The sequence below is a fragment of the Eumetopias jubatus genome, unplaced genomic scaffold, assembly GCF_037043125.1.
Source record: "Eumetopias jubatus isolate StellerSeaLion01/CBP00866 unplaced genomic scaffold, mEumJub1_p1.0 scaffold_16, whole genome shotgun sequence".
Lineage (NCBI taxonomy): Eukaryota > Metazoa > Chordata > Mammalia > Carnivora > Otariidae > Eumetopias > Eumetopias jubatus.
Window position 1 is genome coordinate 8823193 of NW_028274822.1, and position 144179 is coordinate 8967371.

Genomic DNA, 144179 nt, shown 5'->3' on the forward strand with positions numbered 1-144179 from the left:
TTAGCATCAGGTGTGCAATATACTGATTCAACAATTCTATACATTAGTCAGTGCTCGTTGTAAGTGTACTCTTCATCCCCATCACCTATTTCACCCATCCCCCACACCCGCCTCCCCTCTGGTAACCATCAGTGTGTTCTCTACAGTTAAGGGTGTGTTTCTTGGTTTGTCTCTTATTTTCTTTGTTTGTTTTGCTTCTTAAATTCCACATATGAATGAAATCATACGGTATTTGCCTTTCTCTGATGGCTTATCTCACCTAGCATTATATTCTCTCAATCCATCCATGTTGTTGCAAATGGGAAGATTTCATTCTTTTTTGGCTGAATAATATTCTATTGTATATATGTATATACACCACATCTTCTTTATCCATTCATCTATTGATGGACACTAGGGCTGTTTCCATAATTTGGCTATCATAAATAAAGCCGCAATAAACACAGGGGTGTATACATCTTTTCAAATTAGTGTTTTCATTTTCTCTGGGTAAATACCCGGTAGTGGAATTGCTGGATAATTCTATTATTAATTTTTTGAGGAACCTCCATACTGTTTTCCACAGTGGCTGCACCAGTTTGCATTCCCACCAACAGGCACGAGGGTTCCTTCTTCTCCACATCCTCGCCAACACTTGTTGTTTCTTGTGATTTTGATTTTAGCCATTCTGACAGGTGTGAGGTGACATCTCATTGTGGTTTTGATTTGCATTTCCCTGATGATCAGTGATGTTGAGCATCTCTTGGAATATTTCTTAATAAACTCTCCAAGTAATCTTATTTATTTTTAATTTATTTTTCTTCAAGCAATTTTAATATGAAGCTAGAGTCAAGAACCAAAGTGGTGACATATAGTTCTCTCAGAGGCTGTAGGAACAACCAGAATGGGGAAACTTAATAGAATGCTTGCCCACAGCAGGATCGGAGAATTGCCATTATGGGGAGCATCAGTCGTTCCTGATTTTTCCATGCTTCTCTTCTGAGTACCTTAGCATATAGTAGTGGTTTCTAACATGTGATCACCAGACCAGCAGCATCAGGGTCACCTGGGAACTTGTTCGAAATGCAATTATTAGGCCTCATCACAGAAATACCCATTCAGTAAATCTGGGGGTGGGGACTGGTAATCTATGCTTTAACAAGCCTTCTGGGTGCTTCTGGCAACTCACTAAAACTAGAGAAACATTGGCATAAGTAAGATGGTAATATAACCCAGCTAAGTTAAGTGTAATCAAGACAATAATTTATTTCTTCAGTACTTGACTAGAGCCTTAAACTGAGGACTAGCATGGGCTCGTATGTGGATGGCAGTGGGACTTAAGGCAGGAGAACAATAGTGGGGGGAGCAGGTAGGTAAGAGTCAGCTGATCTACCTGCTTTCTCTCACATGGAAATTTTCTTTCCTATTTGAGAAGCTGTACATCCAGTACGTTTTGATGTTGCACTTTAGTTGGTATCTCCAACCAGATCTGGATGTATGAGGAAACACTGAGGAACAAGTCAATAGAAATAGATGATTTGAATTCCTCATATGAGGAATTCTTGATCTCAGGAAACAGAGTGTTGCTGGAGTGGTGGGGGGTGGGAGGGATGGGGTGGCTGGATGATTGACATCGGCGAGTGTTTGTGCTATGGTGAGCGCTGTGAATTGTGTAAGACTGATGAATCACAGATCTCTACCTCTGAAATAAATAATAAATTATATGTTAAAAAAAAGAAGAAGGGGCGCCTGGGTGGCTCAGTTGTTAAGCGTCTGCCTTCGGCTCAGGTCATGATCCCAGGTTCCTGGGATCGAGTCCCACATCAGGCTCCCTGCTCTGCGGGAAGCCTGCTTCTCCCTCTCCCACTCCCCCTGCTTGTGTTCCTGCTCTCGCTATCTCTCTCTGTCAAATAAATAAAATCTTTAAAAAAATAAAAGAAGAAGATAGCAGGAAGGGAGAAATGAAGGGGGAGAAATCGGAGAGGGAGACGAACCATGAGAGACTATGGACTCTGAAAACAAACTGAGGGTTCTAGAGGGGAGGGGGTTGGGAGGATGGGTTAGCCTGGTGATGGGTATTAAAGAGGGAACGTATCGAATGGAGCCCTGGGTGTTATAAGCAAACAGTGAATCATGGAACACTACATCAAAAACTAATGATGTAATGTATGGTGATTAACATAACATAATAAAATTTTTAAAAAAGATGATTTGATAAGTGTTAAAGGGCAGGAGGAAGAGAGGCGGCACAGAAGCAGACACTGGACCAGAAGTTAGAAGACTAATTTTAGTAAAATAGGCAGCTCAATTATGTCAATCCTAGGAGAGTTTCTCAGTTGGTAATGATGCTACTTATAGCAGTAAACATGGAACAAAACAAGCACTTTGTGAAGGTAGCTCTGGGACAAACAGCAAGTTTTGCTGATGATAGCCAGAGATCCCTTGTCATAGTTAGTAAATTAAAAGTGTTCCCCTGGGTTCCATATATTCATTATCGTGAATCCATCCCCTGCAAATGCAGACAAATCCAGTCCCACGATGCACTGTACTCTGTCAGTGGCTACTCATGTGTGATATTATTTTCCAGGTGATAGAAAGACAGCAAGCTTAATGCAATTTTGTTACCAAGGGTGCTTCTAACTTTTTAATTTCTGGTTCATGGGAAGGCAACATGATTCCAATAACTTTTTTCTTCACTGCTTTTCTTTCACTTCAAACCTGGGTTTGAATACAGCCTCCTCTGTGTTACTTAATGTCACGGGATTTTAAATTTCTCAGCTGTATGGTGGGAATGATAACGTACCATCAGCTGGGGGGGGTGCCTGGGTGGCTCAGTCTGTTAAGTGCCTGACTCTTGGTTTCTGCTCTGGTCATGATCTCAGGGTCGTGAAATCAAGCCCTGCATTGGGCTCCACGCTCAGTGCAGGGTCTGCTTGAGATTCTCTCCCTCTCTCTCTCTGCCCCTCCCCTGCTCACACTCTCTCCCTCTCTCTCCAAAATAAATAAATTTAAAAAAAATACTCTCAGCGGATTTTATATGATACCATATTTGTGCTATACCCAAGACAAGGCATGGTACATCTTCAATTAGTGCTCAATTAGTAGAAGCTGTTTCCTGTATATTACCTCTGTATATTATTTTAAAATTCATCACTGCAGCCTGGTGAAACAATCACCTGGTCTACCTATGTCAAGCAGGAGCTGCAGCTAGCCATCTGACTCACCGTAGAGTTTGTCTTCCCCATTGAGGCCCTCCAGGGAACAGAAAAGCCCATGTGAGTATAGCCAGGTGGACTGGGCTTTACGCCTCCAACGACTGCTCATAAATGCAGACCACCCTCATGCATTCACACATACACAGAGTGGGACAACTTTTTTCATTGGACTGATGCAAATCCAAATGCTTCTCTTAGCTTCCAAGTGATTCTGAGTTTTGTTATTCATGGTTATCGAAGCTGCAAATATTTTGTGACAGTGTTCTCGTGGCTTAACCAAACCAATGTAATACTAATCCAAAGCAAGTTCAACAGCAGATTCCAAATTGGAGTAGCCCATGTCCACAGTGAGATAGCACGAACCCTAGATCAGTAACCCTTGTATCGGTTATAATGAAAAACTGATAAGCTACATCCTAGCTGGACAAGAAGGAGATGTAGGGTTGCCAACACTTCTCACTGTGCCTGGATTAATCCTACTATTGGGGTGTAACATGCCATGAGAAAAGAAGGTTAAACAGTCATCTGAAATAAGGCCCACCGCTCCCCTCTGGGGCTTATTCAGTAGGCTGAGATCTGAGGTGCATGCTGAGGTCAGCGGTGCTGGTTGGCCTCATCCTGCTGATTGGAATTCCGTTGATAACAGCACTAATCAAGTGTTGTGCGAAAACTGAATGCAATTTGTCTCAGCCTTTATAAGAGTATCAAATCCAAGTGGCAGAGCAGTAGCATTTTGGTGGTTCCCCATTGTGCAAGAAATTACAAATTCACTGGTTATACAACATACATATTATCTTAGAATTCTGGAGGTCAGAAATCTGACATGGGTCTCACTTGGCTAAAGCCAAGGTGTTGATAGAGCTGCATTGTTTTTTGTAGGTTCTAGGGGAAAAATTGTTTCTTTAATCAGAGAGTGTTGGAAGAAGTTAGTTCCTTGAGGTTGTGGGATGGAGCTCCCTATTCCCTTGTTGGTTGTCACCGAAGAGACTTTCTCAGGTTCTAGACACTGACTGCAATCCTCGGTCTGCTGTCCTGTATATCTTAGGCTTATGGCCCCCTTCCTCCATCTTCAAAGATGGCAATAGTGGGTCAAGTCCCTCATGTTCTACATCTCTGATGAACACTCTTGCCTTACTTTTTCACATTTAAGGACCCCTGTGATTACATGGGCCCCATGGAGATATTCCAAGATAATCTCCCTATTTAATATCAGCTAATTAGCAGTCTTAATTCCACCTGCAAATTTTCTTTTGCCATATAAAACAATACATTCCGAAATTCCAGGGGTAGAGTGTGGACATCTTTGGGGCCATTATTCTATCATTAGCATACAGTTATAAAAATGTAAACTTGGCCAAGAATATATAGGACTGATGGGTCAATTGTTGAAAGAGGCGGTTGACTATGACCCTGAACATCCCTGCACATCACTGCAGAATGCACTCTGAAGTAGCTAGTCACGTAGGTAGCTAAGTTGGTCAAGGTGACCACCACAAGGTGACTCCTTTACTGCTATTCAATCTCTAGGAAAGGGCATCTGGCTCAGCCCTCATGCTGCTGAGAGCATGTGGAGCCACCTCTGGTCCATACATCACCCAGTGGGACTTGGAGACAAGGGAACTAGCCCAACCATGCTGGTACTTCTGCCTTTTGCTGTGTTGTAACACTCTTGCTCTGATCCACTGAATTTTGTTGTCTACTTGCAGTACATGTGGAGTACTGGCAAATGGATCTGTTTATTAATCATTTCAGTGTATTGAATTGTGTCCCTAAAAAGATACATCTAAGTCCTAACTCCAGGAACTATAAATGTGACCTTACTTGGAAATAGTCTTTAAGGATGTAATTAAGGATTTCAAGATGAGATCATCCTGGATTTAAGATGTGCTCTGAATGCAATGACTGATGCCCTTATAAGAAAAAGTCAGGAATATTTGAGAAACAGAAACATGGGGAAGAATGTCAGGCAAAGATGGAGGCAGAGATTGGGGGCCACAAGTCAAAGAATAATAGGAGTCACTGCAAGCTAGATGAGGCAGGCAAGGATTCTCCCCAAGAGTCCTTTGGAGGGAGAGAGGTGCTGTTGGTAACTTCATTTTGATTTTCTAGCCTGCATAACTGTGAGAGAATAAACTTCTGATGTTTAAGGAACAGGTTTGTGATGATTTGTTATGAGACCTCTAGTTGTTTCCTTGGGAATCTTATTATTGCTTACTCCATGAACTTGACGTTCTTCCTTATAAAGAATACATACTTATATATTGCATATTGTTATCTCTATTACTCACTAAAATGTAATATCCACAAGGACAGGTTTCATTTGTTTGATTTACTCTCCATAGTACCTACAGGAGGAACTGGTGGCTTTTTTATGTTTAATAATGTTAAAGAGGATATAGCATCCTTCACATTCTTGCCAAAATTCAACTAAACTTTTGGGACGCCTGGGTGGCTCAGTCGGTTGAGCATCTGTCTTTAGCTCAGGTCATGATCTTGGGGTCCTGGGATCGAGCCCCACGTTGGGCTCCCTGCTCAGTGGGGAGCCTGCTTCTCCCCCTCCCTCTGCTGCTCCCCCTCAGCTCATGCTATCTCTCTCTCTCGAATAAAATCTTTTTAAAAAAATTCCACTAAACTTTTGAAATACCCATAGCATCTTGGTAATTAAGACCTGTTATAAAACAAGAATGCAAGAGTATATACAAAGTTCACCACGGCAAACACTGAAGTTACTCTCTCACACATCTTGGAACCATAGATCTGAATAAACTACACTTACCTCAACACCATTTTTATTGGATAAACTGTATAATGATCTCACTTCACATCCACAAATACTAAGAGAATCATGACAAGGGCTTAAATAGGAAGTTTCCATTGGCACTAAGTGTGCAGCAGAGTTTTACTTCATAATGTGTGTCCCTAGAAGAATATAATAATTTTGAGGGGAACACAGTTCTGTATGTTGACTCTCCATAAATCCCAGATACTCACTACTATAATAAGGTGAATACTTTTTCTAGACACCACAATGCTGCTTCTGAATTTCCAAATTTTTAATAATTACTGAAATACACCTGGTAGCAATGTTTTTCAGCTTAGTATGGGTAAAAACAGATGACAAAGCTATATTTATTTCTCTTAGGTATTGCTATAAGAGGAACTAGCACTTCCGCTAACAAGACTGTGGCCAATATAATAAACTTTTCAATCCATCTTCAACTAGTGTGTATCCCTTCTAAATATTCATATATATATATATATATATATATATATATATATATATATATATATATACTGAATAACCTAGTTTCATTAGCACTTTATATTAAGTGTTAATAACTAGTTGGGGAAATTATTTAAAATTATGACATTATAAGTAATAAACATATATCAGGGAATATAACTCTTCAAATAGGAGATAACTCTACAAAATACATTAGGGAATAGTTTTCTCCAACACGGATGTGAAAAAAAAATCTATCCATATTCCACATGTGCTGTTCACCACACCTGTGTATGTAGACACGTTCATGCCATTCCCCTTTTATGTTTATATATAATAGATGTTTGCTAGCTAAAAGCTAAATACCACATGCCTATCCTAATAATGATTAACAAACTCAGAGATCAAGTCCCTGTTTTTTCTTGAAACAAAGAAATTTTTTATTTAAACTACATTTTCCTTTGAAAATTGCCTTTTAAAAAGAATATATTTGCTATTATTATTGCAAAAAATAATTTTGATTTATTGGAAAACACATTTTTACTTATTGGAATTTATTGGAAACAATTCAAATTTTCTTTAATAGAGGAGAAAATTCATTGACACAAATAACTAAAAATCCCAGGGGTATCTTTTTTTTATTATAAAGTTTTTATTTTAATGCCAGTATAGTTAACATACAGTGTTATATTTGTTTCAGTTGTACAATATAGTGATTCAACAACTTCCATACAACACTTGGTGCTCAATACAAGTGCCCTCCTTAATCCCCATCACCTATTTCACCCCCCCCACCACCCCTCTGGTGACCATCAGTTCATTCTCTATAGTTAAGAGTCTGTTTCTTGGCTTATGTGTGTGTATATATATATGCAATCAATTGATGGACCTTTGGGATCCTTCCATAATTTGGCTATTGTAAATAATCAAAACCACAATGAGACATCACCTCATACCTGTAAGAATGGCTAAAATCAAAACCACAAGAAACAACAAGTGTTGGCAAGGATGTGGAGAAAAAGGAACACTCATGCACTGTTGGTGGGAATGCAAACTGGTGCAGCCACTGTGGAAAACAGTATGGAGGTTCCTCAAAAGGTTAAAAATAGAACTACCATACAATCCAGTAATCTCACTACTGGGTATTTACCCAAAGAATATAAACCCACTAATTCAAAGGGATACATGCACCCCTATATTTATAGCACATTATTTACAGTTCTGAGGGGTATCTTAATCCAGGCTATGGCTTAAGCCCGAGAGGTTCATTATGTCTCCTGGTCAGGCCGCTCCCATGCCTCAACTCTCTTTCTCATGCAGCTCCCAGTGAAAGTATGATGCTTTTTACAGCTCTAAATCTTTATTTTCTTAGGTTTAATTTTAAAAGCAAGAAAGTGTGTCTCTTCAAGAAGTCTAAGCATCATTACATTTAATTGTCTCTGATGTGGTTACCTGTCCATACTAGCGTATGTGTCTGGAAAACTTAAATGTTTTGATCAGATAAACATGAATCATGTTTATTCATGTTATCATAAACATGAATCTACCCAACCTGAAGGCAGAGGTGGTATTAACCTTATCCAAAGATGTGGCCTGAAATTTGGGGGTGGAGTTGATCGTAGAGGAAAAACAATGCCTGTTAAGTAGAAGCCAGGTGAATAGATGTTAGGGTTCCCCAAACAACAGCCACACACTGATAAGACAAAATGGATGCTGAATCTCCAAACACATCTATTTTTATGTTTTGCCTTCATAAAATAAATATTTAAGTGTAGATTTTATATCTTCTGATCTCAGATGACCAGATCATTATCCTAATAAAGAACCTTAGGAACTTCCTAATTAATTGTCTTTATCATCTTGGATTTATCAATATTTGGCCTACCACATTGTTATACTTTTCTTGTGTATATGTAGCTCTGCATATCTGTGTGTAATGGGGGGGATGTTTTATATATATATATTACATATATATAAAATAGGTATAGATGTAATATATATATATGAATTCTATAGTGTGCATATGGCAAATAAAATGGTGGGATATATTCTGACATAATAAGTGTCATGCTGTCCATATTCCACATGACGATGAGATTTATTTTCAGATTGTATCCCAATAAAAATAACTCTATGTCTATGGTGAGGTGAACATTGATTAGAGTGTACAATGTTTGGAATAAAAAGAGATAAGGGTACAGAGCAAAATGTAGCCATTCTTAGATAAATAAGTAATCAACAAGTATTTTGCTGCAGATGTTAACAGAAGACTTCCAAAATAACAATTTGGTACAGGCTTAATCATTAAAGAAACTAAGCTGTATCATTAGCGTATACCAAGAATAATCTGAATTGATGGATAAAGTCCCTAAAACAACATAGAAAGGTACTTTAATTTCAGTGCAAAAAATTTGGACAGAAATGAACAACAGGATCTAAGGATAAAGCAACTAGTAAAGGTCATAACACGATAATTCCTTTAGCTACACAAACTAAGTATAGCCACCAGGTCCTTTGAGGGGAGTACTTAAAAGTCAATTTAGGAGCTCCCATGACTTCTTTTTTTGTGTGCTTTCCCCACCCTTTCCACAGCACCTGGACTTTTGCTAGCACACCTCCTCCCTTTGCTCACCAGCAGGCTTCAGATCAGTCCTTGGAGCTGCATCACCAAGCCAGGGACCTGTGAGGTAGTAGACACAGATTTTAGAGCCTCTGAACCTCAGCTTTCTTCCAAGTTATCTCTCCCCAACAGCCATTTTTCTCCTCTGCCCCACACACATAGAAGGATCTCAGAAAATTAGTAGATTTCACTTGTTTTCCCCAAACTTCACCTGAAGCAAATAAACCCCTGCACTCACTTGGTATGGAATGCTCTTATACCAGGCCTCTCCAGGTAATGACTTCCTTTCTCCTTTCTGATCTCATTCTGAATTGTCATTTCCCAGGAAGAAGCAATAACATAAATACCAATTTTCAGCATTTAACACAGTGGCCATTGTAGACTTTTGCTGATGATTTGATTTGACTGTAGGTTTTCTGAGGACGGCTGTTGTGTGTCTTGCCACCCTTATATCCCCTATCTATACTGAGTGTGTCTGAAATATAGACTGGCTATCTCAACATCTATTCCAGAGTTCTTCTAGTTTTCCCTCTTGAATTGCTCAACACCTACATTTTCTTGAATCTCTTACAGCTAGAGCTCCAGATATGCTTTAGATGCTGGAAAAGAAATGTGCTCAAGCAAGGTCTGAATTTGGAGCTGATCTCAGTTGGGGGAGAGTGGCAACAAGAAATTACAGAGCTGGCAAGTCCAGTCATAGGGTACCTTCTATCCCCATTTGTAGCTCAGGCAGAGTGACCATGGGGACAGGGATGAAACAGTGTCATGGAACTCTGTCTCTTCCTGATACCTTCTCTGAGGAACCCATTCTCTAGTGAGGCCTATTCTGTGGTGGTCCACCAGCGGTCATTCCTATACATCCAACATGGAGTTTGCCCCCCAAATCCTAAGTCATCAGATTCCTTGTATTATATGCCTTTCTGTTATTTATCTGTTTTGGGATACCTACAACCAAACTCTGAGTTCAGCAAATGTTTGTTGAATTAATCAATAAACAAATGAAAGAGTAGATGTCTCCTGGTTTAAAATGCATTTTTTTACATATAATAGATGAGATACCTTACCTTTTATAAAATTATGTCTTAATATTCTTCTGTTTTTGAAAATGATATATTACAAACACATGAGATAAGTAATGGGATGAATAGCACCATCTGAAAATTCATATTGCCTCATCACAGGAAAAAAATGAAAACCTTTTTATCTAGTTTTGATAAAAAAATACTGATATTTCCTTTACAATCATTAAAAATAAAAACAAATGAATTTTATCATGCTAATAAGCAAAAAGTGGATAAGACAAACTTAATAAAAAGAATGAAAAAGGCATTCCTCATATGGTACAAGTTAAGCTAATAAGCAGTGACTCATTCAAATATAAAGGCCAGAAAACATTAAAACTCAGATAATTATCTGGAGAAAAGGACACATTTGGGCTTTAAAATTCTGTAAATCCAAATTTTCTTTCCTTTTTTCCTATTTGTATACAGACAAAGGACATAGTTCTAATTATGAAACACCCATTAATATGGCTAAAAAACATTCCAGCAACATCCACCCAAATCGAGCCACATAAACTTTCTTTGGGAGAAACTGAATTAATTCTATCTGGCTTAAGGTAGGCTAATTAATTTTAACTGGCTTAAGGTAAAATTATTCTTGTAATACAGACTCAGGCAGCTCATTATTTCTCCATATGCTACTGTTCCCCCACACCTGCTTCACCTTGGCACAGCAGAGCTCTCACTTTTCCCTGCTCTTTCCCCATGTTGTCAAGGACATGCCACCAAAACAGCCACCAATTTGCCTCCAGCACAGAGAACCAGATTTTCAAGCATTAGTGCAGTAGATTGGAAAATAAATTTCATTTGTAATGTTTATTTAAATTAACTATCAAGTATATAAGACATCCTTGAAAGTAATTTGAAATTGTCATTAACAAAAGATATTTATTGTATTCACTAAAGTTACACATACACACACACACACACACACACACACACACACACACATTCTTCAATAATGCCAAATCGAAATAACCTAAAGTCATTTACAGTTATTACAAAGGGCAGTATAAGACATTTTGAAAACACCGTGTGTTGACTTGTGGTTTCCCAAGTTTTAGTGGACATAAAAATCATCTAGATACTTTTCTGGGGGGAGATTTTGGCTAAATCTACCAATATTTTATTTTTACTTATTTTTTGGCTGTGAATATAATTTTTTAAAATTTTTATTCAAGTTACAGTTAGATGACATACAGTGTAATATCAGTTTCAGGTGTACAATATGGTGATTCAACACTTTCCTACAACACCTGGTGCTCATCACCACAAGTGCCCTCCTTAATCCACATCACCTGTTTCATCTACACCCCCCACCTCCTCTCTGGTAACTATCAGTTTGTTCTCTGTAATTAAGAGTCTGTTTCTTGGTTTTCCTCTCTCTATCTTTTCTTTCCCCTTATGCTCATTTGTTCTGTTTCTTAAATTCCATATATGAGTGAAATCATATGGTATTTGTCTTTCCATGACTGATTTATTTCACTTAGCATCATACTTTCTAGCTCCTTCCATATCATTGCAAATGGCAAGATTTCATTCTTTTTATGGTTGAGTAATATTCCACTGTGTATATATACCATATTTTCCTTATCCATACAAGAGTGAATGGACACCTATCTACTTTTTAAAAAATACATACCTTCTTACTTCCCAAGTTACATGTCTATTAATTTAGAATTTTCATTTTCAGAAAGCACCCCATTTGGTACAGTAGGACCATGATCCACTTCAGGAAACACTGCTCCAGGAGATAAGAACATCTAATCTGTTTTTAAATTCCTTCTCTCTACCATGTGAATTCTGCTGAACATACAGGGAATAACATGATTTCAGAATACTAGAAAAGGAGCTGAATGTGAAATATGAATGTGATTTGTAATTATTCTTTCTTGATTCATATTACACTAAAATAGAACCACCTTCACACATGCACACATACACACATACAAGGAACTATGTAATGGAAAATTAAAGTTAGTTAAAAAGCAAAGAGATGATTGTTGCTGGTTACTGAAATATTGATGCTTCCTGTTCTGTTTTCCCAGAATTTAGAGAGAATTAGAAAGCCTGCCAAATGCTGTGGGGATTTAAATACCATTAAATTAAGCAAAATAAAATGATAGGGAAACAAAGTGATGGGATGGGCAGTAGGCAGAGAAATATGAAATGAAAAATCTCTCAATGATACCAACAACCATATTAAATTTAACTGCATGAATTAAAAAGAAATAAATCCGGCAAGTGGAAAGAGTACACTAAGCTGTATCAGGAGCCAACAGCTATTTTAGTGAAAATAAACTGAAATTCTAAAGAAATATTACATTGTCCTCATGAACCTAAATTAGTGCTTTTATTTAAACCTAGTAGATAACTTTTGGAAAACATAAAAGGATAATGGAATTTTGGTGCTGGAAGAATCTCAGCTATTTATTCCAGACTCTTTTCTTAAAAATAAGAAAACTAAAGCACAGAGTATTATTCAGCCAAAATATTGAGCACGAACTAGGATAAGAATTTTATTCTTTCATTCTCTAACCTCTGGTCCCATTTTCCTGTTATAGATTTGTTAAATCACACATTTGGCAGTTACCACTTTCACTGAATAATAATGTGGATGCTCTTTGGAGTCTCTTTTGTAAATCCACTAATTCCATTCATGAGGACTCTGCTGTCAGACCTAATCAGCTCCCCAAAGCACCAGCTCCAAATACCATCACATTTGCAATAAGGTATCAACATATGAACTTTGGAGGGACAACAAATTCAGCAGTTCTCAATATTCCCAAAAGTCATCTACAGATTCAATGGAGTTCCTATCCAAAGCCCTATTGCATTTTTTTTTTTTTTACAGAAAAAGAAAAGCTGATCTTCAAATTCAGAGGGAATTTCAATTGGCTCCAAATATCCAAAATGATAATGAAGAAGAAGAAATTTGGAGGAGTCCTATTTCTTGATTTCAAAATTTATCACAAAGGTACAGTAATCAAAACAATGTGGTACTGGCATAATGGTAACCATGTGGACCAATGGAATGAAACTGAGCCCCCAGAAATAAGCCCATACATCTGTAAACTAATGATTTGCAACAAAGGTACCAGGACAACTGATTTGGAAAAATATAGTCTCTTCAACAAATGGTGCTGAAGCAACTGGGTAGCCATATGTAAAATAATGAAGTTCGATTCCTATCTTATATTATAGGTGTATAAATTAACTCAAAATAGGTCAATGACTTAAATATAACAGGTTAAACTATAACAGCCTTAGAAGAAAACATAGGGGTTAAATCTTCACAACCTTGGCTTTAGCAATCAACTTAAGAAAGGAAACTTTAAAAAGAACAGACAACAAAAGAAAAAGAGATATACTGGATTTTATCAAAATTAAAACTGCATACATCAGAAGACATTCCCAAGGAAGTGAAAAGACAACCCAAAGAATGGTAGAAAATTCTGGGAAATCAAATATCTGATAAGGATTTAATATCCAGAATACAAAAATAACTCTTACAACTCAGCAACAGAAAGGCAAACAACCTTATGTTTAAAAAAAAGGGGTAAAGAGCTTGAATAGACATTTCTCCAATAAAGATATATAAGGCACATGGAAGGATTTTTAAATCACCAGTCATGAGGGAAATGCAAATCAAAAGCACCATAAGATACCACACTACACACCCACTAGGATGATATAATTTTAAAAAGGCAAAACAAAAACCAAAAAAGAACAAGTGTTTCTGAGGATATGGAGAGCCAGGATCGCTCATACACTGTGATAGGAGTGTTAACGGTTCCGCCACTGTGGGGGAAAAACTCACTGGTTCCTTCAAACATTAAATATAGTACCACCATATGACCCTGAAATTCTACTCCTAGTTATGTACCTAAAATAATTGAAAGCAAATGATGAAAACAACTCAAGCGTCCTCATTGGCACATAAGTGGATGAACAAATTGTTGTATACCCATAGAATTACGGTGCAACCAAAAGGAAAACGAAGTATGGATATACACACGAACCTTGAACACCCCATATTTAAGTTAAAAAAGCCAGACACAGAAAATTACAGGTTGTATGATCCCGCTCATATGAAATATCCAGAACAGGTAAGTCCATAGAGAGAGAGCAGACTTGCAGTTGCTGGAGCTTCAGGGGAGTGAGGGATGGGGAACTGCTGTATAATGCTTACTGGGTTTCCATCGGGAATGATGAAAATGTTCTGGAATCAGTTAGAGGTGGTAGTTGTACAACATCGTGAATGTACTAAATACTACTAGGTTATTCATTTTGAAATATTTAATTTATGTAATATAATTTCACTTTAAGAAAAAGGAAAAGGAAAAGAAAAACAAAATAGTGGATGTTTCAGACCTATGGGTTTTTCCCTCATCTTACAGTTTTATTTTTAATTTGAATTTTAGCTTTAGTTTTAAAGAAGTATTATAACCATAGTGTTTCATCATTTTAAATAAGAAACTAAACATTATTTTTTATCATTGCTTTAAATCAAGCTAATATAAATCCACCGATAACAGCTATGTGAACTGCCAATCATTTTGTAATAATATAGTGGATTATTAGTAGTACACTAGACATATCAAACACAAAATGATATAATTTCATATCTGAATGTCACAATTTGTATTATAAAATTTCACGAAGTTCTAAATCTGCAAAATATAAGTGACCTAAAGTGTCAAAATTTGCATCTTGGTTTTAATTGGCTATCAGATAAAATATCATTGATCTGGTATACAGGAAAGAGATTTGTAAAGATATTATAAGCCTCCAACAACCTTATAGACCTCACTGCCCTCTAACATAGAATAAAAGAAAAGTAAAAGAATTAAAGATAAATCAAAATATACAATGATATTTAAATAATGAAAATGGAACATAAAGTTATTTACTCATTTGATACACATTTAAGAAGGTGTGCCAAACACCATAGTAGGGGTTGGGATTTACTGTTCATAATTTTAATTTAATAAATTATGACAGGGGCACCTGGGTGGCTCAGTCAGTTAAGCGTCTGCTTTCGGCTCAGGTCATGATCCCAGGGGTCCTGGGATCGAGCCCCGCATTGGGCTCCCTGCTCAGTGGGGAGCCTGCTTCTTCCTCTCCCTCTGCTGCTCCCCCTGCTTGTGCTCTGAGTCAAATAAATAAAATCTTTAAAAAATAATAATAAGCTATGACAACATTTGTGTTTTATAAAAAAAAGTGAAATCCCACCCAGTGATAATATATTCCTAGAAACGAGGCTTCATATATATAAAATCTTACTTGTGTACCTATTCTCCAGTGGAGAATCACAAAACAGAAAGAAAAAATAAAACCCCTATTTTAGAGTTTATTTATAAAAATCAATTTGTTGTATGCATGCGTATGTGTGTTTGTGTGCAGCATGCGTGTATTTAAGGATGAGTGAGGGCAGTCATATTAGAGAAAATGTCACCCTATTGTGTAGTAAACTGATTTATTTCAATCCAGTAGGAACTTTCAGTAGATACCTCCTTATGACATTCATAAACAGTACTTAAGAGTCTATCTCTGGTAACTTCAGAAATTCTTGGGGAAAAGAACACTGTTCTGCTCAACCCACACAATCCCATGGACTTTTGTTAAAATGTGTACAAAATCATGGATGCATTTCTAAGTTTTATGAAATAACTAAATTATCAATTCATAAAAGACACCCACGTGTAGCTTAGTGTTTTGCTACAAGGAGGGCATTCTTCAAAATGAATTATTTTAATTTTTTTGAATTATTTTAATTTTTATACACAAAATATATTCCACATATGAAAGGGTTAAAAACTGCCATATATCCAAAATTCTCTACCGTAATACACAGTTTTACTGATCACCATATTGAAAATTAAAATTTCTATTATAGCTCAGGAAGCAAAGCTATGTAAGAACAGTTAAAGAAAAACATGAAAGCACCCTATCTAATAACATCAAATTATGTTATTCCATATTTAAATTATTACTATTTTATAACAGTTTAAGAATAGATATTATTTTTCTTAAATTAGTCAATAATTTTATGAACAAATATTTTGAAAGAGAAATGTGAATGAGGAAAAGTTAACAAATCCATAGGTTTGCTTGCGAAACCTCTGAATGAAAATATCTCTGAGGGTAAAGTTACTAAACAAAATAAATATAATGTCATTCCCACTCAAGGAATGGACACTGTCAGAAAAGTCAATTCATTAGGAATTGACTTTGATGGCCTTTCCACTCTTAGATTAATTCATCATTTTCCTGAGACACATCAATTACCACTCTGTCACATTAACTTTCTGAAAATGACCCATAGTGTGACCTGAAGGAAGGGATTCAGTCGCCAGAATGATTTAAGAAAATAAGCCTCCAAAAAACTTCATGAGAGGCATGCTGACTAGCTCGTGGGGCTTTACCCAGTAGAATACTGACCCCTTTTTCCAATAACCTTTCTCTTTAAGAAGTATTATTTGGAATGGAGAATACATATACTGCATATCAGCAGAACTGACGCTTTCCAAGTACAAAAATCTGTCTCACTTTGATAAAGTAAATAAAGTAAATGAGCATTTATAGGATAGGAATCATACTTAGGAAAATGGTTGGGAATTACAATCCTACTTTTCTCCATTACAGCAAAATCAGGACATATTTTGATAAGTATCAGCTTATATGTGTTTGTTCCCATTGTGGTTATTTTGTTATGTCTTCTCACTTTATAGTGGGCACACACCATTTTTCCCTTCTTTGTCCCTCATTTGTCTTCTCTTTTCCTCTTCTCCTCATCTCTTTTCTTTGTCCTCCTAAAAGTTCCTAGAAGGAACAAAAGCTCAGAAAGAGATTAGAATTCGTGAAGTCCTTAAAGTTTCCTTTTCTTTTTCTTTTCACCAAGCCCTGGTAAAGATGTTCTTTTCTTAATCACATGATTTACCAGTTGTCTTGATACTTCCTTCTCTCTGTGTCTCTTGTAGGCATGGCCCCACCTCTCAAATGTTCATACTGATGAGTAATTTTCCAGTCTATTCATTAAGAGTTCAGGTGTACTGCTCGGTTTTTTTTAATTGTAAAAGATTTGATGCACATGTAGCTTCAACATAGGACATAAAAACAACCACAAGATGGAGATTCATGTGATGAGATCATTCGTGTTAAGGAGAATCTTTGTCTTTAAATTAACAGTACAATTTATTTTATTATTCTAAAAGATTTTATTTATTTGAGAGAGAGAGAGTGTGTGCACGGGGATGGGGAGGTGCGGGTAGAGAAGCAGACTCCACAGGCAGCCCGATGCGGGGTTCCATCCCAGGACCCCGAGATTATGACCTAAGCCAAAGCTAGGTGCTTAACCAACTGAGCCACCCACGTGCCCCAATAGTGCCATTTAAAATGAAAAGATACTTTCTTTAAAAATTTATTCCCTATAATACTAAAGCCAAAAAAATGCAAAAATATATGCAAAATATAGCACTATATATTTCAAATATACAGGTGAAATTCTTCCCCTCTTGTATAAGCAAGAATTTATAAAAAAATTCATTGAACAGAGAATGCTAAAATTCAACAAATTAACACAATTTATTGATTTGTAGATTTCTGTGAATAGCAATTTTGTGTCTGTCACAGACACTTATTAAATGTGATTAGATATAAAGATAACATAAGAGACTTTACACCTCTTAGAGAGTGATAATTAAGTGGTTATTGTTTTGTCACATGTCAGCACCTATTTCCAGGGTCACTCATATATAGAAATTATATTCACATAGATATATGCTGCTTCTATATGGTAATTACATACCTATGTACACATGATACTCCTACAGGATACTTACATGCATAATTTATATACATATAAATTAGTTTTTATTAAAATAATGTTAAAATTACAATTTGACTTCATGTTATAATAAAATCCACAGTATTCTCTGGACTTAGGCATGTTTTATATGCAGCTTGGTTCATTTGGCATTTGGGGACATCTGCATCTTGATCCTAATGGGGATCTCTGTGGCACCAAGGATTCTGACCTGCAGCTGCTCTATAAGTAATTATTTTGGTTCAGGTAGTGAGTCTGAATTCTTAATGAAGAGCATAAGAATCATCAACACCTCTTCCTGGTCATCAAGAAAATATATACTTAAGGAATAGTTTTCTGGCTGATAAACACATCCACTTTTTTGGTCAGACCTTCCAGAATCTTCAGTTTCCAAATTCTGTTTATTTCTTAGCTGAAGAACTGCACTTGTCCCAAAGAGCCCAGGTCTGGACTCTGTGCCCTGTTGACAGGACATGCCAACTGACATATATGCCAGTTCCAAACAGTTCCCAATCGACCCTTATATTTCCTAACTGACACACTTTATATTATAACATTTTGATGTAACTAGATAGGAATCAAAATGAAATAGAATGACTTGTTTCCTCTGTATTCCCATTCTATTTTATTGGCAATCATTATGATATACTACTGATAATAATTTATGTGTTTATCTCCCTATATAGACTTTAAGCCCAGGCTGGGCAGGGATATGATTCATTAATCTTCACATCACTCAGCTTCTACAACAGTGATGGACACAGAGTGTTATATAAAGGCTTGTTCTGTTCAAGTGAGTCAAATGCAAGCAGGTATTTTGATGATCAAAACTTGTTTCATGATTGAAATAATTCTATACTTTCACAAGTAGAAGTCTGCACAAAAACAGATTTATCAGTTGTATATGTCAGAACCAAATACACTATTATGGTTGGTTTCTGAATACAAACAATAAAAATTATGATTACTGACTATAATATTTCACTTTAGATATCTACGCTGCCAAGTTATGGAATTCTAATGCAATTTAATCTGGCATTTGCAATTAATCCCTAGAATTCCAAAGAATAAGAAAAAGTGATATGGAATTCAATTTTTCTGGACATTTAGGTTTTAAGCTCATATGAGTATGAACTACTTATATAACTAAAAATTGTGTAAGACTGTTGAATCACAGATCTGTACCTCTGAAACAAGTAATACATTATATGTTTTAAAAAAAAAGAAGAAGATAGCAGGAGGGGAAGAATGAAGGGGGAGATATCAGAGGGGGAGACGAACCATGAGAGACGATGGAGTCTGAGAAACAAACTGATGGTTCTAGAGGGGAGGGGGTGGGGGGATGGGTTAGCCTGGTGATGGGTATTAAAGAGGGCACGTTCTGCATGGAGCACTGGGTGTTATATGCAAACAATGAATCATGGAACACTACATCAAAAATTAATGATGTATGGTGATTAACATAACAATAATAAAAATAAAATATTTTAGCTAAAGGTTTAAAAAAATAAAATAAAAATATGAACTTATCAAACTCACTTTTAATTCACTGTTAAAGAGACTGCGTGAAATAACAGAATTGTACATTAAGATACTGTAGGTACTTTAATGGAAGAAATAGAAACAAGATGTAAATGTTTTGCAGCATGTTGACACCAAAACACGCAAATTGCAACTGCCATTAAGAGATTATTTTTTAAATCTAAAAGCTATTTATTTTTAAAAATTCCATCTATAGCAGGAATGTCTATTGGCCTTAGAATAAAACAATTCCAAAAATCTGAAGTTCTCAAAGTCAGATGTTGAATTTAATTCTAGCTTTAATAGTAAGTCAGAGGGGGAGACGAACCAGGAGAGATGATGGACTCTGAAAAACAAACTGAGGTTTCTGGAGGGGAGGAGGGTGGGGGGATGGGGTGGCCTGGTGGTGGGTATTGAGGAGGGCACATTCTGCGTGGAGCACTGGGTGTTATGAACAGGCAATGAATCATGGAACAGTACACCAAAACAAATTATGTAATATATGGTGATTAACATAACAATAAAAAATTAAAAAAATATTTATGTTATAGCCTGTAAAAGCTATTTGCAACATGATGCAATGATTTGACTGAAAAATAATTTTTCTGAAACTAAAAAAAGGACCAGAGGAGAGTAAACTTCAGCTAAACTGAAATGTTTATGCAGATATTATCACTACTGACAAATGCTTATTCCACAGCTGTTCAAACTAATGGAGAAATTTACTTATTGAGAAATAAGATCAATTGCTTGAAAAATACTGAGACAAAAGTATAAAAGGAAACAAAAAACACAAAGGTCCATCCCTTCACTTTTTTCTTCATTTTGGAAAAGCTTGAAACTGTCAGATTTGTCCTATTCTAACATTTTCATACAAAATTTGTTAAACTCTTGTGTTCATATTCATGAACAATGTTATTCTACCTTATGATGAGAAAGAGAGCAAGCAGTCAGAGGTTAAATAGCACAAAAGAAAATGCTCAGATTTGGAGGTGGGTAAAAGGGAAGGCAGCACTGACCAAGCATCAGGGGGGCATGTATAGTGAGAACATCCCTTCCAAGGAGCACTCATACCTTTTTTTCTTCCTGCCGTTCAATTTGTGATGTCTTGAAATCAGGACTTTGAGAGTTTGCACTGAATCTGTTTTTCCCGTCCAGCAGCTCTTCCATTTCTTTCATCTGAGCCTTTAGCCTTCTATTTTCTTTCTCCAGTCCTTGTTTCTCTGTTTCAAGTATTTCCCTCTTGTCCCACTCTGAGATATTTTCAGCCTGCAATCTCTCTAGCTAAACACAGAAAACACAAAGAGGCAACAGTAGCACTTATAATTGCCAAAAGGCAAGGCACCCAGCAAAAAAGCCCCCACTAAGAAAGGTTCACAGATATGTAAGTTTATATAATTTTTAAAAAGAAAACCGTATTTGTCTGAAAAGTTGTAAACAATACAAAGGTCCTAAGACCACACCATGCAAAGGTAAATATAGCTTTCCTCTTGGTTTGTAAGACTATGCCTATAACCACACAGACCATATTTGTCAAGTAAATATGTCAAGTGAAAAACAATGGTATTCTGCCAACAATCTCCACTTAAATGATGAACATTTATCGATTGAGAAGGCACAAAATAATTTATTGTGCAATTCTGGTTGAATGGATATAGCTCATGTATTCACTCATTCATTTATTTATTTATTTGCTATACCTTTCAAGTTCTACATATTATGCTGGTCACTGAGAATAAAGACAAGTGAATGTAACAGAATAGTATAAAATACATAATTAGAGTATATATAGTCAAACACACAGAGTGAGTGGTTAATTGGATTTCTAGGGAATAGAAGTTGGCAACCATGGCCAGGGGGCCAAATATGACCCAGCCATTTTAGTATATTCTATAATAACAGTTTTCTTTTTTTAGTAGTTGAAAAAAATTTTTTAAGAAGTACTATTTTAGACAAATTAACATATAAAATTTCAATTTCAGTGTCACAAATACAGTTGTATTGAAATGCAGCCACATTCATTGTTTTACATTTGCTTATGGTTGTTGTCACATTAACAATGGCAGATTTGAGCTGTTGGGATAGAGACTGTATGACCAGCAAAGCCTGTTATTTACTATCTGGCCCCTTAGAGAAAAAGTTTGCTCATCTCTGCTTTCTTTGACTCTTAAGGAATTTATTTATTAAAATGTTCTCTGCCAAGATTTCACATTAGCTTAAAATTCAAATCAGTCTTTACATTTCTCTGCTGAGGTCTCCACCTCAGTGTATCTAAAAACACCTTCTCCAGCAATCAGTGTTACCAGCGTCCACACGGTGAGCCCCCCATGGTCAGACTCTTTGTCCCCTAGGTGACCCAACTAGATGTTAATCCTGCTCTGCTACAGGGTAAAAGCTCCTAACTCAAACTCATTGGGAAAGGGGTGAAACTTCTGCAAAGTGCACTTAAATGGTACTGTTTGCTCATGAAAAGAAAACCAGTGAGTCCTCTAAGAATAATAAAAGGGGATATTTTACAGTTAAGCACATGATTTAGAGTGAAGAATTCAGATGTTGCTCTGCTGGTCCAGGCTGTTAATACTCTTCTTGTTCCTCCTATGGGCCCCCTTCATCAGGTATCACAAAGCCTTCATCTGTGGCATACAGAATGTCCACAGTCCTCTGCAATACCGGGTTGTTTTCCCTCTCGTTCTCCTGATAAATCAATTCAATGTTCCTTAGCTTTCCAAAGTAGAAATCTCTTTCTCCAGGTCCTCGACGGTAAATTTCAGTACGTTGACCTGCTGCATCAATTCAGCTGCTTCGTCATCCCCATTGCCCACACCAGGATTTTTTCGCACCACACCCGGGCCAGCCTTAGGGGTTGCAGTGGTTCTGTGTGTTGCAATGGGCCTCTGTGGAGCTGCGCTGCTAGAGCTGAGAGGTTTCTTCGCTTTGTTCAGAGCCAGAGCAACAAGACAGGGAGCCACCGCAGTCTCTTGACCTTGTCTGGCAGCTACAGGGTCATAGTCTTTTCCATCATAGTTTGCATCAAAAAACTTCTTGAACCACTAAACAAATTCAAAATTGTCCTGAAACTTTCCTTTTACTCATTTGTCCACAGGAATTATTTTGTCAACACCCATTTTCTTAAAACCTGCTTGTAGTATCTTCACTTCACTTCACTTCAAAAAGTGCTGGATGTATTCATGTTCTATCTTAGCCTGGAATTTCACTTTCTTCAAGGCAATGGAGCCAGGGAACAGCATGTCCATGAACTGACAGTAGGCAGCCCCTGAATACAACTGTTTTGATCTTCGTCAGATTCAGCTGCAGAGACTCATTGATCCGGGCCAGCATGTCATATCGACTGAGGTTATCATTGGTGACTGATGTTGAATATATGTTCACTGCCATCTTCGGCTCTCAGTGGGACCGCGTCCAGTGGCTGTGCCCAGCTTCGGTTCCGTCTGCCTCACCTCTGCTTTCACCCCATGGTTCCCAACCAAGGCTGCACATGAGACTCTCTTGGAGAGATGTTTATAGTTACCAGTGACCAGGACCCACCTCGAGAAGTTTTGATTTAATAGATTTAGGGTAATTTTAATGTCTCCCTTGGTCAGTTTTTCTTATTTTAACATTTTTATATTTAGATTTTAAAGAGGCAATATCAAATGTGTTAATTTTATGCAGTTTTATTATGTTTACATAGTTGCTCATTATTAGAGTGAAGTTGAATTACATTTGCCAGTTATGATTTTTTTTTTCTTGTTCTGGATGTAAGTAGAAATGATTAGTAGCTCTTTCAGCTCTGAGTTCTAATACTGAGCTATGAATTCTAATCTTGACTTCACCACTGATTCTATGTGGTAAGCTCAGTCTGTTAACTTCATCTCCCCAATATGGGCAATCTATTCCCCAATGTGACAGGGTTTGAAAAATAAAATTAATTAAATAGAGAGGAAAATACTTTTCATAGCAATATTCTACTTAGAGAAGAAACATTGTGGTAACATAATTTGGGAAAAATAATTATATAGGTATTTCTCCCACAAATTTGGGCATATGTATATCCAAATGTCAAAGTAATTTTATGGCATAGATCTGGATGGTGAAGCCATTCTTCACAGTAGAAAAACAACTGGAAACTAGTCCTGATTCTGTCACTTTCTCATTGGCTGAATCTGAAATGTTTCTTCTTTCTGTTCCTGTTTTTAAATAAAATTAAGATGAGGACACCAGACCCACAAAATTTGTGGAAGTATAAGGACTGAAAGAAATCAGTTATTCAAAATGCCTTGCAAACTATGTAACATGATTAAAATAGGAGACATTTTTAAACTGTTAAGGATAAAAATTGGAAATTATTTATTTTTACATTGTTAGTTCCAAATGGCTTGACTGCAGAGTATTGATTAGTATTAGACTATTATAAAGTATTTTTCATGATATTTTAAATTCTAAAAGAGAAATCAACTTAATCAAAATCAACTTAAAAATGTTAGACTTCAAAAAGAAGAAAATGTTAGACTTCAAAATATCTTTCTATTTAATCTTTCTATTTAAATATCTTTCTAATAAAAAATTTCTAAAATCTGCTTTTTCATATATATAAAACTGTACCATTATTGTAGATATATTCTGTTCCCAAATCTAAGAGAGGCTCTGGCTTCTGAAAAGCAGGATACAAAAATTACATTCTTGGGAGTAGACCTTGTTTATCAATTAAATATAATAAACTATGGGATCAAATTTTATTTTATTTTTAAAGATTTGAGACAGAGAGAGAGAGAGAGCCTGTGCATGCAAGTGGAGGAGGAGGGGCAGATGGAGAGAGAGAATCTCTGCTAAGCGAGGAGTCTGACGCCAGCTGGATCCCAGGACCCCGGGAGATCACGACCTGAGCCAAAATCAAGTCGGACACTTAACTGACTGAGCTACCCAGGCACGGCAGGGATCAAATTTTAGATGATATGATTTAACATGTGGGGTATCTATTTGGGGATATGAGGTGAAAATAGTATTTCAAAATCCAATTACTAACATGTCATTTTTTTAATTATTAAGATTAATGCTTAAACTTTTTGACTATCATCACATCACTTATCAGAATGAAAATAATAAAGCTATCATAAAAAGTCATTAACTTGGTGATGAAAAATTAATTTTAGGAAAATGTATGTATTTCTGGCCAAGGACAAAGATGTTATGTCAAGGCTTTGTGGAACTGTAGGCATTTAAAAGAAATTGCTGAAGTCAATTTTATACCTGATAACAGATTACAGGTAGAACTCAGGTTTTATACAAGTAACAGATGGTTTGAATGAATAAACTCCAAATCTTTAAAAAAAAGAAAGGAATGATTTTATCAGTTGTAACAACAAATCTTAAATAATGATGTCTGATTATTTGCTATTTGCAGGTTATTGACACAGCAATTATTTCATATATTTATGTATACAACACACACCAAAAAATAAAGGTTATGTAGAAATTGGAACATCATAAATATTATAAACCATTTTATTTCTGTTTTCATTTTACAAAATTTTTTCTTATCAGATTATTCTTTTCTAAGAATCATAGGAAAATCTATTACATTAAAGCCATTCAACTGAGGGGCACCTGGGTGGCTCCGTCAGTTAAGCCTCAGACTCTTGATTTCGGCTCAGGTTATGAACTCAGGGCTGTGAGATCTAGCCCACGATGGGCTTTGTGCTCAGTGGGGAGTCTGCTCCATATGCTCTCTCCCTCTGCCCTTCTCCTGGCTTGTTCTCTCTCTCTCTCCAAAATAAATAAATCTTAAAAGGCATTCAACTGAATGCAAGTTAAAAAGAAAGTAAAAATCAGGTAATATTTTAAGTTTTCAGAATTTATTGTAAGCAATTCTAATAATCATATCATATTGAAATGGAATTCCATTGATTTGCTTTTAGTGATCAAGAGAAAATCCTAAAATATTTTCATTCTAACTCTAATATACTATGAATTTTAACTAATAGTGGGTAGGTACTATTAAATAAATTTCAGGTAATATGGGAATTACTGGAAAAAATGTTTTCTATAATTTTTAGTGTAAAAATATATTCTCTTAAGAGTAATGGGTAAAATACTTGTTGATTTAATCATTTCCAATGTTATGCATATTAAACATTAAGAGTAGGGGCACCTGGGTGGCTCAGTTGGTTAAGTGTCTGCCTTTGGCTCAGGTCATGATCCCAGGGTCCTGGGATCGAACCCTGCATTGGGCTCTTTGCTCCATGGGGAACCTGCTTCTCCCTCTCCCTCTGCCTGTGCTCTCTCTGTCTCTCTCTCTGTGTCAAATAAACAAGTAAAATATTTTTTTAAAAATAAACATTGAGAAAAATATGTAAACACCCAAACTATTCAGGTGTTTAACAAATATTATTTAGTATCTCTTACATAAGAGGCACCAAATATTCTATTGACAAAATACAAATAAATATATAGGTACAAATCGGTCAGAGACTCATGAGGGATAAAACCCCCTGAGTGCTATAAGAAAGGCCTGCAATAAATTAGGCAATCAGAGGTTATTTGAAGGAATAATATGTAAGCTGAAATCTGAAGTTTAAGAAGTCAAAGAGGTGGAATCAAGGCAAGAATATTCCAATAAAGCAAGCAGGAAATAGGTCTGAACATTACAAGAGCCAAGAGTTCTAACATGAAATATTAGGTGTGGGGTAGAGTATGAGATGAAATCTAGACAAGCAGGAAGTGGTTCTTGAAAGTAAGTGTGAACATTAAGAATCATTTGAGTTACTTGTGGAAAACGTAATATTTTGATTATTCCTAAAGATATAATTATGGGGTCATTTCTAAACATTTTCATCTACTCAATGTTATTGTTGCTTAATACTATTGAAAGAACATCAAAGATTCTAATCAATACAATAACTAGAATGTAAGTTTATGAATCCAGAGCCATGCCATTTTGTTCATCAGCCTAGACCTGACACATGCTATGTAAGTGACCTATAAGCACCGTTGGAGGAAGGAGAAAGTACACAATGGCAGTCTCTAGGAAAGAGCCTGCCTAGATTTCAGTTACAACAGTGAGACACAAAGCAAAATTAAGAAAGCATCCTAGAAGAGCCAGTTATTTAGCTTACCATACCCAACACTGGTAGGATTTCTCAGATTGACTCTTACCTCGTTGCTCTTGGCATAGCTCCACTGCATTTTGTGGCAGGTGAATGCAGTGATGTAGAGAGAAGACTTCCAGTAAAATAAACTAGTTGAGTCCCAATTCTCTTTATCTTGAAAGCCTCCATTTTTCATTTATAAAATATAAAAAGAATATTTCCTACAGCCTAGTCTTATAAGGCAGAAATTATATTATTTAGGGGAAATATTTATTCCAAACTCAAATATTTCATGTGATCATTTTTTTTTTTCTAAAGAAAGAAACAGGGTGCCTCGGTGGCTCAGTCGGTTGAGCATCTGTCTTCCGCTCAGGTCATTATCTAGGGGTCCTGGGATCAGGCCCTGCATCAGGCTTCCTATTCAGCAGGGACTCTCCCTCTGCCCCTCCTCATTGCTCATTCTCTCTCTCTCATTCAAATAAATAAATAAAATCTTAAAAAAATAAAAAGTAAAAAACATATCAACAGCCAAATCAAATAATGACAAAGTAAAATAGTATATTAATTTTTTATGTTTTATCAAGATGACAATAATTTTGTAAATGGACATTGTCAAATGAGAAAACCCCCAACAGAATGTACTATGGGGCATTCTGCAGGCTAGTGAGAAGTAACCTAAAACCATCTGGATATTCCAATAATATATTCACAAATATTCAGAATTTTCATTTGAGACAAGTCAGCCATAAAATCACATTACAAACTGTGATTTTGGAAGTAAGAGGTAAAAGGCAGGAAGCTTGCTATTTCTTAGCAGTATGAGATTATTACTCTTTTACTGAGGGTAATATATTTTTCTGATAAGGAGCTATATAGGTTATTTCTTATCCTTACAATAATCTTGTAAGGGTGTACTTCCTGCCGTGAGGAAACTGGGGTCCTTAAGAGTAGAGGTAATTCTCAAGGTAGGCAAAAATTCCAAGCTATGGTTCACCTAAAGTTCCTCTCTGATTCCAATCCTGAGCTCATGATACTCATACCATGCTAACAGACAGCTGCTAATATACGTATATCCCTTTGCAGTAGCACCTACCACATTTTGAATCCATTGTACTACCTTACCGCAAAAGTATATTTTCTTTTGATATATTTTGGGGTTTTGAGGCTTGTTTCATCTTTCTCTAGCATTAGATTAATTCAAAAGAAAAGAATTCTGTAGACTCACATTAAAAAGTCTGGCAACTCAAACCTAATGCAGTGTGCATATTACTGATGTCATCACACCCCAGGGTCTTTTAACATTCTTTGTCTAGGTCTTAAAATCACAAATAAGAATTGGATTAAACTTTCTCCTAAATTAAAATCTACTTCTACCTGTCCACAGCTAAATACAGCTCAGTGATAGCTCACACCATCTTTTACCAAGAGTCAAGAGAACAATAAATGATTTTTAGTAATGGGCAATGTCACATGTATTTTCATTACTTTAATTTCATTTTAAATCTTTGGAGGATTTCTAAAAGTAAAGAACCCTAGAACTAATTTGAAATAAAATGTGTACCAAAGTTAAATAAAAGAAGAGGGAACCATATGAAAAAGAAATAATCTAGATACAGACACTACACCCTTAAAAAAATTAACTCAAAATGGATTACAAACCAGATGTAAAACACAAAACTGTAAAACTTCACAGAAAACATATAGCACAGGAGAAAATTTAGATGGCCATGGATTTGGTGATGGCTTTTTAGATACATAGCCAAAGACAGGATTCATGAAAGAAATAATTGATAAACTAGACCATTAAAATTAAAAATTTCTGTTCTGTGAAAAACAATGTCAAGAAAATGGAAAGACAAGCCTAAGACTGAAAGAAAATATTTGCAAAAAACATCTGATAAAGGACTGTTATCCAAAATACACAAAGAATTCTTTAAATTCAACAGTAGAAAACAACCTATTTGAAAATGGGCCCAAGATCTATAGACAACAGACATCTTACCAAGAAGATATACAGATGTGAAATAATATATGAAAAGATGCTTCACATCATACACCATCAGGAAAATGCAAATTAAAAAAATGGAATAACACTACACACCTATTAGAATGGTGAAAATCCAGAACACTGACGACATCAAATTCTGGTAAGAGTGTGGAGCCACTGGAACTCTCCTGAATTGCTGGTGGAAATGCAAGAGAATATGGCTACTTTGAAAGAGAGTCCGGCATATTTTATCATACTATCTAGTGATCATACTCCTTGGTATTTGCCCAAAGGAGCTAAAAACTACATCCACACAGAAATCTGCACAAAAAAATAAAATAAAAAGCAAAATAAAAATAAACCCCAAAACCTGCACTAGGATGTTTCTTGCAGCTTTATTTATAACTGCTGAAACTTGAAGCAACCAAGGTGACCTTCAGTAGGTGAAGGGATAAATTGAAGGATGTCCAGACAATGGAATATAATGAAGCCTAAAAAAGAAATGAGCTATCAAACCATAAAAAGACATGAAGGAATCTTAAATGTATATTACTAAAAGCCAATTTGAAAAGGCTTCATACTGTAGGATTCCAACTATATGGCATTCTGGAAAAAGAAAAATTATAGAGACACTGAAAAATATTAGTGTTTTTTAGAAGTTGCAGGGGGTAAAAGGAGAGGCTGAAGACAGAGAAGAGTAAGCAGATGGAGCACAGAGGATTTTTAGGGCAGTGAAAATATTGTATATGATACCATAATGATGGATACATTATATATATGTCCAAACCTATATAACATCAATACTGAACCTTAATGTAAACTATGGACTTTGGGTGATAATGCAGTGTCAGTTCAGTTCATCAGTTGTTACAATGTGCCACTCTGTCAGAGATTTGATAATGGGGGAGGCTGTGCATATGTGGAGTAGGAGGTATAAATCTCTATATTTCAACTCAACTTTGCAGTGACTCTAAAACTTCTTCAAAAAATAAAGCTGAATAAAAATATTTTTTAAAAAGAGACAGTTTCCCATTTTGGATATTCACCCTTTATCAGATATACGTTTTGCAAATATTTCTTACTAATCTTTGGCTTGTGTTTTAATTAACTTGATAGTGTCTTTAGAGCAAAAGTTGTGTTTTAATAAAGTACAAATTAACATTTTTTTTAAAAAAGAGGAAAGTCAGAGAAAAAGGAACCCTCATGTACTATTGGTGGGAATGCAAACTGGTGAAAACACTGTGGAAAAGAGTAAGGAGGCTCCTCAAGAAATTAAAAATAGAATTACCATATCACCCAGTAATTCCACTACTGGGTATTTACCCAAAGGAAATGAAAATAGTAATTTCAAAAGATATATGCATTCCTATGTTTATTGGAGCATTATTTATAATAGCCAAGATATAAAAGCTACCCACGTGTCCATCAATAGATGAATGGATAAAGAAGATGTGGTACACACACACACACACACACACACACACACACACATACACACACACGGAATATTACTCAGCCATAAAAATGAATGACATCTTGACATTTGCAACAACATGGATGGAGCTAGAAGGTATCATGCTAAGTAAAATAAGTTAGCCAAAGAAAGACAAATATCATATGATTTCACTCATATGTGGAATTTAAGAAACAGAACAAATGAAATAACAAAGGAAAAAGAGACAAAAAAAAATACGCTCTTAAATATAGAGAACTAACTGGTGGCTGCCAGAGGGGAGGTTGGCGGGGGACGGGTGAAGCAGCTGAAGGGGTTTAAGAGTACACTTACTGTGATGAGCACTGAGTAGTGTAGAGAATTGTTGAATCATTATCTTGTACACCTGACACTAATAAAACAATACAGGTTAATTATACTTCAAAAAAAGGGGGCAAAAATACATATATCTGATTGAACATGAATCAAAAGCAATGCAAGGAAATCACAAAAGAACAATGCACCTATGTATAAATAAGTCAATATATGTTAGAATGACAACGAAAATACATTTATAAAGACTTTACTTATACTCTGGCAGAGAAAACACAGATTTCACAAATAAAAACTCTAAATGGGTATTTTGGATCCTTGATTTCCCAAAGCTGGGGAGTCTAAAAAATTCCTACTGGTGTTACAGAACTTCACACACAAATATTTTCTCCATTCCAATGTAGAATCATTGAAAAATGATGTAGAAATGTAATAATCATCTATGAATATCCTAGTAACTGTTAAGATTTAAAAATGTGAATAGACACACTGTTATGTTAAACAAAGAAAATTGTTTTATGAGAATGTCCTAGAAGAGCCAGAGAAAAGCCATAACCTAAAACAAAACTGTGAAAAGATGCCTTTCTGCCCCTCTCCTGCCAAGCTTTGCTCTGCTGCAGTGGATTTCTTATAAACTTGATCAGGTATGAACTTTACAGAAGTAGTACTTCCAGAACTTGAGAAGTGAAACACAATAGAGGCTTTAAAATGTGGATCTTGTTCCAATAAGAATAGGAATCAGAGGTTTATATAAGGTGTCTAATGGGACTTAATTTTGCCATGGGTTAACTACATCCTCAGGTGTGCTCTATTACTAAGAAAAGCTAGGTAAACACACAATCCTTAGCAAGATCTGCATTAGGAAAATGAATACATTATAAGAAAGATGAAATTAAGCAAGCTATGAAAGGTAGACCTTCTTTATTTTCAAAATCTCTCCTAAAAGTAAAGTTAGACAAACAGGGGCACCTGGGTGGCTCAGTCAGTTAAGCATCCAACTCTTGGTTTCAGCTCAGGTCATGACCTCAGGGTCATGAGATTGAACCCTCCATTGGGCTCCATGCTGAGCGTGGAGCCTGTTTGAGATTTTCTCTCTCCCTCCCCTCTGCCCCTCCATCCCTGCTCATGCTCTCTCTCAAAAAAAAAAAAAAAAAGTTGCCAACAGGTCTTCTCAGAGAGTTTGATAGTCCTCAGTATCATTTTACCTAGAACGTATATTGACTAATTGCATGTACTCTGATAGTTCAGGTAAAATAGAAAGTTAATTATTAACACTGAGCTGTGAAGGAGAAAAAAGTGTATATATAATTTAGAGGAGAAAACAGTAGAAAAGGACAATGATGTAAAAATGAAATAGTGTCAGGTATTTAATGAGCATCCCCTAAATCACCACTTATATCAAGAATGACTTGGTATAACACGTTCATGTTTTAAATACGCTTGGTGCTTTGTAATATCTGATTTGGGGGCAAATTTGACAAAAGAAATACATTGATGAATTCTTTAAAAAAACATAGTGAAGAATAAAAATTAGTTTGTCTTATTGATTAAGCCAGAATTACACCATCTTTTTTTCACATTAAAATTAGAGTGTTCATTTAAAAGATTAATATTATAATGAGGCAAGTTAATTCCTTCCATTCATCTTTAGTCTGAAGCCAGAACTTTTTACCGACTCCTCCATTCATTATTAGCATGCAGTGACAAATCTGTTGACAGATCAACTGTCCATATGTGTGTAGCTCTGATTCTGGTCTCTTATTCTACTTCTTTGGTCTACCAATCATTGCACAAATACTGCTCTATTTATTATATATCATATACAAATATGCATATAAATATAAATTTTTGCTGGTGTATACATATTTAATTGATTTTATACCCAGCAGTATCTTTAAACTCTCATGAATTATGTTTTGTAGGCTACTTTGTATTTTCTAAATAGATAATTATATTATCTGTGATAATTAATTACAATTTTGTATCTTTCCAATTCTTATAATTTTATTTATTTTTTCTTCTTTTGTTGAACTGTCTGGCATCTGGAGTAGAATCTTTAAGAAAGTGATAGCAGGGATATGCCTGGGTGGCTCAGTGGGTTAAGCATCTGACTCTTTATTTTGGCTCAGGTCACAATCTCAGGGTCGTGAGACTGAGCTGTGCATTTGGCTCCATGGTAGGCATGGAGCCTGCCTAAAATCCTTTCTCTCTCCCAATCCCTCTGCCCCTCCCCACTCCAGGCCCCCAGAGTGTTTGCACTCCCTCTCTTTCTCCCGTAAAAAAAAAAAAAAAGTGATACTCCATCATTAAATAAAATATTTACTCTAAAATTTTGCTACTCCACTAAGTTGTAAAAGTCCACTTTGATTCCTAGTGTGCTAAAATGTTTTTCCATAAAATCATGAAATAAGTTGTAGCAACTGTTTTTATGCGAACTTTGAAATAACCACACAATTTTTTCTTTTAGTATGTTTAATGTGCTGATTTATATAACAGATGATCTAATGTTATAACATCCTTCCATTCCTGTGACAGATCAATTGTTTTTATTCACTATGAGATTAAGACTACTTCTATTTGGTTAATATTTTTGTCACTATATTTATGTGTGAGAATGACTGTGATTTTCCTTTCTTATATTATCCTTGTCTAGATGCAACATTAGCATTACACTAACACAGTGGAAAATGTTGGAAAGTTTTTCCTCTTTTTCTCCCCTGGAATATGTTCTATAAAATTGGAATTATTTACTTTGAATGGTAGAACTTAACCATAAAGCATTCTGATACTGGAGTTTTATTGTAGGAAGAGTTTTAATTTATTAATTTTTAATTTACTTTATATAATGTTATAAATCCATTCAGGCTTTCTATTTCTACAAGAGTCATACTGGGTAAAGCTGTTTTTTTCTGGTCAATAATTTATTTCTTGTAAGATTTTATTTTTATTAGCATGATGCCTTCATAGTGCTTCCTTATCTTTGTGAATCTCTGCTTTCTTTCTAAAGCTGTGTCCCTTTTTTATTACCAGATTTTTCTAATTATAGCTCTTGATTAATTTTACTTAAATTTCATTTTAGTTTTTCTTTTTTTTTGAAAAACGAACTTCTGGCTTTGTTGACTATTTCTATTATACTTTCTAAATATATTATTAATTCCTAATACCATCTTCCCTTCTTTCTATACCCATTTTTATTTTTTCTGCTAGAAATTAGTTGTTAATTTTTTGGTCATTGTTATTTTGTTACTCTAGGTACTCCAGGAAGCAGCTGTACAATGGGATTAGAAAAGCGATGACTTTATTAAGAGGAATGAGTCTGAGAGAAAATGAGAGGGAGTCAGGAGAGGCGAGGCAGCTGGACTGCAATCAGGACTGACTTAGATTTGGGTGGGAAGAGAGGGAAGAAGAGAAGGTTTGGATGAAACCATCTTAGATGTCAGCGTGGTCCAAGGAGAGTTAGGTGAGGCCATGGAGGAGCTCTTAAGTCAAAGTCAATAGTAAGGAGGTCATCTGTCCCAGAAATAAGGAGGCTGCCCTCTGCTGGGAGTAGCCTGTGGGAAGCGTGATCTTACTGCCTGGATTTCAGAGCACAGCAGCTGGAGTTCTGGGTTAATTACACTCCCTGTAATTGAGATCTGAGAGTCACCATCCCATGGTAGACATAACTGTTTCCTAATATAGTGCTTGATGTTATAAATATCCCTGAATTTTGCCGCATCCCTCAAGACTTCAGGGCTTTTATCTTTCAGTCTTATATTCTGTTAAATATCTTTCTTTGGCCTATGAGTTACTTAGATGTCTATTTTCCAATATCCAAATAAACAAGTTTCTTAAAGTTATTTTCTGTAATCAGTGCTATAATAAATGACCACCCATGGTCAAAAATAGTGTCTTCGGGGAATCACACAGTTTAGAACATGACCACAGACTAAATCCCTATCTCCCCATGCAGCCTCCAAAAATCAACAATGAGAAAAAATAAAATCAGTCATTCTGCAAATATAATTTAGAGACTTAGTTTAATAGAAACCTTGATTCACATGTAAGAGTTAAAATATATATCCAAGAGCAGCAGAGTCCTCTCTGGGGGCAATGCAGGAGCAGAGTCAGAGGGGAATTATGCATAAGATGGAACACCAGCTAGGGTGACTCCCTGCAGGGGAAGTCACATCACCCTCCACAGGGAGATACCAAGAGCAAATCTCAGACCTGGAGGACCAGAATACTAGCTACTGTAAGAAATGTAAGAAAGGAGCTTGGAAAGTACAAGAGATAATAGCTTTCACTCCTGAGGTGGGACCACTTATGTGGGAACTATATCCTTCAAAGTGGGGGTGTCATTTGGATATTTCTAGGCAAGAAGTTGCTATTAAGGCTCCTAACAAAGAATCAGAATACAGATTAATCTGCATTCTTCTATCTAAAAGCTCTAATTAAAAACAACCAAAAATCCCAGTCCTCTCAGTATATCAACCAAAGGGAGCACTCTAGAACTAAGAAATTAAGTACACAACCCATACTCTTCATTATTGCACCTATTCCCATAAAAACACCTATCATTATTTATTCTTGCTTGTCTAGGAAAATCCTACCCACTTTATCACAAACAGAAAAAGGAATGCAGTATCCATACAAAACTACTGAAAGTAGAAAATAAAATAAAAATAAAAACTTTCAACTGCGAAAAAACAAATAATCCAATTATAAAATGGGCAGAAGATGTAAACAGACATTTCTCCAAAGAAGACATCCAGATGCCCACCAGACACATGAAAAGATGCTCAACATCACTCATCATCAGGTAAATGCAAGTCAAAACCAAAATGAGATATCATCTTACACCTGTCAAATGGCTAAAAACAAAAACAAAAACAAAAGAAACCTCACAAGAAACAAGTGTTAGTGAGGATGTGGGAAAAGAAGGAAACCTCATGCCCTGTTGGTGGGAATACAACCTGGTGCAACCACTCTGGAAAACAGTATGGAGGTTCCTCAAAAAATTAAAAATAGAACTACCCTGTGATCCAGTAATTGCACTACTAGGTATTTCCCAAGGATATATCCACCCCTAGTTTACTACAGCATTATTTATGATAGCCAAACTACGAAAGCAGTCCAAGTATTCATCAATAGAAAAATAAAGAATTGGTGGTATATACACACAATGGAATATTATTCAGCCATAAAAAATAACAAAATCTTGCCATTTGCAACAATATGGATAGAAAAAAACTTTCAACTGCTGAAAAATACTCCTCATAAAACCATCACCATGACAAAGAAAAATTGTTATAATACCACACTCCAAAATGAATTATATTAAAGCAAAAAGAGAAAAAAATGTAAACCATAATATCAGATACATGTGAACTAACAAACTGTGTATCATATTGATTATATAACCCAGAATACAGTCTTTCAAGTGATTTTGAACACAAAACTCTCATTAAATATCCAGTGGGATATATTCTCAGAACAGTAATGATTGCATGGAAATCTTAAACACCATTCAAGAGGATTATTATGGGTCATAGTATTGATGTTGTGAGTTTGTAACAATTTTATGTATGTTGTAAGACAAAGCAAATAACTTTATATATTAACATTATTAGAACAGAAACAAAATTTTAAGAAGAAAAGAGATAACAAGAAATTAAGAAAATGAGACACTCACATTGGAAACTAGTTTGGCAGTTTTCTAAAAAATTAGGTTTATACCTACACTATGAACCAGCAATTACACTCCTAGTGAAATAAATTCCACTTCCAAGATTAATAAAAACATGACCACAAAACATAAATAAATAAAAATATATTAAAAGTTGTTCCTTTATAGTCAAAATCTGGGGAAAAAAAGTGTTCAGCGACAGAAGAATGTATAAATAACTTTCAGTCTATTCATACAATGGAGTCTTATTACTAAATAAAAAGGAACAAACTATTGATATATGAAACACCACGTATGAAACAGAATATGATATGATGAGCAAAAGGTGGCTGGTGCAATCAAGTATTTATGGAGTGTTTCCATTTATATGAAGTTCTAGATGGGCAAAATTTATGGTACCTCTAAGGTGGAAAATTGACTGGGAAGGGGCATTAGTAAACTTGAAAACTTCTCAGGGTGACAGAAATATTCCATATCTTGCAAAGAGTGTGCTTTATACAGATGCTTGCATATTTCATGATGCATTGATCCGGTATCACTCAATATCTGTTCTTTAAATTGTATGTAAATTTTACCTTGGCAGGAAAGGTCAGCAATAAATACTTAATGCTAAATTTGAATGAAAAATTTGAAATATGAATGTGAACACAGTTTTCTATCTCTGTCTACTGAAAGGACGTGGGGGCAGTTATACTGCAAGGGAAATGAACATGTTTAGCACCCATCTTTCCAGTAAGATAAACCATGACTCTTTGAGAAATCCCTGACTCCAGTCCTAGAGCTAGGAAAGTACAAGACGAACCCAGAACATAATTGTGTCTGAAAACAGTTAATCACTCAGTGATTAATGGAAAAATGTCATAAGGACACCAGCTTAAAAGGGCTCCCAGTGGCTAAATCTGGGACAATTTGAACATCAAAAATGAAAACAATATTAATGTATAACAAGTTGAATAAAAATAAATTCATAAGTCATTAATATAAACCAAAGAGAGAAAAAGAGGAAATTTTTTTAAAACTTTTTTTCTTTTCTGCGGAAGAATGCCAGCTAGTAACTGTAGAGAGATAGCAGGATTAGAACTTTTGCAACTATGAATTAAAATAATTATAACCAGTTCAGATAAAGATCATCAATGGGTGCCAAAATCATTAGATAAAGATATTTAGAGAACAGGGTATTTTTAGGATATCAGAGACTTTTCTGAAAGATCATTTACTATTTTCAAAATGAGTATTATATTGGAGAAAGCTGGAAGTCCACTCCCTAATCAAGCAATTGTGTTCAGCATCACTAATAGTAGAACAACATGGCACCATGTTTCTCTTTATGTGAGAATCATAAGAAATATATGTATAAAGTATGTGTTATTCTTGCTAAAGAATGTTTAACCTGACTGTAAACTAGCCTGTAAATCAGTGGTTCTCAACCAGGGTGGTTTTTTTTTTTTTAAAGATTTTATTTATTTATTTGAGAGAGAGAATGGTAGAGAGAGAGAACATGAGAGGGAAGAAGGTCAGAGGGAGAAGCAGACTCCCTGCTGAGCAGGGAGCCCGATGCGGGACTCGATCCGGGGACTCCAGGACCATGACCTGAGCCGAAGGCAGCCGCTTAACCGACTGAGCCACCCAGGCGCCCATCAACCAGGGTGGTTTTATCCAAAGGTGACATTTAGCAAAGTCTGAAGACATTTTTGGTTGCTACGTGTGAAGAGGTGCTGCTTGCCAGGCATTTGGTGGGTAGAGGCCAGGAATCCTGCTAGATGTCCTCCAACGCAAACGACGACACCCCACAGCATATCAGTAGTGCTGAGGTTGACAAAATCCTGCTCTTTACCGACCTTCCTCTTCACAAGTAATACAAGACATAGAAGAATAACAAATACCATTAGCAAACACAAACTCCAGAATGTGGTATATTCTGCCACAGGAATACTCTGATTTTTAAAACTAGTAATGTATGAGGAAATAATGGGAGAAGCAGTTTTAGAATAAAAAAAATGACTAAATAAGATAATCCCTTCCGCATTAATTAAACTCAACTGTTTAATTAATAGAAAAGCAGATAGAAAAGACATCCTTGGAAAAATAGAGGGAATTTAAATATGAACCAGATACTTTTACATTATATTTAATAACTTCTTAGGATTGATAATTGTAGTCATGTAGAAAAACACCCTTATTCTAGGGTGATACGTGCTAAAGAATTTGAGAGAAGTATTATGACGAATAAAACTTCTATTCAAATAGTACACAAATGACAGAGATTAATCTTAAAAGATAAAAGATAATATTCAATTTAAAAATTAACCAACAGAATCAAGTATATGATAATATCATTTATAAAAGTTTAAAGTATACATTTTTCAAGAACATATAAAGATAATAGGTACATATTGCAATAATTGCCTATGGAGGGAATGGGTGTGGGGGGATATACAGATAATAAAAAAATGAATGAATGAATGAATGAATACAAAGAAGAGAGGGACTTTGCAGAGACCCAGGGTAACAATGTGCCATGAACCGAGGCATATTGCATAAAAAATTCTCTGCCTCTAAGTACAAAAATAAATCCAAACATCAAAATATAAATAAATATTAGTGTATGCATGGGTCCCAAAACATAATTTAAAGAGATAACTATATTTTTAAGAAAGGAAACTAGCAAATATGGTTGATTCTGGTGAAGAAATTGAAAGGTAGAGAGGATGAAAATATATCTATTTTCTTGAAAGACTCAAGACAGTTGTACTAATGGTGGCCCTGAAACACAGACCTTCTGGAGGTGATTCTGGTACTTGAAGGCTTACTAGCAGGATGGCTGCAAGGACTCCATCTGGTGGTAGCAGGATACAAACTGTGAATCTCACCTGTGGATGTGCTTAAAGTTGAGGGGAAGCATAGAGTTGAAGGGGAATCACTGTATGTAGTTGCTTAAGCGTTAAATAAGATAGAGGCAACGGAAACTATATGGATTTTGAACTCAGCTAGATTTTATTAAATGACTTGGAAGCCATAAAGAAAATAACTGGCAGGCTCAGGTCAGCCAATTTTCAAATCAGGGAATGTTATTAAAGCCAGAATTTGTCCCTGACAGTGTTTAAAGAAGCTCTTATCTCCTGAATCCAGCGGGCAGACTGAGCGTCTCCAGGCTCAGGAATTAATCTTACATGGAAGAGCTGCACAGGAGACAAAACACTTAGTCTTGACAGTTCTCCTGTGCTAAATCAGGGCCCTAAGAGGGAAGCAGTGGGACCTTGGAACCTGAAAAGAGCTTATTTGAGTGGATGCACTTGAACACCTTGAAGCAATATCCTATCCCAGTGGGATTGCTGAAACGAGTGCCTCAAAGACTACATAGATACAATCAACCTGCAGGGCCCTCAGAAGCAGCAAATGAATGATGGGTGATGACAGACAACTGAATGTAATCAAGTGGTAACTCAATCTCACATTCTCTTTCTGGATGCCGTATCTTTGCTGGGCCTCAAATGACCTTGGTGTTCTTAAGAACATGTCATCGGTCCATTATATTGAAGATATGCTAATTACATCTGATAGACAAGAAGTGGGAAAGTATTCTGGGTGCCCTAGTAACTCATAGGCATGTCAGAGAGTAGGAAGTTCATCCATATAGATTAAGGAGCCTACCACTCCAATAAAATGTTTAGGGACCTAGTTTTCTGGCACATGCATAATCATCACATCTAAAGTAAGGGGCAAGTTATAGCATTAAGAAAGAGGCAGAATGGTTGGCCTTGGAGCCTGGAGATATTGCATGTGGAAATAAGGTTATGACCCATTTATGGGGTGACTTAAAGCATGGCATTTTTGAATGGGACCTAGCGCAAGAGAGGGAACAGCAGTTCCAAGATGTTGTGCAGGCTTCCCTGCCATTCATTCCACTTGGCCCAGCAAATCAGATAGTATTAAAGTATGTCATAGATAAGAATGTATTATGGAGACTTTGGCAGACCCCCATAGGGTTCTCAAATAAGGCAATCCCATCTCCATAAGTGGACTACTTTTTATTTGAAAACTAGTTCCTCATATGCTAAAACAAGTTCCTAGTAGAGAATTAGTCTTGACAATGAGACAATAAGTGATTATGCATCTCGAGCTGCCCATCATGGTCTGGATATTATCACATCCATTAAGCTATAAAATCAGGCAGCCTTAAGAGCAATTCTTCCTATAATGAAAATAATATATTGAGGATTAGGCCCAACAGGTGTAGAGGACAACAGTAATTTACACAGACAGATGGACCCAACCCTCAAGTTACCTACCTATATTATTACATGGATATCTCTCTCTTAGCTCACACATACGACTTCATGGGCAGTATCTTTCAGTAAACTAATGTAGAAGGACAAGAAATCAGGTCTGATCCATGAGTAGGTCTTCTTGATAGGTTAGCATGAGATAAAAATGGCAGGTACTTTACTACCTACCTACTTGGCAGTGGCCCTGTAGGAGAAATACACTTGTCATCAATGTTGAAAGAGGGGACAAGTGACCAAAGGTAAGGATAAACACAGCCGACTGGAAAGTGGTGAATCATGTGGCTTCTTGAATAGGGACCTCGACACAAAGAAAAACTGAAAGACTAAAGACAAAGAGGTCTGTGCAAGAGGCACAGGGATGAACATATGGATGTGGACATAAAAAGTGTGATTTTTTTTTTTTTGATTCCCATATCCTATCATCCAGATTTTTTTTTTTTTAACCACAGAATAGGCATTTTAGCAACCAAATGGGAAGGATGTTGGCATCCAGTCAATATCAGTCATTCTCAGTCCTCCACCAGCCTGGTGCTTGAATAATGGGTGATAAATGGAGTTGTAATATCAGGGTTCAAGGTTATTCCTGGGTCCAATGGAATGGACTTCCTCTTAGCAGGGTGATCTAGCTGTTCCCTGACTGACTGTGTGATCTGTGAGCCTCAAAGAACAGCCACTTGGTGACAATATACAGTACCCTTTCTGTAAGGGACAATGTATAGTTCTCACCTGAAATGAAAAGTACTTTGTCTTTTCTCTTGTCTCTGCCAGCACCGTGATCTAAAGACTTACATAGAAAGTGGTTTACCAACATAGATTCCTGTTGTTCCTGAAACATCACCTAAAAGGTTGGGTACATTTAACAGCAAAGGAGATAAAAAAATGGGTATATTACCAAGCAATGTACCAGCCCTCCAAATACCAATCACAAGTCTACAGCAAGCCTGAAAAGGTGAGAATGGTTTGTTAAATGGCATCTATGATTTCCAGCTTGAGGGAGATACTCTACAAAGCAGGGCATGGTCACCTATTTGTGGCATATACAGTAGACTAATGGCCAACGTATGAGGAAACCAATGCATGAAAGCAGGAATGGTTTTTCTCACCTTTATTCCTAGTGTCTCCCCATTATTCTCAATATTTGCAGAATTCTTTTCATACTCTGGCAGGGATAGATTAAAACATCTATGTAAAAACATGCTTTTCCGCTGTATAAATATATTATGATTTTGAGATTTTTTCAATGTTTTTAGTCACTTGGTAAGGTTAAAAGTTTAAGGGTCCTGACAAAATATTGTTTTGAGTTTCGATAGCAACATTAGAGGTGTACATAAGTGTAGCTTTATATCTGTAGTTATATTTTCCGTTTTAGAAGAGGAAAAAATATTTCTCAAGTGTGAGTCAGTTAAAAAAATCAATTACTCAAATATGTCTGTGAGCTAAAGTCCAACACGAACATTTGTCCAAATTCAAAGACAAATGTCAATGCCTATGGATCGATTATGTGAGAATCTTCAACTCACCTGACCTTTTTACTGAAAAATTCTTAGACATTTATGGTAGAGGAAAGATTTTCCCAACAGATTTGATAAAGGTCAAAGTATAGACTTGACTATTATTTGAAATTTAAGTTTCCAATAATTATTTATGACCAGAATTCAAAATCACTTGTAAGGAAAATTTTAAATGGCTCTCATCTAGAATCAGGCAAATTTCTTTTGAGTTTCTTAATGTACTTGTTTTTTATCTCAGCTCCCTCCAAACCTTTCCACATCTCCTCACCTCCACAAAATAAAATACACACGGAAGGACCTCCTTCTCACCCCCTTCAGGGGTAGTCAAAATATCAAATTTAAGGAGTTTGAATGACACTGGTTTTTACTTAACTTGGATTAACGGATAAACTTCAGTGGAGGCCAGGCTATGACACAGAGGAAGAGAAAATGTACAACAAGAACAGAAACTTTTGAAGACCCAGAAGCTAAAAAAAAAAAAAAAAAGAAAGAAAAAAAGAAACAAAACGGTGGTCAGGATTGTGGGATCTCCTTATAAAAGTCGGTGATGGTCTAACGAATATTTCCCATTTTATTTCTCTGTGCTACAGGGCATGAATTTCCAGTGTTTGACTAATAATAATTGTCTTGTTTGTTTACATTCTTACCCAAATGGCTCAGATTCAAATTTTATAAAGTGCAGCAATGCAAAGCCTGCTTTTCTATTGCACATAATCACTCTCTTTTTAAGGATGCTTGATAATTTTTTAAGATTGGTGGAATGATAATAATGGTTAAAATATATTTTTAATATATTAAAAAATCAAGTGTTCCTATAATCACACATTGTATCATTATTTAGCTACATCATATAGCCGATTTTGCTTGCTTTGTATATTTGTATTTTGTATTCTAACATAGGAGGCTTATGTTCCAAAAATATTTTAAAAAATAGGTTCAAAATAATAAGATGAAAAATACTTAAATATTTAGTTGATTTATGAGGGTGTGAGGTTTAATTCTAATTTTGCCCAGTACTAGCTGTGAAGCCTGGGGCACATTCCTTAAACTTTCTGAGTCTGCTTTCTCACCTGTAAAAAGAAAAACTATAATAGTGCTTCTCTTATAGGGTTGATATGTTGATGAAATAAAATCACATATGTTAAGGGCTTATAAAGCACATGGAACCTACAAAGCATTCATAAACATTAGCTGTAAATACCTACTGATACTCAGTCCGAAAGAAAACAGAAACATGTATTTTAATAGATATATGTGTTCCTTCTATTACTTTTTAATATTTAAGGCAAAGATGTAGAGATTAAGTGACTTTCTTTTTCTTTTCTTTTTTGGCATTTTTTAATTCTATCCATGCTCACTCCAGATAACACCCTCCACTTTTTGTTAAGACATACTCTCACTGGTTGATAAAATACTTTGTAAAGGGATACATGGGTGGCTCAGTTGGTTAAGCCTCTGCCTTTGGCTCAAGTCATAATCCCAGGGTCCTGGGATCCTGGGATGGAGTCCCACATTGGGTTCCCTGCTCAGCGGGGAGGCTCCTTCTCTCTCTGGCCCCCCCACCCCCACCCCTGGCTCGTGCTGGTGTGCTCTCACATTCTCTCTCTCTCTGACTCTCCCCTCTCTCTCTCTGAAATAAAAAAATTAATTCTTTAAAAAATACTTTGTTAAGAATAATTATCTTATCACTTTTTTATTTCTTTAGTACAATAATTATTATTGTGGTGATTACTAGAAAGTTTAAAGTCATAGACTCAAATATGGACTTGGGAGAATTTTTCATTTTCCAGGGTACTTCAACCCCTGCTAAAACACATCCAAAAAGGCCTCAGGCTGTAAGACTCATATAATTCCAGAACAACTGTTTTGAACTTAAGGATATCAGTACTGAAAAGAAAAGCTAATATGATCCATCACTGTTAAAAATAATTATTCTAATACAGGTCTACCTCAAGAAGCAAGATAAGTCTTAAATAAACAGCCTAACATTACACCTAAGGAAGCAATAAAGTAAAGAACAAACAAAACCAAAAACCAGCAGAAAGAAGAAAATAATAAAGATTAGAGCAGAAATAAGTGATATAGAAACTAAAACAAATAGATCAAACATAGCAATAAAATCAGGAGCTGGTTCTTTGAAAAGATCAACAAAATTGATAAACCTCTAGCGAGAAAAAAAAGAGAGAGAGAAAGAGAGAGAGAGAGAAGACTCAAATAAATAAAATCAGAAATCAAAAAGGAGAAATAATAGCCAACACCACAGAAATACAAAAAATGTAAGAGAAAATCATGAAAAATGATATGCCAACAAACTGGACAACCTTGAAAAAATGGATAAATTCTAGAAATATATAGCCTATCAAAACTGAGTCAGAAAGAAGTAGAAAATTTGAACAGACCAATTACCAGCAATGAAATTGAATCAATAATCAAAAAACTTCCAACAAACAAAAGTCCAGGACCGGGAAGCCTGCTTCTCCCTCTCCCACTCCCCCTGCTCGTGTTCCTGCTCTCACTATCCCTCTCTCTGTCAAATAAATAAATAAAATCTTTAAAAAAAAAAAAGTCCAGGACCAGAGAGCCTCACAGTTGAATTCTACCACACATTTAAAAGAGACTTAATACCTATTCTTCTCAAAATTTTCCAAAAAATAAAAGGGGAAGGAAAACTTCCAAATTCATTCTATGAGACGATATTAACCTGATATCAAAACCAGATTAAAAACACTACAAAAAAAGAGAACTATAGGCCAATATCTGTGATAAACATAGATGCAAAAGTCATCAACAAAATATTTGCATACTGAACCCAAGAATACATTAAAAAAATCATTCACCACGATGAAGTGGGATTTATTGCTGGGATGCAAGGGTGGTTCAATATTTGCAAATCAAACAATGTGATACATCGCATCAATAAGAGAAAGCATAAAAACCATATGATCATCTCAACAGATGCAGAAAAAGCATTTGATAAAGTACAACACCCAATCATGATAAAAATCCTCAACAAAGTAAGTTTAGAAGGAACATACCTCAACATAATAAAGGTCACATATGAAAAACCTAAAACTAACATTATACTCAATGGTGAAAAGTTTAGAGCTTTGCCCTAAGATCAGGATAAGACAAGGGTGTCCACTCTAACCACTTTTATTAAACTTAGTACTGGAAGTCCTAGCCAGAGCAATCAGACAAGGAACAAAAGGAACAAAGTCATCCAGATTGGTAAGAAAGAAGTAAAACTTTCACTATTTGCAGATGACATGATACCATATATAAAAAAACCCAAAGACTACATCACAAACCTCCTAGAAATGATAAATGAATTCAGTAAAGTTGCAGGATACAAAAATCAATGTACAGAAATCTCTTGCAATCCTTTACACCAATAATGAAGCAACAGAAAGAGGAATTAAGAAAGCAGTCCCAAGGGGCACCTGGGTGGCACAGTCACCTAAGTGTCTAACTCTTAAAAAAAAAAAAAAAGGTTTTATTTAGGGCTCCTGGGTGACTCAGTCAGTTAAGCATCTGCCTTCAGCTCGGGTCATGATCTCAGGGTCCTGGGATCGAGCCCCACACTGGGCTTCCTGCTCAGCAGGGAGTCTGCTTCTTTCTCTCTTTCCCCCCGCCCCTCCCCACCACTCATTCTCTGTCTCAAATAAATAAATACAATTTCGTTATGATTTTTTTTTAAATCTATTTGACAGAGAAAGAGAGAAAGAGCATGCACACAAGCACGGGGCACAGCAGAGGGAGAGGGAGAAGCAGGCTCCCCACTGTTCAAGGAGCCCAATGCGGGGCTCAATCTCAGGACCCAGAGATCATGACCTGACCTGAAGGCAGATGTTTAACTGATTGAGCCACCCAGGCACCCCAAGTGTCTAACTCCTGACCTCAGTTCAGGCCATATCTCAGGATCATGAGTTCAAGTCATGTGTTGGGCTCCACACTGTGGAGCCTGTTTAAAAAAAAAAAAAAAGCAATCCCATTCACAATTGCACCAAAAATAATAAAATGCCTAGGAATAAACTCAACCAAGGATAAGAAAGACCTGTACTCTGAAAATTATAAAATGTTGATGAAAGAAACTGAAGACACAAACAAATGGAAAGATATTCCATTCATGAATTGGAAGAACGAATATTGCTAAAGTGTCTATACAACCCTAAGCAATCTACAGATTTAATGCAATCCCTATCAAAATACCAACAGCCTTCTTCACAGAACTGGAACAAATAATCCTAAAATTGATATGAAACTACAAAAGACCCAAATTAACCAAAACAATTCTGAAAAAGAAAAACAAAGCTGGAGGTCAGTCTCACAATTCTAGATTTCAAGTTATACTACAAAACTGTAGTAACCAAAACACTGGCACAAAAATAGATACATTGATGAACAGAACAGGACAGAGCCCAGAAACAAACCCATGATTATATGATCAATTAATAAAGAGGCAACAATATGCAATGGGAAAAATACGGTCTCTTCAACAAATGATGTTGGGAAAACTAGACAGCTACATGAAAAAGAATTAAACTGGTCTACTTTTTTACACCATACCCAAAAATAAATTCAAAATGGACTAAAGACCTAAATGTGAAACCTGAAATCATAAAAATCCTAGAAGAGGGCACAGGCAGTAATTTCTCTGACATTGTTTGTAGCAAATTCTTTCTACATGTACCTTCAGAAGCAAGAGAAACAAGTGAAAAAATAAATGACTGGACTACATCAAAATAAAAAGCTTCTGCACAGGGGCGCCTGGGTGGCTCAGTCATTAAGCGCCTGCCTTCGGCTCAGGTCATGATCCCAGGGTCCTGGGATCAAGCCCCACATCGGGCTCCCTGCTCCGCGGGAAGCCTGCTTCTCCCTCTCCCACTCCCCCTGCTTGTGTCCCCTCTCTTGCTGTGTCTCTCTGTCAAATAAATAAAATCTTAAAAAAATAAAGTAAATAAAATAAAAAATAAATACAAAGCTTCTGCACAGTAAAGGAACAATCAACAAAACTAAAAGAAAATCTACTGAATGGGAGAAGATATTTGTAAATGACATAACCAATAAAGACTTAGTATCCAAAATATATAAAGAATTTATACAACTCAACACCCAAAAAACACCTAACCCAATTTAAAAATGGGCAGAAGACATGAACAGACATTTCTCTAAAGAAGACAGACAGATGGCCAAAGACACATGAAAAGATACTCAACATCACTTATCATCAGGGAAATACAAATCAGAACCAAAATGAACTATCACCTCAAACCCGTCAGAATGACTAAAAAAAAAAAAAACCCACAAGAAACAACAGATGTTGGTGAGAATGTGGAGATGTGGAGAAAAAGGAACCCTTGTGCACTGTTTGTGGGAAAGCAAACTGGTGCAGATACTGTGGAAAACGGTATGGAGATTCCTCAAAAAACTAAAAGTAGAACTATCCAATTATCCAGTAATTGCGCTACTGGATATTTACCCAAAGAATAAAAACACGAATTCAGAAGGATACATGTGCTCTTATGTTTATTGCAACATTTCTCATAATAGTCAAATTTTGGAAGCAGCCTAAGTGTCCATCAATATATATAAATGGATAAAAAAGTGGTGATATATATATATATATACACACACACATATATATCATTCAGCATCCATGGAATATTATGCAGTCATAAAAAAGAATGAAACCTTGCCATTTGCAACAAAATGGATGGAGTTTGAGAGTATAATCCAGGCGAAATAAGTCAGTCAGAGAAAGACAAATACTATATGGTTTCACTCATCTGTGGAAATTAAGAAACAAACAAAGGGGGGGAAAAAGAGACAAACCAAAAAAAGGACACTTAACTATAGAGAACAGAGGTGTATCAGAGGGGAGGTGGGTGGAGTGATGCGAGAAATAGGTGATGGGGATTAAAGAGTACACTTACCATGATGAGCACTGGATAATGTATACACTTGTTGAATCACTATATTATACACCTGAATCTCATATAACACTGTAAGTTAACTATAATGGAATTAAAATTTAAAAAATGATGAAAAATAATTATTCCAATAGCCACCCATGTTTACCAGGATTGCACATATTAGGAACAAAGTTTTAAATTTATATATTTATAGAGGTTATATAATTAATAGTATATTCTATGTTTAAATATTTAAAATATAGTTGAATTTCTAATAATCAAGAGAAACATCCTACCTTACTAGGAAATAAATGAATTTAATAAGAAGTTTAGAGGGTACTGAATTTCTTCAATTAAGCCCTGAAGGTAGAGTACAATATGAAAATTGGGCTTATCTTGGTGGGGAAGAGCAAGATAGAGGAGTTATAGGAGACCTAAATTTCATCTGGTCCCAGTAACTCAGCTAGATAGGGCTCAAACCATTCTGAACAACTACGAACTCAACAGGAGATCAAAGAAAAGAACAGCAGCAACTCCCTGAACAGAAAATCAACCACCTTCTGGAAGGTAGGACATGCGGAGAAGTGAATCCGAGGCGATATTCGGGAAGATAGACGGCGGGGGAGGGAGCCTCCATCAGCTGCTACTGGCAAGTGAAAGAGCAGCAGAGCACAAAATAGCAAATTTTAGAAGTTGGCTCTGCTGAGGGATGTCGCTCCAGTGTCTAGGCGGAGTGTGGAACTCTCCCTGGGACAGTGTGGTCTCAGGACCCTCGGGGTCACAGAAAGACCAGGGGTGCCTGGGGGTGGCAGAGCTCCCAAGTATCAGAGCGGGGAAGCCGGCTGCAGAGATGGAGCCGAGCAGCGGGCTCGCAGCTCCGGGTTGCTGTAAACCATGATCGGCGGCACAGTTGGGCCACTGCTCCTCCAGCAGGGACGCAACAAGCATCAGCTCCGGGGAGACTCCCCTTTCTCCTGTGGGAGGAGCGGCACGGGAGCGCACCACAGGGATCTGCTGGGTTTGGAGACTCCACACGGGGTCGCATGTCAGAGATAGAAATGATGGGTCACAGGCCGGGTGAGCACAGAGTGTGGCCGGAGACCAGGGAGATGGGAGTGATTGACTGTCTTTCTCTGGAGGCACACTGAGGAGTGGGGCCCCGAGTTCTTGGCTCCTCCAGGGGGCAGATTGGGAGGCCGTCATTTTCACTCTCATCCTCCAAAGCTGTATGGAAAGCTTGCAGGGAAAAAAAGCTCCTGAGAGCAAATTGAACAGATGCAGCTGGGACCCAGCAAGGGTGGGGCAATTCTGCCTTGGGCAAAGACATTTGGGAACCATGGCAACAGTCCCCTCCCCAAGAAAATCCACAAGAACAGCCAGCCAAGACCAAGTTTACCGATCAATGAGAACAGCAAAACCCCAGTGCTAGGGGAATACAGCTCATAGAGTTCATGGCTTTTTTCCCATGATGCTTTAGTCTTCCAAGTTAATTTTTTAAATTTTATCTTTTTCTATTTTTTCTAGATGAATTTTTCTTCTTTCCTTTTTCAAACAATATCTTATCAATTCTTTTTCTAAAATCTTTTTTTTCATTTTTACAATCATAGTCTATCTCTTCATTGTATTTAACCTTATTTTTTGTATATATATGTTTTTCTTTCTTTAAAATTTTGGATATAGTTTCTTCTAACAGACCAAAATATACCCTAAATCTAGTGTATGACGTTGTCCTAGTCTCCTGCCTGATCACATTCTCTTTTTTTTTTTATTCTTTTTTCAGCCAACTTATCAATTCCCTTTTTAAAATCTTTTTTAATTTTCATCTTTAAAGTCATATTAAATCCCTTTATCACATTTACCATTATTTTTTATATATATAAGTTTTTCTTTCTTTAAAATTTTGGGATGCAATTTCTTCTAACAGACCAAAATACATCCAAAATCTAGTGTGTGGCTTGGTTATTTTCACCAGCCAGATCATATTCTTTTTTTTTTTTTCTTTCTTTCTTTTCTCCCTGGTTTTGGGTCTCTTCTAATTTGTTTAGTGTATATTTTTTCTGGGGTCATTGCTACCCTTTTGGCATTTTTTTTAGCATTTTGTTCTCTCATTCATCTATTCTCCTCTGGACAAAATGACAAGACGAAAAACTCACCTCAAAAAAAACAAGAGGCAGTACCAACTGCCAGGGACCTAATCAATACGGACATTAGTGAGATGTTGGAACTAGAGTTTAGAATGATGATTATTAAGATACTAGCTGGGCTTGAAAAAAGCAAAGAAGATACTACAGAATCCATTTGTAGAGAAATAAAAGAACTAAAATCTAACCAAGTTGAAAATAAAAAAGGCTATTAAGAGGTGCAATAAAAAATGGAGGCAGAAGAGAGAATTAGTGATATAGAAGACCAAATGATGGAGAATAAAGAAGCTGAGAAAAAGAGATAAACAACTACTGGATCATGAGGGGAGAATTCAAGAGATAAGTGATACCATACCATAAAGTGAAACAACATTAGAATAATTGGGATCCCAGAAGAAGAAGAGAGAAAGGGGCAGAAGGTATACTGGAGCAAATTATAGCAGAGAACTTCCCTAATTTGGGGAAGGAAATGGGCACCAAATCCAGGAGGCACAGAGAACCCCCCTCAAAATCAATAAAAATAGGTCAACACCCCAACGTCTAAGAGTGAAACTCACAAGTCTCAGAGACAAAGAGAAAATCCTGAAAGCAGCTCGGAACAAGAAGTCTGTAACCCACAATGGTAGAAACGTTAGATTGGCTGCAGACCTATCCACAGAGACCCGGCAGGCCAGAAAGGACTGGCTTGATATATTCAGAGCAATAAATGAGAAAAATATGCAGACAAGAATACTATATCCAGCTAGGCTGTCCGTGAAAATAGAAGGAGAGATGAAAAGCTTCCAGGACAAACAAAAACTAAAAGAATTTGCCCTACAAGAAATATTGAGAAGGGTCCTCTAAGCAAAGAAAGAGACTAAAATTAACACAGACCAGAAAGGAACACAGACAATATACAGTAACAGTCAACTTACAGGCAATACAATGGCACTAAATTCATAACTATCAATAGTTACCCTGAATGTAAATGGTCTAAATGCCCCAATCAAAAGACACAGGCTATCAGATTGGATAAGAAAAACAAGGCCCATTGATATGCTGTCTGCAAGAGATTCATTTTAGACGCAAAGACACCTCCAGGTTTAAAGTGAGGGAGTGGAAAACCATTTACCATGCCAATGGACATCAAAAGAAAGCTGGGGTGGCAATCCTTATATCAGACAAATTAGATTTTAAACCAAAGACTATAATAAGAGATGAGGAAGGACACTATATCCTACTTAAAGGGTCTATCCAACAAGAAGATCTAACAGTTGTAAATATCTATGCCCCTAACACGGGAGCAGCCAATTATATAAGGCAATTAATAACAAAATCAAAGAAACACATTGACAACTATACAATAATAGTGGGGGACTTTAACACCCCCCTCACTGAAATGGACAGATCATCTAAGCAAAATATCAACAGGGAAATAAAGGCTTTAAATGACACACTGGACCAGATGGACTTCATAGATATATTCAGAACATTCCATCCCAAAGCAACGGAATACACATTCTTCTCTAGTGCCCATGGAACATTCTCCAGAATAGATCACATCCTGGGTCACAAATCAGGTCTCAACTGGTACCAAAAGATTGGGATTATTCCCTGCATATTTTCAGACCACAATGCTTTGAAACTAGAACTCAATCACAAGAGTAAAGTCAGAAAGAACTCAAATACATGGAGGCTAAAGAGCATCCTACTAAAGAATGAATGGGTCAACCAGGAAATTAAAGAACAATTAAAAAAATTCATGGAAACCAATGAAAATGAAAACACAACTGTTCCAAATCTTTGGGATGCAGCAAAGGTGGTCTTAAGAGGAAAGTATATAGCAATACAAGCCTTTCTCAAGAAACAAGAAAGGTCTCAAACATACAACCTAACCCTACACCTAATGGAGCTGGAGAAAGAACAGCAAATAAAGCCTAAATCCAGCAGGAGAAGAAAAATAACAAAGATCAGAGCAGAAATCAATGAAATAGAAACCAAAAGAACAGTAGAACAGATCAACGAAACTAGGAGCTGGTTCTTTGAAAGAATAAATATGGTTGATATACCCCCGGCCAGACTTACCAAAAAGAAAAGAGAAATGACCCAAATCAACAAAATCATGAATGAAAGAGGAGTGATCACAACCAACACCAAAGAAATATAAACAATTATAAGAAGACATTATGAGCAACTATATGCCAGGAAATTAGATAATCTGGAAGAAATGCATGCATTCCTAGAGATGTATAAACTACCAACACTGAACCAGGAAGAAATAGAAAACCTGAACAGACCTATAACCACTAAGGAAATTGAGCAGTCATCAAAAATCTCCCAACAAACAAGAGCCCAGGGCCATATCGCTTCCCAGGGGAATTCTACCAAACATTAAAGAAGAATTAATACCTATTCTTCTGAAGCTGTTTCAAAGAATAGAAATGGAAAGAAAACTTCGAAACTTCCAAACTCATTTATTGAGGCCAGCATTACCTTGATTCCAAAACCAAAGACCCCATCAAACGGAGAACTACAGACCAATATCCCTGATGAACATGGATGCAAAAATTCTCACCAAAATACTAGCCAATAGAATCCAACAGTACATTAAAAGGATTATTCACCATGACCAAGTGGGATTTATTCCTGGGCTGCAAGGTTGGTTCCACATCCACAAATCAATCAACGTGATACAATACATTAATAATAAAAGAAAGAACAAGAACCATATGATCCTCTTAATAGATGCAGAAAAAGCATTTGACGAAGTACAGCATCCTTTCTTGATTAAAACTCTTCACAGTGTAGGGATAGACGGTACATACCTCAATATCATAAAAGCCATCTATGAAAAACCCACAGCGAATATCATACTCAATGGGGAAAACAGAGAGCTTCTCCCCTAAGGTCAGGAACACAGCAGGGATGTCCACTATCAGCACTGCTCTTCAACATAGTATTAGAAGTCCTAGCCTCAGCAATCAGACAACAAAAAGAAGTAAAAGGCATCTGGATCAGCAAACAAGAAGTGAAACTCTCACTTTTTGCAGATGATATGATACTTTATGTGGAAAACCCAAAAGACTCCACCCCAAAACTGCTAAAACTCATACCACAATTCAGTAAAGTGGCAGGATATATAATCAATCCACAGAAATCAGTGGCATTTCTATACACCAACAACAAGACAGAAGAAAGAGATATTAAGGAGTCAATCCCATTTACAATTGCACTCAAAACCACAAGATACCGGGCGCCTGGGTGGCTCAGTTGGTTAAGCGACTGCCTTCGGCTCAGGTCATGATCCTGGAGTCCCGGGATCGAGTCCCACATTGGGCTCCCTGCTCGGCGGGGAGTCTGCTTCTCCCTCTGACCCTCTTCCCTCTTGTGCTCTCTATCTCTCATTCTCTCTCTCTAATAAATAAATAAAATCTTTAAAAAAAAAAAAAAACCACAAGATACCTAGGAATAAATCTAACCAAAGAGGCAAAGAATCTGTACTCAGAAAACTACAGAATACTCATGAAAGAAAGTGAGGAAGACACAAAGAAATGGGAAACGTTGCATGCTCATGGATTGGAAGAACAAATATTGTGAAGATGTCAATGCTACCTAGAGCAATCTACACATTTCATGCAATCCCTACCAAAATCCAATCAGCTTTTCAAAGAAATGGAACAAATAATCCTAAAATTTGTGTAGAACCAGAAAAGACCCCGAATAGCCAGAGGAATGTTGAAAAAAAGCAGAGCTGGTGGCATCACAATTCCGGACTTCAAGCTCTATTACAAAGCTCTAATCATCAAGACAGTATGGTACTGGCACAAAAACAGACACATAGATCAAATGGAACAGAATAGAGAGGCCAGATATGGACCCTAAACTCTATGGTCAACTAATCTTCGACAAAGCAGGAAAGAATGTACAATGGAAAAAAGACAGTCTTTTCAACAAATGGTGTTGGGAAAATTGGACAGCCACATGCAGAAGAATGAAACTGGGCCATTTCCTCACACCACACACAAAAATAGACTCCAAATGGATGAAAGACCTAAATGTGAGAGAGGAATCCATCAAAATCCTTGAGGAGAACACAGGCAGCAACCTCTTCAACTTCAGCACAGCAACTTCTTCCTAGAAACATCGCCAAAAGCAAGGGAAGTGCAAAAATGAACTATTGAGACTTCACCAAGATAAAAAGCTTTTCCACAGCTAAGGAAACAGTCAACAAAACCAAAAGACAACTGCCAGAATGGGAGAAGATATTTGCAAATGCTGTATCAGATAAAGGGCTAGTATCCAAAATCTATAAAGAACTTAACAGACTCAACACCCAAAGAACAAATGATCCAATCAAGAAATGGGCAGAAGACATGAACAGATATTTCTGCAAAGAAGACATCCAAATGGCCAACAGACACATGAAAAAGTGCTCAACATCGCTTGGCATCAGGGAAATCCAAATCAAAACCTCAATGAGATACCACCTCACACCCGTCAGAATGGCTAAAATTAACAAGTCAGGAAACGACAGATGTTGGCGAGGATGCAGAGAAAGGGGAACCCTGCTACAGTGTTGGTGGGAATGCAAGCAGGTGCAACCACTCTGGAAAACAGTATGGAGGTTCCTCAAAAAGTTGACCCAGCAATTGCATTCCTTGGTATTTACCCTAAAGATACAAATGTAGTGATCCGATGGGGCACATGTACCCCAATGTTTATAGAAGCAATGTCTACAACAGCCAAACTATGGGAAGAGCCTAGATGTCCATCAACAGATGAATGGATAAAGAAGATGTGGTACGCACACACACACACACACACACACACACACACACACACACACACACACACAGGAATATTATGCAGCCATCAAAAAAATGAAATCTTGCCATTCGCAATGATATGGATGGAACTAGAGGGTATTATGCTAAGCGAAATAAGTCACTCAGAGAAAGACAAGTATCATATGATCTCACTGATATGAGGAATTTCAGAAACAAGACACAGTATCACAGGGGAAGGGAGGGAAAAATGAAAGAAGACAAAACCAGAGCGGGAGACAAACCATAAGAGACTCTTAATCTCAGGAAACAAACTGAGTGTTGCTGGAGTGGTGGGGGGTGGGAGGGGTGGGGTGGTTGGGTGATAGACATTGGGGAGGGTATGTGCTATGGTGAGCACTGTGAATTGTGTAAGACTGATGAATCACAGACATATACCCCTGAAACAAATAATACATTATACGTTAATAAAAAAAAAAAAGAAAATTAGGCTTATCTTTAGAGCTTAGGTGACTAGCCACTCGTTTCTTGATATGGTTGTCCTTTAAAACATTACACTCACCAAGCTCTCTCAGTGGGCACATGTGAAATCATTGTTTGGAACATCTCAAATATAGTGAAATATAAAACATATCAAAACATATTCCAAATGAGTATGGACATATAGTCATGCCTTCCTTCCATTTTGATTTTTTTTTCTTTCAACCTCATAGAAGGTTAAAATAGAAAGCTCTCTTCTTTTTGATATGTACCTTATCCCTCCCACATCCATTCCATCAACAGCCATTTGCTGGGCATCTACTATGAGGCAAGCACTATTGCAGAATAAAGCTGAGATCTCCCATCGAAACTGAGATTTTGTCACATTCATATTAACCTGGGATTTTGACAAAAGAGAAGTGCGATTGCTCATTGAGTTCATATGAAAACATGTTTTCTAAGGGAAACATTTTGAGGATGATAATGGGAAAGTTCTAAATCAAATACCACTAATCTAAAATAGAATATTTCTCTTTATTAGAGATTTGAATCCTTGTTACATGCAACTATACTCTAGCACTTTTATATTTATCTTATTTTTTTTAAAGATTTTATTTCTTTATTTGACAGACAGAGAGAGACAGGAAGAGAGGGAACACAAGCAGGGGGAGAGGCAGAGGGAGAAGCAGGCTTCCCGCTGAGCAGGGAGCCCGATGTGGGGCTCGATCCCAGGACCCTGGGATCATGACCTGAGCCTAAGGCAGACGCTTAATGACTGAGCCACCCAGGCGCCGCTACTCTAGCACTTTTAATAAAACAGTTTTGAATTTGAAGCACTGAGAGTAATAATGGATAAGATTATGTGATGTAAATAAGGATGCCAATATGAATTTGCCAAGCCCACTTGTTGTCCCTATGGAAAGCAGTAAGCTGGATCTTGAAAGAAATGTACAGAAATGATGGGTCATGGGTGATAGACATTGGGTACGGCATGTGCTTATGGTGAGCACTGTGAATTGTGCAAGACTATTGAATCACAGATCTGTACCTCTGAAACAAATAATGCAACATATGTTAAGAAAAAAGAAAAAGAAGAAGATAGCAGGAGGGGAAGAATGAAGGGGAGTAAGTCGGAGGGGGAGACGAACCATGAGAGACGATGGACTCTGAAAAACAAACTGAGGGCTCTAGAGGGGAGGGAGGTGGGGGGATGGGTTAGCCTGGTGATGGGTATTAAAGATGGCACGTTCTGTGTGGAGCATTGGGTATTATGCACAAACAATGAATCATGGAACACTACATCAAGAACTAATGATGTAATGTATGGTGATTAACATAACAATGAAAAAATTAAAAAACAAAAAGAAATGATGGGTCAAAGGGCCCAGAAAAGTCCCAAATATATGTCCAAAAGAGGACACGACCTGGAGGGCATCAGACTGGAAGATGTAGGCAGGTCATCAAGAAAGCACTAGGTGATGGAGGGTTGGAAGTTTTATTAATGCAGTCTCTCTTCTATTCCCACACAGACTGCTTTCTATCCAATAGAATAAAATAAGGAACTTATGGGTAAGAAAAAAAATCTCAGATTGTAATTAAATCCTCAATCAAATTTAGCTAAAAAGCTTTCTGAATGCCTGGCCAGCAGGAAAAACTGCTGATGGGGTATCTGCACAAAGGAGTTTTAAATTTTTCAGCCCACCCTACACAATTCTAAACCTTTTTTGAAAAAAAAAAAATCTATCATTCAAGGCACCTAATACTTCCTGGGTAAATCATCACAGACTTTCATCTGTTATTCAATTTTTATATTTATCAGTTTTCTATAAATGCAGGACAAATGACAGTTTTGGTCTTGAATAATTAGATTATTTAGATTTATATCTGTCTAAAAAAAACAGAATGCATATCCATGTATGACAGTTTAATTTTCAGTTTTCCCAGAATATTATTTTTTTCTCTAATGGCTTATTCATATACAATATCTCTTTAGAGATTCTGGTTCCTGAGCTTTGTCAATATAGACCCAAAATGTGCCAGAATGCTTAAATCCATATCACTAACAGACTTCTAAATTAATTTGCTTGCAACCATCAATATCCTCTTTCAAAATTACGTAATTATTTCTGATACATTTGGAGTATTCTCAGTAATCTAACTCACTTTGCTACAATGTGTAAAGTCAGTCAGAGGTATGAAATACAAGAGATTTAAATCAATTTAGATTAACATCTTTTGTGGCGGTCTCAGAAAATTAAATTATGATGGCATTAGATTTTTCTTTTTTTTTAAGATTTTATTTATTTATTTGACAGAGAGAGAGAGAACAAGTAGGCAGAGAGGCAGGCAGAGGGAGAGGGAGAAGCAGGCTCCCCACGGAGCAGGGAGCCCGATGCGGGGCTCGATCCCAGGACCCTGGGATCATGACCTGAGCCAAAGGCAGCTGCTTAACCAGCTGAGCCACCCAGGCGCCCCAGATGGCATCAGATTTCTAATTATACAACTCCCTTCCAAAGATAATACTATTTAACCCTGTCAATAAATAAAATCCCAGGAATCTCTTCATTTAGAATTTATAACTAGGTCAACCCCCCAGCATCATGCAGATCTGCTACATAGCTCCCATACAGCTGAAAGCATGCACTTAACTATAATTTTTGAAGAATCCTACATCTCTCACTGAAGGCAGTTCTCTGAAGGCAGGTCTATTTCTATATCACACACCACTGAATTACTAGATCCTAGCACAGTAGGTACCGTACACACAAAACATGCAGAATTAAAGTTTGAATTAGAATTTAAGAAAGCACCTTGAAAATATTTTTTTCCTTTTTTTTAACATAGAACAAAAACATTTTTCTGCCCTCTGTATTTTCCCCCACCTTGCCACAAAAAATCTGGTGATGAATTGCTCCCATTAGACTATGCCAGTTACTCTTCTAGTGATAAAAATATTCTCCCAAATCAATATAATTCCTGATATTTATTAAGAGGGAAAGGAGGAATTTTTTGCTTCACTGTTAAGAGTCAATATTATAAAAAATGTTTCAACATATTCCTCTACTCAAAAATAATGGTCTAAGTCTTTTACAGATCAGATCACCCTTTTTATCACATTATTTCCCGCTAATACTGCAGTCTTTCACTGTCTCACCTGATAACCCCTTCCCACCTGCACTCTTTACTTGGCTAGCTGTCGTTCCTATTGCATATCTCATTCTGGACATCCCCCTGTAGCTTCTATGTACTTACACAGGTCACTATGCTTCACCTACCGACATACAGAACACAGCGTATTTAACTGTGTGGGGTGTTGATTTGTTTCCCACCGTGGCCATCACTATGTCCATCACTCTCTCAGACCCTTAGTGCTTAATCCCAGTGCCAAGCACCCTGGAGATGGCTGATAAATACTTGTTGGTAAATGAATAAGATAATGAATGAATGAGCATGGGAACCATTTATTTTGTTATCTTGTTTTCTACTTCACTATTATTTCATTGTGCCTATGCAGAGAGAGCAGAGAGACTCTGCTTGATGTTCACATTGAGAAAAATTTCCTTTGAAACCCCAATCAATAATATAACATCTGTGTATGAAAAATTCATGGTACAAAATGTTTATGTTTTATCTTGCATAAGCAAAATAAAGAGGGCTACTTATGTACCCACTAGTTAAATTTAATATGCTACCCATCTGGGCCTTTTTTTCTCAATTAGGAAGCAGCATTTTAAAAGTGAATAAATATATTCTAGAGGCACCTGGGTGGCTCAGTCAGTCAAGCATCCAGCTCTCGGTTTTAGCTCAGGTTGTGATCTCAGGGTCGTGAGACGGGGCCTGCATGGGGCTCTCTGCTCAGTGTGGAGTCCGCGTGAGATTCTCTCTCGCCCTCTCCTTCTGTCCCTCTCCCCATTCAAGCTCTCGCTCTCGCTCTCTCTCAAAATAAATGAATAAAATATTTTTTAAAAAATAAGACATTCTAAAAGAGAGAGAGATAAAAACAAATGAATATATTTGGTCCCTTCAATTTATACTACACTGTATTCAATTAGGATTAGGAAGAAAAATAATTTTAAGAGTTTGGTACCACGTGGAAAGATTTTAACCTTAATGAAGTATCAGAGACAATATGTGTCAACAGCAGAACACTAAGCAAGAGCTACTGTGGATAATCCACTAATATCAGAAAGGGAGATGTAAAATAAGGGACCAGGATATATCTTCAGAGTTTTTAGTTGTACCTAGTGGGCTAAATAGGGAAAAGTATGTCGACTTCATCTTTCCAAAGTGCAACAGAAATAGGATGTAAATGTGTGGATAGGTGAGAAAAAATCCACAAATAAGAAATAAGAAAATAAGAAATCAAAATTCCTGGGGCACCTGGGTGGCTCAGATGGTTAAGCGTCTGCCTTCAGCTTGGGTCATGATCCCAGGGTCCTGGGGTCAAGCCCCACATCAGGCTCTTGGCTCAGCAGGGAGCCTGCTTCTCCCTCTCCCTTTGCCTCTCTCCCTGCTCATGCTCTCTCTCGCTCTCTGTATCTCTGTCTCAAATGAATAAATAAAATCTTTAAAAAAAATATCACCTAGATTTGTGCTCATGTTTCTTTCTAAAAAAAAGAAATCAAAATTCCTAGAAGTTTGAAACTGAAATGTTGGTAATATGCTTTTTAGAACAATACAGGATAAAACAGTTATTCTCCCTTGGATTAATGTGTATCCCAAAAATGCTGGCCTAAAAAAAAATGTAAAAGGAGTGTTTCCTGATTATGGGCTTGCTTTCAAGCAGCAACCAGACTGTAGAAAGAAGTAATGATTTTTTGACTCATGATGCCAGTTAATTTCCATTCTAAACAAACTTTTCATTTCCAGTTTGAAGGGCCTTGGTCTTAAATATGGAGAACAAATGAAATGTATGTGTTACACATATGCATATACTGAGACCTATCCATTCACCCAGCAACTTGGTGCTCAGAGAATCCACCTCCTCAAACATGGCCCAGAAGACCCAATTATGTAAATATTCTGGGACTTTTTGTCAATGTTGCATTTCAAATTTCTTTGACCAAATTTCTACAATGAGAAGCTTACTTCTGGAAAAAATGAAGCAGATTAAGAAATAGGGAGAATACGCTGGTCAAGTGAAAACAATACTATTATGGAATTGGCAAGTATTAGTAACAGTTTAAAAACTTGCCCATCATAAATGGGGATCATCAATTTTAAAAAAAATTGTGATGTTTGATATTAAAATACTGTTTTTTTCCAATTCAAGCAATATTGTTGAAAATTTGCTACAGTTCTTCAATAAACTCTCAAGGTGATAGACCAGGTCAGCAATGTCAAAGACTCACTACTGGCCCCATTTGATTTCTGGATTCAAACTCATTAGCTGGGTGGCCTTGGTAAGTGGCCTAACTTGCTGGCAATCTGACTCTGAGTGTGCACCTCTGAAAAACTGAACTAAATGACAACATACGTAAGAAATTATTTTAAGAATGTTTGAGGTTATTTTGTAACCTTGAGCAAGGTAAATTCTCTAAGGCTCTTTCCTTTAAAAGTAGACAAAAATATATATAGATCATAAAACAAAAAAGTAATAAAAAGAAGTATGTTAACTATACTGGAACTAAAATAAAAAAACTTAATAAAAATAAAAGCAAAATTAAAAAAGAATATATAGATCATCAGTGTTGATATTAAGTGAGATCTTATATTTTAATGGCCCAGCACTACAAATGTGACATATTTGAAGTTATCAGTAAATGATAGTTATTATAATAGACATTATATCTGTAGAAATGAGCAAACAACTAGAAATTTATGTTTAGATAAGTAAAATATAGCTTAAAATTACCTTTTTGTCTATCAGGGAAATATTAAAAATAATAATATATACTGTTGGCTATAGAATAATGAAATGAGAATGTTTATGCACTGCAGGTGAGTGAGAATGTAAATTGATATAATTTTTCTAAAGGACAATTTGTCAATGTGTATAAAAGATTTAAATAATAAACATTCTCTTGACAAGCCATACCATTTCTAGGAATTTACCCTAAGCCATTTTAAATGTGCAAAGATGATTGTGCACATACAAACTGCAATATTGATTATATATCTTAAAAAAACCCTATTTTTATTTTTTATTTTTTTAAGATTTTATTTATTTATTTGAGATAGCAGAATCGGTTGGGGGGGGGAGCGGCAGAGGGAAAGGGAGAAGCAGACTCCCCTCTGAGCAGGGAGTCTGAGATGGGGCTCAATCCCAGGACCTTGGGATCATGACCTGAGCCAAAGGCAGACACTTAACTGACTGAGCCACCCAGTCACTCCAAAAACCTGATATTTAGAAATAGGTTATACTTGAATTAAGGTATGGTACAATCACTCAATGGCTTTTATGAAAACATATTACACATTATGATACGATTTTAGACACCTAAACATAGCCAGTGTAAAAAATAATGCCAACACAGAGTGATTATTTGTCTTCTTTTCTAAGGAAAGAAAAAAGCTTCTATCCTAATTTAAAACTGAAATGAACACATATATGCTCATATATACCACACACACACACACACACACACACACACACACACACACACACACACACACAAGCTCATTGTTTCTATTAAGAATCTCAATATTTTAGTTAATATTTTATTTGTTTTCTTTTGAACAAAGTTTTCTTTCTGAAATGTAATCCAATTGAATATACCACTTACGCACACATAGCCAATTCATGTCTTTCATTTGCTTTCAGCTTTCAGTCCTCTATTAAGAATTTTTAATCATAAAATCATATATCATAGTACTTGAGTGTCTTGTGGGAGATTACCTTTTGGTGGATAAAAGGTTTGAATCCTAATCTAAGAAACATAGTTGAGCTGTATCAATATGAAACACCTAATACAAGGCTACATAATTAATAAATGAGTCTCTGAACTTTTTACTAAATCAAACTAAAAAATTGTACATCAGAGATCCTATGTTGCTATGGCTCCCAGTGCATCTAAAAATGATGATGTAAGATCATGTCCTCGGCTTTTCAGGAGAGTTATAATAAATATCCAGATGTGTCTTTTTCTGTTTTTATCTCTAACTGCTAGGTAAGCTTTTATACATGATGTGCAAAGCTTAATGTAAGATGTTCTCAGATCTCAGGACCAAGAAAAGGTGGCGCCTCTCCTGATGGTTTGATTCCTTTTAGAAAACAGCCATCACACAAACCACCATTTTCCCTTTTGACCTAACTGGTAGGAAGAATTGTTTCATTGAAACAAACATCAGCCTTTCTCTTAACGGATCTCCCCATATGCCTTTCCTCACCCACCATCCCTTCACGTGACTCGTGGAAGAGCGGGCAAGGAACAGTGCTGATGCAATCAGGAAGAGCTATTTCTCCTCAACAACTTAGTGGAACTCCCTAAATCAAGGCATGCTGCCTCTGGCAAGTTTTCCCTTGCAGTGTGTGAGCTTTTCAAAAATCCCATGTGATGACTTTTATTATTCTTACTTCCATTATTTCAATCAATCTGTAAACTGAAACTTAGAGAGGCATAAGGAGTTGACCAGAATAAAGTAATCAGTAATGGAGCTGCTCCTGGCTCCAAAATCTATGATTTATGCATTTTCCACTGCACTATGTTCTTCTGATATAAAAATATACTGTAGTGTGAGTTCAGTCTTTACAGATCTTTATAAAGAAGAAACCATCTAATACAAATCTCCTTCCTCCCAGCCTACATTTCCTGAATTGCTCCTACACATGGGTATCCAAGACATTCTTCCAGGATTATGATACAAAATAAGTAATTTATGATTTCCCACTTTTAGGGCACTAACACTATTTTCTATGCAGTGCAAATAATTCAATCCTCTATCTATAAGAACAATAATTCCTCCTTTATTAACATGACAGAGAAAACAGAATTTACAATCTGTGAAAATTCTTCTGGTGGTGACTGCGGTAGAAGTGTTGGAAATAAATGTTCCCACCATTTTATGTGCCATACCTAAGAAATGAATTAACTCACAAGAGTGAGGTCACCCTGCCTTGTCTCTCACTGTTACTAGCTGCCAAGAGCTGTGTTAATTCCACCAGAAACTGCATGCTACACATTTGTAAGTCATTGGTCCTTACGATAACTTAACACATTAGATCCAGCAGCCAACTGAACCTTTAGTAAGTATTTACTCACAGCTAGAATTGTATTGGCTATAAGGTGGTTTTTTCATCAAATATTTTGTCTTTATAATAGTCAGATAATTCCAATCTAGTGATGAGTCAGTATCATCCCATAGCATTTTAAGTCATATATTAACTGATTATATTATTTTTGATTTTCAGTAGCATCCTTCTTCATAAAGTAACCAACGATGCCTCTGTTATATTTCTTAAAATAGTATATCACTTAATAATCTTCAGGTATGTTTTGGCATTATAATCTTTATCCAATATCTTACCTCAGCTCTTAACTGGAAGATCAGTCTATCCTTGCTGTTTTGAGATTTTGATTCTTCCTTTATATCTCCTAATAGTTCTTCCATTTCATTTTCATGCTGACCAGGAATAATGTTAAACTGAAAAAAAAAAAGGTTAAAATTATAATCACATGATGCTCCAAAGGCTGGCTCCAGGATAATCCACATTAGTCTTTCGTTTTTAGTTTAGTTTAGTTTTTTGTTCATTTGTTTTTTATGTGGATTCTGGCAGGTTTTATTGTTGCTGTGGTAATTAATGTAGTTAAACCATTTATTTCTTATATTTGAAAAATTCTTGGTTATTAGAAAACAAATCAGCAAATTTCCATAAATTCAAACTCATCAATTGAAAAAATTGGCCAAAACTTGGTTACCACAAAGAATCCTGGTAATTGAACAACTGGATTCTAAACAAATCCAACTAATACTGATTTTTTTTTTTTTAAGATTTTACTTATTTATTTGACAGAGAGAGAGACACAGTGAGAGAGGGAACACAAGCAGGGGGAGTGGGAGAGGGAGAAGCAGGCTTCCCACCAAGCAGGGAGCCCAATGTGGGGCTCGATCCCAGGACCCTGAGACAATGACCTGAGCAAAAGGCAGACGCTTAATGACTGAGCCACCCAGGTGCCCCAATTAATACTGATCTTACAGTCTTGAATATCTGTAATACAGGACCCTTTGTAATCCTATTTAATGTCTATTTTTTATGAAGTCTAAGGAGTATATAGATTATAACAGAGACAAACTTGGGCAATGGAAAAATACATCTATACAATGCTAGAGCTGGTAAAAATATGTTTATTAAAGATGCCAATAAATTAACAGCAAAACAGGATAAATAAACTATGGCATATCCAGATAATGGAATATTATTCAGCACTAAAAAGCCAAGAAAAGACATGGAGGAAACTTAAATATATATTACTAAGTGAAAGAAGCCAATCTGAAAAGGCTACTTACTGTATAATTCTAATTATGTGACATTCTGGAAAAGGCAAAACCATGGAGAAAATATAAAATCAGTGGTTTTCAGGGCTGCAGGGAGGAAGAGATGAATAGGTGGAGCACAGAGATTTTTAGGGAAGCAAAACTATTTGGTATATCACTGGTGGATACATGTCATTATACATTTGTCTAAACCCAGAGAATGCACAACACCAAGAGTGCACTCTAAGGTAAACTATGGACAGTGATGTGTCAATGTAGGTTCATCATTTGTCACAAATGTACCACTATGGCAGAGGACACCGATAATAGAGAAGGGTGTGCTTAAGTGGAGACAGGGAGCATACGGGAAATGTATGTATCTTCCACTCAATTTTGCTGTGAATCTAAAACTGCTCTAAAAAATAATCTATAAAAAGAAACATAGGAATGTGAGAAAAATCCTGGAAATGCACAGTAATTTTCCCCCTACCTGTTCTTATAGTTTTCAGCAGAAACACAAATTTTGATAAATCTATACAATGTGTAATACACACACATATGTTTGTTTTGTTAACTTATATTTTCCCCTAAAATATGTAGGTAAATATTTTCAGAATTTATATAATTTGTAAGTAATCCCACAATAAATTAGAAAATACAAGCAAACATTATACTATTTATCATTAAAAATATTACTCATAACATTACCATTGTTAATAGTAATATTAAGTATGTACTAGTCTCTAGGAACTGGACTTGATATATATTTCCTTAGTTAAAGGTAGAGTAATCCTGTGTTAGGTACTATCTTTACCTTAAAGAAAAATCAGCCGTATTTTTACTAGGCTTAAGTAACTTCCCCAAATTCACAAAGCTAGTAACTGGAAGAAGCACATTTTAAGGATGTTCTTGCCAAATTCATTACCTGAGTTCTTAATCATAAACCAGCAGCCAGCTACATCTATAATTATAAAGATAAAAGCCATTGTATAGCTTACTGAAAGGCAAAAAGCTTATAGCCACATGCTAGAAATGAACTACAATGGTGTTGGGGGCTGATATGCCAAGTACAGAGAGGCTCCTTGTTCAGAGGTAGTAACCTGGAGAACGCACCATGGAAGGCAAGTGTGGAACAGGACACAACACCATGGGGTTCAGTCAAAGTCTATGCATGTTTCACCCCACCTTCCAATGTGGCATTCATCTCTGGCTAAAATAAAATAAAATAAAATAGAAGTCACTTTGCTAAAGAAAATAATGAATTGCAAGGATAAGATCAAAGCAATCAAAGCATCAGGTTTTGGTTTGAGTTCACCAAAGTAAAATCCAACTCATTCGGGTAATTGAATGCCCTTAGTTTAACTTCTGAAATCATGACCATTAATTCTCAGAGAATCAGATCAATCAATAAGCTCTCTCACTGTCAATAGGACTGCAATCAATGTTACCACACAAAGGAGAGAGGAGGCAGGAAAATAAATTTTCATACATAGCAGTATGGGAAATCCACACCAATTACCTAAAATAATTCCATTTTCATTTTTTGCTGACAGTGGAAAATCAAGGATCTCTGGACATGTGAAGAAACCAAGAACATGAATAAAATAGCCAAGATTCAAAGACACAATGTCTGAGAGAAAAAAAAAAAAAAAAGATGAATGGTATATTTTAAGATATGAAAGAAAATGTAATTAAAAATCTAATCATTATGTTTGGAAAAAATGAATATATATTGCACTCATAAATTAAGGACAGAACAATTTCAAAATTTCAAAGAACAATAAAAGAAACATTTTAAAATGTGTCTAGTAATCCCTTCCTTTAGAAAAGTTTGCTAAAAATGTTGGAAAATAGAGTCAGAGGTTGAAGTGTGTCAAAGCTCAGTTCTTGGACCTGTTCACTTGATGAATTCACTCCTTTGGACAGATGATGTGCACCCATAGCATTGCATACTAGTCAAAATTCTGACAATCTCCAAATGTCTAGTTCCATCCTGTAGGTCTCCTTTGAACTTCGGACTCAACTTCCTACTTGTCACTTCTGTAGGTATCCCACACCTAGCACGTTACAAAGACAAATTAAGAACTCCCCTAAACCAGTTTCTCTGACAGTCTTTGCCATTTCAGTAAGTATCAACTCTATCCTTCCCTTTGATCAGGACAAAGATACTGGATTTATTTTTAACTCCTTTCTTTCTCTGACATATCATATCCAAACTAAAATCAAAATAATTCAATTTTGCTTTCAAAACATATAATAAATCCAACCACTTCTCTACCTCTAACTACTACTGCCCTGATCAAACACCACCATGGTCTCTCACATCAGTTATTTTAATAGCTGCCATAATCTCTGCTTCTCCGTGTAGCTCTGTAGTCCCTTTCCCAAAACAGCAGTCAAATAAAGCATTTTCAAAGTAATTCAAATCATGTAACTCTGCTGCTCAAATATTTCCAGTGGCCACCCAATCCATTCAGAGTATAAGTCAAAGTCCTTACCATCTGCCTGGTCCCGGAACCCCTCAATGCTCTTCTCCTACCCCTTATTCTATCAGTCACTCTGGCCTCCTCACTGTTCCTATACACTCCACGCAGGAAACAGCAAAAAATAAGATAAAAACAGTAAATGAAATATTGTACAGTGAAGGCAACTGAAACAATATAACAGGAAAAAAAAAACCTGATGGCCAGTTAATAAAACAACTATAATTTTCCTTATGAAAATTGGAGTTATTTTGATCATTTTAAAATTATACTTTGGACTCAAAATCACCTTAATTTTGCCACTTTACCCTATTCAACCTCAGATTCAGATCATTGGAGTTATAACTAAAATCTAAGCAGCTGAAAAGTTGAAAGCTGTAGATGTGTAGATGTTAAAGATTATTCATTTAGCAGAATTATGAATGTCATCCACAGGTGATATATCACATTACTTAAATTGAAAGTGACAGAAATAGAAGGTACCTGAGGAAGTGAATGCGTCAGCATCAGAAAGCATTTTCCAAGTTCAGGTCCTTTTATTTAATAATTATTTAAGTATAGTCTCTTGTAAGACTTTTTTTTTTCTGAAATTGCATCATAATATAATTCCAAAATTCCTCTTTAAAATTCCTCTTTTCATACTGCAGTAGTTGTGAAAGGTTAAACCAGGCAACTTGTCACATCTCTGACTTCAGAAATATTTGCCATAATTTGCTTCTGGAAAATTAGCAACACTATATGTAAATATTTATCCTCCTACATTCAAATTAGCATGGAATGGAAAGTCATTTTGAAGATGATTCTGGAAAATAAAAATATTGTGTAATTTACAAATAAAAATATTTTCTTACTCAGATCAAGTAGGAAAAGAAAATTTCCTTTCAAAAATGGCACAAAAATATAATCTAACACATCCTGTTATTTTGATCTTGCCTCACATTTTATCCTTCAAAATAATCTAAGATGATTAGGTCGTTATTGCTTATCCCAAAGATCTAGCTTTTGTAAAATATTGTGTTCAATATTTACATCAATATTATTAATACAACATAATTCAATCTCTTTAAACACCAAACCCATGATTTCTCCCATAACTCTCAACAAACGATCTTGCAGTTTCATTCATGGAAAAGCAGAAAAGCTATACATAGGAAAGATCGTCAACTTCTTGTAACGTAATTTACAAATTTTCATGCATCTCTACAAATCTTTCCTTCTTTCCTCTTGTTAAAGAACTTAAATACCCTTCCTAGAGTCAAACACTAATCATTCCATTTGCAGTCAGGATTTGGTACCTTTGGGGTACTTGGCTAAACTCAAAGAATTGTTCCTCTCCTGGTTTCACTTATTTGTGGAACAGAAGGAATAGCATGGAGGACACTAGGAGAAGGAAGGGAAAAATGAAGGGGGGGAATTGGAGGGGAAAATGAACCAGGAGAGACGATGGATTCTGAGAAACAAACTGAGGGTTCTAGAGGGAAGGGGGGAAGGGGGGATGGGTTAGCCCAGTGATGGGTATCAAGGAGGGCACGTATTGCGTGGAGTACTGGGTGTTATACACAAACAATGAATCATGGGTCACTACATCAAAAACGAATGAGGAACGGTATGGTGACTAATAAAAAAATAGAACTGTTCCTCTCCTGGATTTTCAAGATCTCTTGGTTTCTCCCTCATCAACATTTAGCTGCGTGTAGTTTCCATTTAGGTTGGAAAGCGAAGTTTGAGAGATCAAGTGTAGAAGATCCCCTCCCTTTCTCTCTCTCTCTTCTCTCTCTCTCTCTCTCTCCCCACCCCCCACCCCCAACCTCTTTTCTGGTTTTGGAGTTTCCACTCCAGCTCTGTTTTCTCTTACTTTCAAGTGCCTTGGAAGACTGCTTACTTACATTCACGTTTTCCCCATGTTCCCCTCTAACTCATTCCTCCATTGGCTTTTGCTACACCCATTCCCAATACTTCCCAACACACAATAGTCAACTTTGTCCTTAACTTGAATCCTTGGCAGAAATTGATTATTGTTAACAGTGCCTTTATTCAAGCACTCTTTTCTTCTGGTTCATGAGAAGAAAGGTCTTCTTTCTTTGCAGTTTCCCTTTCTCTGTCTGCCTTACCTGGTGCTAATCCTCCAAACTGTCTTTTGTTTCTTTCAATATACCAACACTCGGGGATCCCATTTACTCCCATGGCTTCCACCATCATCTTACTGTTCATTGTTCACATTTCTTTCTTACACTCATAAATCCCAAATCCCACCAAACATTCCTACCTCAAGCTCAGTATACTCAGTATTGAATACATCGTCATTTCCTCTCAGGTTCTTTTCCTCATGATATGCCCTCTTTGGTGAAAGGCAATCCCATAGATAAGGTCAGAAATCCATAACTTCTCCTTCTCTCTAACCCCCTAGCATCCCCATGCATTTCCAACATTCACTGAATCACCAAGCATCACAATTTCTTTCATTTGTATATTTCTCAACTCTCCATATCCCCCAAACAAACTTAGGACACCTGATTATTTCTTTCCGGATTACCATGACCAACTCATAGAAGTTTCCTCAATAGCTCTACCCCCAAAATCTCTTCTTCACACTGAAAGTTGTCATTTTTTTGGTAATGTAAATCAAACTGATGCTGGTTGACACACTGCAACGGCTCTTCCCACTGCCTTCATGTTGATGTACAAATGTATAATTTGCCTCTTGGAATAAGTATTGAATATCAAATAGTACGGAGTCTAAGACCAAGGTGTTAGCAGTTAGGCAGGTTCTGGTGGCTATACCATATTCTTATGAAAGGTGAGGAAAGTAAGGAGGACATGTGCCCAAATAGAAAGTGACCCAAAATGCAGTGGACCCAGGGATAGCTAACAACAAGGTTAAGGTTCCAAGTAATTTTAATTAACTCTAAGTGCACAGAGAAGCCTCCAAAATTTATCATAGCTACAAAAATTTTAGCCAAAATTATTTAAACTAAACTTTACCTAATTTCCTCCCTCAACCTTTAAGAATGGTTGTAAAGACACAAAACAATGTTTAACTATGATTAAAACAAATTTTCTTCTATTCTCAAGTCAAAATAAAAACACTAACTAATCTTAGTGGTGTTTAAACTTTTGCTCTCATGCTGGTGTATCCTTTACTTTTTTAAAAGATTTGACTAAATAGTATATTTATTTAGATTCAAAAAATGAAATTTCTGCTGAATTTTAAATATTTTAAATAAAATGGTTGCATCACATCTTACTGAATCTTAACATCAAAAAATCACAGAAATGTGACCTATCATCTATTCAAAAATTTGTATTAATTTTATTTCTTGAATTTTTATTTCTGTTCTACCTTCCCCAGATCATACTGTAACATGTTTATATTTGAAAATGTTTCTAATCAATAAAATGCAATAAAAATACATATATAAAATATGTATGTATATATTGTGACTGTAAGGTTCCAAATGTTAAAAAGTTTCTTTGGATTGAATTATCTCTACAATTATTATGGGTACATGGTTGCTTAAAAACAAGACAAGATAGCACATATTGTGATAAGTAATTATTAAATATAAACTAATCATTTACTGGAAATGCATTTCTTAATGAGATGGATAGATACGTTTTTTCAATTAGCTTGTGTATCCATGGATGAAATTACTTATTGATAGAATGAAATAAGAATTATCATCAGTTTTCTATATTCTTTTTTTAAATGTAGGCACTAAGAAAGTTGATGACATGTTAATAGAAATGGAAGATGTTTTGTTATAGCAAAGGCATTGCTTGTGTTGTTTTTTAATATCTTTTAAGTGACAAAGCCACTTTTGATCTTACATCAAAATTAATTTTTTATTATCTATAAACTGACCAACCTATTAGGTCCTATTCCAGTATTTTTGTGGAAAAGAAAATCATAAATGACTTGAAATGACAAAGGTTTTGTGATCCATTGATTAGTTGGTTTCTCAACACCAATAATTCAAAATATCTCTATGTTTGGTACTCCTGCATTTTCCCCACTCTGGTAAAATGTTCTAAAATCACACTTGGGTTGGGAGATAAGCATGACTTTCATTTGAGAAGTAGATGGAGGGTAATGTGGGAAAAGAGAACTCACTTGAAAAGTACAAAGTTCTTTAGGCAAATGGAATTTTGAAGACCACATATGAAAGTTTGGGAATCTGAAGTTGAAATCCATATAACTATCCCGTGGGGACCTGTGGGAAGATGGCAGTGGTGTGGTGGTGGTAGTCCTTTTAGGGTCTGCAAACCTCTCCATGAAAACAGGCAGAGCAATGACAATAATAAAATTAAAACCTATGGAGGCCTACAGCAAAATGAGGTAATAAATTTTCCCTACAAACCCTAAGATACAGGTGTGTTAAGACAATCTACTCAGCTTCAAGTACTGCAGAATAGCAGCATCTGTTTGAGAAAATTAAATGGGAGCAACATTCCCTGAGAACAGGAGAACAAAATTGACAGCACACCTGCCCTGAAAGTGTGTCAGGTCAATGTGAAAACAGTAGATGAAACTAAGGGAGTTTTACACATTCTAATTGGTGAGTGAGTGCAAGAGGCTCACACTGAAGTCCAAAGTGCAACAAACAATCTATATCCTGTATACTTTCAAAGACAAAAACAGACAAAACTTCCTTTATTTTTTTTTAAAGATTTTATTTATTCATTTGAGACACAGAGATAGAGAGCATGAGCAGGGGGAGAGGGAGAGGGAGAAGCAGGCTCCCCGCTGAGCCGGGAGCCCGATGTGGGGCTTGATCCCAGGACCCTGGGATCATGACCTGAGCCGAAGGCAGACGCCTAACCATCTGAGCCACCCAGGCACCCCGACAAAACTTCCTTTAAAAACACATTCTAGGGGCACCTGGGTGGCTCAGTCAGTTAAGTGGTCTGACTCTTGATTTCAGCTCAGGTCATGATCTCAGGGTCATGGGATCGAGCCCTATATTGGGTTCCCTATTCAGCATTGAGTCCACTTGAAATTCTCTCTCTCCCTCCCTCTCTGCCCCTGCTCTCTCTCTCTCTAATAAATAAATGAAATCTTAAAAAAAAAACAAAAACAAACCTGAATGAACTAAAGCAGGAAATGCTGAGAATAGAATCCATATGAACAGTGGCAATAAAGCCAGAGTGATCCAGATAAATCAGTTAGGGAACAGAGTCAGGGGGTTTTGGAAAGGACAAGAAAAAGTCATAAATTTAGGGCACTTTACACAAATACTGAGTAGTGAGCTCTAGGTGAAGCTAAAAAACACTTCTTCATCCACTCTCTTTCTATTATAAGTACAAAAAAACCTAAATCTATGTAAGAATGAGTAACAGAAAAGGATCATAGTTGAATCATATGTAATGTTATTATAAAGACAAAAGAATGAACAGAATGATGCTCTTACAGACAATGAAAAGTACGCTACAGATAATGAGGACATTCTAGAAATACACGCCCACTAGAGAAAAAGAAAACAAGAGTCAAAGTTTTCACTGTGACCTAAACAAAAATAATAAAATTATATATAATATGAAAGAGCAACACACCCAGGAATTAGAGAAACTCAGAAATGTTACAGTAATAGGAAAAAAATTAGAAAGAAAAGAAAAAGTATTTCAGAATAAACTCTAAGGAACATAAGAGCAAGTAAATGCAACAGATAATGTCTTAAGAGATAAGGTAAAAAGAAATAAGATGCTAAAAATCCAAAAGTAATCAAGATAAAATATTAAAAAGGATATCAGAAACTGACTGAGCAGAGTGACAAGGATGTAACATATTATAAATTTTCCATTTTTTTTCGACTAAAATTGCCTGAAATAGTGCCCTTCAGTACAGCAATGCACGCATCCATACACAGACTGTGGTGTTAAGATATTTCCTGTTATAAGAACCAGGAGTCTTTGAAGATGAGTCATACCGTTGAGTATATATCTTGCCATGCCATAGAGTAAGTAAACTATAAAAGATTACCGGGATTTCATCAAATATTCTCAGTTGCTAATATAAAAAAAGTTTTACTCTCTCAATATGCTACCTTTTGAATATCATTAAGGATGATAAGAACAGGTACTATAAAAAACATCCAATAAGTTTAAATTCATGAATTTATAATAATACTTTAAAAACCTAATTTAATACTGGGGAATACTAGGGATCCAATTCATTATTTTGTAAATTGGTAAAGAAAGGGGAAAGTAATCTACCTTGTATCCCAACTATGTCTAAATGAACAAAATACTGTATGAGAGGAAGTTCTTTTTAAAAAAAAAAAATATATATATATATATATTTTTTTTTTTTAAGTAATCTCTGCATCCACTGTGGCACTTGAACTCACAACCCCCAGATCAAGAGTTGCACACTACAACAACTGAGTCAGCCAGGTGCCCCAGAGAGGAAGTTTTTTTTTATTTAAATGTTCCAAATAGGGGTGCCTGGGGGGCTCAGTTGGCTAGGTGTCTGCCCTCTGCTCAGGTCATGATCCCAGGGTCCGGGGATGGAGTCCCACATCAGGCTCTCTGCTCAGCAGGCTCTCCCGTTCTCTCTGCCTGCCACTTCCCCTGTTTGTGCTCACTCTCTCTGTGTCAAAAAAATAAATAAAATCTTAAAAAAAAGTTCCAAATAACTTCAGAAGAAATAATATAATTAGAATATCACAATTTTGCAACTCCGAATTAATGGAATGAGCACCAGTCTATCAGCACCACAAAGAAACAAACGAACACCACATGCTTTCTAATGAAGAACATATTATCTAGGAGACAGTCTTGAAACTGAATCAAATCATACCTCCTGATCCAACTAACATTTAATAGGAAATACAGAAGACAGAGTAACATATTAAACCACACAATGTATAAATGCAATCTACAGAATCCAGAAAGAATCCTAAAAGATAAATAACTTATTTTTTAAAAAACAAGCAAATTATAAGGAAAAAAAAGTTGCACAAAAAAACCTTCATATTAAAGTGCACTTAAAAAGACATTCGATAAAAATTCCTAAGCTTTATTTGATTTTTGATTCAATTAAGTAAACTGTGAAAACAAAATCGACATTTCTTAGAAAACTGGAAATTTGAACACCAAATATTTGATATTAGCAAATTATTGTTAATTTTTTAGGTTTCAAAATGGTATTGCTATGTTTAACAAGAGTCCTTATGTTTTGAGATACATATAGAAATAGGTCCAGATAGAATAATACATAGTTGTAATGTGGATGGATTTGGTATGGGTAAAAATGATTAGCCAAGAGATAATCATTATTAAATATAGCTGATGGAAAAACTGGGGTTCATGATAGTATTATTTCTGTTTTTGTATATAGTTGAGATCTTCTATAGTAAAAAGCTTAAAAAATAACAGTCCCTCAGCTTGTAAAATCTCTTACCCCTGTGCATGAGCATACTTGGAAAGTTGCCCAACTCTGGCTTATCTTAAAGTACAGGATCTATTAACCTACAATCTTTTGTCTGTTAGTAATTCAGGTCCAGAACCTGTATCTATTAAAGACATTAGATTTTCATATAGAAACCATGTAATATACATGTTACAGGAGGTGACTTTTTTCTTCTATATGTGGTTGTGAGGGTGCGGATGAATACGAACGGTAGTTCATCCAAGAGATAAATCAAGTCGTAAGATTATAAATCAAGAGTATGAAAAGTAACACATTTCTATTGTGTCCATTGGAAAGTATTCATTTTGAATACCACTATTCTGTAATACTACCTGACTTTCCCAATTGCATTAAACTGCAGGCTCAGTACTCGCTTCAATAATCCAAGGTTATACATTTTATTGATAGCTGATTTCTGTCCACAGAATCACTCAAAGGCCAGGGGAAAGCCAATTAGAGTCCCAAAGAATAATTTATTATTCTTAACAGATTTATCCACAAGGTTATCAAAGAATATCACACTGGTCAATGGAGGATTAATCATGACTTGAAGAGAATGTTCATCTGAGAAATTTAATTTGTACTTCATCAAGAAGTTAACTAGTATATATTTTAGATAAAACATCTAATAAAAGAGCACAATGAGGTGCAGTTCTTTGTGTGGATGTTTGTCAAGAGATGTTTATGCAAACTTGTTTTACCAATAGAAAGAAGTTATTTTGCACAATGATTGATGAACAGGGAAATCAATCACTTCCCTTTATTCCATGTTGCATCTAAAGATATTGTTTTTTCCCCTCTTAACTTTTGATTTACCCATTTCTAACAATTTCAGGTACTAAATCACAACAAGAACAACAAAAATTGTACTTCTTAGTCACAGACTCCCAATAAAATTTCTAGCCTTTTTATAAAAGAGTAACAGCAGAGTAGTCAAAAGGATACTAGAAAAACATCAGGAAGGTTGTGTTCTAGATCCGGTCCTACTAAAGCTCTTCTCTGACCTTGGACAATCAGACTTCTGGACTTCAAATTACTTTGCTTTTCAGAAAAGGAGTAAGCTAGATTTTATTCTGTGTAATTTTCCGGGGTGAATATTATGTGAAAGTGAGAGACTGAAATTATATGTCTCTTGATAAATTAGCAAAAGGAAGAATGATTAACAGGTTAGAAATTATGTAAAAAAATAAAATGTTACCTAAAAGAAGGTAGTAACTTTTGTACCTTTTTTAATCCAGAAAATAAAATATATTTAATACAAATATTATTTAAAACAAGTTATCACGACTAACCAAAACATTTACAAAGCATATGTAAAACACATTCTAAATAAAAACTAACTGCTTTTTTCAAAAGCCATATGTAAGGGAAACAGGATGGAACATACTTCTAATATATGGTCAGAACAATAGTGACTGCAGATCAGGACAGAGTAGCAGAAACCAAATCTGCCAACATGAAACCACTAAAATAGCAAGAAAAATAGAGCAAACAAGTATTGTAAAAACAGTAATTATCAGGCAATTCCTAAGAAATGGAAAACAAAGAAAAATAGCCCTAAAATTGCTCATTTACTGCCTGGAGGGAATTTTCAACTCATAGATTAGGAAGGAAAAGCAAGGTGGCCTCGGAGTTGAGGTGAAGCTGGGAACGAAGCGCGTTGAGGCTTAGTGTGGGCAACAGTTCCAAAAGGGTTCTAAGCAGAGGGAGAACCCTGGAGGTCTACCAAGTACTCACCAGGGTGGTGACCAGAGCATAATTTTGAGGAAACTTAACCCCAAAAGGATTAAAAGAAATAATCCCTACAATAAAAATAAGGCCAGTAATAATAATTCTTATTTCCAACTACCAGAGATAAACCTCACAGTTCACCGCCCATTACGTGAAGTACTCAGAATGGTTTTGCCTCTGGACTCAGTAGAAAAAATAACCATAGACTAAATACTACTCTGCTCTCACCTAACCAGACTTAAAAGCTTCACGAGAAAAAAGATAAAAATGTCTCCAAGTAATGGAATTAGGTCACAGAAAAAAGCTCAAAAATATTTTTTTAAATCTAAAAATATTCAGCACCCATTCAACAAGGTAAAATTCCTAATGACAGGAGTCCAATCAAAAATTACATGTCTTGCAAACAAATAGGAACTGATGACCCATAATGAAGAGCAAAATCATTCAATTGCAACTTGCACAGAAATAATAAAAATGATAGAATTAAAAATGACCAAGAGGGCTTTAATGTTCCCCTCTGCTTGATTAAACTTTAGACAGCTTTATTTGTGATGACATACTCTTTACTTTTCATTTTCTTAGTGTTTCTTTTGAAAACAACACCTGAAAAAAAGAAAAAGAAGGAAAGAAAACACCTGGCAATTATAAATTCCTTCTCTATCTCTTTGAGGTATAAATCTTATTCCAGCCTTCTGCCAGCTTCATAATCCAGGCATGTCTTTCTCTAGGAGCTGGGAACCATCTCTTTGAAATGTAACCGTGAAGGAGATAGCACTCTTTGGCTGATCTCTATGGGAGGGTAGAGGCCTAACTTCCATTGTGCTAGTTAGCAAATACTGATAACCAAATCATAGAGAAGACCATCTGAAAACTCAGGAATGATCAAGGTGCTAGATACAGCCCACTAACCAAACTTCCTCTCTCAAAGCCCTCCAGTATATTTCCATTAGCTCACCACAACAGGACTACAATGGTGCTAATTAGCAAGCTCCAAGATAACTTCAAGTGGCTTGATGTAATTGGAGTCCCTGAGAAGGGGTTGGGGACAAATATTTTAAAAAATGATCAAAAATTTTCCAAATTTAATAAAAAGCCTAGATACAGAGATTCAGAAAATTCCACAAACTCAAGTGGAAAGATATTTAAAGATTATATCAATACATATCAAAATCCAATTGCTCAAAGCCAGTAATGAAGAAAAAGTCTTTTTTTCCCCATCATTTATAACTATCAAATGTCCTTTAAGGATCTTTTTTTTTTTTAAAGAGATTAATTTATTTGAGAGAGAGGAGAGGGAGAGAACGGTGTGGGGCGGGGGGGGCAGAGGGAGAGAGAAACTTAAGCAGGCTCCACGCTGAGTGCGAGCCCAATTCACAGCTTGATCTCACGACCCTGAGATCACGACCTGAGCCAAAACCAAGAGTCTGACACTTAACCGACTGCACTACCCAGGCTCCCATAAAGGTCTTTTTTTAAAAAAAAATGTTGTCCAGTTTAGACACAATTGACATACAACACTGTGTAAGTTTAAGTTGTACAATGGGATGATTTGACACTCTTACACATTGTGAAATGTTTACCACAATGAAGTTAGTTGACACACCCTTCACCTCCTACAATTATCATATTGCTGTTATTGTTGTTCTTGGGAAAATACTAAAGCCCTATTCTTACAGCAACTTGTAAATATACAATCCAGCATTGCTAACTAGATTTACCATACTGCTCTCCTGCCAGCAATGAATGAGAGTTCCTGTTGCTCCTCATCCTTGTCAGCATTTGGTGTTGTCAGTGTTCTGGATTTTGGCCATTTTCCTAGGTGTGCAGTGGTATCTTACTGTTGTTTTAATTTTCATTTCCCTCATGATATAGGATGTGGAGCATCTTTCCATATGTTTATTTGTCATCTGTATATCTTCTTTAGTAAAATGTCTAAGTTCTTGGCCCATTTTTAAATCAGGTTGTTTGTGTTCTTACTATTGAATTTTAAGAGTTCTTTGTATATTTTGGATAATTAGACCTCCTAATAATTTTTTTCTGAGGTTTCCATAAAAAAAGATCAGCATAATGTTTATGTCTTTATTGAGTTGTGGCAGGGATAGTGGCTGAGAGAGCAAATTACAGAAGCTGTATTCAAAAACCAACATAAAGTGGAAGAAGCCAGTCAAAATTCCATTTATATGAAATGTCCAGAATTGGCAAATCTATAGTATTCAATTGGATTAGTGATCACCTAAAGCTGTGGTGGTTGGAGGGCCATGCTAATGGACAGAGGTTTCTCTTTGGGACTGATGAAATGTTTTAAAGTTGATTGTGGTGGTGGTCACACAAGTCTGAATACACTGGTCACTGAACTGTACTCTTTAAGTGGATGAGTTGTGCAGTCTGTGAATTATATAGCAATAAAGCTGTTAAAAATATGTAAAGAGCAAAGATTACTTCCTTGAAAGAATCACAGCAATTATGCCTTCTGCTTTAATTTTAAATCGCAAAGAGCTTCTGTTAGGAGCATTCTTAATGAAACTACCTGAAACACAAAATGAGCTTTCACCTCTTAATTTGTCTCATTGGCATCCCTATCTGAGGAAGAATTAAAAAGCCTACTCACTCACATCTCTGTGTATTTCATTACTTAACATTGAGATTGTGGTTCAAAGTGAATTTGATACTTCCCAAACTCTCGGTCAGTATTAAAATAGAACTTAAACTTATGATTTAAGTCTAAAATGCATACAATGCTGTTTCCTTTTTATGTAAATAAGTTACTTCTGGAAACATTACATCTTATATAATTTTTCACTAATTTGGTGACTTGAAGTTGGTTAATGCATTCCTCCTCTCCCCTAACATATGGCATTTTTGAAATCTTTGGAGATAAGAGCCTGACCTGTGCAAATCCTTCCCACGACCAAATAGCTGACAATCCACTTTTCTTCTTTGGGACATTGTGTCTTTTTGTGTAAACAGTGCTATATGTAGAATCAGCAAAAGCCATCTCTATAGAGCGGCAGGGGAGGGGGAGCCAGAACAATGGAAAATAGGCCAAAAGCAAGCGGTTGGTATCCTCCAGCAACTCTCCTTTCCTTGCCCTAAAACGTTTGCCCACCCTCATTCAGTCCACTGCAAGTGTCTTTTGACTGCTTCTCACTGAGTCAGACTCGGGTAGTGAAAGGTGTCTCTGTCCTGAAGGTGATTATTGTCTAGGTGAAGAGATAAGAAGCAAGCAGGCACTTATAATAATCAATAAAATAATAGTGTGGACACCAGGAAGTCGCACTATGCAGAAGAAAGCCATCTGCTGGAACCTTGGAGGCTGAGCTAAGGGAAAGCAGAGGAACATGAGTAAATTCAGGTTTGACAGAAGTCAATTTTTTTTTTTTTACAACTGGGGACAAAGCACAATTAGGAATAAAAGTAAACAGTTATTAGTTATTAGTATTTCAACTTGGTAAGACTCCAAATATTTCCACATCTACTTTATGTCCAAGAGAGAAGAGAAGAGTGTTGGGGGCAAATTCAGAGTGGAAAGAGGTAGAGGTTTAAATAAGGCTCAATTATCTTATTTTTGCAAATTACACAAAAATATATGAACATATTTACATCTTGCTAGGATGGCTTGCTAGGTCCTAGAAGGGGTCCATGTCAGGGGCATGGAGCTGAAACTTCTTCAGCTTGTCTGTACAGCGGTCTTTGCAGAGAAGGAGAACTGAAAGCAGTATATATAGTTCAAAACACTAAATCACCAAGTCACAAGTATCTTTCTTTTATCACAGTATCTTCTCTACAATACATAAATTATTTTTAAGTTAATCTACCAGTCAATATGAAAAATAAGGAATGTATACATTCCACTTCATAATTTATGTTACTAACTAGAAATACATGTAACTGTTTCAGTTACATGTATCAGATCATCAGATGGAAAGAAACCAGGACTTGCAGTGAGTAGATCTGGTTAAGCTATGGGTTTTTCAGTGAGGCTGGTATATTAGTCAGGGTTCATCAGAGAAACAAATAGAATATATATATCATTCTTATTTTGTTTTGTATTACATTATAATCTTTCCATATATTTTTACATTTTATTTTTTTTCCCATAAAGATACTTATCATGAGGAATTGGCTCACATGATTTATGGAGGCTGACAATTCCCAATTTCTGCAGCTGGCAAGCTGAAGAGACCAAGGAGAGCCAGTGGTGAAAGTTCCAGTCCAAGTTAAAGACATGAGGACCAGAAGAGTCCATGGTAGAGGTCCAGTCTGAGTCCCACAGGCTTGAGACCCAGGAAGAGCTGATGTTTCAGTTCAAGTCTGAAATCAAGAAAAACTGATGTCCTAGCTGGAAGACAGTCAAGCAGATGGAGTTCCCTCTTAGTTGCAGGAGGGTCAGCCTTTTTGTTCTATTCCCACCTTTGGCTGATTAGATGAGGCCCACTCACATTAGGAAGAGCAATCTGCTACTGATCCAAATGTTAATCTCATCCAGAAACACCCTCAGAGACACACCTAAAATAATATCTGATCAAATATCTGGGTACTCAGTGATGAGTAAAGCTGATCCGTAACATAAAATGAAAGATTGCAATCGGTTTTGAGGCTCTCAAGGGTCCTCCCAACCCTGCTCTGAGATCTAATGCTTTACAGCAGCGGATCTTAATTTGGGGTGTATATCAGAATAATGAGATTCTAAAAGTACAGATACATGATAAGCACTCCTAACTAATTAAATCAAAATGTCCAAAAAGAGACCTGGAGATATATATATATATAAATTCCTTTCAGGTGAATCCTATGGATTCTGCTAATTCAGTACAACTACATTAAAGGATTATTTACTATTTTTTTTCTGAAGTTCAGATTATCCATGGGAGAACCCTTATGAGATTCCACTGGCTCATTTCACCTACATTAGAAGAAGTTTTAATGTGAATGTATAATTATATCTTCCATTGTCTTTGATCACAACTTCAGAATTGTATTACAAAGGAAAATTGCCTCATGTGACAACTACACATTCTAAAGTGCATCCTAAAGAATAGTCTCTATTCCAGTTTGCCATCTGTGTCTTTTCAGTCCTCCCATATGATCCCTGTTAAAATACCAGGTAAAGAAGCCTTCTGTATGTAGGATTTCTTAACCCTCATTAAAACTACTGGTACTAATTAGAATGCACTACAGCCCTGGAGAGGAGTCAGTGATGCTCTGAGTCTCCACCACATGAATAGCCCCTTCCCATCAGAAGAGCTCACCTGAGTTCCTTCCACGTAACTTGCCCTACTCTGAGCTGCTACCCTCTCCTTTGAACGCTGCTATCTAGAGGGTGGTCGTGATCTATGAAATAATCTAAGGCAGGAACTCATTTCAGCAGGGGTAATAACTAAATGAAAAGAGAAGGAAACCACACAAAAACCTGCACCCAAATGCTCATAGCAGCCTTATTCATAACTGCTAAATTTTGCAAGTAACCAAGATGTTACTATATGACATTCTGGAAGAGGCAAATCTATGGGGACAATATAAAGATCAGTGGTTGCCAAGGGTTAAGGGAGCAAGGAAGGATAAACAGACAGAACACAGCAGATTTTTAGAACAGTGACAGTAAAAATACTCTGTGTGATACCATAATGACGGATACCTATTATTATACATTTTTCTAAACCCACACAACTCACAACACCAAGAATGAATCCTAGGGTAAATGATGAACTGTGGGTGATTATCATGTGTCAATGAATGTTCATCCTTGGTAAAAAAAAAAAAAAAAAAAAAAAAATCTAGCATTCTGGTAAGTGATGATGCAGCAGGCTAGTATGTGTGGGGGCAGGAGGTATATGGGAGAACAGTTTAAGGATTCCTCAAAAAATTAAAAATATTGTCATGCGATCCAGCAATCCTACTTATGGGTATATACCCAAATAATTGAAATCAGAGTCTCTAAGAGATACTTGTTCATGTTCATTGCAGCATTATTTACAGTAGCCAAGATATGGAAACAAAGATCTATTTACAGATGAATAAAGAAAATAGTGGTATATACATATAGTGGTATATCATCTAGCTTTAAAAGGAAGGAAACCCTGTCATTTGCAACAACAGAGATGAACCTACAGGAAATCACGCTAAGTGAAATAAGTCAGTAACAGAAAGACAAATATTGCATGATTCCACTTATATGAAGAATCTAAAATAGTCAAACTCATAGAAACAGAATAAAATGGTAGTTGCCAGGGGATAAAAGAGAGAGGGAAAGGGGGAACTGTTTTTAAATGGGTATAAAGTTTCAGTTATGCAAGATGAGTAAGTTCTAGAGATCTGATGTGCACTATAGTACTTACAGTTAATATGGTATATGCACTTTAAAATATATTAAGAAGACAGATCTCGTAGTAAGTGTTCTTACCACAACACACACACAGACACACACACACACACACACACACACAGAGAATACAAGATAATTTCAGGAGATGATGGAAATGTTTAGTACCTTGGTAATGGCAATGGTATCACAGATGTATGCATATGTCCAAATTCATCAAAATGTATACATTAAATGTATTTTGCATATTATACCCCAATAAACTAAAAAAATTTCATTAGAAACACTTGGAATTCCCCAAAAATGCAACCTCCAAACCCCAAAAACTCAAACTTCTAACTCTAGAATCCTTTTCTTCAAACTATATATTCGAAAAAAATTTGAAAAGCATGTTTCTAAATTTACAAATGATATGTAATGCATATGAAAAAATGGACAATTTAAAATATATCATTTCAGGTTTTTTATATCATACAGAATTTTTTAAATGGTATACCATACATTCTTGTTCTAGATCAGGTTTTTTCATTCAGTTGTATACAATCAAATACGTTTGGTGTCAGTACATGGTAGGGGTGAATTGGGGAAGGGAAAAGATGGCAGGTGTCTTTGTTCAATCTTCTTTGCAACATGAAAACTGCTCCTAAAGGTAAGAATACTAATGCTCTTTACTGAAAGGAGGATTCTTTTCTCCAGAATGGTCCTAACTGAATGTCCTTATATAGAGCCTTCTTATAGGAAAAGGTAAAATAAGAATCTTTAGATTTATGAGTCATGCACTGCTGGAAAATGTCCTGTCAACTCGGATATAAAATAAAGATATTTCATAGACCAACTGTCCCCACTCTGTGGAACCATTGTGTAACCCAGGGAACTTATCTTTTTTTTCCTTTTGACCACTTTTATCATTATTCTCAAACTATTAATTTCTATAATTAAATATCAACTGATTCCTTTGTGTTATGTTTTAATTTTTAAAATAGTATTGCTTAACTTAAACAGATGTTGAAGCCTCTGATTTCAACCTGCCCTTCTCTTTATATGTCGCTGCAGGCATATCTATTCCTATCTATATCTTTGTAACCCCAAAGTGGGTTCTGAATAGCCTAATTTTCTTTCATAATTCTCAGAGTAGCCTTCGAGCTAAGTCAGTCATCACAGTGTTCTGAGCGTTACCTTGGCAATGTCTATAAATTATCCACTAGTAGTTCAATTAATTCTGACTTATGTAATTTAGTGCTTATATTATTCTTAATTAGGTTTGTTTAAAAGGTCTTGAAGGCACTTATATCAGCAAACTGGTGTCCCATATGCTTCATTGTTCTTATACATTTATAGAATTCTAATACGGTATTTTATCAGCCTCAGTCTTTGGCCTGATAAGCTAATTTGTGTCTTGCAAAGAACAAACTGAACAGATTTTCATGACAGATAGGATGTTAGGGGTGAAGGTTCACTCCAGTGCCCTGGAAAATCTAAAATCCTCAGGGATGTAGAGCAGTAGCCTCATCAGGCTAATAAAAGACAAGTCTAGGATTTCCCCTACCCTTCTTACACTATAGAGGCAGTGATCATTCAGAAATATAAGCATATAGAGCCAGAGAAAAAAAGGGTGGGTCACTACAAATTATAATACCATTTGTTCAGCACTGGCTAGAGGGAGATGAATAAAGCGGACGTGATATATATTATCATGAAGCCGACTGTTCGAAGGGAAAGGCATTTTGTGTTTTGTAAATAAACACAAAAATAAGTACACGTTTTGAAAAGGTCTTTTAAAATCTTGCATATTTCTTTGAAGGAAAACAGTAAAGGAAGCATTAGTTTTTGGACTGAAACCATTCCTCTTTATGAAGCGATATGTAAACTGAGGTTAATGGCAAGATGTGACTGGCCGGTAGGAGGTGAAAGCATTTTGTGTGACTGTTCTGGACAAAGAAAAGAGCATGGACCAAAAGGTACTAGTAAAGGTTCTCCAAAGAAAAAGAAAAAATATATATATATATAAATATAAATATAAACATAAACACATATATAGATGAGAGAGAGAGATTTACTACGGGAATTGATTCATATGGTTATGGAGGCCAAGAGGTCCCAGGATCTGCAGTCTGCACACTGGAGAACCAGGAGAGCCAGTGGAGTAAATTCTAGTCCAAGCCCAAAGAGCTGAGAATTAGGAGCCAAAGGTAAAATTCCCAGCCCAAATCTGAAAGCCCAAGAACCAGGAGTGGCGATGTTTGGGGCAGGAGGAGATGGATGTCCCAGCTCAAGCAAAGAGCAAATTCACCTTTCCTCTGCCTTTATGTTCTATTCAGACCCTCAGTGGATTGGTTGATGTCTGCCTACACTTGGGAGGGAGATTTTCTTTACTCAGAATACCCATTCAAACTTTAATCTCTGCCAAAAACACTCTCAAAGACCCACCAGAAATGTTTACCAGAGACCTGAGCACCCCTTAGCCCAGGTAAGCTGACATACAAAATTAACCATCACAATTAACCATCACATCACAACTGTTTGTCAGCTTGGCATCCATATGCATCCACACTTAATCTTCACATAAAGACAAAAACAAGGTCTTAATTCCATCTAACATGATACAACTTTTCTGCATAGAACTGAAAATGCACTAATCCTTCTTCAGAAGAAGAGGTAAAGTCCCTGAGTAATGTTTACTCTTCCCCTGATATCCCATAAGTTAAATACTCTGAAGTAAAATTAATAATGCTTAAATACTGATATTAAAGCAATACATGTTAATGATAGGGAATCGGATAGGAAAGAAAACAAAGATATAAAGAGATAAACAGTGTTGGTTTCTGCCGGCAGATAGATAGGGAGAGAGACAGGCACATTCACAGCAAAACAAGGAAGAAATACTCATGACACTTACAGTCGTCATTTCTATGACTGGCCACCTGGTTGTATCTCCTTCAACCATTCACTCTGTCTTCCCTTTGTCTTCAGCAAGCACCTAGATGGGTCATGATTCTTTACCTGGTGGGATGACCCAAACCTTCATTCCTGAAGGCTCAGGACCATTACTAATCCTGACTGCATTGGATTGTTGTAGTTTTCCATCAACCTAATCACAGGGTATGGTAATACTAAGACTCCCTAAGGGATCTCCTGCATTCCCGATACAATCTTCCTCAGCTCCATGGGGGAGCACCAGTCCAAATTCCCCCTGGTAGTCCGGATCAATCACCCCAGCCAGCACAGGAACAAGTATCCATGAGTTGATTAAAAAAAAAAAAAAAAGTGAAATCATGTAGACTATGGTAAATAGTAAAGGGAGGGGAGCTTTTTTCTCTACTCAAAGCATCCATCCCTGTGGGTGGCCAGCTATTTGCCTAAAACTCCAGAGGTCATTCCTGGAGCGCGTATTGTTGGTGGAAATGTAATTTGGTACAGCCACTGTGGAAAACAGTATGGAGGTTTCCCAAAAAATTAAAAATAAAAATACCACATGATACAATAATTACACTACTGGGTATTTACCCAAAAAATGAAATAATAATTCACAAAGATATATACATCCTTCCATCTATTGCAGCATTACTTACAATCACCAAAATATGGAAGCAACCTAGGTGTCCAATGACATAATCTTTTAAAAAGTGAAGGTATCTTCAACCAAACTTCAAGTAAAAAATAAATAAAGAAAAATTTAGAAAAAATCTTATATCTGAAAAAATTAAAGGTAATAGTGTAGTTTTAGCTACATATAATCCTAATTCCAACCTTCTATTTCCCCAAAATCAGAAAAGTGTTTTGAGGTATTTGAGATAAGGCTTTATTGACCGCCTTTAGTGCCATATATGGCCCCACAAAGCCTGTCTCTATAAGTATTTAATATAAATATTATAAAAGAACATTGTAAATTATAAATTACTAGAAACATTATTATTATCACAAAAAGAGAGATTCCTCAATAAAATCCTTTAAAAAATTCCAGTAAGAGTACAAAATTTTCAAAGACAAATTACATTTCATTTTTCTAAGTTACATTTCATTTTTCAGTTTGAGACCAATTTTAAAATCTTAGCAGTATTGTCCATATATGGTAAGATATCTTCCATTATGGAAAGAATCAGAGTCATTTATTGTTAAAGCAAAAGTACCATAATTATTTGTAATCAATATTACTTCCATAAATATTCGATTCTCCAGATCATGAGATTCCATGAAAATAACCATTTCAAAAAATTGGAATTCATATTGTAATTCCAAATCAATACTTACACATGTGCAAAGGAAAACCTGAATAAGTATTAAATTCAGCATGGGAACAGCATTTGGAATATAATCATTTCTACTACTCATTGTCTTGGTTGTGTTTTAAATACATATTAGATTTTACAATTAAGTTCTTATATTTACTCTTCGCTAAATGTCAGTGATTTAAGAATGATTTCCCTCTAAAGATGCCAGATTTTCAAATACATTTTTAAAAACCTTAGTCTATTAAGCACATCTGTTTCCATCTCTAAAAATTGCTAATCTTCCTATCAGCAGTTCCGAGCCAGGCATGTATTTGCTTGTAACAGTTTCAGGTATCTAAAACAGAATTACATTTGTATTCAAAAATTTTTATAGATAAGGAGCTACAGTGAAAGTGAAAGACACTTATCATAATTTTTGAGGAATGGAGTAAAAAAGAGAATTCACATGAAGTTCCAAAGGATACATCATGACACATTTCCAGATTGTCAATCAACTGAATAGAAACTTTGAATATTTTACACTTATAATTACTCTACAATGCCATCTTAAATGTACCATAAAATTCTTCTTGTTCTAATCTATGATAAAACAATTAAGCAAAGTATACATAAAAATTACGTGACAAAGTATTTTTACTTATTCAGTTTTTAAATATTTTCAAATGTTCCACAATATTTTATAAAATAATTTAAACATATGTGCATATCACATCTTTTCAAAAAGGCTTTAAAGATTATCACAAATTACATTTTTAGGGAGTAGAAAGAGATTTTAAAAAGTAATCTCATATAAATAAATCAAACGTTTTTTTCCTCTGTTAAAATTAACTTTCCATAAAACTTTTTTTATTAATTGTCACTTCCACTCAGTGTTCAAATTTGTAGTTCATTAAACTGAAACATGTGCTCAAAGTTTAAATAGTTGAACAAATTTTTCACAACAATGTTGACGTTTCCCCCGTTCCAAAACCTCTATAATTTTATCTAGTAAAAGGATCACATGTATGTACTAATGAACTAATATGTACTAATACATATTTCTGTATGTGTATCAAAATGTAGACCTATTTTACACTGTAAAATGCTATATTGGTTTTATTTTTTCTCATCTATAAAGCTTTGTTAAAGTAGACATGTTCCCACTTAATGTCCAAAATATCATCTTTGAATATAAAACATTAAATATTTAAAATATACATATCCTTTGTAAACCAACTCAAAACCATGCCTTTTTTCAAAAACAGTTGCTACATAAATGTTAAACTACTTGAAAAAAAAAAAAGCATTAAGAAACCAATGTTGTCAAGTCTGCAGTGTCCACTAGTGGCAAGAAATAGTAAGTACACGTTTGTTTTAAATTTAAAACCCATTCTATCTTCAGTATTAGTTTTCTCAAATTTAGAGCCCATTAAATTATAGGGGCAAATACACATACACTCTAAACACATATGATTGTTGTAATCTGAACTATTTTCCTGTATAACATTAATTTACTGTCCTTGTTCACACTCAGAGACATCATGTTCAGTTACATACCTGTGAATATAAATACTGTGAATTTATACCATGAATAATAATACTATGAATCCATATATAAATGCATGTGTATGTGTACACACACATAAATTGTGTGTGTGTGTGTGTGTGTGTGTATACACATATATATACATATACATATATATATACATATACCGAAAGCTTGAGCTAAAAACAAAACAACTCTGACAACCTGACGTGAATCTATAAAGGAGAGGTAAACTTTGTGTGGCTTGTTAGCTTTGTTTAATTTAGCCCTCACTGAGAAATGTTCTCATACTAACTGTCTGTGGCTCTCACTGAAATGATCTTTTGTTAATAAATGATTTTTAAGCAGGAGATATTTGCTTAATAATATTAGGAAAAGCTCTTCCTCATTTTAAATCTCAGGGGTCCCCTGTGTTAACACAGCTGACTATTTCTGAGCCAGTGCATGATCATTACTATATTCCACGGACGTCAGAACGCCCACATGTGACTCATAAGTCAGGCTTATGCTGGCAAGTAAGGTTCCTCATGTGAGTTCAACAAACGTAATGACTCTAAACTTTACCACTTGCTGGAAACAAATCTGAAGCAACATTAATATGGGATTTCATAAACAAAAAGAAATACCGCTTACCACGTTTTTTAACAACGGATGGAACAGTGCTTTTGATTAAGGTACAATTACATACTTGGTTTAGAGACTCACCTTCTTTTAGACAGCTGGTCAGCATACATATGCTTTGTATGTGTCGATATATACACATCTGTGTATATATATACATGTAATATATAATATATAATACAGCATATATAATTAATATAATACATATATAAATAAACACACTATATATACACCCAACTAAGTGTTGACTCATTTGAAGCATTTGGCTTGTCATCATTTTGTCAGGACTTTTCTTTTCTTTGCTCATTATTCTATCCCACATGCTTACCTAGAACAATGCTTTGGTACATACAAGATGCGCAATTAATACTGTTTTAACAATGAATATTAATAAATCATTGAAATGGGAACGGTTCGTGACAGCATTTTATTGATGAAAATGCAAAGGAAAAGTATAAAGGCAAGTTGCTGATCCTGAATGATCCATAAAGCCAGTATGAAAAGAACCTAGGTGCACTTGAGATATATTGGTATTTTCAGACTGCCACAGAAAAGAATAAGATAAAATAGTTTATTGTAAGTGTTACGGTGTGATGACCTCTTTAGCATTCCCCTCACATGTGCCTGGAATGGACAGTTAATCGTGTAATGTTGATCATTAAAAGTATGTGTTATTTAGAACAAGATCTCTTATGGGTTGAGTTTAACTGAGTTCACATGGACATATGAGTTAAAATATCCCTCTTGTGGAGGAAATTCAATTTTTTACTTTTCCTCCTGTCTATGGAGCTTTCTGCCTAATAGGTTACACGTCTGAACAGAGAAAACTGTCAGTTTCATTTTTTCCTCTACATAGTATGCCTCCATACCTCTGTCAGACTTTTTGGCTTTGATTCTTTCAGTTCTTCATATTTCCATTTCCATACAGACAAAGCTGACTCCAGTCGTTCTATTTCTTTTTCCAAAGATGAGCGCAGTCTAAATAAAGAATTAAAAGCAAAATAGACTTACAATTTAAAAAAAAATTTAGGAACACATTCGATTTTTGATTTCCTATTTTCCTTATTTTTATACTTGTATATGACCATTATAATCACAGAAAAATTTTTCTAGCTTATTAAAAATTACAAATATTGAATAAAACGGTTTAATTTGTTATTCTGTCAATTAGCATTAGAGTAGGTTAAACATATGACATCGCCCGTATCAAAATATTTGACTTTCCACCTGCTTTCTCCTGTATTATTCATGCATTTCTCTCATTCTCTTACTCATATTGTTTCCCTCCTATATAAGGAAACAATATGAATATGAATATATATATTTCTAATTTTAACATGGCTTTTATCCAACCTCATACTGTGACTATATATGAAAGAAGAATCCTTTGATATGAAAGAGAATGCCAAGGAGTCTACATAATAATTTAAGAAATCAATCATTTACTGGGGATATAAAAATATTTTTTAAAAAATATTTGCAGTTTTGTTTTAATGAAGCAATTTCACTGGGATCTTTATTTAAAATAATTGAAATTAATTTATCCATTTGTACAACAAATGACAGAGTTAGGATTGAAATCCAGTCCTTTAATATCTCAATTATTGATTTTTTTGTATGCCCATATGTCTATCAGAGTGAGTCACTGAAAATAATTGTTTACTTCTGGTTGTAATTAGCATATATCGACCTTTGCAGATGGTCAATCCTCATCTGTGTGGTGCATCAGATTATTGTTAAAAAATGCTCAATCTCTTTTCTCTACTTCAGTGGACAGAGTTGCTTTCCCCAACCCTTGTTTCTAGGCTTTGACAATGGGATATTAGCAGATATGACAGACTCAGATGTTTGAAAAGAATCTGTGTGGTTGGGCTTCTTCTCTTACGTCTCAGCCATCACTGTGAAAAGAGTTTCCCTGAGGAAATGCTGTCCCCAAATAAAAACATAAAGCAGATCTGAGCCCAACCTTACTATGGAGACAAGCCGAGCTGGCCCACCTTTTTTGTATACACATGGGCAAAATAAATCATTGTTTTAGGCAACTGAATTCTATGGGTTGTGTGTGTGTGTGTGTGTGTGTGTGTGTGTGTGTGTGTGTGTGTTGTTCTGTTGAGTTTTTTTCTGCAGCTAAAGATAACTGACAGAAAACAATACTTAAAAGGGGATGCTACAGGAAAAATGGTGATAAAACATAAGCAGCTGGAAAAATGGTGATATGTGTTATTTAGTGGTGAAACACATGACGAAATCATCACTTGCAGTGTTTTGGAAAATGGAAAATGCGCCTGACATCACCAGTGGAATGCTAGTGGGCATGATGTGGCTGAGCCTTCCAAGTGTTTATGCAACTGGTTTTACCTTCTTGTATTTTGGCCACAGCAATGAGAAGTACACAGCAATGCAGACTCACGGCTCCCAGCGGGAGTATGAGAGACAGGATCATAACCAGTCTTTCCTGCAGAGCCCAGTCTAGATCAATCAGCCTTTAGTTGCCTCACAGAGTCCAGCTGAATAAAGTCTAATTGTTGTATACCACTGAGATTTTGTGGCTGTTTGTTACAACCTTTCCATAATTATAATTAACCAATACAAACACTTGGGTCTATTTTAGTAATAATGTCACTAGAAGGATCTTAGAAACATATTCACACATCTAGAAGATGCAGCCAGAATCAAAACTGAATGCCATTTACATATTTATGAGAAATATGAATATTCCAGGTAGCGATACTATGAAAATAATTTAAAGTAGAATTAGGTCATAAATATATTAGTTTAATCCAATCAATGGATAAACAGCTTATTAAAAATTTATATAATTATATTTGCATGAACCAAGCCATAGAATTGAAGAGAACATGTGAGAATTAGGGTTTAACCTCAGAAGACTCAGGTTGCAAAAGCATCAGCACCATTTATGACTATAATTTTGAATGCCTTATTAACAGTAAGTATATTAAAATTAACAAAAGGGCTTGATATAAAAGTCTATGTGCTATGAACACTGTCTATTAATGTCCACAGCTCCAGATTAACAACCTCAGCCCAAAATCCTGATAGATAAGCAGACCCAGCCAGCTAATGACACCCAAGTTACTTACCAAGATATTATTTTTATCCTGAGTGACTATGTTTGGGATTTTAAGAAGAATGGGATTAAGTATAGAAATAATGAACAAATTGCCAAATACTAATATTTGGTGTCACACTTAAACAGAACATGTAAAAATCATTGTACATTAAAATATGTTATATATTTGGCATTTGGATAATTTTAAGGTTTTTGAATGATTAGGCACACTTGAATATTTAAAAGAAATTGAGTATTGACTTAGACTTGTAAATTTAAGTTGCAAAATATAAGAAAATTTCACCGTTTAACTTCATTGGAATGTTTAAGAATCACCATATTTATAATTTTAATTTACTAGAGTTGCATGAAAAGAACATGGGAATCTTTTTTGTCAGGGATTGAAAATTTTAAAAAGAAAAAGGAATATAGTAAATTAATAAAGTGATTTTATTAAAGGATATTAATTAACTACATTTGTGTAATAAGCACACACTGATAAATTTTCTGAAAATTTATCAGTAAAATAAGATAAAAATTCACTTGAAAATTTGAGAAAAGTCTACATTTTAAAATTTACAAATTCAAGATACATGTTCAGAAATCACTATCAGTTTTTAACATTATACTTTAATAAATCAAATGATAATGTTAGCAAAAAACTCACATTAACATAAAAATGATTTATTATTACTGGAGAATAAATGTTGATTCTCAAAAAGTCATCAAAAAGTACCGAGGTAAATATTCTTTCAAGAATTTTATGAGGTTCAAGAAGAATACTTCAAACTATATATTAATTAAACTTTTAATCTTAGTTATAGAGAAACATAGATGTATTCTAAAGATATAATTATATCTAGATTGCACCTAGACTTAGAATAAGTAGTGAAAGCCAGTTGCATGAAATAAAAAATAATAGAATTTTTCCCAAGCGTATTAAAATGAAACAGATTCCTATTCCTTATTAAAGGCAAATTAGTAATATTTAAAAGAGTATCATTTATCTCTTCAAGTATGCATCTTAAATGCAGTAACTAATATTTATTACTTTACTGAAATAAAATTATGTACTTTTATTACATAAAATGGTACAATTTAGTCAGAGAAGTGAAAGGACAGGCAATTCATAAACATGAATTTGGTGGTAATGTGATGCTTGTATATTTTATTTTTAGTATGGCTTCATGAAAAAAAAAATTTGTGACTATGAAAGCAAACATTGAGGACATAAGCAAGTACTGAGGACATTGCACACTTAAATTTATGCAGCAGAGGGCGCTCTTTAAATTCTTAATTTCTGGCCTAATCAATTTGTTCTATATTTTAGAGGGGTTTTCCAAATTGATCAATTATACAGTTAAATTTATAATTGAAATTTAAATTATCATATCATTTGAACTACAATAAGGTGAAGGAAAAAACTTATTTTACTCAAGAATATTGCATATTTTATGCACTTCTTTTAAAAAATAATGAAGTTCAGCAAAAAAGTAGTATTTTTAATATGATGATATAAACTTTTATAGATCTTATTGCTAAAATATATAACATTTGCAGAACTAAAAGATAAGGTGTGAACCAAAATGATTTTTATGGACAGATATTATTATATTTCTATGCAATCTTTTGATACTTTGTTAACTGTCATGATCCCGTAATAATTGAACATAAAATTTGGACATATATATAGACAGGAAAATTAACCAAAATATTTTTCAGAGATGAAAATTTCTGAAACATTAATATTTGGGGATAAAATTAATCATTTTTTAACTGTTTCATTGTAAAATATCCAGTATTTTCTTTAAGGTCTTTAATATCAAATGCTTTTGCCAGACAAAAACAAATTAACTTGTAATAACATCTAGATATCAATTTTTCTATTAGTTCAAATTGTAGAGTTAGTATCAAACTATAAATAATAAAAAATGTTTATAAGTATGTTTTTAATCAGCAACATATTTGTCATTTTTTGATTCTACTTGCAAGTAGTTACGATTACATCTTTGAGTATTTTCACCATCTTTCAGCAAATAGCCAAAGCCATATATATTTAAATTAGTTAGAAAAGAGATGAATTTAAAGAATACTATAAAGATCAGAGATGTTCAGAAGAATCAGAGACCAAGGCTCAGAGGCAATCCAGGCAGAAACAAAGGACTACTCTCATGCCACGAGAGCTGATCCTATGAAGACCCCACTGCCTATACACTTTCTTGGTATCAATTATGTGGCTGAGAAGTAAATATTTCAAATTAGCTAATTTAAGTAGTAAAGGATATTAAAAGCTCAAATAATCTTTTTGAGGAGATTCTGGGAAGATCCAGAGAAGCAAATGAGGAACCTGAACAGCTGGAAGTACCAAAGATGATGCCATAGCAATCTTCCAATCAGCATTTCATTGCAGCCACCATTTAGGTACAGACATCACAGCATGACCTCAGGACCACCAACTCCAGATATGGTGATAGTTTCACTCAAGACCAGAGACCACTGCTGCCTCCAGGATCAAGACGTAGCTACTACCACAGCCTTTCTCCTCACCAGGATGGGTTCTGGGTGCTCTCTTCTCGGGGCATTAGGTTCTGCTAAAAAGTCTAGGCGGCTACATCGGAAGAGTTGTTTCTATGTCAAGTGTCTGCACCTTAGCTACAAGAGAAACTCAAGTTGAGCCTTACTAGCAATTTTATAGTCTATGCAGAGAAGCAGACTCCATCTCCTTAGGTAGGGGATTGCCCAAATGCAAAAGATACTATAGAGTAAAAAAAAACACTTGCAAAAGTACACAAAAAGTGATTTGAAATGGATTAAATATAAGACTGAAACTCTAAAACTTCTAGAAGAAAACTTTTTTTTGGATTTGGCACCAAAAGCACAGGCAACAAAAGCAAAAATAAATAAGTGGAAATACATCAAACCAAAAAGCTTCTGCACAGGAAACCAATCAACAAAATGAAAAGGTAACCTATGCAAAGTAGAAAATATTTGGAAACCATATATCTGATAAGGGGTTAATATCCCAAATGTAGAAAGAACCCATACAGCTCAATAGCAAAAACAAAACAAAACAAAACAAAAACAAAAAAGCCCCCAAACAAAAACAAAGAATGAGAAAGAGTAAAGAGTTTTCCAAGAGGACATACACATGGCCAAGTATATGAATAGGTGCTTCACATAAGTAATCATCAGGGAAAATCAAACCAAAACCTCAGTGAGCTATCACCTCACCATTTTAGAATGGCAATTGTCAGGACGCCTGGGTGGCTCAGTCGTTAAGCGTCTGCCTTCTGCTCAGGTCATGATCCCAGGGTCCTGGGATCGAGCCCCACATTGGGCTCCCTGCTCGGCAGGAAGCCTGCTTCTCCCTCTCCCGCTCCCCCTGCTTATGTTCCCTCTCTTGCTGTGCCTCTCTCTGTCAAAGAAATAAATAAAATCTTTAGAATGGCTATTATCAAAAAGATAAGCAATAACAAGTGTTGTTAAGTGTATAGTTAAAATGCCACTGTAAATGTAAATTGGTGCAGCCACTATGGAAAAAGATATGCAGGTTCAAAAAATTAAAAATAGAACTGTCATATGATCTAGCAATCCCACTTCTAGGCATATAGCCCAAGGAAAGGAAATCAGTATCTCGAAGAGACTTTCATGTTCATTGCAGCATTATTCATAAAAGCCAAGATACAGAAGCAATCTAATCTTCCATCTATAAACGAATAGATACAGAAAATATGAGATGTGTGTGTTGTATGTTTGTGTGTGTGTGTGTGTGTGTGTGTGTGTGTGTGTACATACGTAGGACATTACGCCAAGTGAAATAAGCCAGACACAGAATGACAAATATTGTATCATTTCATTTATATGCACAGTCTTAAAAAGTTGAACTCCTAGTAACAGAGTAGAATGGTGAGTGCCAGGGGCTGGGAAGTGGTGAGAGTTAGGACACGTCAGTCAAAGGGTCCAAACGTTCAGTTACACAGTAAGTCCTGGGAATCTAATGTACAGCATGATGACTACAGCTAACAATACCATACCGTATACTTGAAATTTGCTAAGAGGGTATATCATAGTGGTCTCACCACACACACAGATTATTAATGGTGTTAAATGATGGATGTGTTAATTAGCTTGATTGTGGTAATCACTTCACAGTGTATACCAAAACATCACGCGTGCTTGTCAGGATGAGCATGGGTGACATATGGAACTGCTGAATCACTCTATCGTACAAGAGCAACTAATGCGATACTGTATGTTAACTAACTGGAATTAAAACAAAAACTTAAAAAAAAACCCAAAACCCATCACATTGTACAACGTAAAAATACACAAATTTTATTTCTCAGTTATACTTCAAAAAGCTAGAAAAATATAAAGGAATACAAACCATAAATTACTTTTCTAAAAAGACAAAGGTTTACCACATACCCCATTGGTGAGAGTGAATAAATAAGTAGGCCCGACTGTCTCATCTTTAATAATATTACATTAAATAATATTAACTAGACTTGCATGCCAATTTGTTCATTGTGTTCATTGAAGAATATATATATATCCCCATCAAGATTTTAAGTCTCCTTTTATCGAGAAAAAACACACCATTTAATGAAGCAAAGCAAAATAATTGAAGCCTGCTACTTTTCTTCTATAGAAAATGAACTAAGAAATAAAATTGAGGGGGGAGTATTAAAGCTCTGCTTAAATGACATGGAACAAACACTTTCTAAGGGATACAGGTGCCATCTGCAGTTTAATTTGAGAACTGGTTCTAAATGGTAAAATATTCTACCTCATCTTTACTTAAGATCTCACATTGCCCAAGTTCCTCCCCCTAAATGTCTAGGTATGCCTCGCTCTGTCAGAGGATCAGATTCCCCTCCTCACCTCACCTTTTCTACCTAGGAAGTCTTTATCTAAGAGATCAAAGATATATAAATCCTCAATACATGAGGAACTTGTAGATACTGGATAATTATTTTTCATAAAACTGATCAGCACTCAGAATGCAAATAATAGAATAAAGTTTACTGTTTTTGATAAGGAGGTTCTCACCAGTGACAATGGTGGAAAGGGTCCCCCGAGTTCTCTTGGCTGAATCCTGTGCTCTAGTCAAGAGAATTTTCCCACTTGCTGGGAACAGAAAAAATTACATTCACATGTTCTCAACTCTGGCCCATCCACATGCTGAGATTCCAGGAGGAAGTTTTAAAAAGTTAGACAGATTTATTGCAACAGTGTATACTATATCCTTGGGAAACATTCTCTGGTGATAGAAAAAAAGGCTTTGTGATTGCTCCGTCTGGACTGCATGCTGATGTTGATTCATGGACACATAACACCCATGGGACGGTTTATTAAAGAGAATAATGAGGACACAAAGTGGAATCAGAGGTCTCCTTTCCCCCTTATTTTCTGGCCTAACTATGGTTTATATATTGAAGTCCCAGTGAATTGGAGAATTTACTTACTATAGGGATTGTTAATTTATTCCCAGGGAGTCAAATATAATGTGTGTGTGAGTGTCTGAGTGGGAGTGTAGAGATACACATGTGTATCATTAAAACTGGCACCTCGGGGAGTTTACATGTAGGAAGGAACAGCTTCATATGGTTCTGCCACATTATGTCAGGGAAGTAACACTGTGAGTGGGTGTGAGAGAAGTCTGTAACTACTAAAAAGTTAAATCCTTCAAGAAATAAAACACAGAGGTTAGAACTTGACTGCGACTTACAGTTCCAGATGAAATTAAATTTTTTTAAAGATTTTATTTATTTGACAAAGAGAGAGACACAGCAAGAGGGGGAACACAAGCAGCAGAGGGAGAGGGAGAAGCAGGCTTCCCGCCGAGCAGGGAGCCCGATGCGGAACTCGATCCCAGGACCCCGGGATCATGGCCTGAGCCGAAGGCAGATGCTTAATGACTGAGCCACCCAGGCGCCCCTGATATTAAATTTTAATATGGGTACAAGCCTAAAAATTAATTCAATTTTTTCTCCTTCCCACTAATGTTGATTACCTATGTTTGGAATTTATATTTGATGGTAGAATAACATATTTATTATATACACAGGAATATTATTACAACCTATTGTATTATGATTGGATTATCACAATTGATTCATATGGTGAGGTATAGACAAAGCATCTGAAAAAGGGAATTAGTGGTGGGAATAAATTTCAGAGGGACTAATGAGAAATTTCTGGCTAACAGATAAAGAATGGCATATAAAGGGCTTATACCACCTGCGAAAGGTTTGTGGGCATGTTATCATTATTCCAATCCATATAAACCAGGAAAATTGAAACCATTATATAACATATAATTATATTCATACTTATTTTTTCCCATTTTTTTCTGCCCAATTAAGAGTCTTAAAAGTAAAGAGATGGAAAAATAATGATTTTCAGATTTGTGTACCGTATTTTATTTTTATTTTTTAATTTTTTTAAAAGATTTTATTTATTCATTCAAGACACAGAGATACAGAGAGAGCGAGAGAGCATGAGCAGGGGGAGAGGCAGAGGGAGAAGCAGAGGGAGAAGCAGGCTCCCCGCTGAGCCAGGAGCCGGACGTGGGGCTCCATCCCAGGACCCTGGGATCATGACCTGAGTCGAAGGCAGACGCTTAACCATCTGAGCCACCCAGGCACCCCTGGGTGGTTTTAAAGTGTATCATATATTCCACACAATGCTATTAACTGTCTAAAGTGATCATGAAGAAAGAACAAACAAATCATACTGAGTAATTCACACTAGTAGTTACTTTCACATACATTATTCATGTTTGATCCTCACACGAATTCAATGAAGGCAGAAGTGATGCTATATGACTTTGAGTCAAGGTCATTAAAATGCCATATATTTCTCTTTGTACCCTTAAGATGTTTGCTTTCAACCAAGCCACTACGCTGTGAGGAATCAGAGTGTCACAAGGATAGAGCACCTGCAGGTATTCAGACTAGGACCCCGGGAGAACCAAGCAGCCACCAGATCTGCGAGTAAGCGAGGTGGCTTCAGATGATTGTGGCCTCCAGCCTTCAAGTCACCTCCAGCCTTGAGCCATCCCAGCTGAAGGCACATGTAGTGAGAGATGAGTTGTCCACACAAAGCCATGCTCAAGCTTCATGAACAGAATGAATGGTGATTGTTGTTTCAACACTAACCACTGTGTGGTAAGTTTTGTTATAAAACAATAGATAACTGGAATATAGGTACCACTATCCATATTTTTACAAAGGAGACAACAGCACAGTCTTGGCTAACCCAGTATCATGTAGCTGAATATGTCAGAACCAAGGAGAATATCCAGGTCATTTAATCTCAAGTCTAGTGCTCTTTGCTCTATACCACAAAGGAACAGTAAATAAAGCATGTTTTTCTGCAATCAATAACTCACAAATTGTGGATTGTCCCTTATAAATATTGACATATTTTTCATTTTTATTGACTTGCTGAAGTCTACTAATGCTGTAAAAATTGGAAAATCCACTGGCTATTCTAGCCATATACATTAGTGATTCAAATACAATTAAGATGAATCTGCCAGAGATGATGAAAACAAGGTTATAATAAAAGAACGATAGAAACTAAAAACTAACGATCTATAAATTACTCCAAAATTTAAAAATTGACTTGTTTTGTCATTGTTTCTGGAGATTTCCTCTGATCCTTTCTTATCTTTGTCCCTTTTTGTCTCTCCTGAACACTCAAGAGTCCCCTTTAATATTTCTTGCAGGGCTGGTTTAGTGGTCATGAGCTTCTTTAGTTTTTGTCTGGGAAACTCTTTATCTTTCTGTACATTCTGGTGATAGCTTTGCTGGATAGAGTATTCTTGGCTGCAGATTCTTCCCATTCACCACTTTGAATATATCATGCCACTCCCTTCTGGCTTGCCAAGTTTGTTGAGAAGTCTCCAGCTAGCCTTATGGGTTTTCCCTTGTAAGTTAAGGACTTCTTTTGTCTTGCTGCTTTTAATATTTTTTCATCACTATATTTTGCAAATGTAATTACAATATGTCTTGGTGTTGGCCTGCTTTTGTTGATTTTCATGGGAGCTCTCTGTGCCTCCTGGATCTGGATGACTGTTTCCTTCCCCAGATTAGGGAAGTTTTCCACTATTATTTCTTGAAATAAATTTTCTGCTCCATTTTCTTTCTCTTCTTCTTCTGGGACTCCAATAATATGAATATTACTACATTTAATAGAGTCACTGATTCCCTAAGTCTATTCTCATGTTGTATAATTCTTCTTTCTGTCTCTTGTTCAGCCTCATTATTTTCCATTATTTTGTCTTCTAGGTCACGAATTCATTCCTCTGATTTTTCCAGCCTGTTGTTCATTGCATCATGCCTGTTTCCAATCTCATTTATTACATTCTTCAACTCTGATTCTTTTTTAATTCTTTCATCTCTGTTGTAAGGGTCCAAATGGCAATAAATACATATCTATCAATAACTTTCAATGTAAATGGAATAAAAGCTCCAATCAAATGACACAGGGTGTCAAAATAGATTAAAAAAACAAAACCCATCTATATGCTGCCTATAAGAGACCCATTTTAGACCTAAAGACACCCGCAGATTGAAAGTGATGGGATGGAGAAATATTTATTATGCAAATGTATGTCAAAAGAAACTCACAGTAGCAATACTTATATTGGGCAAACTAGAATTTTTTGTTCTTGTATTGTTTTAGCCCTGCATTGGTATCAGGGTAGTAATGGCCTCATGGAATGATTTTGAACATATTTCCTCTATTCCTAGGGGAATTATTTGTAAAATTTGTAAGATTTTGATAAAACTGTCATTAATTTTTGGTAGAATTCACCAATGAAACCATGTGGTCTTTGGCTTTTCTGTGTTGGGAGATTTTTGAATCCTAATTCAACTTTCATTCTTGTTATTGGTCTAAGGAGATTTCCTACTTCATGGATTCAAAATTCATGATTCAATATTGGTAATTTGTGCATTTGTAGGAATTATCTGGTTTTTTTTTTTTCTAAGTTTGCTTATGGTAACATGTTATCACGTTCTATATTTCTGTGGTTATCTGTTGTATAATTTTCTCCTCCATTTCTTTTTGGTTTTTGAATCTTCTCTCTTTTTTCTTAAAGTGTTGTCAATTTTGTTTTTTATTTTTTTGAAAAATTGGTCACTACTTTTCAATGTTATGTTATTGTTTATTCTAGTCTCTATTTTATTTAATTCTGATTTTTCTTTGTTATTTTCTTCCTCTACTAAATTTCACCTAAGTTCCTTCTTTTTCTAGTTCCTTGTGGTGTAACATTGTTTATTTGAACTTTTTTCTTAATACAAGCATTTATAGCATAAATTTCATTCTAACTTCTGCTTTTGCTGCATCCCACAGATTTTAGAATATTGTGTTTTCTTTTTCTTATGTATTGAGACATATTTTGATTTGCTGTTGGATTTCCTATTTGGCCCACTGCCTGCACAGTAGTGTGTTATTTAATATTTACATATGAAATATTTGATATTTTAAAAAATTCAAAAAATGAATATAAATCACACTCATTTTTTTAAATATTAGTACTTAATGACTAATCATGGGTCAATTATCAAATGGCCTGTTTGTTAGCCTTAGCTTAAATAAGTTTGAAAATCAGACTTGGTTAAAAGAGACAATGATTAACACTTACTCTCTTTCTTTCCATAAAATTTTTTGGAACTCATCCAGATGCACCTGCAAAGCTGAAATTTCAGGCACTTCACTCTCCAAAGGCAGGGTCATTGCCTGCAGTCTTAATGAAGATTTCAGTGTACAGTTGTCAGAACCACTATTCTTGAATGAATCAGGACAGTTAAGATTGAGTTTCATCTCCTCATTTAATCTTAACTGGTCAATAATCAAAACTTCTTCCTGAAAAGAAAAAAAAAACAATTATTGTTAATTTTTTTAAGTCTAGTGCAGAAAAATCATGAAGAAAACATATTTTTGGAAGATGTTATGATTCAGCATCAAATTCCTATTTTCATTTCTTTATCAGTCTTTAAGAGGTATATGACTGAACTTTAACTTGCATTCCTCAAGATTTTTTTTCTTCTATGTCCTACATTATAGTGAAATACATTTCAGTCTTTGAAATTTTTCATTTACAATGGAATCTAGGTTATATTGATTATAAATCCCATACACCATAGAAAGACTTAAAATTTTAGATGGAATTATAGAGGAGCAAGATATGCTTTATACTTTTAGAGGTGGAATTAAATAGAAAGGAATAACAATAATAACTGATATTATTTAAAGGGATAAAATGAATTCCTAAAGTTTCTGAAAGTATGTTCCATGGGCTGTTTACAGTATTTACCAGGTTAAAAAAATGGATAAATAAGATTATGAACTGCTATATAAAATAAAGTTTTTAAAAAGTTTATTTTGTGCAGAATTCTCAAAAACTTCAAGATTCCAAGAATACCAAGAAATTCCAAGAGTGGATAATGTGAAGCATTCCATAAAGGTATTTGGCAATGGTACCTATTTTACAGGAATTAATTGTGAGGCCAAAGTCCCAAACCTTGGGAAATGTTTAAACTACTGTAAGAATAATTTATTATTATTGTCATAATTAGGGTAAATGGAGAGAAATCTCTCTAAATAATTTATTTTCACATAAAAAATGCTGAGTTACTTTTTCTTAACACTATTACTAAGATCAATAATATGGGCTACTGAATTGTGTCTTACCCTGCCCCCAGTACCTTAGAATGACACTGTATTTGATGTAGGGTCTTTAGAGAGGTCATCCAGTTAAAATGAGGTCATGATGGTGGGCCTAGAGATGGTTTCTTTACAAGGAAATTTGGAGATAAACACAGAGAAAAGATGATGTGAAGACACAGGGTGAAGATGACCATTTCTAGGCCAAGGAGATGTCTCCCGAGAAACCAAACCTGCCAACACCTTGATCTCACACTTAGAGCCTCTAGAACTATGAGAAAATAAATTTCTGTTGCTGAAGCCACCCAGTCTGTGGTACGTAGTTATGGCAGCCCAAGCAAACCCAGTCACCACTGGGTTTGCCACTTTCCCTTTCCTCCCCAATACCGTACACAGCGTTCAAATACAATCATGATCTCTGCCAAGTTCTTCTCTTACCTTCCTATCTGCATTGTCCTTTGTAGGAAATTCTCTTCTCACCAGACATTCTCTGATAGACTTACATGTCTGTGAACCAATTTGAAACTGGTCTCCTGGTGCGGAAGGCACTTTTATGAAACTAGGATGCTTCAGGTCCCAGGTGGTTTCTAACACCTTTTGATGTGGCAAACTTTGTTTCTTTTTCAATGCACTCAATTCTTTCATTGTCATCTCTAATTTTATTCTGAGCTGTCTTCCCTCCTCCCTGGCGCTGTTCCTTTCAGCCCGAACTTTGCTCCACTTTTCTCTCCAGTTGGCAGTGCAGTCTGACCACCACCGCATGGTCTTCTCCATCTGGGCAGCTCTGGCTTTGACTTCCTCAAGTTCCCGAAGGAGAAGCTCTTCACAAATATTCCACTCATTGGTGTTGCATGAGTGCACATAGACGTTGTGAGCGGCATGTGATTGCAGCCCCTGAAGTGGCAAACAGGAATGACAAGTGTCCCTGGGGGGGGAAGCAGGTGCTACCATGTCACAAGGTGGTTTTATTGATGACTGTGGCATCTGGATGATTTGTGTTTCCTCAGTTAACTGATGGATGGAATCTAAATTCATATTTATCTTTTCAGGTCGAAGAAAAGACAGAGAACATAATTAACATTTGAGGTTCCCTTCCAATTATAACAGCAAAACCTACATTTGAAAAACAAGGTTGACGAAAACAATGTATCTTTAAATATTGCATATTTTCCTTTCCACTGTAACTAAAAGTATGGAAGAACTTATGAATTTGTAACTATCCTCAAAAAACCAGAAATTGATAATACATTTTGCCAAATGAATACAAATAAAAATATAAAGATGCAATTGGGGATAGCATATGACATATAACAAATCCGATTCTTTTCAGGTAATATTTACTATAATATATATTGTCCATTAACTACTCAGTGATCCCCTTTTCCCGGCTAACTCAAGCACAACCTGTTTAAGTGGAAGGCGGAATCTACTGATCTCTGGGAGGATAAGCCCCTATTCTAATCCCAGGGGCTAAATCCTAATTGATCTAACTCATCCACGATGGCCTCCACTTCACTGACCATTCATTAGTCTCAAGGCAGCACAGGAACTGGTTCTGGTTGAGATTTCAGGGGAAATCTGTTGGGAAAGTTTCCCAGCTAAAAAACATGAAAAAAATCACAAGATGAGAACCTCTTTTCTTCTGCTTTCTTCCTGCCTAAACCAAGACATGATTCTGGAAGAAGGCAAGTGTAACAGCCACCATATAATATTTAAAATGGTGGAAGAGGAAGAGGAAAAGAGCCTGATTTAATGATTGAGTTGTGGCATGAAATCTAGAATGCATACCTCTGGTTTTCTTGCCATGTGAGAATGATTACCTAACTTTATTTAAGGTGTGGTTGTTGAGTTTTCGGTCACTTGCAGTCAAAATGACATCAGACTGATACGTGAAATATTCTCATCCCATGGTTAATATTATGATAAATTTAAGAAAATATATTATGAATAAGACATGGTGTTTGTCTTAAAGATTTTGTAGTTCAGTGGATGAGACAAGCACATAAAAATTAAAAATACATATTCACACTGTAAAATATATTTATTTATTCCATCAATCTTTTTTAGTACATATTATGTGTCAAGTCAGTGCTAAGTTGCTAAGGTATGTAGGAGGTACTGTAAGGAGAACTGCTCAAGAAGTGATGAACTGTCTCCTAGAAATGAAGAGGCTTCCCGGCATAGATAACTCTGAGGAGTCTTAGCAATTTCAAAGCTTTATAAAGGAATTACAAGCCACTTTCCATATAAATAACAAAGACTAACTGGTAAAAGCAGACCTATTTATCAGTATGTATACCCATTACTTTATTCAACTTAGCTATATCGATGACAGCAAGTAGACCCTTTTCTTTAAAATAAACACTTAAAACATGCAGGGACGAATGAAGGGGGGGAAATTGGAGGGGGAGACGAACCATGAGAGACTACGGACTCTGAAAAACAAACTGAGGGTTCTGGAGGGGAGGGGATGGGAGGATGGGTTAGCCTGGTGATGGGTATTAAAGAGGGCACGTTCTGCGTGGAGCACTGGGTGTTATATGCAAACGATGAATCATGGCACACTACATCAAAAACTAAAGATGTAATGTATGGTGATTAACAAAACATAATAAAAAATAGAAAAAAACATGCAGGTTAATCTGCAAATTAATAAAGTTCTGTGGTTGTATAAGATTACCCATTTTTACTATCAAATAAGATTTACTGGTATAAATAACATTTTAATGTACATGACATTAATTCCTCTCATTTTTTATTTGCTTTCATATAGTTACAGATCATAAACTGTCTCCTTACGAACCATCCATTTAATCAACTGAAGGGGTTTCATTATACTAACAACTTAAAAAATGAGGGTTTTTTTTCTCTTTAAGGTTTATTTATTTATTTTAGAGAGAAGGAGAATACAAATGGGGGAGGGGCAGAAGAAGAGGGAGAGAGAGAATTCTCAAGCAGACTGCCCTCTGGGCACGGAGCCTGGTGTGGGGCTTGATCCCAGGACCCTGAGATCGTGACCCAAGTCAAAATCAAGAGTCGGCCGCTTAACTGACTGAGCCATCCAGGCGCCCCCAGAATAAATCTTTATATGCTAACTTACAAAATAAGTCTTTACTGAAAAAAAAAAACACATAATATTAAATGTATATCACTTTTGAGTTGTAAGAAAAAACACATTTTAACAAGTGTTCTGTAGAGGTGCCAAACCAATTCACTCTTATTATAACACTTATAATAATATAGATTCATGGCTGTAATTATTTTTGTTAGCCTTGGTACATGTCCAAGCGCATTTGAATTAGTGCTGATTTGGAGCAATTGTTCCCTACATTTATTTACTGCAATTCAGAGGGCAATGATAATATAGCTGGCCAAATTTCTAGGACCATTAGTAAACCGAGAAAAATATTAAAAAAGAAAATGAACTTTTAGAAGCACACCATGTATTTTATGTATATGTTCACATATAATTATACCTATGTGTGTGTGTGTATATGTATATATTCATTATTCACTATTTAATGATATTTCTGATATTTCCTTCAGCTGGAATTCCAAAATAAAAACAGAAAACTTATTTTAGCATATTAAATTTAAATTTATCCTTGCCATTTTTCAAAATAAATCAGTACCATAAAATTATAATGTCTTTAAAATGTTTCATTAACTTTTATTTCACTATTGTTTTGAAGACTCTATAATTGGATTCTGGTATGTGGAGACCTTGCCTACCAATTAACTATGCATTTTTTCATATCTCACTAAACAAAATTGAGTTGGGTTTAATCATTCAGTCCTTGAACTTGAATAGTTTTTCCTGTTCTAAAGTGTTTCTCAAGCAAGTGTAAATGGGGATATTGAATCCTTATGTGTATCTATTAAAGCACTCATTTCCCTATACATATGTTTATGTTCCTCATGTTTTATTTCAATGACTGTGAAAGTATTTGTCAGTGGTTGTAGAACAAAGCCTTTGATCCATGAGAAAATATTTTAATGCTATTGACTCTTTGGTTTCTTACTCTGAATTTTGCATTGCCCTCACCACAAAAAGGAGGGAGGGGGTACAAGGAAACTCTTGAAGGTGGTGGATGTATTTATTACTTTGATTGTGGTGATGGGCTGACAGGTGCATGTCTACACTCTAACTCATCAAATTATACACATTAAATATGTGCAATATTTTGTATCTACTACACTTCAATAAAGCATTAAAATGTTAATACAATCAGGCTACCCTGATGACTACAAGTATTTTTAATGACGTACATAACCAAATAAATGAAATATGATGGGTCTACTCTATAAATAATACTACTAAACATTATTTTTCACGAAAGAGAAGTTTAATGTATAAGACATTGAGTTCCAGATTATACTGATTCAAACTCTGATTCTGTCACTTCCCACATAGATGGATCTTGGACAAATTACATAAATTGCCTTAACTCATTATCCTTATCTGTAAGGGGAGACAGAAATATCCTTGTACTTCAGTTAGTTCTTGTGACCATTAAATGGAAAAATGCCGCAGACTGGCTGGCCCAGGCTGTCTCTTAGGCAAGGTGACAGTTTTCTTCAGTGCTAAACAAGGCACTTATATGTCACTTTGGACTACTGTATCATTTTTCTTCAGTTTCTTTTCTCTCTTTTAAAAGAGAGATGGTATACTTAAAAAAAACAAGGATAGCAACAGATAAATGAGATTTACCAAAAAGCTCTTCCTTTCATGTAATAAAGGTAAAATCAATTTCTATATCATATTCATATTATTCAGTGAAATATTCAGTGCTATTATCACCATCCTAGAAGAAACCAAGGCTTAGGGATCTAACGTAACCAGCCCAAGTCATACACTTAGAAGGGGCCGACCCAGTTTGGGAATTAAGGAAATTTGAATCCAGAGCCACTGCCTCCCCGTATCAAAAGCCTACAACTTCAAAATACCTATATTCACAATAGTAAGATCATCTTTTATGTTATTTCAGAAATGCATTTGGCAGATTTCCATTTTGGCTATGTTTATGCTCCAGTATCTCCCACTAAATCACACCACAATTAGTCAAGTGATCCTGATATTGTGCTTCCAGTGAATTTCATCTCATCATAGCCTAAACCAACTGCAAGTCTGGGGCTCATAAATCCCCACAGGCTCCTCTCTGTCATCCTGCTTCCGTGACCCTTGCTTTGGTCACCCTGATGTGTCCATTCCCTGCACAAGCCTCCCCTCAACTTTCTCCTTTGAGCGATCAGATTGCTAAGCAAGAGACTTCCCCTCTCTCCCCACGCTCACCTCCCCTTGGTTTCTTGTCCTTCAGGTTATCAGTTAGTGGGACCTATGCTTGACTCTCTCCATCTCTTACAGGCCTGACATCTGAGCAGAAAGTTTACACTGGGCTTCTTCTGTGATAGTGAATAAAACAGACATGGATTCTGCCATCCGGGGATCTTGTTAATAACCAAAAGCAATAAATCAAACTAAGACTCACAAAGTTTAACTCTCTTTGAAAGAAATAAACAGTGTATTGTGATTCAACACATACCTATATACTTAAAGAAGTCTCTCTGAAGTGACAGATGTCTTATGTATTATCTGAAGAATGAGGTGGACCAGAAATAAAAGCATTTTTGGCAGAAGTTATACTATCAGGGCAGAATCAAATAGGGTCCAAAGGGATATTTGTTTTTATGTTTATACTTCTTGCTTTCCATTAACCTATAGGAAATGAATTCTAAATGAAACCCTTCTTGGATTTTTTTTCCCTGAGAAGCATAGGACTGCTAATGCACACACAATAATGTTAATAAAAGCCATAAGTAAAGAGTAAATAGATTAATACAGATTCAAAACATAGTGCTAAGGAACAGTTGTTACTTTAGATATGATGCCATACACTCTGATAAAATGTGAAAAAGAAAAATCAGGTTTTAATATTCAGAAAAGTAAAACACCATACTGTATTTTAAAGTGTGGCCCGTCAAACATGCACATGTGACTAGTATAATAAAAATGTGTATACTGTATGGATCTAAAGCAGAAAAAAAAATATTCTTAGGAAAGTTTTGCACGAGAACACTAAATAGGAAATATGAGACTCCAGTTGTAACAGGAAGGTAAGTGAACAATTACAGCAAACGGCGAGATCACACCACTGCAGGAAAGCTCAGGTTCTGCCCATGGGTATTATATTAAAAAAAAAAATCCATACACTGTGGCAAATTACACAGGCAGTTATAGTTTATATTTGCTGTGATAGTGAGATTTTGGAACCATATTGAGGCAGGAAATACTTGCACAAAAAGGCTTTGTAGTAAAAGCATAAATGAAAACATTTTAAAACACATATATTTATGTTTCCTATCAGTCATTATCAAATTATAAATTGCATTATCTGATCAATTAGAAATTAACTTTATTTTAAAGAATTGGCATGGAATTTATATAATAAGCCCCACCCTTTTCTTAGCTGACTCTTCCCTGCTTCCTAAGTCTTTACAACATCTTACTCTTCCCCAGAGTTGTTGAAGCCATGTGTGATGCTTCTTTAGTCTAGGTTTTCAGTAAAAAATTATTTGAGAAAAATAATATATTTCTTAGATAATGCTCAATGGTTAAAAAAAAATTAACTCCATTTCTTTAAAAAAATCTATTTCAGAATAATTTCTCCACATATCTTGATGTCATTACTACCATTCCCAGACAATAACAATGTCTTCTCTGCTTTAAGAAGAAAACAAAAACAAAAACAAACAAAGCCCATAAAAAAAAAAACATTTAAAATAAAAACCTTATAAGGTCAGACATAGAAAGTGATCAGTTTTACTTCTTCGGAATATGAATAGAGGAATAAAGATCCAAAAATCCACAATCCATTTCCATTTTATAAAATGCCAATGTATCACTTGTAATGAAGCTTGGAAAATGAAAATTTCTTTTTTCTGGCAGGCTGATCATCTTGAAGTTCTTATAATGCTTTGCCTGCCAATTACCAATTTAGGTTCAGATCATTTAGAATTTCTTGGAGGATATAACATAATTTAACTACTCTTATGTAAACTTAGGGTACAATCAGGTTTGGGCAAGTTCTGTTTTAAAATATTCCTGAAATGTCTCACCAGTGAACAAATAATGCGACATAAAGATATTTTATCTAAGATTTGAGTTTATAGCTTAAGTATGTTTCTTCTAACAATATATACAAAACCTATGTTACTTTTATTACCTATTTGCATGGAAGCCTGACACTTGTTGAATTCCTTGGCATTTCCTAATATTTATGTTTAAATTTCAAGGTTTCAGTGAACAAAACCACAAACGATCCCAATTTTCTCATGCAATCTAATCCAACTTAATAGCGCCAAATAAATAAACCAAAATATCTGTTGAGAACAATGCCAAAAATGAAATTAGTATTAGCTGTGGAACTATAAAGCGCTGCTGAATCTTATTTTCATATAAGTATAATCTTGCTACTCTTTCCAGGTGGCTAACAGTCAGAGTGCACATTTTATTGGAAAGAGCACTGAAAAATTGTGGTCATGTCGAAGATCCTACCACTTTCCAAAGTTGGACAGGCAACCCTGAATCTGGAATATGCATCACCATGTAAATATCATTTTGTATAATTTCATAAAAATTAAAGAATGTAGAGGACAATGTAACTATGCCCATAAATATTAGTTAAAAAATAAAAATAAAATCCCGAAGAGCAAAAAGCCAATAACTCAAAATTATGATTGTTATTAATTTATAATGTGAAAGTGAATTACCCTATAAAATAATTCCTATCACAGTTCCACAACAAACTAGGTAGTGCTAAAAAGAGCGGTTATGGTTTCCATTTTTTGTTATTTAAAAGCTATTTGTTAAAATTATAGATTTTCTTTAATATTGGATCCGTCAACATTTTCCAGTATTTATGTCCATTTCAGGGTTTGAAACCACCAACTATTCCAGTTTTCCTATGCATTTCCTAAGCAAAATTCCTACATCATTTACCCAATTCACACTTGCTCCTAAAGAATGTATGAGGCTAAATCAGAAGTTCTTCATAGATCTTGTTACACTTTGCACTGAGCAAAAGAAAGCCCCTTCCTGTCAATAAGATTCAGTAATATTTTCTCACACCCATTTGATGGAATGTGCATAGCTGCCAACTACTCTGTGTTAGCTGACTGGAAAGTTTTCACAGGCTTAATAATGAAGTTTGGAGAATATAGTCCAAATGATTGTCATGTTTACTTTTGAAATGCAGTTATAAAAATTTTTGATTAAAAAAACTATTCTTAAAGTCTGTTTCATTTCCCAATTGTACATTCTTTACATTAATAAACCAAATTGGCTAAAATATATCCCACATCTAAAAGCTAAGAGAAAAAACTGGAATCAGAAGCAGGATTGTTATAATTTATGTAGACTTTTGTGAGCCATACCTATGCAAAATATTTCCAAATACTTTGCTTCATTCACTCTTATTTCTTACTAAAGCAAAGCATTAGTCACATAAAAGCATGCCAGATATTATTTGGTAGCTTTATTTCTTATGTATTATCTGGAATTTAATTTTCAGGGTAAAGAGCTATGACCATATTGGTGGCAGAGATTAAAATTCATCCTTTGAATTATAAATCATATCAAAGAAGTCTTTAAAAAGCTCAACTCCTCCAAATCACAAAATTACTGATTCATTAAAAGTTATACAGAACATCTAGAAGAGAAGAGATGGGGCAAGGTAAATTTTTTTTCTGGACAAGACAAGATTTTAGAAACCCACACTCCAGAGTTCAAGAGGCAATTTGGAAGCCCTCAGATTTGTAGCTTCTCCCTGTTAAGGGCTACTGAGGGCCTAGTATTTGCCAGAGTAATCTTCAGAAGTTTCAAATATACTACCCAAGAAGTTGTGTAAGATTGTCGCCTTGTCTTCTTTTTTTTTTTTTTTTAAGATTTTATTTATATATTTGAGAGGGGGGAGAGCATGCGCAGGAGGGGTGTGGGTAGGGCGAGGGCAGAGGCAGAGAGAGAAGCAGACTCCCTGCTGAGCAGAGAGCCAGATGCAATGCAGGGCTGGATTCCAGGACCTGAGCTGAAGGCAGCCCCTTAACCAACTGAGCCACCCAGGTGCCCTGTCATCCTTGTCTTGATGGTCAAGTAAAGCAATGTTTTAAATACAGAAGTTAGTATTTGTTTATTCAGTATAATCACTGGACAGTGCCATGATAAAACACATATAACTTGAACTAAGGAGCAGCAGACAATTCTGCAAAGAGTTAACTAACATAGTAAAGGTGACAGATTAGTTTCCTATTGCTGCTGTAGCAAATTACCACAATCTTAATGGCCTAAAGCAACACAAATTCATTATCTTACACTTTTGAAGTTCAGATGCCCAAAATAAATCTCACTGGGCTAAAATCAAAGTGTGGGCAGGGCTGGTTTCTTCTCAAGACTCTAAGGGGAGGACCATTTCCTGGCCCTTTGCAGCTCCTAGAGGCCACTTACATTCCCTGGCTCCTGGCCATTTCATCAGACCACTCCAGCTCTTTATACCCATCATCATATCCCTACTGCCAACACTGATTTTCCTCTCTTCTCCTGTAAGGACCTTTGCAATTATATTGATCCCATCCAGATAATGCAGGATAATCTCTCCAGCTCAAAATACTTCACTTAACCACACCTGCAAAATCTCTTTTACCATGAGGTAACACATTATAGGCTCCAGATATTAAGATGTGGGCATCTCTGGGAGGCGAGGAGCATTGTTCAGCCTACACCAGTGATATAGTGAAAAAGAGATTAGACTTTGAAATCACAGAAATATGACTTCAAATTCTTCCATAATTTGGCTATTTCTTGCTTTGTTATTTATCATCTTGTGACCTTAGGAAATTTATGTGAAAGTTTCTTCATCTATAAAATGGGGATATTAAAAACTTTGTCATGGTTGTTTCAAGGGCGTCACATGAATTTTCCCTCTGTATGGGTCATTTCCCTCAGTATACCCCCAGCAATTGACTGGATCATCACCACCTTCTCCATGAGGTAATGCCCCCATTTCTCTGCTCCTATGACAAAAGAGACAGTTTATCTCATGTGTTGTTTATTTTCACTGCTTTCATTTCCTCACATCCCATTCTTTCATCCATCCATTTCAACTGGAAATCTGTACCCTCTATTCCACAGAAATCCCACTTGTCAAGATCACAGATGACCTTAACACGGCCTAATTGGATATTCATTTTTTAACCTTGCCTAATGTGACCTCAACGATGTTCTACAACAATTGAAAATTCTTTGCTCTTTAAACACATCTGTCACATTTTTTCCTTATCACCACATGCTTCTCATTATTCTGTTACCTCCTCCTCCTTGGCCTCCTTTGTTTCTCTCTGCTGCTCCCCTCTAAACATTGCAGAGTCCAAAGCATGCTAATGTGAAATAGAACGTCTTTGCCATTGAATGCCAAGTTCTTATCTCCAGTCCTTTAACCTCTCCTGAGCTTCAGACACACAGTGACTCTGTATTTCCACTTGGATGTCCAAAGAAATCTCCACCTCAACTTAACATTACAAAATTGCACTCCTGATCCCCAGCCTGCTGCAAATTTGTTTTCTTTCCATCGTTTATATCCCAGCAAATGGTGCCACCATCCGTCCAACAGCTCAAGTCAAAAACCTAGTTTCTCTCTGACCCACATTTTGGTCAGCAAGTTCTAATACCTCATTTCTTCAAATGACTTCCGAGATCCATGTATTTCTTTCCACCTTCATTGCCTCTATCCTGTGGAAACCACCACCGCCCCTTTCAGCATTACTACTTCTGAAATGCCTACTAATACTTCTGTCTAGTTGGTATGCAGCAGTCAAAAAATTTTTAAAAAATTTAATAAAATTACATAACTCTCTCATTGCAACTTGATAATGCCTCTATTACAATTAGAATAAAATGAAAACGCTTAATCACAGTTTCACATGATCTGCCACCAACCTTACTCCCTGGCCTTGATTCCTATCTCCCATCCTTTCTTACTTTCCCTTTTTGCTCCAGTCATGCTGACTTTCCTCTTGTTCTTTGAAGAGGCCATGTTTATTCCTGCCTTAGGATCTTGTGGGTGGAATGCTCTTCCCTCAGATCTTTGGACCCAGACATGTTCCCCTATTCTGAATATTTAAATTTTAAGAGGCACTGAAGTTTCAAATGAAGAGGATGAAATGCTACCAGTATAATATAAGCACAACCTCCAGATGTAGTAACTCTACATTTGTATAATGTATCTATTTTTAAAACACTTTTAGTGTACATTTTCCATGATGCTTATAGAAATTCTATTAGGTAGGTATTGGTGCATGGACCAATGTCAGAATACCTGACTAGTAAGTGGCAGAGACAGGACTTGATTCAGATCTTTCATCACAAAATTCAGAGCTATTGCCACTATATCAAATTGTTTCTTTTACAAATGTTCAGGATAAACATCAGTATCCTGACCCAAACACAGTAAAGTATGTGATCTCAATGCCCCTTGATTCATGGAGAGCGAGGGTCAAGAAGAGTTTAGTTTCATCCCATCAAACCATCTACAGGGCTACAGAATTTAGTAGCCAATACCACCTTCTAGTGTTTCTTATAAAAGAAAAATCCAAAGGCCAGGAGGACTAGATGGAGAGGAAAGTAGTGGTACCAACACTCCATGATGGTTCTCACGTTCTTAGCCTCAGAACAAGATACTCTTTTGGAGTCCAGCTTTCCTCTATGAACAAATATTAAATTTCTTGTTCAAAAGAGGGAAATTGAAAAAAAAAGTCTCAGTACCCTTAAAGTGCCTTCCCAAGTCACCTCAAAAAATATATACCACACACGTGTGTGTATACATATATACATGCACATAAAAATATATACACACACAGTACACACATATATTTTAATTGGGTTGCATATGATTTTAATACTATTATTTAGCAGACTGAGCTAAACTTTTGTGTATATTCAGGAATGTCAGCAGGACTTGCAGAAAATAATTCCTCCATGTCAGATCACTTTTCTGTTTAATCCATTTTCACTACCATTATATGCAGCAAATGAAGACTTGAGACAAAATCATAGTTATTCCCAATGTATTTTGAATATGAATTTCTATGTTTCATTATTGTTTCCAAGGTTCATGTCACATGCTTATAAAGTCGTTTTTAGATTCAAAAAATAGAGAGTATCTGCATAGATTATCTAGTTCTCAGACCATAGCATGCAGACCATAAATTAATATGCTCCACGGCAGACCATAAATTAATACTCACTTGCATATATGAAGATTATATTTCTACAGCCAAATCATGCATGTTTACTAAGCATGGTTTATGCTAGGATAGAACAAAGCACTGCCTATATTTAAAGACTAGACATTTAGAAAATATTTGACAGAAATGGTTGATTATATGAAGATGTGCAGTTAAAATAGTTCATTGAACAGTCACTCTCGTTAAATAGTAAATACTAAGACAGAGAAATTTTAAAGAATTATTAAGAATACTACTCTTTTTCCAAAATAAAATACAATTTAAGAATAAGAAAATCTATTGACTCTGAGTTAACATTAACTAGAATTATTTGCAATGTCCTTTAATGTCATTTTAGTGACAAAGAGTAATCTTCAACTCTGTATCTCTGACATTTAGAATGAAAATGAGAAAACATCTTGGTATTGCTCAGAACCTAGACATTATGGATGTATGTTGAATTCCAAACTTAAATTTTTGGTTTGTGATTTAGTCTAATCTTGCCAAAAGATCTCTGAAAGAAGTAGCTCAAGAGAATTCTTGGACACCAAATATAAAAAAAAGGAAAAACTAGCCTAACATATTAAATTATAAACATATGGATGGAATTTCCTTTAAATTACACTTGAGTCTAAACCTTAAGGGAAAAGAATTTAACAAAATACATTTGAGGTTTCCATAACACAAAACATTTGAGAAGTTAGACAGGAAATTCAACTACCCCAAAGACAGATAAGATTTTTACTCTAATATTGAGTAAATGGAACCATCTCTCCTATTTTGGAATATCTTTACTCTAAAGTTAAAATAGCAATCTTTACTAAGCATCTTTGTAATAAATGTAATGAATCCACATATTAGACAGCTGAGAGGTTTTTATTTTATTTTTTTTTATATTCTGGAGATAGAAAAACTGAGAAATAAGCGAAAAGCAAAATAAGGTATATATTTAAAAACAGTAATTTTCCCATACTTTGTCCTATTCTTTCTCACCTAACCCACAGCAATCTTTTTCAAAAGATTATGCTTTTGACTATTAAGTACCTCATGGTACATGAGTACCTAGAAGCAATGAAGATTTAAATATTACACAAGAAATCAGGGTACTTTTATACTCAAGTCCATTGCCTTCTCAATGATGAATTCTTGGGTTTTTTATTAGCCTCAAAAAAAGCATACTTTTAAAAATACTGCCAACTATTGTATGTAAAATAGTAACAATTTTCAATGTTGAAAATATAGATAAAATACTAAGGTAGCAAAAATTGCCCAGAAAGCATATTTTTATCTAAATTTTAAAGCAATTATGATTGCAGTAAATATATGTAAACTTTTAAGACTGATTTTATCTACAGTATGTGATTATACTTTAATTCTTTATAATGCTTTCTAATATATACAGCATAGTTTTTCATATATATAAATATGCATGCATATGGGTATATAATCACTCAAATGACAATCCAATAATATACAAAATAGAGATTTTGAATTAAATTCTAAATTTAAATATATTTGCATCCAAATTACTCAACAAATGGCGGAGCTGGAGCACACCGGAAAAACCATCAGAAGGAACATAAGTAATAGTGAAACTGTGTAGATTTTAGATATTGTAAGATAATGATGCATCACAGGTATATGACAAGAAAACATATTACAGTGTATGCAATGAATACCACAGAAATAAAAAGAGGCTAAGTCAAATGTAAATCTGCTCTAATTCCTAAATTCTCTTTTGGATTAGAACATTCTACTAGAATACTTAGCATGAACCCAGTACTGGTCAAGACACTGAGGTGGAGGCAATGTGTCTTAAGTACTGTTATGTGTGTATGTGTCAGTATTTCAGACATTCACAGCATATGTGGATTTCCAACCTTACCACTGAGAACTTTAAGTAGACCACACTTTCATTTTTGTTTGATTAATAGTAACCATTTTATTTCCTGATCATGACTAGGTGATTCTCGTTCTCTCTCTCTCTCTCTCCCTCCTTCTCAATCTCTCGATATCTCCCCCCCAATACAATTATATTGGGAGGCTTTAATTCATTTCAATAGCAGGACTAACACTTGCTAGAATCTAACTTTTTTGTTTGTTTATAACTGAATTCATTATTGAGAAAATGGTAGATTCACATGCAGTTGTAGGAAAGGATACCAAGATATCCCATGTACTCTTTAGCCAGTTTCCCCCAGTACTAACATTTTCCAAAACTATAATAAAATGTCCCAAACAGGATATTGAAATAAATACAATGCACTGACCTTAATCAGATTTTCCCAATTTCACTTGGACTTGTTGGGTTTGTCTATTTTGTTCCATACAATTTTTTTTAATTTTATTTATTTATTTGACAGAGAGATAGAGAGAGAATGTGCACACAAGCAGGGGGAGAAGCAGGCAGAGGCAGAGGGAGAAGCAGGTTCCCCACTGAGCAAGGAGAACGATGTGGGGCTCAATCCCAGGACCCTGAGATCATGACCTGAGCCGAAGGCAGATGCTGAACTAACTGAGCCACTCAGGCGCCCCTTGTCCCATACAATTTTATCACATGTATAGGTTCGTGTATCTATCACCACAGTCAAGACAGAACCCATATCCTTCATGTTCCCCCACCCTGTCCCTAGTCCCTGGAAACCATTAAATTGTCTCCATGTCTAAAATTTTCTCATTTCCAAAATATTATAGAAATTGAGTAGTTCACCATGTAATCTTTAGGGATTGGCTCTTTCATTCACTCAGCATAGCACTCTGGAGATCATCCAAGTTGCTGCATATATGAACAGTCTGCTTTTCAGTTTTTGTTTTTATTACTGAGGAGAATCCCATGGTACATATATGCCACATAGTCTGTTTAACCTGCTAATCTGCGGAAGGACATCTGAGCTGTTTTCAGGCTTTGGCTATTATAAATAAACACCTATAAACATTGGTATACATGTTTTTGCATGAACATAAGTTTTCACTTCTCTAGAATAAATGTCCATGAGTTCAACTGCTGGGTCCTACAGTAATTACATATTTAGTTTTATCAGAAACTGCCAACCTGTTTTCCAAAAAAAAAAAAAAAAAAACTATACCATTTTATTTTCTCATCTTCTCCTGCATTTAGTGTTGTCAATTTTTTTTTTTAATTTCAGATGTTCTGATAAGTACATAGTTCATTGTGGTTCTAATTTGCATTTCCCTGATAGCTGAGAATACCTTTGTCATGTATTTACATACTCTATGCATATCACTTTCAGTGAAATGACTTTTCATGTCTTTTGACCATTTTCTAAATGTACTTTTTGTTTTTACTGTCTCATTTTCAGAGACACAGTCTTTTGTCAGAAATGTGGTTTGCAAATATTTTCTCTCAATATGTATCTTTTCCTTCCATTCCCTTAACATGGTCTTTCACATAGCAACAGTTCCTTTAATATAGAAACTATCCAATTTATCATTATTTCTTTATGGATTTTGCTTTTGGTATCCAATCTAAGAATTCCTCACCTAGACCTAAATCCTGAGGATTTTCTCCTACATTTTCTTTCCAAAAGTTGTATAGTGTTTTATTGTTAAGTCAATGACCCATTTTGAGTTTCTTTTTGTATCACCATGTAAGGTTTAAGACGTGATTGTTTCCAATCTATACAGGTCCAATTGCTCCAACACCTTGAGCAGTTGATAGGCTATCCTTCCTTTACTGAATTTCTTTTGTATCTTTGTTAAAACTGATATAAGCATAATTATATAGGTCTATTTCTGAACTGTCCACTCAGTTTCATTAACCTATGTGCTATCACAACCCTTCTGCAAGTACCCCAGTATCTTGATTACTGTGCTATATGGTAAGACTTATTATCTGGTGGGGCAACTCCTCCCATTTTATTTCTGTCAAGGTTGCTTCAGCTATTCTAGAGCTCGTGCATTTCTCTAAAAATTTTAGAATAAGCTCATCTATTTGCACACATAAAAAAATTGTGGTTTCAATAGGAATTGAATTTAACCTATATGTCAATTTGGGGAGATATAGTGTATTTACATGAAACAGTGTGCTTGCCCTATTTAGATCTACCTTGAATTCTTCCATCAGCATTTTGCAATTATCAGCAAATAGGCCTGTACAGGTTTTATTAAGTTGCATTTTCTTTGGAGTGAATATAAAGAATATTTTTCTTCTTTTCTAGTGCTTATGTTAGTATATAGAAATACAATTGACTTTTTGTGTGTGGTGCTCTTATATCCTTCAACCTTGCTGAACTCATTAATTCTTGGAGTTTTATTTTGTTGGAAGATTCCTTGGGATTTTTCTATGTAGATATTCATGTCATCTGTAAATGGGGATGGTTGTATAACTTCCTTTTTGATCTAAATGCTCATTATTTATTTTTCTTGTATTATGGCAGTGGCTAGCACTTCCAGTAATGTTAAATAAGAATGGTGAAAACAGACACTCTTGTCAGGTTCTCAATCTTAGGGGAAAAGCAGTCTTTCCATATTAAGTATGATGATAACTGCACTTTTTTTTTTCTAAATGCTTTATTGCAAGTTGAGGCATTCCTCTCCTTTCCTAGCTTGCTGAGAGTTTTTATCATCAATGAGTGTTGAATTGTACCAAATGCTTTTTCTATATCAATTCATGTGATTAAATGACTTTTATTCTTTTGCTTGTTGAGAGAGATTACATTGGCTGACCTTCAAATGTTGAACCAGCCTTGCATACCTGAAATAGTTCCTCTTTGTCATGGTGTATAGTTGTTTGTTTACATTTTGAATTTGTCATGCTAAGATTTTGGTGAGGATTTTTACATAAGCTCATGCTAGATACTGGTCTGTAGTTTTCTTTTTCTTTTTGTACTGTCTTTGTCAGTAACAACAGCCTCATAAAATAAATTGGGAAATATGCCCTCTTTAATTTTTAGGAAGAGTATGTTAATATTTTAAATATTTAGTAGTGCTATGGTCTGAATGTTTGTGGCCACTCCCCATCCCCCCACTGCCCAAATATTATATGTTGAAATCCTAATGCCTGATATGATGGTATTAAGAAGTGGAGCCTTTGCAAGGTGCTTTGGTCATGAAGATAGGACCCTCATGAATGGGATTAGTGGCTTTATAAAAGAGGCCGTAGAGAGCTTGCCTGACCCTTCCATATATGAGGACACAGTGAGAAGGTACCAGCTATGAATTAGGAAGAAGGCCCCTGCCAAAATGTGACCACATTGGTCCCCTGTTCATGGACTTTCCAGACTCCAGAACTGTGAGAAATAAATTTCTGTTGTTTATAAGCTACCCATTTTGTGGTATTTTGTTACAGCAGCCTGCACACACTAAAACAGATAGAATCCTCCAGTGAAGCCAAATGGGTCCGGCTATTTCATTTTTGTAAGACTTTTAATTATAAATTTAAATGTCTTTAATGTTTGTAAGACAATTTACTGTCTGTTTCACCTTGGTTGAGTTTTGATAGCTATGGTTTCAAGGAATTGGTCCATTTCTCCTAGGCTGTTAATTTATGATCATAAAGATATTCACAATATTCACCTGTTTTCCTTTCAGGAGCTACAGGATTTGCAGTGATTTCTCTATTATAATCCTGACATCATCATTGGTGATTTATGTCTACTCTTTCTTTTTGTTAATATCAGTAGATATTCATATTCTCGTTTTTATTCTTTTCTGAAGAATCAGCTTTGTTTTCAATGATTTTCTCTATTATTTTCCTGTTTTCAATTTCATTGATCTCTGCTCTTACCTTTCCTTCCTTCTCCTTTATTTGGGTATATTTTGTCTTTTTTTCCTAACTTCTTGAAGTAGGAGTTTATTGTTTTCAGACCCTTTCTTGTTTCTAATGTAAGAATTTAGTGCTACAGATTTTGTTCTTTGCATTCCTTTAGTTGTCTCCTAAATATTTGATATGCTATACTTTCATTTCATCCAGCTATGTATAATTTTTATTTCCTTTGAGAATTTCTCATTGACCCAGGGATTATTTAGACATGTGCTGTTTAATTTCTACTTCTTTAGAAATATTTCTATTATTGATTTCTGGTTGATTCCATTATGCTAAGAGAACATATCCTGCATAAATTCCATTGTTTAAGTATTAAGGGTTGTTTTGGCCTAAGACACAGTTTATCTTGGCACATATTCCACGGCACTTGAACCGTATATTCTACAGTTTGGGGGTAGAATGTTCTATATACAACAATTAGATCATTTTGGTTGATTGTATTATTCAGATCTCCTCTATCTTCACTGATTTTTGGTCTTGTTTCCTAGACTCATTAGTTACCTTATAAGTTGCTGTGAGGAGTTTTGAAGATCCCAGCTATAATTTCACCTTTCAGCTCTATCAGGTTTTGCTTCATGCAATTAAAAACTGTTTTACTTTGCTGTGTACTCATTTAGGATTATGTGTTGTTTGTGGATCGATCTTTTTATCATTATGAAATGTCCCTCTTTGTAGATCTGTGGTGTTTTTGTTTTGTTTTACTCTAAGTAATTTCTCTGATATTAATATAGCCACTCTAGCTTTTATTTTAACAAATCAGAGAGGGAGACGAACCATAAGAAACTATGGACCCTGGAAACAAACTGAGGGTTTCGGGGGGGTGGGGGTGGGGGCATGGGGTACCAGGGTGATGGGTACTAAGGAGGGCACATGTTGTGATGAGCACTGGGTGTTATATGTAACTAATGAATCACTGAACACCACATCAAAAACTAATGATGTACTATACAATGGCTAACTGAACATAATAAAAAAAAATGCTTGCATGGTGTATTTTTTCCCATTTTTAAATTTCAAGTTCTGTATATCATTGAGTTTGAAATGAGTTTCTTGTTAAGAGCATATAGTTTGCTCATTTTTTTTAATGTTTCAAGTTTTTACTTAAATTCTAATTGGTTAACATACAGTGTAATATTAGTTTCAGGAGTAGAATTTAGTGATTTATCATTCACATACAACACCTGGTGCTCATCACAACAACTGCACTCCTTAATACCCATCACCCATTTAACCCATCCCCCATCTACCTCCCCTCCAGCCACCCTCAGTTTGTTTTCTATAGTAAAGAGTCTCTTTCATTGTTTGTCTACCTCTCTAGTTTTTGTTTGTTTGTTCTTTTGTTTTATCCACCCTGCTAATTGCCATCTTTTAATTGGTGAATATATGCCATTTACATTTAAGGTAATTATTGATATGCTAGAACTTATACTGGCCATATTATTACATGTTTTCTGTTTCCCTTATTTCATTCCTGTTTGTCACTCTTTTTTTTTTTCCCTTTCATGTGGATCACTTGAGCATTTTTAAAGATACTGTCTGCTTGATACATTTAGAGTGTATGGTTTTCATACTTGTTGCTCTAGGAATTAAAATATACAAATGTGACATCAGAGTCAATTGAAATCAATATTTCACCACCTAGAGTGAAATGAAAACTTACTTCCTTTCGGTGCTTCTACCTCCTCCATTCTTAAATATCACTTTCTTTAATATAAGATAGTCCTGTGATTCTTCTTTCAATTATCAAATGTGATTTATAAAACTTATGAGGATAAAAATATTCTATTACATGTAATCATATTTCTGGCATTTGATTGCCCTTGTGTTCTGATGTACCAAGATTCCTTCTTTTATCATTTTATTTCTGTTTAAAGAACTTCCTTTAAGGGTAGGTCTGTTAATGACAATGTCCTTTAGTTTTCCTTCAACTGATATCTTTATTTCCCTTTATTTCCTGAAGATCATTTCACCAGGTATGATTTTTAGTTCTTTTCTTTCAGCACTTGAAAATGTGCCACATCCTTGTGGATTTCATAGATTCAGGTGAAAAATTTACTGTCAAATTGGTGTTCCAAGTTGTTGACATTCTGTATTAGGAATTCAGCATTGGTTATTAAGTAACATGAACATTATAGCATATAATTTTTTCATTTTAACTCTTATCATTAAATTTTAAATACAGATAGTAGCTATGTAACAATGTGATCAGTCAGGTTTTGCCAATAAAAAATAAATGCCAATAAAAAGCAAGATTATGGCCATGACTTCAAGCCACATAACTGTTTCATTCTATCACTTCAAATGTTTCCTCAACCTCAGGAAATTGGAGAAAATGGTAAAGAAAAATAGTTCAGAACATTTCGTCCCAATGTACATATCAAGTTTTTATACTATTACTATAAAAAGAGTATAGTGGGCACATCTCTACAAGGTCCCACAGTTTTCTCCAACTTTCAGTAGTCACAATCTTGGGTAATTCCCTCCTGTTCATTGAGGCCAGCCCTAGTGACTTGCATCTAGTGAATATAACATTGTAAAAATGATAAATGTCACTTTGGAAGTTAGGTTATGAAAAGAGTGGGACTTCCACCTTGGCAGCACGCTCTCTACTGCCCCTTTGGTGGTTACTCTGATGAAGCCAAGAGCCACCTCATAAACTGTCCCGTGGAGAGGCTCAGGAACTGAGGCTAGGAACTAACAGCTTATGAAAAATTAAATCCTGCCCACAATATTTTGAGGAAACTTGAAAGCAGATCTACCCCAAGTTGAGCCTAAAGATCATTGTAGCCCTGGCTGATGCTTTCATTGCAGTCCCTTCAGAGACCCAACTAAGCCACACCTGAATTTCTAACCCACAGAAACTAAGACAATAAATTATGCTTTAAACCACTAAATTTTGGTATAATTTGTTATGCACCAAAAGAGAAAGGCAGTATATGACTATGAAAAACACTTCCTCGAATTATCAATTATCATTGCCATCCATCACAATTTATTGTAACCTCACACAAAAGTGTCAATATTTAAGAAATAAAATGTTAAAATTGACCAATTAAAGTCAGGTTAATTGGAAAGTTAAGTGATATAAAATGAGGAAACCGGAAACAGTAAATCTCAATCCAAATGCCAATCAAAGGAATAAAGTTATTCAATTCCATGGTGTAGCTTCAGATAATCTTAAAATGTAGAGTCCATAGCACTAAAAATACATCCCATTCAAGGAATCAAATGTAAGAAATACTACATTATCTTGTTTAAATTACATGTGTTGACATAAGGTAAAACCAGCTGGTCTTTTTGAAGCTTATCACAAGGGACAGCTACCCATGCCATTAGTTTATAGGAAGAACATCACGTAACCAATCCAGAAAGGAAGAAAGGCATCACAAACCAAGCCAACAAGATGAGTAATCAGGGTGACAGCCACAAATGAACATAATTACCTTTTACTGTTTCTGCTCATTTTATTTAAGCTAATTGAAATCTAAAAACAATTTTATAGAGACAACTCTGGAAGAGAGCTTCCATTTATTAGCCATTACTCTAAAATTCTGATATTGGTTTGACAGGAGAAAAGTTTCTTTACAAATTACAAATAACTTTAAAATAGCTAAAAGACTGAAATTTTCACCAAAAAATGTTAATTTTCAGAAAAATCTATTTTTTGTCTCTGCTGATATTTGGGAAATTGAAAACCAACAAGGGAGAAGTATTCTGGGTTTTCACTGGCATAAGTTGGCCCTTTGAAGAGGTAATACTATCAGGAAACATAAATTGACATGCAAAATGCCTTTAATAACTTAAAATTAGAAAATAAGAATAGTGTGCAGATTCACTTTCCTAAAATGTTTCTCAAAAGCACATGGATACCTATAATTACAAAAGATCTGAAGCTGCTATTCACTATAGTACATTTAATTCAACACATATGATTTTTCTCTATATTGATATGTAAAAATGGGTATGCTCATTTGTACATTTTGACATTCTAATAAATGTATTTATTAAAAAGAAATTTTACAACTAAAATCAAGATACTGTTTTGCTTTTGAAACAATGAAAACTGTCTACAAATTATTTAGACTTTTTCTTTCCATTTTTCAATGCAAATTACAGAAGTATGAGGAAAGCTGTCCATGCTAACAGCACCTTAAGTTTAGTAGTCTTATTCTGAACACATAAAGTGGTGTTAAAACCTTAAAGTTTCTTAGTTTTATTAATTGAAATCAATTCGAGGATAACATGTATTTTGAGTGCTTATCAACTAATATATTTTGTAATATTTATCATTTTCTACAATAAGAATAATTTCTGAAAATCAAATGACGATAAACTGAAGAGTTTGACATCTACAGTGAAATCCAGAGAAAGAGAAATTACCATTTTCTTAAGTATTTCACATATATGAATCTTTTTACTTTTCACCATAACACATGTAATATATTTGATTGTATTTATCTCTCTATGCCTCTCTATTTTCTACTTATTCTGAGTGCAGATATAGATGTGTGAGAGTGATAGACAAATTCTTCAGAAAAATCCGTTCCAATTTTTTATTATAATTAATTTTTATTAATTGTAATTGCACAGTCCCTGGCCTAACAAAAAGATTTCCAAATATTTATACCACCACTTTAGTCTGGCTCTTCTGTATTATTCAAGTGATGATGTGCACATATCAATATTTTCATTTTTCTGGTTATTGTTCTTTTAGTTAAATCTATTTCAGGAGTGTAATTAAAAATCATATTTTAAAATCCTCTATTTCAAATTAAAATACCAATTTGATATGTTAAACATTATGCATCTGTAAAATTTCTGTTTTAAATAATAAAAAATTCCATTGTTGTTGGAAAACTGTCAAAGCAATTCCTGTGATATTTAGAACGGGCTCTGATTTCACAGTTTTACAAGTTACTAGTTTAAAGTGAAACAGTGTATTTAGCAAAACCTCCAAATTCATTTATGTTCCAAAACAATAATGCAAATCTTGCAACTCTTTGACAGTTGTCTCCTAAGGGAATGTTGAAATTATTTTTAGATATTTTATTTTATTTTTACTTAAAATTACATTAGATGATATTTATATTCTTTAATCAAAATGAAATACTGGGTATTTTAAATTTTTAAATAATTTGTTTAACTTACTATTTAAATACTACTGATTTTTTTTCCCTAAGAAATAATTCTTTAAAAAAGAACTTTGCAGGGTGCCTGGGTGACAGTCAATTAAGCAGCCAACTCTTGATTTCTGCTCAGGTCATGATCTCAGGGTCCTGGGACTGAGCCCCAAGATGGGCTCTGTGCTCAGCAGGGGGTCTGCTTCAGGATTCTCTCTTCCTTTGCCCCTCCCCCCTCCCATTCTCTCTCTTTAAAATAAATATATAAATCTTTTTAAAAAAGACCTTTGCAACAAATTGTGCATATTATCTTGCTGTCTGTTTGGCATGGCTTTATATTGCATTTGCTAGCTTCCAATGTAATCATATCTAATATAAAATATAAATATCATATTTAGGAAATTTAAAACAGAAACAAGTATATAATATACAACAACGTAGAAAATACAAACTGATATATTTGCAAACAAAAAAATGGTAAGAAAAATGACTGCACTGAATTTAAGAAAGGCAGCAAGTATTTATTTCAGTCATTGCTATTAAGAGTCCAGTGAGGCTCATTTATTGTCAGTGTTTTCCTTTCTTGACTTAAATATGCAGTTTTTGTGCCAGATTTTCATCTAGAGTGAAGGCTATGAATTTGCTTCTGTATTACCAAACTCCTTTACTTTGGGAAATCTGCTACAAAACATGAAAAATAAAGCACACTGGACCAACAGTTATTCTCATTAGCAGCATTCTAACCATATGAATTAGATGTCAGTCCAAAGAAGAGAAGGTGAATTAATTGATCTTTTTTTGACTGTTAGCTTCCTTAGGAAGCCTCCAGAGGCCTCCACCTACTGTGAATTCTGAACTGGTACCCTTTCTTCATAAATGTTTAACAGAGTTTGGTCCATGTTTTAAAATTATTTGATTACCGTCTATATTTCCCACTGACTAAGCTGTGATACTGATATGAGTAAGGACCATGTTTGTTTTTACTCATCATTCCATCCCCAGGGGCAAGGTCAGTGTGTAGTTAAACTAAATATTAAGTAAATATTTGTGATTGAATGAAAGATTAAATGAATGAGCGACATTTAAAAGAAAAGTGTCTCTAGAATCCAGGAAAAATTATTTATAAAGAATTTATAAAGATAATATTTTCATATCCGGAAATGATAACAATTTTTCACACTTTCAGTTAAAAGACAGTGAGTGAACACACCCCACCTAATTTTATGAAGTTAAAACAATCGTGATACCAAGACCTGACAAGAACTTTATAACAAATGTCTCCCACTAACATAAATATAAAAACATGAACAGAAACATTAGCAAGAAAACCTAGTGATTAAAAAGATTAATATATCACAAAGAAGTTGAATATATTCCAGGGACATAACTGGTTTAGCATCTGCTTATCAATTATTGCAATTTATTTAATAAACCATACTAATAAAATGGAGAAGAATTTCAATAGATAAATAAAAATCATTTGATAATAAACACCAGTTTATGATTTAAAAACCTAGCAAACCAAATACAGAAGGGAAAATATGTCATATGATAATAGTTATCTGCAGAAAACTTACAGCAATAATCCTGAATAGTGTATTATTGAAAGCTTTCCCCCCCATATGAAAAGCAAGAAAGGGGTACCTGCTATTACTATTACTGCCCAGTATTATATAGCAAGTGAAAAGAAAATTAAACGGGAATAGAAAGGAAGCAATAAAACTGTACTGTTACAGGTTGTATAAGTAAAAATTCAAATCAATTCACCAACTATTAGAACTAATAAGTGAAATTAGTAACATTACTTGATATAAAATCAATATACACAATCACATCTATTTCTATGTTCTAAAAACAAATACATATCAAATATAAAATTTTTAAAAATAATACCATTTTATAATCTCATCAAATATATCAAAATGGCTAGGGGTATCACAGAAGATAGGTAAACATATGTTCTATAAACTATAATACATTATTGAAAGAAACTAAAGAATATCTAAATAAATGAAGGGCTATGTCATGATTATGTATTGGAAAGCCTAAGATTGTAAAGATGACACTTTTACCCAAATTGACCTAGACTAATACCAGTCAAAACCTGAGAAGGTTGATTTTGTGGAAACTGACAAGTTGATTTTAACATTCATTTGTAAATGTCAATACTGAAAAATGCCAAGAAAATGTTAAAGAAGAAGAAAGAGGAATTACACACCTGGATATGAAAACAATATAAAGCTACAATAATTAAAACAATGAAGTTTTGGCACAAGGAGAGACAAATAGTCTAACACAAGAGAACACAGTCCAAATACAGACCCACACTGCAGTGGTACCTGATTTACGAAAGTTCAGTATGAGAAATTATTTTTCCCTTTTTCAACAAAAGGTGCTAGTCAACTGTATATCCATATGGAACTAACTGCTATATCACACCATATAAAAAGATCACTTCCATTAGAGAACTGACCTCAAAGTAAGACAAAAAAATAAAGCTCCTTGTAAAGTTAACTAAGAAAATCTCATTACCTTATAGAAAGCAAACAGGATAGCAAGCATTAGGGTGAATGTTTATACACTGAACTTTATTAAAACTAAGAATTTCTGTTCATGAGAAGATACTGTTACCAGAATGAAGATGCAAACAACTGCATGGGAGAAGATCTTAGCCATATGTATACCCACTGAGGATTCATATCTGGGATGTATAAAGAATTATTAGAAATTTTCAAGAAAAATCTAACATAACATAATTTTTTTAAAAAAATACCACAAATGTTTAAATATACTTCATGAAAGATGATATTCAAATAGTCACTAAACATATAAAATGTTCTTACATCATTAGTTATCAAGGGAATGCAATGTAAAACCACCACCCATAAGAATTTTCATAGCAGCATTATTCCTAATAGGTCAAAACTAAATCTGTCCATTCTCCATAAACTAAAAATGGAAACAGAAAGTTCCTTACAGTCATGGATAGAATACTATATAACAATAAAAATGGATGCACTGGTGCTATATAGAGATACATCTCATAAACAGAATGTCAAGTGAAAGAAGCTGGTACAAAATGATACCTTTTGAATGATCCCATTTATAACAAGTTCAAACAGAGGCAAAGCTACTCCTCATGATAGAGACTGACAGTGTTTACCTCTGGTTAAAATGGTAATGAAAGGGAGAAGGCCTGAGGAAGGCTTCTAGAGTGCTAACAAGGTTCTATCATTTGACCTGGGTGGTGGCTACATGGGCGTGTCCTTTTAAAAAATTCATTGAGTGGCATATGTTCACAGCTTGTTCACTTTACGTGAAGCCATCAATGTTGAGCCTCATCATTTAGAGAGTAAGAGAGCAGCCAGTTGCCAGGCTATCTTTACAAATCCTACATCTACCCAGATTTCTAGCCATCAGGAAGCTTTCAGATTAGGGGGCAGAAAATACCTGATAAATATTATCACAATACATTGTAGTGTGTGCTCTAAAGGAAGCACAGGGATGGCATGGAAAGGGAGAACATCCTCTGCTTGCAGTGGAGGAAAAAGTATTAATGTCTTTGGTCACATGATGGCGGAGAAGAACACGGTAACTAGTGAATGTAGCTCACAGTTGTCAGCAAACTGTAGATCAGTCTGCTCTGCTCGAAAGGACACGTGTTTCCTGAAAGGACAATACCTTGCTTAAACTAAATGATTCCCAATTAGTTGTACTGAAATAGTTTGTTTTATTATGCAGATTTTGAATGGGCATAAAATACAAAAATTCCCAATAAATTCACTTTTTAATTCAACAAAAAGCTTGATGAAATCTGTACATATAATATACAATTAAAAATTTAGGTTTCCTTCTCTAATCATGTCTCTTTAATGGAAAGAAACATAACATAATATACTAGTTGATTCATGCTTTAGTTGTGCAATCACCCAGATTAAATTCTCCAGATGTTTCCTTGTTATATGAAATTAATGCTTATTAAAACAGTTATGTTCAGGTAATCGGAATTTCATTATCAAATATATCTCCTCTTAATGGAAATGAAGGCATGAGTCTCAGGAAACAAATGGACTGTAAGGCTGTTAACAAGTTTCATGACAAAATAGCTAATTGTCCTGTTTCACTTAAACACACACACACAAAAACTATGATCATATGCTTGATAATGTCTCCATTCACTGTTATCTTTCTTGCATTTATAAAAATGTTTAATTTGTTTAATTTATAAAGATAACCAACAAGATTATCTGGGCTTCCTTCAAAATAATGAGCGTTAAGACAAATTGTAGTGGGGGTGGGGGTGGTAGGAGAGAAACCCAACCACTTCTATCTTCTTTGAACATATTTCCATTTTCAAAAATTTGGGACACATAAAAAAAGAATCAAGATAATTATTTTGCTCTCCAAATGCTTAAATTAAAATGGAAAACAGAAAAAAGAAAGTAACTTGATATTTTGGAAGAAGACTAGATTCAAATGTTGAATTCTGCTTTTTCATTATGTTTACAAAAGCCAGATATACTTTTAAATTTCTAACAATCTTTGGCAGCATAAAAGATCTGACCTCAGAGTCCCAAGTCTCCCACTAAGTTCTGTTGCATAAAATCTAGAAAACAAACCCATATTCAAATTTTTACTATGCTTTAAGATAATCTGCACAAGTCAGAAGAATTCTCAGACAAATATAATCATAAGTCAATTAAACATTTCATAAAAGTAATAAAAAACCTGAAATTAAAAAAAAAAAACACATGGCTGGTTGACGGACATTGGGGAGGGTATGTGCTATGGTGAGCGCTGTGAATTGTGTAAGACTGATGAATCACAGACCTGTACACCTGAAACAAATAATACATTATATGTTAATAGAAAAAAATAAAAAAGTAACATTTTAAAACAGCAGATTGTCCCTACAAGTTAAAAAAAAAAAAATGAAGATAGATTTTTTTTTTTTTTCCCTAACAGTGAATAAGAAAGTATTCTGATTACCTTGGGATTGTTCTGGCTTAAATATACTACCATAAGGTAAAATAACAGAGCAGGCAGGCACATCTTGTTTTTTTTTTTTTTTTTAAAGATTTTATTTATTTATTTGAGAGAGAGAGAGAGAGAGAGAATGAGAGATAGAGAGCACGAGAGGGAAGAGGGTCAGAGGGAGAAGCAGACTCCCCACTGAGCGGGGAGCCTGATGCGGGACTCGATCCCGGGACTCCAGGATCATGACCTGAGCCGAAGGCAGTCGCTTAACCAACTGAGCCACCCAGGCGCCCACATCTTGTTAATCATAACAGAAGTTAACATGAATATAAAAACATTTTCTTTCCCATTTTGTTATACCTCAAAGTTAGTCAAACATCTCTTTACTATTTACTGCTTTTAGCCATTATTCCTAATTTTGCAATAACTAATAGCTTTTTGAAGAAAACTTCTATAATTTCTTTTGTTACTCCAAAAAGTGAGAAGGAAATAGGAAGAACGGTATAGTGCAAAGGGACTTGATATAACCTCTGACCAGGTGTGAGACCTTGGAGAAGTCAACTTTTCCTAGACTAGTTTTAACAATAAACATGGAAAGATAATACCTACCTCATCGTTTGCTTTGAGAATACAGTGATGTAATACATAAAAAAATCCAGGCACAATATTGACATTCAATAAATGGTAACTATTATTTTATGATTCTTTTTACTACATAAGATTCCCTTTCTGCATATCATGAATTTGTGGCTAAAACTAAAATACAGACTATTAAACCAATGTTCACACATTTCTTATTACTAGTACCAAGCTTTCAGTGAAGATAGCAGATATTATCCTGATAATCAGCTCTTTAAACGGTTTATTCTATTTTCTATCTCTCCTTTGGGCAACAAAATATCTGCTAAAATGAAATCGGGAAAAAATAAGATTAATACAATTTAGAAAGCAAAGCACTTAAGGACAAAACAAAGAAGAGAGGAATGTAAGCAATCCCACTTCCAAATTATCTGAAGCTATGGGAACGATGAAATGATACACTGAAATAAACAACTCAAACTGATGTTTCCTTGGTTCCTGTCCAAACAGGATGCACAATTCACATATAAAGGGCTCACATACATTAAAAGCAAGCTGTTCTATTATTCTACTCTGGTCCTGTCATCAACTCTTAGCTTACACTTATAACATATGAGCTACGCAGTCTTAAAAGAATAGATCTTGTGCCTATAAAAAGATGTTGATGTAGAAACTATTTGAAAACCCAAATACAGTTCAATTTGGTAATTTGTGTGTGCGTGTGCACGTGTGTGTGCGTGCGTGTGCGTGCGTGTGTGTGTGTGGTGTTTGAGCATGTGATGGGGTGGGGGGGAAGGATGGCTAATAATGAGAAAAATGGTGGGTCTAAACTAAGTTTCCTGGTCAGTTTGTTCCTTTTTTTATCTGTGGCCCCATGCTCTGGTTAATTATTTTATTCTGGATTTATGACATCACATAGTGATTTTAATATATCTGTTTCTACCACCAGTCTATGAGCTTCAGTGAGCATCTGCAACTTGCTTTTTATTTATCTTTGTGTTCACAGTGATTAGAATACAGAAGACAATTAATGAACCTAGAGGGAGCTAGAACATAGAAGATACTCAATTAACGAATCTAGAGGAAACCAACTGAACCATTCAATTAAAAGAGCTTACAACTGCCAAAATGCATATGCATGCAATTATGTTTATGCATGTCCATTGAGCCTTAAAATATTAATCTTATTTTATTCATGTGGAATCCTCAGGCCTGCTGGAAATGAAAAGAGTTATTTGCTGTGTGTGTTTGTGTTTATGTGGAAATAGAAAGCATGAATGTTGCTGCTCTGGGGAGTTCAGGAAAGGATCTTCCATTTCTTACTCTACTGTAGGTTAACTGGCTTTCCTCCATTTTTTTTCCCATTAATCAAAGTCACCACCCTCCTCTCAGTTTGTGTAAGCCAAACATTTAGACTTCCCTTACTGATCCTTCTTCATCTATTTACAATCCATTACCAGGTCCTGCTCATTTCCCTGTCTAGGCAGTTTCTAATCTAGATTTACTTTTCTCCTTCTCAGCCCCCTGAGTCCAAACACAGCCCCGTCACACAGGTTACTGGAGAAGAGTACCAGCAGTTCTCCTTTCCGGTACTGCTCACCACTCACCAACTGCAGAGATAGGTTTATATTTTTAATCTGATTATTTCGTCTTTGCTGAAATCCTTTCAAGTTGCTCTCCCTTTACTCTCAGGGTTAAGTTCAGAACCCTTATTGCAGCAACACCAGTCGTAGCTGTTGGTCTCCCTTCCTCACCTTCCACTACAGCCTCCCAAGCTTCCTGGGCTTGCATACCTGGAGATCTCACTTCTCATTCTAGCCAAGCTTTTAGTCTTGGATTACCGAAGTACTTCAACTTCCTTTGGGTATCAATACTCTATTCCTATATTAATTCTTTGGAGGGAATATTTCTTTCACAAAAAAATGTAGAAGTTCCAGTTTGAGCTAAAATATGTATGTTTTGCATTTTAAAAATAGATCATTCTTAAACAGTCATTAAATTCTTGATTTTTTCTTCTTTTTGTTTTATTCAAAATATCAACCTACTCAATTAATACTCAACATGTAAAAGACATAATTTATGCTACACATATATTTAACGCTAACATACAGAGGAGCTCCTCAAATTCATTACTATGTTTTTTAAAATGCTTTTCTTTTTTTTAGGATTTTATTTATTTATTTGAGATAGAGAGAGAGAAAGAGCAGGAGCAGGGAGAAGCAGGCTCCCCACTGAGCAGAGAGTCCGACGTGGGGCTCGATCCCAGGACCCTGGGTTCATTACTTAAAATGAACCACCACAGACAGCTGTTTTCTATTGCTTTATAACTTCCATCATCAAGTGATCACATAGAGCCACAATTTCTACATGATAATAAAGCTCAGAGGACCTAAAAGGGAAATTTCTTCTGAAATAAATAACATTTAAATTTTTGTCACAAAATACACTTTTAAAAACTTAACACTTTTCATAAAGTAGAACAAAGACTACTTGAGATATTAATGCAATGTGGATTTTGAATCTTTTTAAATAAAATTTTAAATAAAATTTTGAATCTTTCTAAACAAAACAATTCAATATATTTTCCCATTAAAATCCTGAAACTTCCTGGTGTGCCTGGGTGGCTCAGTCAGTTGGGTGGCCAACTCTTGATTTTGGCTCAGGTCATGATCCCATGACCTGACATCCGTGTGCGACTGAGACCCTTGTGGGGCTCTGCACTCAGCAGGGAGTCTGTCTGAGAATTCTCTCCCTTTCCCTCTGCCCCCTCCCCCAGCTCACGTTTGTTCTCTTTCTCTCTAAATAATAAATAAATCTTAAAAATAAATAAAATACTGATACTTCCTAATAGATACGAAAAGCTGATTTTCCTTTCTGTAAACTCAACCATGACTTACAGCTTTTGCAATCTCCTTATTTGCAACAATACGGTGTTTAACAATAAACGATTAAGCACTGATAATGCAATAATGAAAATCTAACACTGTAAGTATATTTATGCTTCTACTTCATGGAAGTTCTATCTCATTCTCTGTCAGTAGTAAAATCTTATATATTTCCAACATAGATAACAAAAGATACCCACACTTGGTGACTGAATCATTTTCCCATGTAAGTGAACATGCTCAGTGCATTAAATCCGAAGTCAGTCTAATATTTGTCTCCTCTAGCTCCACACATTCACTCTCTTAACTCAGCTTTTCTCCTTACCTATGAGAGGCAGACTGCTGTCCTTCATGCTTCACAAAACACCAAGATTTTTACCTGTCATCCCTGCTTTCTCTCCTGTTCCAACCTTCCACAAAGCCTTCTGCCTTTCCATCACTTAATCACCTTGGCCATTCCCTTCAAAACTCCCCTGCCTGCCTAAATCACTCACTTTCTTAAAGTTTGCTTTGTATCAATACAGCTAGAAAACTGCTTTGTTGAAATTTTCCATGGAAGCTCTGTATGATTTTAAATTTAGACTTCCTAATTAAGAAAATTCTTTAAAATAGAGTTTCTCTCAAAAAAAATCACTAAATTTACCAATACCCAGAGAATACCCTGCATTCAAGAAGCATTCAAAAGCAAAGCAGACTAAGAAACTAACAATAAAGACTTTATTTTCTAGATTATTAAGGCAGATTGGAAGAAATTTTTTTCTAATGATATTGTAGAACTACGAAACAAATACTTCAGGGTTTTTTGTTGTTGCATTTTTATTCTATTATTTTATTTTTTTTAAAGCTTTTATTTATCTATTTGACAGAGAAAGAGACAGACAGAGAGAGCACAGGCAGGGGGAGCAGCAGAGGGAGAGGGAGAAGCAGGCTCTCCCCTGAGCAGGGAGTCCTATGTGGGACTCCACATCCCAGGACCCTGGGATCATGACCTGAGCAGAAGGCAGAAGCTTAACCAACTGAGCCACCCAGGAGCCCCTGCATTTTTATTTTAATCAGATGGAAGTCATATGTGAGGATGCATAGTGACATCTGAACAGCGATTTACCACCTGCTGAGTGTGTTTATGCAAATGACTATCCATTTATGAAAGTTCTTCCCTGAGATTTACAAATAACTTCCTTGGTTTATAAAACAAAGACAGAGCTAAGAAATCCATGTGAAAAACACTGCTTACTATCTGTTTACAAATTTTTGGTCCTATTAGATTTTTTTTTAACCAGAATACCTTTACATAATGCACCCTATTCAAAGATGCAAAGATGCATTCAAAGATGCAAAGATACAACAACACTTTTGCAAACCTCCCTGTCACTCTAAATTTGACTGAAAAATTGTTATACAAATTCAAATTCACATAATCAAAAGAGAGCAGCAGTAATTATACAATTTTAAAAGATAAACTGGGGCACATTAAACATTTTAAGAATTTGAACAAAACTTGATTCAAATCAGTGCAGCTCCAAACTAGAAGTGGATAGGAGCTCTCCACTCATAGGAGTTCAGGGAGAGGCTTTTGTAGAGAAAAGGCAGAAGCAAAGTAAGGAAATTAATGATTGACTATAGCTTAAACCCTAGTTGGCTGTTAGTGATTGGCTGTCCTTTGGTTTCAATCTCTTTAACCTCAAGGCTTAGATTTTGGCTTGCTTATGTAGGTCACCATAGCATAGGAGTGACATCAGTCTAATGGCCTCTTTGTTTAATTAATTTAACAATAGTAGTCTTAATCTTTTAAAAGTACCCATATTTATTTCAATTTTTAGCCACTTTAGGGTTTTAAAATCTTTTCAGCAACTCATGTGAGACAAAGGCAAAATAAAAGACAGAAACAGCAAAAGCATATATAACAGTGTATTTTGATGATCATTTTATTAAAACTACACATATGTGCACATAATAATGTCTATTCATTTCTGCATGTTGCTAACATAGAATAAGGATAAACATTTCTTAGCTTTGGAGCTTTGAATACTCATGTATTCCTTTGACAGATATTTACTAAATTTCTCCTATGTGCCAGGCACACTGTTCTACTAGGGCTTTGAAGGTACATTAGGAAATAAATGGATTTAAATGTCTCTTCTCAGGGTGCCTGGGTGGCTCTAGCTGTTAAGCATCCAACTCTTGATTTTGGCTCAGGTCATGATCTCAGGGTCATGAGATCAAGCCCCACCTTGGGCACTGTGCTGAACTTAGAGCCTGCTTAGGATTCTCTCTCCTTTTCCCTCTGCCCCTCCCTGCTCCTGCTCTCTCTCTCTTTAAACAAAAAGTAAATAAAATCTTTAAAAATTAATAAATAAATGTTCTAATGGAACTTACATTGTATTTACATGTGAAATCTGACTCACAGAAATTCAAGCATATATTAGGTTTTTTTCCTCCAAAGATTCATTTGCAGCAAATTATCAAGATGTTTTCACATCTTAAAATGGGACCAAAATTTTGTTATGAAAGAATCAAAACAAATTATTTTGAACATGTTGAAAGAACTGGATATAATAGAATTTCATAAATTATAACACAAACTAACCCAATTTTTGGAGTTTAATCACATATTCCTGAGTAATCTTCCAAATATAAATATTTACACATGTTCAACTCTAATTTTATGAAGCAACTCTGGGCTGAGAATGAACTGAACTTTCTAAAAGTTCTTAAAAATATTTTAAACAGGAAACCAGCTGCCTCCACCCACCCATGGCAGTGTGTTCAAAGTGTAATACTGCAGTTCATTTAAGTCCTTGAACACTACAAATTTCTGCAGGTCAGATTTAGTCCTTGAATTATGTCTTTATGAATGTGATTACAGAGGAAGTTTGGAAAATAAAATTATTAGTGAATATGGACCTACCCAAGGTTCAAAATTATGGTTTTTCTTAAAATACATGATTAATCTATTTTGAAATCACAAGGCTATCCACCTCTGAATAGGAACAGCATAAGTTTCAGAAATTATATTGTATCTCTTGTGACATAAATGGAAAAAACATAAAAGGGATATGTAAAATTGATTTTGTATATGATTAAAACATAGTCATTTATAGTACTGCATTCCCGTAAGGTACTATAAAGATATTAAATGAATTATTTTCTCTTGATAAGGAAGATTCTAATACTCAGAAACACTGAAGTAAAACAATATAAGAAAAGCAAAGGAGAAACAATGGAATTGTTTAAAACTGAATGTTCTTATACTGTATAACAAAAAGAGAAATAGTAATATATACATATATATCATCACAAATTATCGGATCAGCAGTTGATAATACACTGATGTTTAGAGAAAATGTTGATTTTTTTTATCTTAGTTACTGGCATTAGATTTATAGCCTCGTTACATTTCTATGGACTTGCCTAAGATTAAATTGATATCAATCATACATTTTGTTCTAATTCTTTCAATTTTAATGTAAAATAAAACAAGTTATCAGCTTTCAGATATATTATTTGGAGGAAAATGCCTTCTCCAGAAAAAAAAAATCTGGTGGTTGTATAATACTTAAGTTACCTCTTATAGTAATGAGATTCAAAATCTTGAATTCACTGGGAAAATTTCATTTATAATCTCAAGACATGAAATGTTAACAAGTGCTACGTTAGACTTTGGTTTGAGGATCAGGTACCACACATGCTAATGACACATTCTTCCTGTCCATACAATCTCCATTTTTGCCAAAATGTCTTTGTAGTCTGTTTAGACAGAGAGTCTCCAATCATCTTTTTTTTTTTTTTAAGCTTTTACTGATTTTGGGGGGTGCCTGGGTGGCTCAGTCAGTTAATCATCTGCCTTTGGCTCCTGTCATGACCCCAAGGTCCTGGGATGGAGCCCTGCTTAGGGCCCCCGGCTCAGCAGGAAGCTTGCTTCTCCCTCTGTTCCTCTCCCCAGCTTGTGCTCTCTGTTTCAAATAAATAAATAAAAATTTTTTTGAGACAGAGAGACAGCAGGAGCAGTGGGGACAGGCAGAGGGACAGGGAGAAGCAGACTCCCCGCGGAGCAGGGAGCCGGATGCGGGGCTCAATCCCACAACCCTGGGGTCATGACCTGAACAGAAGGCAGACGCTTAACCGACTGAGCCACCCAGGCGCCCCACCAACCATCTTTTTTTAAGTGTTGATATTTTTGGGTTTTGTCCTTTAGAAGATAACACTAAAGACAAAAGCAATTTAACTATAAAGGAGAGTTCCTAGCAAATTGCTAATGGATCTTGAAATCAGTTGTCATCTCTTTGTATTGTAGGCATAGTGTTTCACTCCCTTAGTAATGACCAGGGATTGGATTAAAAATGTCAAAACAACAGGAAATGAATAGCCAGTATTTACATTTCTCAAGAGATCTGGCTTTCCACTCCCTAAAATAGAAAGTGTAAGACACGTGCAAGGAGAACTGCAAAAAGCTGAAGACCAGATTAAACTCTTACATTTCTGAAAAGTTGCTATGTTTTTATTTACCCTCCCAGTCATATAAATATTTCCTTTCAACTCTTTCTCAAATAATCCCTATAATGCCAGAGTTGTAAATCTTTCTCCGAACCTCTATTTTCACTTTTTTCTATCTCTCTGCTCTACCAGATTTGGATCTTTCATTTAATTTATAAAAAACAAACAAACAAAGAAATGTGTGGAATCCTAGAATTGGGTTGATCATTTTCATTAATGCTTACTTTTCACACCAATTAGATTTTCTTAAATTGTAGCAAGGGGAGAACACATTTGCACCAGTAATTTCCAGAGGTCACCATGTTTTACATACTGCTCAGAACTAATATAACGTAAATACATCAACGTAACCATCATCAGAACAGCATAGTGGAAATCAGAGAACACTGGATTCAGAATCAGAAAACCTGGGGTAAATCTTTTCCTTAGGAAGGTCACTCAAACACATATCTTCATTTACAACAAGGAGATAAATGTAATGCCTTCAACATGACCTACACTCGCTGAGACAGTACTGTGTAATTCTTTCTGTTCTGGAGTATTATAGCCTGTGCTGTCCAATAGGATAGTCACAAGCCTGATGGTGCTAGTAAGCTTTTGAAATGAAAGTAGTCTGAACTGAGATGCAGTATAAATCTAAATCAGGCACAGTGTAGAAAATAAAAATGTAGACTATCTCATTGATTTTATATTGATTACATTTTAGAATGGTAATATTTTAAAGATATTGGGTTAAGTAAAATATAATTCAAATCAATGTCACATTTATTTTTTTAATTTTTTTAAATGTAACTTTAAATTGTAAATGTTGCTTGAGTTCTATTTCTGTTGGACAGCTCTACTCTAGAACATCCAAAAATAATTTAAGTGTTTTTCTTTTTCATAGAGAATTTTACAGAAATAGAAAACTTTGTTTTGATTTTTTTTCAAACATATCCAGTGTGTTCTCACAAAACTTGTCTCTATCTTACAGAGGCTTCCCATCTACGCTTCAAATTAAGACGATTGCTAATAACATTATTTACAAATATATGTTTGAAAAATACATTCTATTTATAATGTAAATACACATCAGAGTCATGGCTACCATTCAAATATAAATGAATAGGACATTTTCATTCTTTGTCATTTGGTCACATAATGTAGAAGAGATGCTGCAATAGTCACATCAAAGTAAAATGGACATCGTTCAAAACGCTGGATAGGACTGTTCAACATTCTCATCTAAGCTTTAAAAGAAACTCCATTTATTTGAAGCTGTTTAGACAGCATGGGCTTTTAGACAAAAATAATTATTAAATACTAAAATATTAGTAGTTGTTAAAATATCAGTTTTATGATGAACTAAAGCCCAAGAATAATAATATTGATTCATGGCTTCTGAACATCATTAATAAATATAATTTAATTTTATCCAAAACATTGGCAAAATAATAAACATCTAGAAAAATGAGCCTAAAATTTGTTAGATGTGAAAAATTCTGGGTCTATATCTTATCCTTCCCTGAATCTATAATACAATCTATAGACCAAGCAAAACATCATTAGAAATAGCAAGGACAGCATAGGGGATATAGTCAATAACATTGTAATACACTTATCATGGTGAGCATTTCAAAAGGTATAGAATTGTTGAATCAGTATGTTGTGTACCTAAACTTAATTTAGTATTTTATGTCAACTATACTTCAGTTAAAATTTTTAAATAGGTAACACTATGAGGTGATGGATATGTTAAACAAAATAGCAAGAAAGTAAGTGGATGAACTCATTAACAAAATTAGAGTCTCAGCATGGGAATGGGTATTAAAATTAGTGTCCAGTTGTGGATATTTATCTTTTTACCATAATAAAATCCATATGTAAAATAACATGTTTTTCCATGTATTTTTATAACAGGAATGTTTTTCACTTTTAAATAAATTTTAAAACATAATTATTTTTATTTATAAAAAATATTTATTAATAAAAAATAAGATGTATCTAGTAAAACCAATTGTGGTACTAATTGGTTAAGTAACAGGATGTTTGCAGGTATGAAAACCTAATTTAACACCCAAAATATTTTCACATGCAGTATCCTTATAATATGCTCATCTCTCAGTTTCTATTAATTCCAACAGTTTTACCTCACCCACCTACTGGCTGGTATATACCCTAGGCACTATTACCATACCAGCATTTCTTCCCACTTCAATGTTAAGCACCTTTCTGATTACCTTCTCCTATTTTCCCCCAAAACTCTCTTTTTTGACCCAACTTGGATGTCCTATTAATTGATCCCATTACTTTCTAACTATTTATCACCTACTTCATATCAACACTGCCCTCCCTTTTCCAAGCTCCATTATTAACAAATTACCCTCAGCTAGAAAACTCCAATCTGACTGGCACCCAACTATTGGCCTGCTCTATCAATGCACCTGAGCACCTGCTGATACTTAGAGAAAACATTCACTTTCAGATCTCACTTCAAATCTTGACTCTGAATATTAAACAAGCCCTTAGCACTGCCAAGCCAACCCCACTACATTTCCCCTATCGATTCACTTTCCCATTCTCATCCGTGCCTATAAGGCCAAACTTCCCTTTTGTATGTTCCATCTGAATCCCCTCTAACTGACTTAAAGATTTCGCTCCTGCAAATATAGTCCTCTCTCTCCTACCTAATCAAATTCAACCTCCCTCCTAAATCAATCTTATCAGCAAATGGCATGCTATAATATCTATGACCTGAAAAACAGAAATCATCTTGATCCCCATTCAGGGGCCATCACATTTCTCTGGCATTCTTTTTTTTTTTTTTTTTTTTTTAGTAAAAATCTTTAGAAGATATTTTCACTCATCTCATTCTCTCTTAAACTCACTCTATCAGTTTTCAAGCCTAGATCTCTACAAAAACAGAAAATCAATGACTTCTGAATTGCAAAATCTAATTAACAGTTAAGTTCTATTTTCCTTGACCAATCAATAGCATTTTATATAACTGGCCATTTCATCTTTCCAGAATGACTCATTTATTAGCTTTGAAAGATTCCTCTCTCCTGCTTTCCTTCCTACCTCGCTGAGTGCTGCGCCTCTTCTGCTCTGGTGGGTCTAGCTCTGATGTGGAAGTGTTCCAGCACTTCTATTTTTTTTGGGGGGTGCTTAATTCTACAAATTGAAGACAAAAGATTTTAAGATACCACTTGTAAGCTCTGCAATGAACATGTTTTTTTACTCAAAAGGGTACTTCTGTCTTCAGCTACCAAAAAAATGTTTTTATCAGTTTTTAACATCAAATATCTTTTTATCTTCTCTACATATAACAGCAACTCTTAGCAAATATCATCATATATGAATCACCCAGATATTTACTTATATGAAAACATTAGTAATTTGCAAAGCTTTGGCTTTAATGGAATGGCATTAAGCACAACCCATCTTTTCTTTGATAGGCTACTTTCCTCCAATAAGATACCCAGTTTTCATTTTTACAGCACTTGATAACAATTGTGCATCTACAGTTGATCAGGGCACTAAGGACCAAACACTGAGGACCAGGCACTGAGTACGCAAAAGGCACTCTATAAAATATAATCTTGGAATAAAGCCTAGACCTGTTTAATTAAAATGAAACGTCTTAAGGTCAGTGATGAAAAGTATTTGAACTGACAAATGTACTTACTGTTTTAGTAATGATAAATTTAAAGAAATGAATCTTTATATTTCAACTATCTTCATCTGGGCATACGGCAAAAAGGCATTACTCCAGTAAAACCTACTTAAATGACAATAAACTTGGAAAATAGTAGATAGTACATTTCTAAAATGATAGCATTGACATTATTATACAATTATACATATTTTTAAAACTATGCTATTTAGAGAAAAAGTAAAATATGTTTAAGGTTTAGATATAGAATTTAAAAATGTTATATGGGGTTTATTCTTTTTACTACAGACATACCGTACTCTACATTATCTATTAGCAACATAAATTTTATATATGCTCTTCACCCATTCAAATAAAACTGACATGATACTTTTCTTTGATAATAGTTGAGTCTTTCCATAATTTTAAGAAGGTGTGGTCACTAAGCATTCATTCATATCACACAACAAGAAGAAAGAATAGAATGCCAATCTGTTCCCAATATTATTTCCAGTGACCGCATGCATTTTTTTATGAATACATGATATCTGATGAAATGAGTGATTAAATTTCCTCTGAGAAATCAAAAGACATCTTTGAATACAACATTCATGAAAACAAAAGAGAGGAAAGCATAAGAGTTGGATACAAGAACAGCCAATTTAAATGTAAAAACTGCTTATTTTCAGTATCAATTTCTTCTTTCTAGCCCCAAAGGTACGAGTGGACCACCTGAGAGAACTGGGGTTACCTCAGGTTTACAATGTCGTCTCACTGCCTCTTCCCTGTACTCTATTACCCCAACGCCATCCCAAACCATTCTGCTGAACTTCTGCCAGACTCACATTCCTAAAATACCAGTGGAGCAGAGTGGAAATAGCTCTGGAGCCAGAAAGACATTATTTGGAACCTTTGCTCCAGAACTTACTATATCTGTGGCTTTAGGGAAATCACTTAACATTTCTGAACATCAAATTTCTTCATGTGTAAAATGAAGTTCATTCTATTATCCAACTATCAAAATTGTAGCTATGTATGTAAATTATCTTACACACAGGAAATGCTATTATTTGCTGGTAGTGTGGTGATGATGATGATGATGATGATGATGATGATGACAACAAAGCAAAGAGGAATAAATACTCCCCATCTCTTCAGAAACTCACAATTGCCCCCATTGTACACTGTATAGGGACAAAATTACTCTGTGTATTCAGAGTATATAGTGTTCTGTGCTTCACAACTTTGTACTGCTCTTGAACAGTGTCTCCTACTCACAACGGTGCATTTCTTTTCTTCTCCAATGAGGCTCATCCCTCACCTTCCCTGCTTCATATTAACTCATGCCTCAAAACTCTTTGCTCCAACTACTACTCCAAAGTAGAATGGTATTTTGTTTTTCAAGAACTATCTAAATTCCACTCATTTTTCAAGACTCAGCTCAGGAAGCTGGACTTTTCTTTCAAGGCTTCTCTAAAATTTGCTAAAAAGAGAATTTTTGAAGGTTTTTCCATTATGGAAAAATTCAATTAACCTTGCAGTATCAGCACAAGAGAAATAGTATTTCTTCAAATAGAAGTTGTCCTTACATCATTTTTAAGTTTAAAGAACCACTGTCATTATATCTGTGGCTCTAATAATTAGAGGAAACCCTCATAAATTTCAAGGCCACAACCGAAGCAAGGCACCAGGAAGCTATACCCCAGTGATCAAGCAATACTAAATCCAATAAAAACAGGAAGAATACAAAAGAGAGACCATTATGTGATCTGTCATTTTACAAGAAAACTATTTGTTTTTTAAGTTTTGGGGAAAAAAGCAATTCACATAAAGCATTTTTCTAAATGTCATGCAAATAGATTTATTGATACCTTAAATCGGTATTGCAAAATCACAGAAAAATTGCA

At 35.3% G+C, this 144179-nt stretch overlaps 1 protein-coding gene and 1 pseudogene across 1 annotated transcript; both read right to left on the reverse strand.

Moving 5' to 3' along the window:
* Positions 1 to 19512: 19512 nt before the first annotated feature.
* CCDC102B (coiled-coil domain containing 102B) lies at positions 19513 to 103575 on the reverse strand. Its single transcript, XM_088019392.1, has 6 exons — positions 102964 to 103575; positions 101504 to 101724; positions 89645 to 89753; positions 63512 to 63628; positions 20522 to 20731; positions 19513 to 19635 (listed from the first exon to the last, which is right to left on the reverse strand). The coding sequence occupies exons 1-6, from the start codon at positions 103558 to 103560 to the stop codon at positions 19513 to 19515; spliced, it is 1377 nt and encodes a 458-aa protein (XP_087875518.1). The 5' UTR covers positions 103561 to 103575.
* Positions 22022 to 22843, reverse strand: LOC114208889 (microtubule-associated protein RP/EB family member 1 pseudogene; annotated as a pseudogene).
* Positions 103576 to 144179: the final 40604 nt, after the last annotated feature.

Bases quoted from the DNA above. Each gene is read 5' to 3' on its own strand.
- CCDC102B (XM_088019392.1), bottom strand. From the start codon at position 103,560: ATGAATTTAGATTCCATCCATCAGTTAACTGAGGAAACACAAATCATC. The intron at 63,629-89,644 runs GTATGGAGGCAT...TTTTTTTTTCAG, and splicing joins AGCCAAAAAGTCTGACAGAG to TTTAACATTATTCCTGGTCA. The intron at 20,732-63,511 runs GTAAGATATTGG...TTCTGTGTTTAG, and splicing joins TCTTCCAGTTAAGAGCTGAG to CTAGAGAGATTGCAGGCTGA.